This window comes from Solea senegalensis, linkage group LG5 (genome assembly GCF_019176455.1).
Source record: "Solea senegalensis isolate Sse05_10M linkage group LG5, IFAPA_SoseM_1, whole genome shotgun sequence".
Taxonomy (NCBI): Eukaryota; Metazoa; Chordata; class Actinopteri; order Pleuronectiformes; family Soleidae; genus Solea; species Solea senegalensis.
Genome location: NC_058025.1, coordinates 1 through 144,179, shown reverse-complemented (window position 1 = coordinate 144,179; position 144,179 = coordinate 1). Strand labels below are relative to the sequence as shown.

Genomic DNA, 144,179 nt, shown 5'->3' with positions numbered 1-144,179 from the left:
AAACAGCAGCGATAGCTGAATTATGGTGTTTGAAGCATGATTAAAAGACGTAGTGACATGTGTTTTTTTTGCCCTATGCTACATACATCATCACAAACTAAATATTCTGGGATGAATCTTTAATTACACTTACATTGCCAGTGTTTTTTTTTGTCTCCCACCTCTCTTCTTCTCCATAATTAAAACAAATGAACAAAGGCAGGGGTTCTCGTAACCTGATTTGGAAAAGATCAACCTCATTTGTGAGTGAATTAAAATATAAAGCTGTGGGATTTATTACGTTATTTCCACTGTGTATTCTATAAGTAGGATAAAAGTTTTTTCATCCTTTAAACAAATAATAATAATTAAAAAAAACAACTAGTTACACTATCCAAAAAAAATGTGTGCAACGAGAGGAGATTGACGTGGTGTTCTGTGTTCTCGAGCAACGCAAAGTGTAATTCTCTCAACAAAAAGTGTGAAGGCAGCGTTCTCCAAAGGTTTTCAAACTGAGAGTAAAATACCCAAATTAGAGCCATTTTGAGTTTGTCACAGCACTAATTTGCCTCAACTTGAGAGTTTTAAACCTTTCACTTACTTCCGTATTTTAAAAAGCAGCACACACGTACCAATGTACCAAAGATAGAGTTGAAGAATTTTGAGAAAATTTGCCTCTGCATTGAAGCAACGGAGACGTCGTATCGTTTCTTGTGTTATGTCATTTTTAAGTGAAATCTAAAAAGTAATGGTTAATTAGTCTTATCAACTATTAATAATACATATTAAGACAATGAACAATCCCCGATTAGCAATTGCATATAATCAAGAGTTAATATTACTCACTTTTTAAAAGTAATCAGTTGTGAAACGTTGTTAGAATTGTCTGGTAGGCTGTACCTAATTTATTTAAGTTTGGGCATTTCTTACTCAAAATATGGGGTCGAAGTCAAATTATTATCTCAGTTTTATTGAGTAGATTCTATAGGTTGTTTTTTGCATTGCTGATGCAGGGACACCTTTAATTGCTGCGCATGCTTCATTTCTATACTTTTCTTGTCTCCCACAGTTAAAGAAACACAGATTACATTAATTGGTACCACTAAATTACCTGTATTGTATCACTGGATTACCTGTGATTGGCAGCTGGTAATCCAAATCACACCCAACGTAATGAGTTTTACAAATAAAACTATTATCATTACTCTCCTTCACAAAGAATCTCAACAGGGATCTCGGTGCATCCTCACTCAGTACGTTTACATGCACCGTGTAATCGAGGTAACGCCGTAGTCCGACTAAGATGAGCAACTGGACCACTGGTCGAGTCCAAGTGTCCGTGCGGAGGAGAAAAATCTATTTATTGGCCGTGTACGTCCGACTCCGCCTCCGTAGGTGGCGTTGTCTCGCTCTAAAAGCTAGTGCGTATTGCATCAGTGAAAGATTGGCGAGAACAGTCTTACTCCAGTCTGACTAAGCGTGTACATGCACGAGTAATCAGACTATGAATCACCCACCTAGCTCGAATTTAGTTGGACTTGTGTTTAAATGAAATTAAGAAATCAGACTTTGGAGAGTGTGTGTGTTTAAAGATTAAAGATTAAATGTTAATATCAGGTAGGAACAGGGCCTCAGCTCAAGAGGACTTTGTTTTTGTTCTTCTTCACAAAGGTAAACATATTTGATAAATACAGCATCATTATAATGATGTAATGATGGTATTACCAGAGATGTGAACAGCTTTGTCACTTGTCTTAACAACGACAACAAAAAACCCTACAGGACATCATTATAGATACAAGGTAAACATTCACCACGTTCCCTCCTCCCATTATTCTTTTTTTTTTAACCAGGCATCAGTGGCAGGGCACAAGGAGAATGGAAAATGTTTTCCATTTGAGAGTCAAAAGGATGGAGTGTAACCCTCTTGTTCACTGTAGCTCATTATTAGGAAGCGTTAACAAGTCTGTGTTCAGGCAGAGGGAGAATAAGTACATAGTAATTGACTCCTGGCCTCTCTCATCGCATTAGAGCCTCGATAAAACGGGCTCTGCTTTCGCAGGCGTGCAAGATGACTGAGGGAACCATGCTTGTCTCATTTGTCATCAGAACTGCATGAAAGAGGAATAAGGCCCCGGCAGATGAACCGCAAAGCCGCGTTATAATGGACGCACTGTACCTGCGTCTTCGTCCCCATCGCCGCGTCGTCCTCATCAGTGATTTGAAAGGGGCTTTTGTGTTGACAGGGTTTTCACAGCACACCGCGTCATTTTAACATTCAATTGCACACACACACACACACACACACATATTTATGCACACACAAACTGTGACTTGAATGTTGAAGACATGTCGGGTGCAGAGCACAGCCGTGGTTTCCGGGAGCAGCTGAGGCTGGCGTGTGTCTGAGCAGGCTCCTTAGAAGCAGGCGAGGGTGACAGCGTCAGCTTGGCTCTCCTAATGAATGTCTCACTTCCCCCGGCGCACTCCCTTCACTCTCCCCTTGCAGGCACCTAGCACCCTCCGCCTACAGGCCCCACATTTCACCGGTCGACAGCTAGTGCCATCATTGCTATGACCTCATGGCCTCCCAACCTCGCCTGCGGAGTCAGTGTCACTTTAGTTTTGGCAAAGGCTGGGGTTCATGGGGTGGTGTCAGGGCACCGTGAAGGGTAAATAGATTAATAGAAGCTAATGAGAGACAGAGGAGCTGTGCCGTGGATTCGGACCAAAAAAAGAAAAGAAAAGAAAAGAAAAAAGTGTTTGTTTGTGTCTTTGCTGTATGACATTACAGCGAGACGGCACAGCAACAACACACGCGCCGTGCTTATTGTCAGGGACCTTGTGTGATGTTTAAATATTCTCTTTTAGTCTATTTTCATACGCTAATGATAATAAAAGTCACAGACACTAAACAAGCACTTAATTAGGAACACTGTGCTAATACTGGGCCGGGTCTCCCTTTGCTCCCAAAACAGCCACAAGCTATTCTACACAATGTTGTTGTCTTTTGAGGTTGTGGTCAATGTTGACATGACTACCGTCACTTCACTTCTGTCATTATGTCCACGGCACATTATATACCGTTATATAACACATGGTTTGACTGTATTTCAAATAGACTTTATTGCTTTATTGATCTGGTCTCGAGGGGGCCGGCCAAGTGGAAAAAAAAAACAAAAAAACGGTAAGAATATGTGTGAATATTTCACCGAATTTCAAAATAAAAGTGTCTGTGTCGATATGGAATAATATAAAGTTAAAAAAAAAAAAAGTATGATGCAAAATTAATCTATTATCAGAAATAAAGCATTATAACTTATTACATGGCGGGCCGCATGTGGCCCACTGGCCGTATCTTTGAGACCTCTGAAATAACAGTCAAGACATGAGTTAATCTTTGTTACGGGAAATGTATAAAGATGACAAACGGAGCTGAACAGACATTGTTAAATTTATTTACAACAAAACCAGCCAGAGAATCTTTTTCATTTGGAAATTGAAAGCTTTGGAATCAGAACCAATATAAAAACTTATTCTGGAGCCCAGGAAGTCCTTTCAATTATGCACAACAAGGCTCACTCCCTCTTTCATAAATTTGAACTGTCCCCTCAAGGCAGATCTATAGAAAAGGGTTGTTTTGTCTCCAATGGAATATTTGTATTGGCAATTTAAAAGAGTACGCTGGATATAATGGATATTACTCACATTCGGCATTAAAACGATGAATTGGTATCCTCAGGTTTCTGTTCTTGGCTGACGGGACTAAAACCCACGTTGGTCCTCTTGATATTGTAGCCCATCATCATCAAGGTTTTGGTTAATCCTCAAACGCTGTTTCTGTTCACCACATTTGTAAAGAGTCTGCGTTTCTGTGGCCTCGATGTCGGCTCGAATCGGCCTGGCCTTTCTCCGTGTGTCGCTCATCAACGAGACGTTTCTGTCTGCATCGCTGCCGTTTTTTTGCCCCATTTTCATTAAAGTCCCAGGAGGTGATTATTTATAACATTATAATGTAAACTGACTGGGCGAGTATAAGTCATTTGTTTTATAAATAACAAACTAAATGCCACGTCTGATACAGTTATCCCTCTGTTTCAGCTTTTTTTTTTTTGTATTTTCAGTGACGGTGATATGATTGTGCCTCTATTTGGTCTTTGTGAACCAAAAATGACATGACATCATTTGTCCGGCAAAACTATCAGACCTGACTGAGGGAGGGTTAGGACATGAGGCGTTTATCTGCGGTCGACCTAAAACCTTTCGCGGCGTCGTCTTTGTGTTCTCACTCATTTAATCACACTTGCATCAAACACGACGGGACTTTAAACCGCTATGTAAACCGACTCGTTTATACACTATTGAGTAAAGCCTCCCCATTCATGGCTTAATGGAGTGTACAGCGACTCGCCCTGAACATGTTGGTCAGGTTTGTTCAGCGGAAAAGCGCAAACACGTTCAGTGTTATTGGTCATTCGAGCACTTAATGTAATGACTGTGATGACTGGACAAGCAGTGATTGTCCCTCGTTTTAGTTGTTCCTGTCTCTCCCACACGATCGTGTACAGTACGCACTGTAGCACAAATGGTATCATTTCCTACTATCTGGCAAATTTGCTGGTGGAATTTCCCGTTCCATCGTCTCTCTTTTGATCAAATCTTGCTTTTTTTTTTCTTTCTTATTTTTTCATTTTGTTGCAAATCTCTCTACCTGTCTCTTTTCTCTGATTGGGGGTTTTCTATGTGGTTATCCGAGGCGCATCTCTTACCTACATGAGCAAGGTGACAATTATGGGATCTGCAAGCCGAGAGGAGATGCTCATCGACATCTATAATCTGTGGGAACCCCTGTCACACGCGCTCACACACACACACACACACACACACACACACACACACACACACAAAATCATCATGTACGCCTACCAGATGCAGCATGCACAAACACACACACACACTTTACCACCTCCACATGTCTCCTGCTGTTCCTCACACACAGGAATGGAGAAAGCGAATCCAGCAGCCTGACAGACAGACAGACTTACAGACATATCATTATTCAAGCGTCTCCGTCCGTGATGGGCGGGTTGTGTGAACGATAGCAGGGGTAAGGACCACAGCTTTCAGTCCAAAGTCGCAGGTGCGGGGCGAGGGAATGACAGCAGTAACTTCTCGTCCTCAAGGATAGGTTTTTGCAACAAATGAACAACATGGTCAAGTTTTTTCCTTTTGTTTTGGATACAAGGTCTACAGTAAAATATTGTAAATTACATTACAATTATAATAAAAAAAATAAAAAAAATAAAATGCCTGATCTGGCCCGCCATCCAGTTATATCTGGCCCCCGATTGTCCCTGGTCTTGGTCGTGCTCGGCAGTGACAGATGACCGTTGTGGTGATATTAGCATTTGTGATGATGGAATCAGAAAACAGAAGAGTTGCCTCAAAATGTCATGTTTTTGACCAAGATGGGACATCTCGATATCTAAAGAGGCTGTTCAAACTCTGATGTGGTGAAAACTTGTGAAACACAGCCAGACTTTTATTTTGAAATAGCCACAGGAATCAAAAATGATTCAGTAAGGTTACGTGTCACAGCTAAAGCTTGTCCTCCCAGTGGCGTACATGATAAGTGATGTGTCAGCAGCTCAGCCTTCTTCTGAGGAAAAGTTAAGTTAGTTTTTATTAATCCCCTTAAGGAAAGTATTCCTCTGCATTTTGACCCATCCTAGAATTAGGAGCAGTGGGCTGCCACACTAAGTAGCGCCCGGGGAGCATTGGGGGTTGGGTACCTTGCTCAGGGGTACCCCAGCCCTTTTTTTGAATTGATTTGAACCGGCGGCCCTCCAGTTACAAGTCAAGTTCCCTTTCCACTTGGCCACGGGCTGCCCAGAAAAGTAACCAAATGATCTTCAGGTGATGCAGTATGCTACCCAACATCTTCATGACTTCACCTCAACATTTGTACCAACTTGTCCTCAGGACGGGTCGTCCTGCACTCGGTCACTCGTGGTCATTTTCTCCGTCGAAGGCGGTTCTCACCGTTCCAGTGCAAAATCAAGTGATCCAGCATAACAACATCTTCCAGTGCTCGGTTTTCTTCATCTCTGTCAGCGCGCTCTCCAGATGTTCAAAACACTTCTTTCTCTTTACACCCTGTCTCCCCTTTCCTTCACTCCTGGCGTAAGACCCTGTCTGGACCTAAACAGGAAGGGCGTGGCGCTGAGGTGGCACACCAGGGTCGCGACCTGGCCTCCCTCCCGTCATTAGAGCCTCCAGCTGGGCCAGGACTTCCGTTGATGTGGTCCACCAAGGAGGGGAGGCAGGGGAGGGACATCCCCTTAATTGTACCCTGGGTCATATCGAAAGGAATGTCTGAGGTCTGAGGCCTTGTTACACGCACACACACACACACACACACACGCACGTAGACACACATCGGAAAACGCTCATATACACACGCTCCGTCTCCCTCTCTCATGCTCTTTCTCCTCTGCCTCTCGTTCTCCTGTGTTCTCCACCTCCCATACACCCACCCCTGCGGAGAAGGCCACTAATTGGCACATTGGCTGCCAGTGTGGGTGTGGAGGGAATGTCAGAGCGCCACGCCATTGCAAGGAACCCACAGACATCTCCAGAGCAATATGGGGACCCTGGGGAGAAACGAGGAAGATGAAGAGCACCCGCAGCTTCTTTTGACCACTACATAATAATAATAAAAAAAAAAAATAGGTAAAGAAATAAGATGCAGTGCTGTGCGTCGGTATGTCACGGTTGGTGCCGAACAGCCAGGTATTTGTTTCAAGTACATTTCACGCATTGTTTTCTTTCTTTCTTGGATATAAAACGCGCTGGATCCGCTGATGAAATGGTTTTTGTTCTCATTATTTCCCTTGTTACCTTTGCTGCTTTGAAATATTAGGAATGCAAAACCATTTATATTATAGGGGGAAAATAAATCAGGTCCAAAACCAAGTCTCCATCCTCTGGTGACATTAAATAGAGGAAGAGTAAATTCAGTCCAGACCATAAAGGACTCTGCATTCTTTGCCAGACAGATAAATAAAAGTCCTTTTATAATTGGGCATTTTATAAAGTTTTTACAGGGCCTTCATCCTCTCTTTTATTGACTACTCGTGCCATCTGGAAGCCTTCGGCGGTGAAAAAAATTGTCTACAGTAGTTTGAAGGTTTTTCAAACCCTATTCCCACACAGGAGCAACACAAACACGAAGTACACACGTCCCTTCCATTTCCTCATGATTTAAACACTAATTTTCAATTACCACACACATTATATAAATACAAAATCTGTCTAAGTCATTTAGTCCTCAGCTGAGAACAGTAGCATGTATGTGGCACAGCATTTGATGACTAAGCCAAGAATTCTAAGCACTCTCGGTGGCGTCCTATTCAGAACAGTTAATGGGCACTTTATTGGATTAAACACTCCTAATTTTTCACTTTTTAATTCCTTGAATGTATTACTGCAATAATGCCACAGATGAATACGGCCTTGGATTTTAAAAGACGGTGGATTTAGTCGCCGCGTATGTTTTAGCCACTAAAGGAAAAAAAAAAAGGAGGGAAAAATGTGTAAGAAATAGTTTCCGATTTAAGGGTCTACAAATGGATATACAGAAACCTTAAAAACTGATTAAGTGTAGATCTCCTGTTAAGTCACGACAGACGGACGGCAACATTAGCAGCAAGTAGCTTCAGGAGTGAATTTTAGTGCCGGTTGTTCAGCAGGTTGATGGAAAGAACTTGTGTTTCTTGTCTTTGTGATTCTTTCTGATTAACCTCCTCCTCCCCCAGAACACGTGACACACGCCTGTCATAAAGTAACGCCCGGCGATCGGCTGAAGGTCACTGTGAAACAATGGCAGTTCTCCAGTTTCAGCCTAAGAACAGGGTGGAAAGTGCCAGGCCCTGACATAAAGACAGAAATAGAGGGGTGAGGAGGGCTGGTTAGAGTGGGTGGGAGGATAGGAGTGGGTGGCTATTGGTGCATGTGAACTTGCGGTGGGCTGAGGTGGGGGGGGCCTAAAAGGAGGGAGAGCAGGTCAGTGACTGATAGTCCACATGGGCTGGTGGAGCCTCGGCCTTATGGAGCATGCAGCCAACTTTCCAGTCAACACATGAGTCAGTCAGCAGAGATGCGCCCAAAATAAATGGCGTCCCTGTTTCAGGCGGAACCACACCCTCTTGTGGTTTCTTAGAGGGCAGAGTGGGCAGGCTGCGCGACCGCCCCTTTGGGGTTTCTGGGGCTGGGGATGGATCTGAATGGGGAGGCGGAGTGAGAGGCAGTGGGTGGTGTGTAGGGGGAGCACGGGGGCATATTTGAGTTCCCAAAATGGCAACATTAGGGTGAGGTGCTGGCAACCCCTCAGTCTTTTCATTGTTTATTGTTTACCCGCACCAGGGACAGTAAACAATGGCACGCCCTCTCTTTGGGCACTCTGTGGCAGAGGCTGGAGCTGAGGCTGTGGGCAGGGCGTTCTGTGAGCTCCTGCACACCACTTGTCTCTCATGGACGGACGGGGCTGAAATCTCATTTGCTGTCTCTTTCCTCTGCGTTGTTTGTCACTGCCCTCCCCGCGCTGCACACTCTTTTACTGAGAACTTGCCTTTTCATTCAACCAAACCCCCCCACCACCACCACCACCCCCTCCACATCTCTGTTTTTCTACAGTTAAAATTCCAGTGTGAATGACGGTCAGTTGTTGACTCTTTTCTAAAATAGGTTGCCGAATGCTTAAGCGAGACACCGAGTTGTTTGGTCAGTCAGAGGTTAGCTGCCCCGTTAACACCTTGCCCCCGTCTTATATTTTTGTTTTCCACAATCCACACACACTCTCTTCTCTCTCTCTCCGTCTTTCTCTGCGTCTCTGTGCATGTCCCCACCCGTGATGGCTCTCGTTAGCTGTCATGTGTCATCTTTATTAGCACTCTCTGTGAGTCAGAGGAGTGACAAGAGAGAGCTGGGAGTCGGTCTTTCATTACCCCTGGCGACGGAAGTGTCATTCTTCCCATCTATTATTCATATTCTCTTTAATTTAACCAGGTAGAAGTGGCCGCGCAGACCCAGTGCTCACAGATACAGTCTCCCCCGGCAAGACAAACATGGACAGGGGAGTTTTTTTCATTTGAAGCTGTTCCCAGTGAGTCGATCTGCTTGGTAGCTGTCAGGAGACGGAGCCTGTAGATGTTCGACTCAGAATTCGAGACCTGAAAAAAATGAAATGACATGTGTACCATCTGTTATAAATATTGTCTATATAGGCGGCACAAAGTTGTCAAAAAAAAAAAAAAAATATTGAAGGTCCAAACTTTGTATTCACGAAGGGCTTGATGTGATTGTTTATGTTAATACAAAAGTGCTCGTCTCCTTTTCATGCTTGAAAAGAGAAAATGCTAATCATTGCATAATTAATTAGATGGATACAATTGTTGTTTTTCTTTTGTTTGTTATCATGTTTTTTTTTTCCTTTTGCAGACTTTTTTTTTTTTCCTCCTTTTTAAATTTGCCTAGGGAAAGAAGGAAATCTTCAGGGAGTACCACCTTGCCTGCGTTAGATAAAAAAGATCAAACTGCAAGCATACATCCTTTAATGCAAAACGCACACCGCACACACGCCAGCACAAGCTCGAGCTGAGAATCCAACAGAAACCACCCAAAACACACAGTGACTAAAGCCTTTAGGAGCTCCAACTTCTCAAAGTTGGAATGATGAGAAGTACAAGGAGAGCGGGAACGTGAGAGACAAAGGAAGAGGCAAACAGAGGGAGAGAGAGAGTGAAAAACACATTACATCTGCTAGCCTAGAATTAGAGCATGAACGTATTGTCACTCAGCAGAATGTTGCAAACTTCAGGTTCCCTCAAAAACGGGGACGTCTCTGTCACTGCTTTTTCCCCCCGAGGACTGGGTGCGTTTGGGGAGATAATTGACGAGTCCCCTGGCATGCAGCTTCAGAACGAGCACCCCACTCAGCGACGCGCAGACACACAAAGCTTGGCTCATAGACATAGGTGTGTGTGTGTGTGTGTGTGTGTGTGTGTGGCAAAACAACAGACTGAAAGAGAGCGTGTTTATGTTTATGTGCGTGTTTGCGCGTGAGTGTGTCCCGTGTGTGTGTGTGTGTGTGTGTTTACCAGAGAAGAAGGAGGAGAACAGTGTGATTATTCCTTTCTTTGTGTGGCGTAATCCATTTCTGCTAAGCTTGAGAAAGAGAGGGAGAGAGGGAGAGAGAGGGAGAGAAAGAACTCGGGAGTAATGAGAGATGAACCTGAAAGAGCCTCTATGAATACAGTTCTGAGTAAGGCCTGGGCTTTTTCTTTTTCTTTTCATCCCTCTTTTTCTTCCTGCCTCTCCATCCTCAAGCCGTGGAACTTCTGTGTTTGATGAACAACTGTTGTGCCTGAGCTTCGACTTCTTTCCTTCTTTCTTTCTTTTTTTGTTTGCTTTGTCAAACTATAAGAAAGAAGTGTTGAAAGATTGAATCCCCCCTTTTCTTTCTTTCTTTCTTTCATTCCATCGTTCTCTCTCTGTTATACTAAACAGGCGGCTGCATGCGCGTCGTACGCATCACTGCGACGTACGAGAGGAAAAGTTTTAATTGTTTACAGGAAAAGTTCTGTGGAGTTGAAAAAGTGAAGTTGGGATCTTTGCAGAGTATTTCTGCATCTTTGGGGAAAAATATTGTGCTGTCTCAATATTGACAAAATGATTCATCATTTCAACGTTTTAAATAAAGTTTAGATAATTAGAAAATGTCCAGTGCAGATTGAATTTTTAATAATTTCTCCTCACGAACAAAAAAAAAAAAAATATATATATATATATAAAGAGCTACTGTGTGCTTGATTCATCAAGTGATGCTAAACAGCGGCTACAGAACCAGTGAGTGCTGCAGGAGCTGAAGCTATAAGCTATAAATACTCGTAACAGGCCGTTTTGTTTGCTCGGTCAACATTTCGGCATGTTTTTGTTTGTTTATTAATTTTGCAAGAAATTGTACAAAACGAAACACTGTCTGGTACAATTTCCTTGTTTCCTGTCTCCGCGTAAAGCTCCAAAACGGCTCTAGTTTTCAGAGATTTGTAAGTAAAAAAATAAATGAATAAATAAATCACACAGAAGTACACACAAACACTCATTTGATGACTCGGCGATGTGGTCGTGGATCGCATTTTGTCCCTTTTTTTTTTTAGCAGCCAATTGTCAACGGAGGAAAAGGGGGACTCCAGTCAGACATGACAATAATTGATGACACACGAGGCCAACTTCCTTAATACTCTGACTGGAACCATAAATACTTCCCCTGCTAACAGACTTGAGGAAGCTGTCGTGTCCGTATTTTTTCCAGAGACAATTTCATTCATAGGAAAAATAATAAGAAGAAGAAGAAGCGGACCGACACACACACACACACACACACACACAGTGTGTAAGGACAGCATACAGTACCGCTTTTATAAGACAGTTGCCGTGTGACTCACTGAAAGTTCATCACTTCACAGAATTGATACAAACAAGATAAACATTAGCATGGATGCTTTTATAACCCTGGGATTCACTCCGTGAAGCCTTTAGATGAGGCTAAATTAACAAAGAGAATATGTGCAATTGTTTGTTTGATATTGGCTGTTGCTGTGTCTGTGTGTGTGCGTGTGTGTGTGTCTGCATATGTGTGTGTGTGTGTGTGTGTGTACGCGAGAGACAAAAAGCGCGTGCCAGCAGAAGATTCAGCCGTGAGTGCAGTAAGGCTCTCGCACTCACTTTGTCCCTGCTGTGTGCGCTCCCACCCAACGCCTCCATTCCCGACCCCCCGCGGAGACCTCTGATTGCCGTGGAAACCGCACTTAAGGAGAAAATTAGGATTGCCTCCTCGCTAATATAAAAGTGCGGCTTAATTGGTTTCGTTTATCACAGATGGAAATGCTAAATAAATGTTGCGCTATCTGATTTCATAGGTGCGCGCGTTTGTGCAAAGATGGAAAATAAACTTCCTCGTGACGCCACACGGATGTAGACAAACAAAACGTGTACATGACACACAGACACACACAGTGACCCGCATGGGAACGCCCCTGCAAGGTAGACTCAAGTGGGACTGAGTGTAAATGTGGAAAATTACTGCTCTGATCCGGCGGCCACCCCTTGCACAATCAAGACTCAGGCCTGTGGGCTTGGTGCAGGTATATTTATCTCTCGTGGCGATGAATCTTACATACATGCAGACAGAAATGAGAACCACAAAACGCACTTTCCGAACACACGTGCTATGTCAACAGCGAATGTTTCAGCGTGTGGCCGCGTGCAGGCGCCTCGCGCACGAGCCCCGGCATCGCGGGCGTGGGCACGATTTTCGAAGGAGACAAAAACACCACTCTACTTCTCTGGTCATCTCTATCCCTGCACAACATTCCCCGGACCCCGGGGCGTGAATGATCCCACCAGAGGGTGACAGCGGTCAGTGGTCACCTCTCTCTCTCTCTCTCTCACACTGACTGGTTCTGTGTTGAACCATAACCACTCCGTCACCACACAGTGTCCCGGGGCCAGGTGAGCGAGGCCACGATCCAGGGCAGCGACACAGACCTCGCTGCAGCTGCGCTCCTGTGTGCATGTGCATATGCATATGCGCGCGAGGGGCAAGCAGCAGGGCACGGGCGGTTAAAGTTTATTCCTGGACGTATTCATTACACAGTGAAAGGGTTGCAGTTGGGGCTAGGCAATTGTGGCGCCAGCGTGTGATTGTGGCAAGACAGCCTGACCGCCCAAAAATGGCTGAGCTAACAGGGACAAGGAGAGGCAGGCGAGGTTTACACTTGCACTCGCTAGCCCTTTTGGCAAGTTTAGTCCTCCCCATTGTCCACACCGGCACACCTTATGGCACTAATTCTCGCCACTGAAACCACACACACACACATATTGCAACAGTTTGGTGACCGATAGAACACGGAGGCAGGAAATCAACTTCAGGAGACTTGAGAAATTCTCCTCCACACACAGAGAACTAAAACTCAGCTGAGACATAAACAGAGACGGTGCAAAAAAAGTAAGACGATGGAAAGAGTGAAGAGACGCGGTTTCCTTTCAGAAGTAGCTGCTCTCAACATCGTGATGCTCTTCCTCAAAGAAAGCAGCCTTTTTGATGCTTCTCGAAATGGTGGTGAAAAAAAACCTCCGCCCTCCCTCACCTTTGCCTCTCCATGGCCCGTGTAGCTGACGGTGCACCACTGCAAGATGTTGTGTAGCTGCTCCGTGATGAGAACACCCCGAGGGAAACACAGCAGGACACGCGGGGTGTTAGGGTTCAGCCGTGTTTGCTTGCTCACAAACCGAGGAGGATAAAGAAAAAAAATAAATAAATAACACAGAGACATAAAATCAATGATGAGACTGTTAGTGGAGGTTTAAAAGGGAGCGTTTAGAGAGGATCCCCGGGTGGAAGGTGATGCAGTTGCAGTTTGTGAAAAGCATGTGATCCAACTCCACGCTGCAAGAGAGCAAGAGGCACGGCGGCGTCTGTGTCGGCGCGCAGTTCTGTGCGGAAACCTATAGGATGGATCGAGCTTGAGAACATGTGCTTTTTTAAAATGAAATAAAATAAAAATCGGTATTAACGTGAGGTGGAAGGTGGAAGGCGTCTGTGTGTGTGTGTGTGTGTGTGTGTGTGTGTGCTCTCTGGTTATCAGCCCCTGTGCGGCTCAGGATGATAAATCACATCCCATTCTTTCACAGTGGCAGCGAATCTGATTCTGGCCTCTTAAATCAAGACATGTGGTTGAACGGAGGCTGTGAGATCTGAGGTTTGCGATGCCTCTCAAAGAGAATGTCTGAATGGGCCTTTTGATAAGAAAACAGCTTGAAGCCATCCCACACAGGCATGAAAACAGCATGCACCTCCCGTGTGAGAGCCAAACAGATTGGAGGGGATGCGTTGCTGGATCTGTTCCTATTACCCAATGAGCCAAGTGCGCGGAGTGATTGACAATGATTAAGTGTAAGAGGGTATGCTGGTGTCATTCCCTGAAACATATTTCCTACATGTCAGTGTGTAGGAGGGATGGGCAGAGCCTGTCCATCAAACAAAAAGACAGGATGAATACACGGCCTCTATCATTTGCACATCTTACCTCCGCGGATCAAATTATTGTCCAGTGCAATACCTGAAGTCTCATCTGATAGTGTTCCCTGCGGTCCTGTGAGAGCGGGTTTTAAACGCACGGGTCAGCAGCACGACAAAATATTATTAATATTAATATTAATAATATTAATAATGATAATAATAATAATAAAAAAAAAACTCCTCCAGCTTTGGAATGTGATCGTCCAAGTTTTCGACATGGAATCTGTTCTGGAGGCTGTGCCAAGTTTCCGGCAAACAGCACTTGTTGACAAGTTGTTTGAATCACGATCAAGGCACCTGCCACATCGAGAACCTGAAACAGGCACCATTTGGCAGTTCACCGGGTCACTCCTTTCCAAGTTGAGAAGGGAAAGCGTGTGCCAAATACGCCCTTCAATCATACGCGGCGGCGGCGGCGGCGGCGGCGACGAACGAAACCCTGAGACTTTTTTTATTACCAGTTCGCCACACCAGGCAGAGCTGCCTTTCATGAACTATACCTGCTCTGAGGAAGCACCGGGGACTATTATTATGGGATATATGTCCGTCTTTCTTAAGAGTGACAAATGAGTTGCAAGGATGACAAAGGTGTTAAGGTGAACGCTTAGATAAAATGGAGGATTTGCTTGTGCCGTGTCTGGTTGTCCATTCATTCATCCATTCATTCATTCATTCATTCATTCATTCATTCATTCATGTGCTGGAGCCCTTCCCAGCTGACATTTGGCAGGAGGGCTGGATACACCCTGGACAGATCACCGGTCCTTCACAGGGCTGACATATAAAAATAAGCATTCACACCCTACGGGGCAATTTAAGTCCTATTCCAAATAACTGTATGTGTATGTGTTTGGGAGGAAACCGGGGCGAACATATAAACGTCAGTCACGTGTAAACATGGTGACTGACAGGCTACCTGAGAGCTCCGGGGGAACATTGTCGTTGTGAAGTGACAGTGCCAACCATGTCATACAGGACATATTCGTATAGAACATGTGAAGAGGAGGGTTTGTAAGGATGTGGCTGTAATGAGCAAATCAAAGGATTTTGTGGATTTACGCATCAGATTCTTTACTTTACTTGCGTACACGTAAACATACGTCATTTGTTTTACAGATATGTGTCGTGAACAAGGCTGATGTGAGAGAACTGATTGTGTTTAAAGCCAGACAACAACAGTTCCCTGAAGGTTTGCAGATGATGTTTATGTTGAGGTCAAATGAGGAAGTTAAATTAAGAAAAAAAAAAAGAAAAAGTAATGAGACATTGACTGTATAAATCTTGGGGTTCAGTGTAGGTTGATTGAGTGTGTCAGTCATGGAGAACTGATGTGGATGTGACGTGTGTTAAGACAATGGTTATTAAATTAACATGGAGCAGGTTTCATTTATTCGATTTTTCTCCTTTTTTTTGTTCACTGATGGCAAGTAGTTTTAAAGTGTTAATGGGAACGAGCGAATGCATAAATAAATAAATCAATTTAAAAAAAGTAAAATACTAACTGTAATTAGATTTAAAAATACAAACAAAAAAACACTTTTCTTATTTATGTTATATATTGTCTTTAAATGTTGTTTCTCTAAGTAACAATTCATCTTTCATTGCATGATACAACAACAATAATACTAATATAATAATAATGAATTCCTGTTGATCATTTTCTCTTTGCTTAAAAAAAAGAAAACTTTTTTTTTTTTACTTACTTATTTACTTAATTACTTATTTATATCTTTACAAACTTTGTGATTCTACAGCATTTGGCTACAATATCAAAACATAATTAACTTGAGAAAGCGCTCAGAGCGAGGCCAGGGTCACTGAATTTCCCCACAATTTTTAAAACACTCAATCCTCATTCAGATCACCAACAAAACTGAACATTCTCTTTGACGAGGTCACCGCAGAAAATCCGTTCACTTTTCCAGTTCTGCTGCAAACCACGATGCAGGCAAACAAACAAACAAACAAACAAAGAAGAAGAAGAAATGGCACAGGTAATAAATGCAAAATGAATGAAAGGTAATGCAGGGTATTTTACAATACACAAAATGAATTACTGCTCGTGTTACAGTCAACAAATGACCACAGCACACCACCTGAGCCTTAAAGTCTGTAGAGGGAACATTAAGATGTGCTGCTGCTTAATCTTTGAAGAAGTTTACATATATGCTAATGAGCGGAAAACACAAGTTACACCAGTAGCATCAGTGGGAGAGTGAGGAAGAAGAAAAAAAGAGTGAGGACGAGTCGCAGACAGCGCTCTGTGATTATTTTTTTTTGTTTTGTCTCTCTCCACCCTCTCAGGTACGCTGAGAAGCAGCAGCAGCAGCACCACCACCATCATCATCATCAGCAGCAGCAGCGTGTCTTTGGCTGACCTATTTAGGTAATTGCATTCTTCATTAAAAAAAAAAAAACTCCATCTGCAAGAGAAATTACACCTCCCCAATGGTATCTAGGTAACATAATCTCCCTCCGGCGGACTAATTGCATGGCATGATAACCTCATAGGCTCGGCCTGTTTAATTTTTCATCTCTTTTCAAATAATTATGGATCAGCAGAGAGAGGTATTGATTTGATTCATTAACTTCCTGCACCGAGCCAAGGTTAACGATTACACGGATCCCCAATTACGCGGTAAAGATCCACCGGTCTATTTGCTTTGATTGGCTTCCACTTTGTTATTGGCAAAGGTTGCAGTGAGGCAATGAAGAGATTTGGAGCGTGTATACTGTAAATGCAACATGCCTCACACTCATAAGCGCATTATTGACAAAGAAAGATGGAAGTGTGCGGGCTGACTAATCTGCCTCGGAACAGGCTTGTGTCCTGACTGATATGTGTCTTATTCCCCCCACTGCTGGCATCTTCTGCTGCGCGCGGTTGCACGTCCTTGCGCGTCAGCTTCTTTCTCAGAGCGTTTCAGTAAATGAGTCTCACGACAGCAATAGGAGCCACATTCCCACCTTGTACTTGTGCTTTAATACCCGCTGTGCTCCACTTGTGTGAACAAACGGGTCTTCAGAAGGCGCAGGGCCTCGGGCAGGGTGAACAGGCAGAGGCAGCAGTTCAATCCACGACCCCCCGGGCGCCTTATTTAACGCGCAAAGAGCGCGCTGTGAGGGCACGTCTGAAAGATGCAAGAAATGGTCCCAAATCGTATATTTCTTCTTACACTTGTAACACAATTCAGTCATTTTTCATACACACGACACCGTCGTAGCACTTGCGGTCACGCAAATATAACCAAAGTGTTAAAAGTGTTTAATTTTTATTTCATGTTTAACAGTTATTAGGCCCACGTTGAAAATTCCTCTTCCTTGTCTGTTGAACGCAGTGAAGAAACATCCCTTCTTCTTGTCACACTGTTCCTGGCCTCCAGCCTCCAGGATGATGTGAAACAGACAAAAAGGACATTAAAATGACTTTAACGTCCAAATGATTTCCTCCCATTAAGTTTCCCACCTTCTCTCCCTCCATAATCATTTCTCTTATTTCCGCCACCTTATGCTGACAAAGTAGAGGAAGCTCGTCTTCGCCCGTCCACAGATGAATTACATTTCTCCTTCATCACGTCAGGGACGAAAAAAAATATATATATATATATATATATATATATAATCAGGGGGGAAACTGTAACAGAAAGTTCTGGATTTAAGTAGTGGCCCTCTTGCTGCCCACGATTGCTACGGGCAATTTTGATTCTGCATTAATATACCCCACAATAATAGTTATTTTTGTTGTTGTTGTTGATCACAATGTGACTGTGGGGTTTGTGTTAATCTACCCCCTGCCATCGCTGCACCTCTCAGCCTCCGACCGAGGACTCTGACATGGTTTCAAAACACTCGCTTTGCACACACACACACACACACACACACACACACACGTGCTGCCCAATGATATAATTTGCTTGCTGTGTGTTTACAGTGTCTGTCTGTCTGTCTGTCTGTCTGTGTTTGGCACTGTATCTGTTGCTATGATGCATAAAGGACAAGTATCACAGGAACGGAACATGCAAAAGAGCTTTAGTTCCATAAAGTAGTTATTTTGAAGCACACAAACTTTGTGATTGTAATGTGTGTATTTTTGTTTTCTAATCCTAAGAGAAGGACATTCTACTCGAACCATTTTTGATTTAATTCACATCCATGCCCAGCTATTTAAGAAAAGGTTTGTCGACAACTTTGTACTTTCCGCCCGACATTCAAACACAAATATCTATACTTTCTACTGCTGTAAAGCATGTGAAGGGATTATTTTTTATTTGTTGAGGAATGATTTCAACCGACGACACAGAGAGGGAGAGAGTACAGTATTACCGGCAGTGACATGGATGAAGAAAGGGAACTATATAGTGCATATTGCTGACAACGGCATTCAGAGAACCAGGACCTTCCCCACTCTGCAGGTTGTTAGCAAATAAAGACAACTTTCTTCTTTTTGCCAAGTTATCAAAAGGGGTAAAAAAGAAAATCCAATATGAAGACATTTTTTACTTTTCTTAGAACCTGTTTTTTCATATAAAGCATTCCAAGCAGGTTTGGGACCAGCCTCATCAATTATTTTCTAAATCTAGATCCTCTCAGTTTCTTTATTTCAATCTCACCCTCACTCTCACTTCTCGATTGTCCCGTTCGCCTGTATGTCCAGCAGACAATGGAAACCACAGACAGGCTCAACTTTCCACGGGGTGTACTCAACTACACTACAGACACTATAGGGGCCCTGAAGGAAAACCCACCAACTATTCCTGCAGTCTCTGCTGCGCGGGCTCATGTTCCCTTTCACTATCCATCTGTGGGCAGAAAGAGAGTGCAGACAGGCCAGCCTGCTTTTATTTGCCCAGGGTTTCCATTCAGGGGTGATGAGGCCTGCCAAGGTTTCACAGGTACTGGTAATGTAAGCCTTGCTCCTGGGGTCTCAGTAGTCTAATTTGGGGGGTTTAGACAGCGGGTCAGGGGCGGAGGAGTGGTTTGGTCGAATGGTTCTGAGTTGGGTTGGTTTGTCTCTCAATCAGACCCTTCATGAAGCAGACAGGTGAAGGGAGGAGGGGGAGAGCGGTGCGCATTTGTCCACTGTACGGAATAATTTTCCCCTCCATCTCTCTCCCTCTTTTTCTCCCCTTTTCAGCGTCTCGTGCAGTAGCAATCCCAGAGGGGTCGTTCTCAGGCTGTTGACGTTACAAAAAAAAAAGTGTACGTTTTAACAAGTGTTTAAAGAGCACGGCTGGGGACACGGGTCTGTGACTCTGAATGTGGGGAGTGTTAACAGGACCCTGGGTACGACTCGGCACAGCGCGCGAGCCACAACGAACTCCGGTCGCTGTGGCTCGCTGCTTTCCCCGAGATCAGATCCTGGGAATCTTTTTAAACAACGTAAACATTTCGAATGGTGACTCGAATGGTTGAAGCCTCTTGAATGGTTCTCAAACTGGGGTACGTGGACCACCAGTGGTACGCAAGCTTCCTCAGGTGGTACTTGGAGGAAAATCAGAAATACTGACCTACTGTATGTCCGGTTTCCTCCCACGGTCCAAAAACAGGCAATATGGGGATTATATAGTATTTACGCCACTGTATTTTAATGTTGGTGATAATGGTGTTACTTCAAGAGATCAATACTTTCTCAGGTGATACTTTGTATGCTCTAGAAAATGGTAAGAAAAAAATCAAATTTGGGAATAAAGATCCTGGATTGTGCATTAGGTGAGATTTCAGTATGTTTTTTTTTAAAAGTACTTTCAAAAGTTTTGTTTTTGCAATTCTTACTGTAGCTATTGCTCTCTGACTGAAGCCTCTAAAAAAAAATTGTAAAAATAAAAGCAGAGATTCTCCACCTGAATCGGTGCCCGTGGGGGGAAATTGGGTAATTTTGCAAATCAACCTTGCAGGTACGGTTGCCAATTTCATCAGTGTGGGCACAATAAAAACAACAGAGGTAAAAAGCAGGGAAGAAATAATTCCTGTTTTAAGTAACAACCCAATTACACCGCAGCAATACAGCAGACCCAAAGAGACACTTGGATGGGGGTTAATTTGAATAATGAGTGTAAATACTCTCCGCGGAGTACTCGCCAACAATCCTCTTCAGTGCCCACTTCATAGGTTTTTATTTAAATAATTCCTCAGCTGCACGAGTGAACATTTCGAGTTTTATCGTCAAGTACTTTTCATTGCCCTCATTATCTCCAAATTAGACTACCTGCTGTATGCTAAATAGGTTAATCTACATTTTTGACAGTGTAAGTCAATTCTCAGTCACTGAGACAATGTCAAAGAAAAACAGATGGATTTTCTTTACGGTTAATAAAAAAAAAAACCAATACAATACAATGCACACAATTTTAAATCACAGACACCTGTAGTCTATTTTTACCTCTGTTGAGGGCCTCAAGTTACTCATTGATCCGATTTGGAGCGCCCTTAGTTCAGTTATGTCCCTCTCAAGATCTGTAAGAATCAGACTAGGTTACTCTCTGCGCCCCTAAAACCAACCTCTAAATCAACTCAATGACACCCCCACCCCCAGCCCTCCCGCCCCCCCAATCATTGGTCTGCTGCCAATTTACCTCATGGCAAAATCCCATCTGAGTTGTACCCCACCTTAGCCCGCTTCACAGCTCCCTATTCAAACATTTGACAGCCTCTGGAAAGGTGCAGTTCAGGTTGTTTTCTCTCAAATGCAGTGTTAACAGACAGCATGGAAAAATACCCTGAAGACACATATCAGTTTTGGCTAAAAACAGGGTGTTAGGAGTAAAACATTCAGATCCCCCCTGTGAACCAGCCAATATGTTCGGAACACTCCTCCTGAGTTACTATTTATTTTGGGTTATTTAGCAATTAGCTTGTCCTTCATTTTTTATTGCAGAATAAAGTTTATTAGGAGACTAAATGCTCAATAATGTTAAGGTCAGCATTTACAGAAACTTTTGCGTGCTTTGAATTCACTTGAGCTCAACACAGTACAGCAGGTTATTATCCATTTCCAGAGTTGTATAAAGTACTAGAGACCAAGATTTGAGTGAAAGTACAAGTACGCAATCAAAAAGTGACTTCAGTAGAAGTTGAAGTGTTCTTTAAGCACCATGCGTAAGTGCGAGTACTAAAGTATTCAACATTTTTCGTACTTAAGTACTGCAAGTAGTTTATTTTGAAATGTCCTACTCAAGTACTGAAAATAAAAGTAGAAGTATTGTGTTATGTATTAAACACTTCACTATTATAAATACGGGCATGTGGTTAGGCAGCACAAAAATAGACGTGGACTGTGATTTATGTTTGGCAACAGTAAGCTACAGTCTATATGTCATAAAAATAAAAGATAGTTGACAATTTATGATAGCCCGCCAGTTAACGTTAGCTTAGCTGCTAAGTGAACACAGCAGCACGCCATGGACCGCGAGTAGCTAGCTAATTACCTCTGACAGGCAACTGAAGATATCAAATGTCGATATTATCGAATATATGTATAAAAAATACTCCAGTAAAGTACAGATACAGCATTTTAGTACTTAAATACAGTAGTGAAGTAGTTCTACTTCATTACTATACATCTCTGTCCATTGCCGTTTAGTTTGCTGTGTGAAAACTTGCTGCTAGGTCCGATGAAATCTTGATTTTTTTTTTTAATCTGAACATAACATATAAAAGCTTCTTTTCTTTTCTTTTCTTTTTTTTTTTATTCCCCCTTCAACAAAAACATATAGTTGGACATGGCACATACCTATCTCTCAACGGAACTCTCTCACCCCAAACCTGGACACCCATGATCCACTGTTCGAGGTGGAACATTTTATCAAGTCTCGTTTTACATACCGCCGCACAAAGAGCGGAGTGTTCCAAATGCCTACTGTAGGGGACAGACCCCAGAGCCCACATCATCTGCATATGTATTTCTCCTTCTTCTTCTTCTTCTCCTTTATATGTTAGATACTTTTCTGTGGTCAGCATAACATATTTTGCATAGACTCGGTGCGGCTTGTGAGGAAGTCGAAAAGGGGAACTTTTTAAGTGTTTCATAAAAAAAAGAAAAAAATCAAGAATCATTTACAGCAAATGATGATTTAAAAACACACAAACATCCATGTACAAACTCAATGTAAGGGGGGGGGCATTTTTCCTGCGACAATTCAATCAGGCGTGCAATCACGCTAAGCCGGAGTAAACACAGCCAATTACAGAGCGTTTTGTTGAACGCTGATGAGTGCGCGTCGCCCTCAGGGCTACGACGAGGTAAACAGACGCAGTGACCGACAGCGCGTTGGTGTTCTCCCTGCACTTGTCCGAGCGGATGAGGGATGACGAGTCGCCGTGTGGTAATCTGTTAAAGGTAAAATAACAAATACCAAAGTGCTACTTCAGTTCCTCCATCCCCCTGGCAGCCATTTCCACCCCTGGAGGGCAATTTGGACCAAGATTTATTAGACATAATTAACTGGCTGTGGCGCTCCTGTCTTAGCCTTGATATTTCATTTGTTCACTCGCACAAAAGACTCTCAATTCGGGAAACCTGAGCGGCTTTTGTTCGACTTCTTGCTTTGCCTTCACAAACTACAATAGTAAAAATAAAAAAAAGGAGGTTCAAGAAAAGGTGAATTCAATATTTCAATAACAGTGTATGATCATAGTAGTGAAAACAAGAAGCAAAAAGACAAAAACATTCATTCACGCACGTGAACACTCGTTATATCAGAGGTGATTTTCTCATGATCTTCACGGGGAGACCTGTGCGGATGAGAGAATGTTCATCCTTGTCTTAAACTGCAATTTAAATCTCAAGTTCCCCACTGACGGTCGACAACAAGAAGAATTCAAAGTCGCATTCACATTTTCGACACCGTAGCGAACAATAAGCGGGCAAATACAAACCAAATTATGTAATTGCGGCAGAGTAAACCTTTATTCCACCCTTGTCCCCATTCTGTCAAAATGCACAGATGTTGCGGTGGCGCAGGATGGGTCTGCGTACTGTATGTTGTCAAGCCTATAAAGCCCCTTGAGCTAAGCTTAAACATGAGTGTATATCAGCAGTGAAATCGGGCTTGTTTTTCTATTACAAATGTGCATTCTCATCACATTAAGCAGAGAATCCGTGTACGTCCTGTTTGGTCGGTGGTATTGGTGGCTTATCTGCGGGCATTAGCGGCACCAGAGCCTGCACAGAGAAAAGGGGAAGTGTGTTCCTCATAATGTGCAACGTTGTGGTGGGGTGGGTGGAGAGTGTGAATGTCTGTCTGTCTGGTTTTCGGGGGCCGAACCTGAAAGTGTTCTGAGGGTTTGAGTCGCGTTGGAAACCCCCCGCCCCGTCAGTCCTGACGGTCTGTCCAGCTGCTCTGCCAGAAGACAGAGTTGCTGCAACGACTTGACTTCCTGCGATGAATCAGACAACACCGCCGCGTGCGTAGATGCGCGCGGCGGTGCGCGTGTGTGTGTTTACCGCGCGGTGACGCGGGAATGTGAGGAAGGACATATGACAAAGTCAATACATAAAAAAAAAAAAAAAAATTCATTCATTCTTTCTTAGCCGTGCGGTATTTTTGTGACGCGTCGTTAATATGCAGCAAAGGCGAGCACTGGCGGACACGTCGTCTGCAGTAGCTTCCCTTACATGTGCACTTCCTGTCTCCTGTCTCACTTCCTCTTAAACAAAGACGAGCTCTTGGTTTGTTTTTTTTTCTCTCATTACTTTTTCATTTGCTGCGGCATATGAGGATACAGTGAATCCTAATTCTGTAACCATAAACTTGACATGGAATAGGGATCTGAAATTACATTTTTTAAATATAAACACTTGGTGGCTTGTTATATTTTTAGTGTACTTCTGGTTGATACTGTATTTTTATCCTGTATATATATATATTTTTTTTTCTTTTTACCATGCTTGGCGCATAGACACACTGTTTTTTTGTTTTTTTTCCCCGTAGTAGCATTAATGATGTATCTGCGGAGTGAGAATAAAAGCATACGCAGAGGAAATACAAGTACAATATGGCAAATGTTATTTGTGCATTTGTCATTGTATACCGTGGATGACTCCGTGGTCGAACGCGTACAGTACACGGACGCGTGTGTGTGTGTGTTTAATGGCAAGCCCGAGACGGGGGATGCCCTGCAGCTGCTTGTTCCGTCTGATGAGGCACAGTTGAGCTCTGATGGATTCCATCTACCTTGCCTTAACCTTAATTTGCATGGATGCAGCATGTCAAACAGCCTCAGACCCAATGGAAACTGTCAGCCCCTCTGCAGAACGTTTGTATTTCTATCTCGGCCGTAACACAGGGGTTCAAACGTGCATCCATTCAAGCACGTGAGATTTCTCCAGTCCTGTCTTGTTTGTACATCTTCTTTATGAGGCCGTGTGAGGACGGATTCACTGCTTTGCTCCAGTGTTTGACACTTGAATGTGTCAGGAATTGGTTAATTTTACACATACTCATACTCAAGCAAAGGGTATAAAACCTTCAGTATTTACAACATGAATTGGAACCTCACGGACAAAACCACCGTCTCTCATAGTGTGTCATAGACAACATATGCTTTCTTTACATTCTTTGTCCTTTATGTGTGCTTATTACTTTACGATGGGTGATTACAGATGCGATTTGACATTTAGTTTAAAACTGTAAACACAACCTCAACAAATGTCCGTTAGATTCAAACCGTTGTCGGATGAGATCACGCAATCCTGATTAAGGCTGAAAGGCAAAATAGCGAAAGTGAAGTTCTCGAGACGCTTGCGACGTAATAATTCTGTCAGCGTTACGTGGTTTCTGTTCACAGTGAATTAACCGAGGTAGAACGACGACATTAACAGAAGTTACAGTAGTCGCTGGCCCTAAAAAAAATATAACGTGACACTTGCAATCAATTGAAATGTATTAAAAATATTCAATAAACAGCTACAGCAGTTCCCCTTCTAAACCCATGAGGGTTGGCACTTTTGTGCCTGACACAAATAAATCAGTCATTAAACCGTATGAGACTGTGAAGGTGTTGATCAGTTTGAAGGATTTAGTTGAGTTACAATCAGAGGCAGACTTTCTCACTTCCCCAATTCGGTGCGTGAAATTGCTTCTTTTTTTTTTTTTAATGGCTGCACCGTTGCTCACATCACACTGACGATGTAAGAATTGATTTAAAATCAAGAAAAATGATGCATTTGTCATGTTTTTTTTTTACAATCTTCTTACACGTAAAGTCAACTCGTGTGCGTGTGTGTGTGTGCGTTTTCATTCATGTCCAGTGTACGTGCGAGTGTGCATGTTGGTGTGTATGTGTACAGCTGCTCGCCTCTCTCCACAGACTGCCTCTGTGGTTGCCGTCTTGGCCCTCAACGCCGGAAGTCCCCAACTCGTTGCATGTGACATTGGTTCCTGACACCCTCATGTTTACGGCGAGCGCACACGGACACACAGGCCCCCCACCCCGAGAAACGTTTGTCCTCAGTAGAAGAAGAAGAAGAAGAAGGAGAGGAGGAGGAGGAGGTGTTTGTCCTTCCAAGCCTCTCGGGAAATTGTCCATGGCTCTCGTTAAGCGGCTGCAGACCACACTGAAAACACAGGCCTGTCCACAACAGATGTTTGTTTTGCATCGACTTTGCTCTGCAGCGTAAGAATAGAACCCGTACGGAGGGCTGTTGTCCACATGTGCCACTCTGCTGTGGAGACTGTGGTCGGCGGATTGTATCAACAACACAAAATCACCCCCAGACCCTCTCGTTTAAAGTCACTTCAACACTTTAGACACTCTCACATTCGATCAGCGTTATTTATCCGTTTATTTATTTATTTATTTATTTATTTAAAAACAACTTTGGACGGGAACAACTCCTGTTTCCCCAATGTGTGTTTGTATGTACGACGGAAACTTCTGCCCACTCTTTAAAAGAAAAGAAAAGAAAAAAAAAAGAAATGTTTAAAGCGTCGGAACAGAAACGGAGAGGGAGGACAGGGAAATATGGGCGCAGAACATTACCACTAGCTGGGTCATTAATGAGCATTGCTCATGCTGTCATGGCAACTATTATCACAGCGATGTCGCTAATGGCATCTGAGACAGGGCAAGGGAAATATGTGAAAATTATTGTCAGATTCAATTAGGCTCCTTTCATCTGAACTCAGCTGGTCCTCCTCTAGGCCTCGCATTGATTAGCTATCAAATTGAAAGAGGAATGGGAACGCTAGGACTCCGACACCCCGATGTGAGAGTCATCACAGGATCCTGATGCTCACTGATAGAGGGAGGCTGACCCTATGCGGCAACCTTAATCAGCATCATTACTGACATATTTCTGTTTGTTGTAGTGCAAAGTATCGTCTGCACGCGGGATGTAATTGTTCTGACAATGCTCGAGGAGGCTGTGAAGAACGACTTACATGGTGCGGAACACGCTCAAAATCGGGGCATAGCCAACGCCGGGGCGCTCTCAACGTGATTCGCAGAGCATTATTAATAAAATTGGACATAATTAAGTGAGAAACAAATTATCCCCGCTCTTTGAATTTGTCTTGCACAAAATTACAAGCCTTGACCGGGAAAATAATGCAGCCCCGGCTTAAGGAAATGGGATGTTGAGAATTATGTCAGCGTAATGAGAACCATATTGGGCTGACGGGCAGGTGGTTTGGTGAAAGGGAACAAGTGAAAAACAGCGCGGATGTTTAGGAGCTGGAATAATCTGGATTGATGAGTCTCGTTTTGGTCAACATGTTTGTGCGCTCTGGAATGCGTGAGGTTGTGGTGGCGGGCCACATCAGAGAGGCCGGCCTGGATGGCCAGATTCCTGTGGTCAGACAACGACAGAGCTTCTTGCCCCTGTTTAAGAAAGAAAGAAGCAAAACCTCATTCATGTTTGCTGGCCTGCTGTTGACTATAAAACTCAAAAAAACACTTACTGTAGCTCGTCTCCAAATTCTACTTTTAACATCGGTACTGTATATTTTTTTTTCCAGAATCATAATCTCCTTTGTGTTTCAGAAATGTATAGATTGTTCTCTTTCTTTTTTTTTAAACGGACACATGTTAATGTGAAAGAATACTGACATTTTCTTTCCTCTAAACGTCGGTATGGTCTGGATCATGTATATATTAAGAATAATATACCACCGTGTCTGCAATCTGACTGTGAACCACAGGCTACAACGCGTACATGCCAAAACTAACCTTTAAGCTTGTTGGGATTGTATCATTGTCCCAAGCTCTTTGGAGATCATGTGACAGCAATAATTGCAGGTTATCGTGTTCGTGTCTTGGAGAAACATGAAGTCAAGTGGACAATGTTTCTGTGTTCGTGGAGTCGGAGAGGTTTATGGAGAATGGCTGTCCTTGTTTGCTGGAGAGAGGATATGCTCATGTAGTGATCAGTGTTAATATACAGTGGGGGAATCCTATATCCCGCTCCAGACTTGTCGAGATAGATTTTGCCATAAAAATACTTTAAAAAAGCTGGATTCAGTGGCAAATGTATGGAAGCCCATTTCCGCCAGATCAAGAAGTGAAACTTGATCATAGTCCTGATAATAAAAAATATCCTCAAAGTAAGTCGAAATTATGAGGTAAAAAGTCAGAATTATGAGATAAAAAAGTTGAAGTTATGAGATGTGACTTTTTATCTTATTATTCTGACTTTTTATCTCACACTTATCACTTTTTATCTCACAAGTATGACTTTTTTTATCTCATCATTGTGACTTTTTATCTCACAATTATGACTTTTTATCTCACACTTATCACTTTTTATCTCACAAGTATGACTTTTTTTATCTCATTATTGTGACATTTTATCTCATAATTATGACTTTGTATCTCATTATTGTGACATTTTATCTCATAATTATGACTTTGTATCTCATAATTTTGACTTTATCTCACACTTATGACTTTTTATCTCACAATTATGACCTTATCTTATTATTGTGACATTTTATCTCATAATTTTGACTTTATCTCACAATTATGACTTTTTATCTCATCATTGTGACTTTTTATCTCACAATTATGACTTTTTATCTCATAATTATGACTTTTTATCTCATCATTGTGACTTTTTATCTCACACATGACTTTTTATCTCACACATGACTTTTTTATCACAATTATGACTTTTTATCTCATTATTGTGACATTTTATAATTATGACTTTGTATCTCATATTGTGACTTTATCTCTTATGACTTTTTATCTCACACTTATGACTTTTTATCTCACAATTATGACCTTTTTATCTCATTATTGTGACATTTTATCTCATAATTTTGACTTTTTATCTCACAATTATGACTTTTTATCTCATTATTGTGACTTTATCTCACAATTATGACTTTTTATCTCATAATTATGACTTTTTATCTCTTAATTGTGACTTTTTATCTCACACATGACTTTTTTAATCACAATTATGACTTTTTATCTCATAATTATGACTTTTTAATCTCATAATTATGATTTTTTTATCTGATAATTTTGACTTTTTATCTCACACTTGGCATTGCTGAAATAAATGAATGGACTTAGGGAAGTGAAACACTGGTGTGCTCCGACGTTGGAACTGGTTCAGAATGTTTTTTTGACAGCAGGACATTGAAACTGTGTAGAAAGGCTGCTTTGAATGTTTGTGTCTGCTACACACAGTAATAGTTAAGTTGCCTATTCTTCAAAAACAGCCACGCGGCTCCCTCACATGAGATGCACATGAGACACGTGTCCAATGGCCAGTGTTTGCTTTAAAATGTGAAACAAGAGCTTCTACAACGCAGGCAGAAAACACAACCCACTGACACGAGGAGTTCACTGCATGTAGCCCCTGAGGCGTCAATTTAGAGTGTCCAATTAACAATGAGCAATGGGGATTGGGCACCTTGCTCAGGGGCACCCCAGCCCTTGACCTGGTGGTGGTGGACTCAAACCGACAACCTTCTGGTTTCTTATATGTTGACTTTTAATGTGAAACCACAAGTGGATTAAGTCAGCTAAAGACAAATAAGATAAAACCCCGGTTGTGTTTTATGAACTGTATTGGAAGATGGATTATATGCATTAGAGCCAGGCACAGGGGACATACATGAGGTAAGACATAGAGTTTGGGTTTAACACCGTACGTGTTACAGTGAAACACATACTCTGATCCAGCAGTTCTCAGTTCTGCTCGGGTCGAGCTCCCAGCTTTCAAATGATAAATGGGTTTGGGTTTGAGTGGAACATTTTTAGGTCTTCTTGGGTTTGGGCACAAATACCTGGACCCGTGATGAACTCTACATCACGGAACTCGGCAGCCCTTGGGTGAATTTCATGGAACCAAAAACAATAACTTTGCCTGTGAGCACTTTAACCACCATGCCACAGGTGCTGTCCACATTTTAGTAGCAGCAATTTTATTATGTGGGTTTTTTTTTTTTCGTTCATATCTAATCATGTAACGCATTACGATAAATGGCTTTTTAAATGATGCAGACAAAATAACCACCATTACTTTATACAGCCACGCACACAGCACGACACGTGTGCACGGAAAGGGCTTTTCATGTGAAATAGGAGATCGCACACAAATTGCGGGTCAGAGCCCACGCTCGTATGAGGTGAAGGAAACCTAGTGCTTTCTTGCAAATGGGAAATTCTTTTGATTCTTGCGGAGGCTTCTGAAGGATTACACTCCCCTTTTAACTGCCCCAGTTTAGTGTAAGTGGTGATTTCAGAAGAGATGGATAAGGTGACTGAGATTTAACCGCCACAACAATTGCCCCGACTCATTAAAGTCATTACCACACAACCCAATTCTTCCCCGTTTTCAGCAGAAACCGAATCACCGCGATCGAATTCTCCGGGCCGTCTGCTCCTTGTATTAAAACAAATCGAACGTTTCCTTAAAGCGACAAAACCATAAAAAACACGTTTCCAGCTGCCACTCACGCTGAGTGACGTCTTTTAGCCGAGGCTAATATCATTACGGGTAAATAACGGGGGGACGTGTAATAATCCGAGCGTTATTATTCCATTATATGAAACGTAGCCCGCGGCGCAGCCCTTTGGAAACTTTTACACTTTACTGTTTGCTCAGGCCCTATTAATAAACTCCCCTTTGAATGACGGAATGTGTCTCGAGCAGACAGCACATGTCAGGGATGAGAGGGAGACAGAGGGAGAGAGAGAGAGGACGTCAGCTGGACAAGAGAAGGCAGGCTACCAGAGCTCTATTGCTATTTGCAGTCGCTAGACTCACTCTGCTGGTTCAGAGACAGGCTCTTCTTCTCCCTCTCTGACTGGAAAGTGCCACCGCGCCACAACACACCACCATACTGCTCCAATACAGTGCGTTGCTGCTGCCGCCTCCACCTCTGTTCTCTATACTCTCACTCCAACTTCCAGCCACCTCATTTACTCCGGCAGCGTTGGCTTCCTGGTCTCACAACCCACTTTCCTGTCCTGCTTCACCCCCCCCATCCCTGGCTCTCATGACTTGAGAACAAAGCGTAGGTCTCAAACCAGAAAAAACGAAAGAAATAAATACCATAGACTGTAGCGTTCCAGCTTGAAAAGTGGAATCTAAGGAAGTGGCATGGAAGGAGCAATTAGCCACAAGGGGGCGACGCCGCCGGTTGCAAAAAATAACTTTTAATGGAAGTTTATGGCAAAATCAGACTGTCCCGAGGACTTAATGACCTCAACCATTAATTTCATATCTTCTTCAACAGATGATTATGTCAGTTTTGTTAATTATGCTTCCATTCAGAGGACATAATATATGATTATACGAGACGAAAGAAGAAGACGAAGTGATTGAGAGGCTCATTGTAGGTGACCTCTGTGAACTGTGAGGTCAAGACGCCGGTCAGACTGCAAACCCTGAGGTCTCGCAGCGGAAGTCCAGTTTCATATACAGTCTATAAAAGAGTATACTTGTGCAAACGCTGGCATAACGGGGCAGTATCACAGAAGAGAGGGCAATATATGCAGCGACATGAAAATATTGCTTGTTTGTTAAAATAATATGCCCATCTGTGGGAAAATGCCCTCTGGTCAACACACTCTCTAAACAAACAAGATAAAGGCTGAAATCATTTTACATTCAATCACTCCGAGAGAAGAACTTCTTCCCCACTGTGTATTTATTTACACAGTGGACTCACATTCCAGCGTAGCCTACAAAGAGTTTGACCTTTTGGACAGATGCAACCATCAGACTGCTCTGGTCATACACAAGTCTGGGTAGAAGGATCCAAACGCTGCCACCAGGAATGTTTTTCCCAGCGTCTCCACATTCCGAGAGCAGATGACACACATTCCCAAAGGTTTCGCCCCAGTCGCTTCTCGTCGGAGCCCTCGTATCGGTCATAAACACCACTCGCATGGTGTTCAGGGCTAAACCTTAATCAAAGGCCGCACTTTGGGCATGGAAAAGTCTTTAGCTCTGGTTAAAACATTTTTTAACCAAGCGCCTGTCTTTTGATCCCGTGGCGGGGGAGGAGCAAAAGGCCTAAACAGAGACAGACACGGCATTGGCTGAGCGTGCGGCGAACACATGTCTCTAATGAGACGGGGAGAAGAAGAAGAAGAAGAAGAGGTGGAAGATATGATTTCAGCTTTACATGCACTCAAACTCTTATTCGCACTGTCGCCACTACAGCGAACTGCAGGCACTAACAATAGAACGCACCTGTTGGTCATTACTGCAGAGACACCAGACACCATGTAGACACACCAGGCTCCCAGAGTCCCTGCAGGGGGGCCCGCATGGCCGCTGCTGCTGACACATACAGTATAGCTTGTGGAGAGAGACACTTTCCGGACAGATGTACACATCTCTACACCCACGGTCCATAGATCAAATGTACAGAAACACGGGCACACACCGAGTACAGTCGTCCGTGTTTTTTAAAGAGAACCTCGGTCTTATTTAGTCTCCACCCTGTCCCCGAACACGTCCTCCTAATCCCATAAAAGCCGCTACAAGTTGACGCCATCTTTTCTCCAGTGATTGTGCGCGTAACGTGCGGCTGAGAGACCCCCAGTGTGCCGCGCAAGTGAAGAAGTGACAGTTACAATGCACTTAACTGGTCATTACATGTTATTGAAATCACAAAGACTGGGTTTTCTTGGGGGTCCCCCAATTTTCTGGAATTTTCCCACGCTTTTATTTCAGATTTATGTGAAGATGTTTTCAGCAATTTAATGTAAATGTACATTCAAAATGGCACCAGTGTTACAGATATAGGGTCACAATACAGAGTCAATGTTAAGAGCAGGGTTCAAGGCCACAGTAAGGTTTGATAATTCCGTTTTTTTTTATGCTTCGACCTTTCCACGATCCTCTTGTAAGGGCCACCAACATTCCCTGACCTGCCAGAGCTGTTCAGAATGCAAACTGTTGGGAAATGGACAAGGAAAGTCCCGTGTTGGACCAGATTAGTAATTCAAACTGGTCCCCGGGGTATATCAAATTAAAACAGGCAGCGGAGCTGAAATGAATCTTGAACGTCCCAAAACTTCGGCTCGTATGTAATGTGCTGCCAACAGTATCATGGACGAAAAGGGATAACCCCTTAAAATGAAGTATAATCCGTGTAATAATCTGCCTAAACTGTGATTTTTTTTTTTAACTCTTGAGTTACCAAAGCTTTGTCAGAAGACACAGCGAAGACACAACCAGTCCAGAAAATATCCATGTCAATGTAGCAGGGGATTTCGTGGGTCAAATGCTGTGTACAAGAGTGGGGGAAATGTGCGGAACCTTTAGGCGAGGGGTGGCACCTGGGACGAGCGCGCACGAGGCGGAGCGATGGCCTGAAGTGAATCATCCCGCTGCAGTTTAGGGAATCACTTTTTTTGGAAATTTGACAAGGGCACAGGAAAATGACAGTACAGTACAAACGCTTTTTGACTCGTTATAAAGAAACAGATTTCTCCTTGGCTAGATAAGCCATCGTTGAAAATACCTGCAATCTGTTAATATGTAGATATCGTAAAGCCTGTATGGTCAGCTGCGGCTCAAGCCGCTTGACGTGGTCGACCTCGTAATCGGAAGGTCGGGGGGGTTTGATCCCCGGCTCCTCTAAGTCTACATGTCGATATGTCCTTGGGCAAGACACTAACCCCAAATTGCTCCTTGCGGCTGCGCCGGCAGCGTGTGAATGAAGTGTGACAGAAAAAGCACTCCGCGTACGGTAGAAATGCAGTGTGACTGCTGTGTGAATCGGTGAATAGAAAAAAAAAACTAGTTTGAAAACACGTTGGAGTTGTAAACAAATGTTATATTTTCAAAGAATATTTAAGCTTCAACAATTAAAGCTTTCAACTTCCCTCGTGTATTTCGGATGCTCTCCTTCTAATCCCAAACTCAACGAGAAGAAAGGCACATTTTATGAACAGGCGAGGAGTTTGAGGAGCTAACCCCAATCAGAGCAACGCGAAAAAAATATTGCTTGATTGTCTGTGAAGATTTGTCAGCTTAGTGTTGACAATTAATTTACAGTCCATCCACTTACGAAAAACAAGCCCGTCCCTTTGTCAACTACAGAAATCAATTTAGGAACCACAGAATGGCCTCTCTGGCCCACTCATTATCCGAGCATACGGTGGCACATTTGTAATTCTCATGTAATCAAAATTGCCACTGATGTGTGCTCTCGTCCCTCTGGCAAGGCAATTCATGAAACATAGAGGTAATCACAATAACTGTGTAGTGACAGAATATGCTGATTATGTGATTAAGTGTGCATGTAATTGGCATTATTGTTATTTTTAGCTAGAAGTTAATTGCTAATGGAGATCCTGGTAATTGGATCACCGAATGGCAACACTGCAAATCTATTAGCTCCTAATAATTGCCGCAAAGTGAGAACAGAAAGAGTGGGTGGAAGGTGTTTATGGGGGGGATAAGTGGCTGTCTCCGTGCCGTACAGGGGATACACATAGGAGATTTGTCAAGTTTTACATTTACGGGAATGTACTCAAAATGGGAAGAGGTGTCACACTGGATTCGAGAGAATTGTGCCAATTGAAGTGTTTGTGGCCATCGGTTTGTGTGTCTAATAATGAATTACAGCTAATGTGACATGTTTGGTGGAGCAGCCCCTAAAGAAAGAAAAGAAAGAACAGAACTGAATGGAAAAGACACAGAGATAGAGACAGTGAAAGAGAAGAGCCTGTACTGTATCATTTGACAGGGGACCTCTCCAGTGCTATCAGATGGAGGCGTCAGAATGATCAGTCTCACACACACACACACACACACTCTGACTCTCCGTCTCCCTCTCTGTCCCCTTGTCTCCTTCCCGAGCAGGGACCAGCCGCTTGCTGATAGAACAGGCCCATTAGGATCCTGCTATCGCCGTCCACAGCAGAGAGATTGAAAGGGCCTGATAGCTTGCACTGCGATCCCCACAGTCCCTGGAAAATCACACCATATCAGTCATTGGATCCCTTACTTGAGACAGAGGGAAGCGAGGGAAGGAAGGGAGGGAAGGAACAGACGTTAAATAAAAAAAAAAAAATACCCTAGTGAGGGTTAAAGACAGAGAAAGCTGGGTGGGAACGGTAATAGACGCTGTCAAAGAGAGAGAAAGAGGGGAAAAAATCACAGCGAGACAAAAAAAGAAGTGTGTGAGTTGTTGTCTTAGTCCTTGCAGGTTGTTTAGCAGAGCAGACAGTAGCAGATTTCTGGAACAGTGTACGCGATCCTGCCTTGCATTTATTCTTTCTTTTCTTTTTTTGTTGCATTGTTCTCTTCTTCTCCACTACAGGGACATCCAGTCATTTAGACTGCAGGGCAGAGGGTCTTCAGGTCAGGCCAGGGCAGGGTGGAGGACAGGATGGGACAGGGGACTGGTGAACAAAGGCCTGTCCTTGTATGGGCAGACACTTGACTGGCATGGCAGAGGCCAGCTCACTGGTGCCAAGCTCGTGCGAGGCCGGCTATCAGTGGGAGCAGAAGCAGCCAGATTGAGGGCTCTTGGTGGATGACTTCCAGAGAACAGGCCAGCATAAACTTCCTGTGACATTGTTGGATTGTTACACGTATGTACAACTGTGTACAGATTGAAAAGATGAGACTTCATACTACTCGCGCGTATTCAAAAACCTCGACGGTGAAGGAGGACCTGCTGTTCCAGGGCTTTTGGGGGCAGCAACGGAGAAAGCTCCATCATCTGTAGTTGTTTTTTGAGAGACAGGGAAGTGAGATAAAGCTGAGGAGCTAGACCCTTGAGCACGAGGCATGTAGACATGATTGAGACGACCTGCCGGAGTTCAGACAGAGCATCAGAATGTGGACGATTGAATTGATTTTGAATGTGGAGTGGCGGTGGGTCATGGGTTTACAGAGAATGGTCCGAGAAAATATCCAGTGATATCCGAGAAATATCCAGAAAATATCCAGTTGGCCGTTCTCGAACAAAGGGTCAGAGGAGAACGGCTAGACTGGTTTGAAATGATAGAAAGAAAACAATAACTTATAACTGTGACCCGAATACATGCTCAGAGGTTTACAGAAGACATCATGCCGTGAAGCAGATGTCTCCTGACCACACTTCCTGCCACTTTATTAGCTTGTCCTCAGTACCTAACGAAAAGTCCATTTGTGAGTGCATAGTATTTGCCTTATTTGTCTCTCGCATGTAAACGGTTTGTGCGCAAGTTGCACCGACGTTTGTCTGAGTCACGTCGTCGAAAAGTTGGACAAGGAACAAATGACTGATTGACTCATGCGAGGTGGAAGCCACTGAGGTCTGGACGAGATGCCGATCTGGCGTCTGATTGAGTGACTGAGTCATGCGGACTGAAAGAGGCAGCCTGAGCTCATTGGGTCTGGACGTAAAAGAAAAGTTTGAGGATTGTTGTGTGTGTGTGTGTGAGAATGTGTGTGTGTGTGTGTGTGTGTGTGTGTGTGTGTGTGTGTGTGTGAAGAGAGTGTGTGGCTTTGAATGTGCCGTCCTCTGTTTGGTGGGGTAGAAAACAGTGTCTCTGGGATTTTGGCTGCTCTAATAACACCTTGCCATTGAGAGACTAATGAAGCATATCTACAGTCTTCCTCCTGACAGACAAAGAGAGGACAAGCACACACACACACACACACACACAAAGCGATGTAGAACAGGAACTCTCTGGAGGTCACTCAAGCGAGTGTCACTTCAAATATCTTTTGTGCATCTGCAATAGAAAGAAAGAAGAAGAGCGCGAATCTGAGGCAAACGACGGCGGTATCCCAGCAGTTTGTCTTGCTTCAACCTTAAGGGTCGGTGGGTTTGTGGTGCTTAGACCTCAGGATGCCTCCCATTCTGCCCCGGGGGGGCTGTTTGAAGAACAAGAGCTGATGAGGCTTCACTGTGGAGCTACATAGTGGTTCAATGGTGCAACTAATATGGAGTCAATCCAGCCAAAGTAGCAATTCCATGGAACGGTAGATTTCTATTAATTAAATCATAATTGGGTTTTATATATTTATTTGGTGAAGACATTGGCAGGGAGAGGAGTAAGATTAGGCAGAGATTTGCATGTAAAATGTACGAGCTTCATTACACTACCTTGGCAAAGACGGAATCATTCGCCTGCCTGCGGGGCACACAGATGGCTCTGTATGTTTGCTAATTTGCTCTCCTTTCAAGGTCATTAGTTCTGTTTGGGGAACTATTGAAAAGTTTATTTGAGGTAGGTAAGTTCCTGATTTGTTTGCAATGTGACATCCCCTTTGTTGTTGGGCTGAGGTTCAGAGGCAGGTTCCAGCCTCCGAGCGGTGCGAGTATGTGTTTGGAACCAAAAAAAAAATAAAAAATTAAGATAAATAAATGAATTGATATTGGAAAAAAAAAATAAAAAAAATACAGACACAACAGGAGGTTAATACAGTAAATACAGAATTCTAAAAAAGAGTTGTTTTTGCATTACTGCCAACAGTTAATTTAATGGTTTTATGTAACAATTTGTTTCATCAATTTTCTTCTTCTCACAAATACTAATTAGTAATATGTATTACCTGTTATCAAAACATCTTGTTTCTGCGTAGCTCATTACTCTTGAATCAATTTTTCAAAGTGCAATATTCGCCATTTTCTCTTCCCTCTTTAGACAGCTCCTGTTTAGTTTTCTTGCACAGGAAATGAGTTTTGACATAATGGATTTTTGCCCAGCATAATATAAACACTGACAGCGCTGACACTGTGTGCAGCACTGGTTGCTATGGCTTTGTTTACCCCCCCCCCCAAAAAAACTGGCCCTCATATGCTTTACATCTGGTTGTAAATAATCTAGAGGCACAGTGTGATTTTGTTTTTAACATTTATTAAAACAAATTGTGCCTGTCAGGATAATAGACACCCTTTATTTATTTGACTGACCGACATCATTGAAAGCATTTGTTGCTTTGGTGCGTATTAAAAACACATGGACGGGGAAAAGGAGTTGTCACAAAGTGGATTTGGAGCTACAAGCCACACAAGTTGTTCTGCTTCTTCTTCTTTGTAGACGGCGTCTGAATCATTGATGAGCACAGTTTGGTGACAGCTATCATTTCCAATTTTGCCTTTGACACTTGACGGACTGCTTTAAACAAAGACTTTAAACAAAGGCTGGAGATAAAACGCGTTTATAAAATTCTGAATCCATGGAAATCAAAGCCATGTCAGCATATTGTGCGATTTGAATGGAAATTTATATGTATGTGACTCTTGATTGGTCACATCAATGGAATTCATTTAAAAAACCCAAGAACACAATCGGATGTGTTAACTAGGAGGAAACTGGAGATAGCGGTGGGCATGTATCTTTTGAGTATATAGCAATAATGTAAGTGTGATAATTCAAAAATTAGCATGTCGAATTCGCTGCCTTGTGGAAAAATACAGCCGTGCCGCGTCTTATAGCGCTGTGTTTCCTTTAATAATGAAATAGTGGATGGGGGAACTTTAATCAGCCGGGCATTATTGGAGAATACAGAAGAGACAGACAGAAGACACGGAATAAAAAGAATCACTTTTATTACTATCTAACTGCAATTAGTTTAACCCTTTTATCTCTCGCCATTTGTAACGCTATTTGGGCCATTTCACAGAGACTGGAAATTTGGGCAGTAACAGTGAAATTGATATAGTGCGGAAGATACCATCAGCCTGGAGGGAAGGGTCGGGTAGGGAGTGGGGGGGCCCCTGCCTATTTCACAGTCTGTCCTCATAGCTTATATGTAGCTAACTCCTAAACCAACGAAGACTTTCTATTGTTCTTCATATTTGTATTTTATTGTAAAAAAGGTCAAAATCATCTGTAATAAATGATACAGATGATCTGGCTATCTGTCAGTCTGATAGCAGCTAGCTAACTACAAAAATAGCTAGATATGGCATCTATCTATCTATCTATCTATCTATCCATCTATCTATCTATCTATCTATCTATCTATCTGTATGTCTGCCTGTCTATCTGATAGCAGTTAGCTAACTAAAAAGCTATCTATCTATCTGTCTGCCTGTCTGTCTCTGATAGCAGTTATCTATCTATCTATCTATCTATCTATCTATCTATCTATCTATCTATCTATCTATCTATCTATCTATCTATCTATCTGATAACAGCTAGCTAACTACAAAGCTAGCTAAATATATCATCTATTTCTCTGTCTATCTAATAGCAGCTAGCTAACTACAAAGCTAGCTAAATATAGCATCTATCTATCTATCTATCTATCTATCTATCTATCTATCTATCTATCTATCTATCTATCTATCTATCTATCTATCTATCTGTATGTCTGCCTGTCTATCTGATAGCAGTTAGCTAACTAAAAAGCTATCTATCTGTCTGTCTGCCTGTCTGTCTCTGATAGCAGTTATCTATCTATCTATCTATCTATCTATCTATCTATCTCGACATGCTGTTGTGGCTGTGGATGGAGCTTAATCTAAAGTACCTCCTGTTCTTCTCCATGAGACTTGGGAGATGAAATTATACTCTTTCCAAATAATAATATGACTAAGACATCTCATTAGCATATACAGTGCAGGAAGGAATCTTTAATGAAGGTATCAGAAGGATCTTATTGTCGGGGGGATTAACACTTTCTTTTTCTTTAAAAGCCATTATTCAACATTGACTAATGAACGTATTGTATTTATTTGTGTTATTTTTGGTCTTTTTCTTCATGTTAATTGGATGTTTTCATATTTCTGCTTCTTCTTTTTTTCTTTTCTTTTTTTTTTGACAAATTAGGGCATTGCAATTATTTCAACTTTTTTGCTGTTTAATAAGAGGTATGGTTTATTTGTTTATTCCCGAGCAATTTTAGCTTGAGATTGACAATAATGAGTGAAGGTGGTGGTGTTGATATTTACCTGGCATTTTCAATAAGCACAATTAAAAAAACATTCAATGCAGCACACGAGCAGTAGATATTAGATATTAACTTTTAATTTAATTATTAAATGTATGGAGAGAGGTGTGTGGCTTTACTTTGAAATGAATGAAAACATTCTTTACAACTGTTAACAAAAGGTAAAGCATGTAAGATACATTTTAATGTATCAAGTAACTTTAATCCATTCAAACTAAAATACACAACATGTGTTGTGAGCTTATTCAATGGAGGAAACAAGTAAAGAACTATTGAAAAGACCATTTTAAAATAGATACAGCCTATTGACATAATGTGCCACAGTGTAAGCTAGACAATGTACTTTAGGCTGCCCTCATCAGAGGTGGAAAAAAGTATTTAGATAATTCCACTTTTAAATATAAAGGAAAAACCGTTACATTCAAGCTGTTACAAGTTCAAACACTGTTGATTAAGCCTGTCCAGCTCCGTGTGCTGGAGGGGCTACGCGGGTGGGCGGATAGCGGATAGCAAAGCTAGCACTGTTTTGGCAACAGAAGTTACGCACTGGAGCTTTAAGTGAAAGTACATAAGAACACGGAGCCAAAGTGTTCAATAAAAGCACTGCTCTTGTCAATCAAGGGCTTGATATGTTGATATATACAGTATATATATATATATATATATGAAATGATTAATGCCAAAGCATCAGTGCATAAGCTGCACTTCAAAAATAACTCAAAGTTATTTTTCTGTCTTTATTTTCCAACTACAGAAACAGCTACACGTGGGAAGACGCTGCCCCAGCACAAATTTGACCATTTTGCATTTTTCTAGACCTCTGCCACTGAGATTAGATTTTCAGGACTGTAGCACAATTAACAGGAATTGCAACTCTTTCACCAAGTGGGGAGAATGTGCCTTGATCATTGGCAGAGAAAATGAGCAAGGCATGGTGCCACATGGCCAAAGACTCCAAGCCCACTCTTGGCAGCCGCGTAGGAGATGGCTCGCTTCCAGTTAGCACTAACGGCTGACTGGCTGAAACAGCCCTACTGCAACATGATATAAGAAATGTGAACTTGAATTTGGAAAACCGATCATCAAAGTTAAAATTAATAATCGTCACATAAAGTTTCATGACAGCATTACATTTTATGTTAGCGCAATAAAGATTTATTGTATGAAACAAGTCAATCAAACGGACCCGCTCTGAGTGATTCATTGGGGCAGGCCAAATTTGAACGTACACAATTCACCTACTGCTAATCCATATATAGAAGGCGACTTTTCTCATGCTATTTCACATTAGTCATCAGAGCACGGTGGAAGCTGGGCTAAACCATGAAGTATTTATTTAATTGTGTCAATGAGCAGTCACATAACTTTGACATTTACTTTTATCCTAACTTTTCTTCCCCCCTTTGATTTAACCCTAACCCTGTTAGATCTCAGAGCAGGGCTTCTTACGTTGTACCTGAAAATGAAAGAATGGGAGAAAACTGAGAGCTTTTTTGGCGAGACGTTACGTGACATTATGACAAATGTACTTTCTTTGCTTGCTGTTAAACCTAACACCAGAGTGTTGTTTTTTTCTTTTTTGGCGTCCCATTCTCTTGGAGGTCGCCACCTGCTTTTTCAGGGATCCCCATATTTGATTTGGCCTTCCTGACACAACCCTCCTATTTGGAGCACACTGGATTTAGGCACCACTTGTGGCTGGGGTCAATTTAGAGTGTCCAATTAACCCAATCAATGGCAATTGGGTACCTTGCTTAGATGTAGGGGGGTAGGGAGTCTATTAGTTCCCTTCCCTCTAGGCTGCCCAAACTGATGCATATTTAAATAACTTGCCAAAAGGATTTTTTTAAAAAGAGCTTTTGCACAATTCCAGGAAGTGACATTGACGTTTGACTCCAACCACCTCAGCTGGATTTTTCTTTATTATTACTTTTTGTTGTTGTCTATGCCTGTGTTATATCTACTGTATAAAGAACCTCAAAAGTGAAAATATTCCAAAAAAGAGAGATCTTTTCAAACTTGTACCCCATGTGATCATCGTTTGTTTTAGAGTGAAGTGATCTGATATGGAAAACGGAAAACGAGCTGTCGAACAAATTATGAACCGGTCAAATCTGTTCAGAACAGGGAGCTGGTGGTATCCCTTTGTTTCCTCAACATTTTTAATTTTCCGTTTGGGAAACTCCCCTGACTCGCTGTTTCTGGGAGTACATCGTGATTTATTCTGGTCTGGGGTCAGAGGTTAAAAGACTGCGCAAACTTTTTGGTTTGTGAGCGAGCCAAAGGACGGCTCTGAAGAACTTCCTCTATCCTCATTTGGTGTGAACAATTGAAAAAGAAAAAGATATTTAAGCCTGAGTTCGTGTGTGCAATTCATTTCATTTGCAATCAACATTACGGTCGTGCATTATTTTGGGCCAAATGTGGGTTTTTGTGTGAAACATGTTTGTGGACGGCTTTGTGTGTGAGATAGAGCAGAGTGTACTGCTCTGACAGTGAAACGAGGATAACAGGAAGATGAGGCGCAGTGAGAGAAAGAAAGAGAGAGAGAGAGCGAGGGAGGGAGAGAGAGAGAGAGGCACTCAGACACTCATTAGCCACCAGACGCTATCTGGAGTGTGTCAATAGAGTCATGTTAGTGGGGTGTTAAAGCATTGACCAAGATATGCTGAGAGAGGCAGAGAAAGACAGAGAGAGGGGGAGGAGGTGGAGGTAGTGGGGGGAGGATGGGGTGATAGTGAGATCACCCCCCACCATTGCAGCACCTGTCACACCTTGAGATAATCATCCATCATGCCTCGCCTGTGACTGGAGAGTGTGTGGTCCTTTTTAATGGCCGCCATTGACACGATTCGTCTTCCAAGCCACCCACAGCCTGTCACCAAATTGCGACTGTTGCAGTGGGGGGAATACATTTTATTGCACCTGTGCAAAGATAAGATGTGTGGAATTTTTTTGGGCTTTCTAAGAAGTTTGCCCAGAAAGGTGCAATCCCTGTGTGAGAGAGTGGTAAAATATACTGTATGTAGGGGAGAGTGGGGCTGGGGAAGGATGAGCCAGGATTTTACTGGTGTTGTCATCTTGGCATTGGGGAAAAATGAGACATCAGTACAATTAAATCATCTACCACTATTTCAGGATTATTTTAAATTGCTCAATGAACAAATCTGGGTCAAAGGTACCTGAAAATACAACTTGGAAAAAGTTCCTGTGGCTCATCTTGCCCAAGGTGAGGGCAAGGTCACTGGGTGACATGTTGATATTTGACCTTTTAGGTTGAGTTCAGTTTGGTTAAGTAAGTTTAATTCCGCCTCTTAAGGAATTATATGCAGGAAAACTGTAATAAAAACAGTTTTAATCATTTTAACTTGAGGCTTAACAACCCACTAAGGCTGAATGGTGGAAACAGAAATAATGAGCACTTTATGAATTTTGAGGTCACGTGACAACAGTTGTGTACAGTTGCCTAGAAACTGCCTAGAGTGGGACAACGTAACCACTTGTTAATCTGGATTACGACTGCAAATTAAAACTTGGATACATTTTACAACCACTTTATATTAAGACACCATATCGTTTTCATCACGCTTTACATTTTGACAAACGCTCTCTAGCTGAAGGTTGATGTTGTGTGACTGCTGACAGGTGGGAAAGTCACGAGGCCGCGAATGAATAGGAACCTCTCGCTGTCGATAGCCGGCCTTCACACAAGGACACTCTTGTCTTGAACGTTAACAGGCAGTTTGTATAACACATGTACCTGTAGAGGCACAAATGGGAGGTTGTTTTTTTGTGAGCATGAGATAAGTGGGTGAGTAAATGTGCTCTTGTATGTTCTAAATCTGAAGCATGAATGCAAGGATGTATAACTCACCGGGCTCAAGTCCGCGTGATGGCTCCTTAAGGGAAAACTGCGGTAAGGTGAGCTCAGTCGCTGGACCAGGCGTTAATAGCGCATCTAACATGACTAGATGTCCCATGGTGCTGCTGGGCACGCGAACGGAAGAGGCCTGGCTAATGGGGAGGACACCGGTGGGAGGGTGGAACGCACCCAGCGCCTCTGGCGGCCCTTTAATAGAGGACCACGGAGATGCCTGCCTGCTGTGGTTTCTGGGTTTCAGATGATTCTAGTTTCAGGTGACATGCCTCATGCTCTATTAGCAGACTCTTCCGACCACAGTTTTCTTTGGCAGCCGCACAGGTTCAGACTGCAGCAGCTCTGAGCGAGACCGGGTTTTCCACACGCCAACTTTCTCCTTCTCCATCATATATATACACACACACACACACACACATACACACAAATAAATATGTGCAGACACATACCCACACACATGCCTGGGCATTCCTACACACACACATAGAGATGAAAATCCCAATTTTCATTAATATATACACGTCGAGACACCTAATCAAACATAATCATGCACAGACACTGACAGACAAGCGCCGCCATGAGTCTCCCTGGTAAACAGAGGTCTGTTGATGTACATCGGCAGTCCAGCACACAGACATCCATATATTATGTCTGCTCTAATACTGCACTTCATCCTTGACATGGTGGCAATGGAGGATTTAGGCTCCAGTAGTGTTTATGAAGTACAGACCTATGTCCAAACATCCTGCTGCCTCCTGTGAAGTGGTTGGACGCTGGTCCGTCTCTCGCTCACCCCATTTCAGCACCCTGGCAGGCGTACTGGGTGGCATCAGAACTCGAGCCGTAGTCAAAGGGTTGTCTCGTTGGGGTTGCCTCCTGCATTATGGGCCGTTCGCTTCCTTCTTCTTGCCTCCTTATTCCGTTCACACTGGTCAAAAAGAAATCTGTTGAACCCTTTAACACCGAGCGCATCACGGACGACACGTTTGTGCGAGCGTGCTTTGCGTTGCCCCAATAACGCGGCGGGTTTGCGTTATCGGAAACGTTCCATCAGTTTCTGAAAGCTAAGAAGTTGCATGTAAAAGCCAAGGTGGTTATTACGGTAACGTCACTCGTGCTGTACATTACATATTTGGACATTGAGACAAAGACTCAAACTAATGTTGTTTTAAATATGTTTCATACTGTTCACATTTCAAATTTAATACGCAAAATCACACTACGGTGTTTTTTTCCTTCATTTTTAAGTTGTTAATACGTCATTTCAACATGCAGTCAATTGTAAATAACTGAAAGTAAAATATTGGAAGTTATTCTGGAAAAAATGTGAAAAAGTACTTACTCACAGGACATTTTCTGGCTCTTTTTATGGTTAAAATAAGCAACAACAACAACAAAAAGTCCAGGCAGGCATTTTGAGGTTTAGGCGATAAAGGGTTAATCCCAGGTTTAAATGGAATGCATTGAATTAGCATTCACTCCTGGGTCAAATGACTGTGTAGTGCACACAGATTTAGCCCGATTTTAGTAGTTTACTAACTTTTTAAACTCAAAATCATTTATTTCATCAATCGGATCATCTAAATCCATGGTTCTCAAAGTGTGGCACGTGTACCACCAGTGGTACGCAAGCTCCCTCTCGTTGTACTTTGTGGTGATCAGAGTGGAACTGAAGAATTTTGACTTTGGTTTTCCGGCCGTGACATCACAATTCATGGGTGAATTGGTGTAAAAAAAGAACCACATTGTGCAGTGGACAACCACCGGCTATGAGAATGGTGTTGATTGCCTTTTTTTTTTACCGGCTCACGCATGTTTGAAAGTCCGCGGCGTACCTGCCAATTTAAAGAATACTAACTTTAAATTGAATGGAGGCTTTTCTGACCATGACTTTGTCGACCTTTGCAGAACCCGTGCAATTTGGCTCCATTTCAGAGGATCCTGTGAGAGTAAACATCACCAAAATGAGGCAGATGTGTTGTTGTTTTTTTCTAATTCGTAATGTTGCGTTCCCGCCTTCTTCCTCTCCCCCTACGTTGCCTCCTCCTTTTCTCCTCTAGCATGTTGTCGCGTGTGATTTGCATAGAAATATAGAGCGATGACAAAAAAACAAAAAAAACAACGAGTTCTCACTTCTGTGTGAGTGCTGACTTTTGTCTTTTGTCACGGTGACAAGTGTATTATAGCGCCGCGTTTTACTTGCACAAAGACACTCTTTGTGCTGCTCAAATCACAGTTCCCAAAGTTATTGTTCAGCGATATCACCAAGTTCTCCGCCAGTAGTTATCATCTTGGCTGGAAATCGGCCTCGTCGAATAATTGAAAAGTGCATCGGGGGAGTCGTCTCATCTGCATTTGAAACGCTCTCTCTGTGTATTTAGAATTTAAAAGAGCAACTTTCATTAATTAAAGCGATGACACGCTGCATGACATTTGCACAGTATTCTCTTTCAGCCGCGCGGCGCATGTGTGGACCTCCAGAGGTTTGGCTGATACACCTAATCAAACTCCGAGGTTGACAGCCGTGGATGGAAACTCCTTTTGGCTTTTCGGGGTAAATTGGACAAGTTTTGTTGGTGAAGTCCCAATGATTTCTGTTTACACATGTCAAAAATCTCTGCCTGTGCATTTTATTTTTTTTTACCAAGCATTCTGGGGGCAGCGACTGCAGAGCAAGAAGACATTTTGTTCGCTATTCAATTAGCATCCGTTCCCCCAAATGAAATGAAATTAAAAGGAGGGCTGTAAAGCAACAGCCCACCTCACGCCCTCCAACTCCAACGTGTTTCAGAGAACTGGGGGTAATATAATTCCTTAACGTAAAGTCTGCTGCTGTGTGGCTGTTATGTAAAGCACATCACTCTGCACAAAAATAAAACACTGATATATCGAGGGACACGGACTAAACAGGCTTAGTCAGCACTGGGTGAACTCATTTGACGATGTAATGGACATTCTTTTTTTTTTCTTTTCATTTTAAAAGTGACACACTGCAGCTTTATGAATATCACTTTTAACTGATATTGAATGATTTCAGTGTGACCCACACTTTAAATCCATGTCAGTCACTCTGAAAAGCTGACAGGAGAGTTTTTGTGTGTTTTATTTAAGGTAAACGGAGAGGATCTTGGGGGACGGATGAATCGGTTCACTGACACGTGTCTGTTTACGTCTGCCCCGCCGTGTATTTGCTGTATAATCTGCACAGAATCAAGGTTTTTCAGCCCAGGATATTTTCATCTGGGATGATGGGATGTTAATGAAAGCTTCTGTCACTCACGACCGCCGACCTGTGTTGTCGTTGCGATGTATGGACGTAAGTTAGTGTCTATGTCTGCGTGGCTTCACGGGGGGAACAAGCCTTTAATGTCCAGGTGGAACGGGGAAACGCGCACATGCTGGCCGTCTTTATTATTGAGTGGAATTACAGCGCGTACCTCACTTATAGACGCCGCGGTACGAGCAGCGAATGTGTGATGAAGACGTGCCCCTATTAAGCAATTCAAATATAACACCGCCAACACCACCATACAAAAATAACCCAGAATTTAGCTCACAAAGTCAGTTCACCACTTCAACGACAACCAAGCGTGTTTCCTTTGAATGTGGCAAGTGTGCCGTGGCTGGGCCGGGGCTGACCGGCGAGGAGTCCGAGCAGCTGGCTCACGTGACCGACGTCGACCGTGTTATTTACATTCAACTCGCGGTGAGCTGTTTGCCGAGAGGGATAATTTGACAGTCAGATAAACAGACAGACAGACAGACGGATAAACAGAGCGCTGGCTACTGACAGAGATCTCACTGTCAGTCTCACTGCCACTCTGTTCCTCTCTCAAGCCCAACAGCCACGGGGCAATATTTGAGCAGACAGTCACCGAGTCTTCCAAATATTGAACAACATGCAGTCGCTGTTTCTTTTCCAAGTGATTTTTGGACGCGGCGCCTCTGTTTTCTTCTTCCTCTTCTTCTTGTGGTGCAATACTGGCAGGACATGGACATGGCATGAACACATCTTTCCTTGTCATTTCTTTCTCTCGCTCTGTCCTCCCACTTTTTTTTTTTTAGCCTCATGGTTGTTGTTTTTTTTTTAACTTATTTCATCACAGGTTACAAACTTGAAAATCAATATTTTTTTCTTTGTTTTAGTTTTGGAAGATGTACCCCTGTTGTAGATAGATTTTCCTGTAAATACTACAATATTTAACATTACAAATTTTTAATTACTTCACCTCTCGAAATAAATGGAGTAATGTTCACAGTTACAGCGTCTGTATGTAAAATATTGGTCTCAGAAGGAAGCTAACACATGTGAGATTATTGCAGAAATCAAGATATGTGCTACTATGTCAGAGTAAATGAATCTGGAAAGCAGTAGAAATTTTATATTTTTATCTCCGCCTGAAAAAAACCCACATTAATTAGAGTGAAAATCACCTTTGAATCATACGAAAAAAACTGTGACATTACAGTACAATAAAGCATCTATACAGGGAAATATTGCTAATAAATTGCAATTACTGTAACGTAACACTAAATGTAGTATTTCTACTGCTTAATAACAGTAACACATTGCATAATTGTTAGGCTACAGCTTTTAATGACAGTACAACCTTCTGTGAAAGTATGATATCTAGGACAAGTACAGTCAAATATTTTTACAGTGTACATTTCAGAAGTTTTTTTAAGTGCAGTTCCTTTGAATAACTTTATGTGATGACAAAGTACGGTGAAGGACTCACAGATCCCTCTGTCACACACACTTTCACTTGTGTCTGTTTTGTGTGGGTGTGACAGTTTTTTAATATCAGATGGTGTCGGTGCTTTGCCTTTGTGTCAGCCTTTGCAGTGTGTGTGTGTGTGTGTGTGTGCTTGAATAAACTCCATGTATACGTCTCTATTGTGTGACCACGTGCGTGTGTGTGTGTGTGTGTGTGTGTGTGTGTATATTCGGTGCTCCTCGCCTGCTGTATCCACTGACGTTGTCACACCTCTCTCGGCGTCCTGCTGTGTTTCCCGCGGCGTCCTGAGGTCCTGGATGCCGTCTCCATATCGCTGCTGAGGATGGTGGGCGTCTGGCACAGATAACACTCTGATAGCTTAGTGATGGACAGGCGGGGAACTTTTTTTTTCTTCTTTTTTTTTTTTTTTGTCATTTTGCATTCTCTTCCCACCCCCCACCTGCAGTTAACGTAACTTAGGAGGTGTGTGTGTGTGTGTGTGTGTGAGAGAGTGAGAAAGAGAATGTTTTCACCTGCTTTTTTACTTCTTATTTCTAGTAAATGATGAATTTAGGTCTCGCTTTAACTTCTGAAACTTAAAACTGCACGAAACAAAAAAGAGAACACATTTTTCCTTGTATTCCCCTTTCTTTTCCTTCTCCTTCGCCGCAATTATATCATCGTTCCTCCTGCTGCTGCACCATAAGTTGCATAAGTCGATGTTTGGTTATTCACAAATGTCATTGGCATTCTTTTATTCTCCCCTCACGGTGGCCTGTGGGGGAAAGGCTAATATCTTGTGTGTCAATTCACAGCGTGAAACTTTTAGATCTATATAAGGTTACTCAGTGCGGAACTTATTTTCTAAGAGAAAAAAGGAATCCATTATTTATGAACATAGTCCCAGTCCATGGCTAATTGTTTATTTTCTTCACAATTGCTTTGATGTAACCAGCTAGACACTCGCAGAAGTCGGCGGAAAAGCTGAATATTTCCCCATTACAAGTCTTTTAATATATAATTATTATGTGTCATTCCGCTCAAGTTTATTTTAGTTCAGTGTTTCCCACATGTGAATTTGGGTAAATTAAATAGATAGTGATTATGTCCTGCTCGAAAATGTGCCACCATATTTTTTCTTATTCCGTTTTCCATTTCCCCCGCCCTGATTAATATTTCTAGTTTTCTTTGCCGATCACTTCTGGGCAGCTTCATCTTTTATCTATACCGAGGTGAGCAAACATCTCCAGCTCCAAGTTGTTCTTGTAAAATGGCAAAATGTGCTCATTTGGCATCGAAACGACACAGCGGCAACTGCTTGCCGGGTGAGCTGGGTGGAAGGCGCTGTGTGTTCTTCAAGGGGCTTTCTGTAATTAAGCGACTGCACATTCCTCGGTTAACATTTCATCCCAGCGCTGCCTGATCAGCACTCTGCAGCATTTAGACAAGTTTAGGGTGGGGAGCGGACGCCCAAGCCGCAGAAGAAATCAAACAGTCATAAAATCAGTCTAAACTACAACAAAGAAAATGCCCCCCCCCCTATAATTAGATTAGGCAAACATAAAACAGAAAAAGAAAGCAGGGTTGTTTATGCTCACCCTGTCAGCTCTGAATGTTCTGTACGATGCCCCGGAGTTGGGCAGTTAGTGAACGGTGGTAGTGATCCCAGTGTGGTTTTTCCTTTATTTTTGTTCATCTCAATCACACTTAACAGCTAATTGCAAAGATTACAATTGTACATTGTCTCCCGTAGTAGTATTAGGGATGATATTACATTTGTCTCGGAGTAAATTTAACTTTATTGTGTATTCAGTGATGGGAGGAAACATGTTTAAAGCTGCACCGTGTAACTTTTGGTCAAGGAAATGTCCTGACCTGACCTCTGGGGCAAAAAAGTGTTTATTGCATTAAACTGCTGTACGACAAGGTTTTTTTTACCAGCACAATTAAATTAAAACATAAAATCAGCATATACCTGTGTACTGTTTTAAGGCTATAGGCCGAAAAGTATCGCATCTATCACATTTTTCACAAATTCATCCGTCCGGGCCAGTTCGCAACCTCCGGTGGGCCAGTTCTGGCCCGCGGGCTGCATGTTTGACACCCCTGATGTAACCATTTTACAGAAAAGTTTGAACATGTTCAATACTTGCGCCTGCTTTTACAGGTGCTGCAGAATCACTTGATACCTGCTCACAGGTGACTGTGGTACACGCTCTCCATACATCCTCTCAGGTATGCTTGGCTGGAGCGGCCGACTCCACCTGTCTAGACTTCAGGTTCCCAGCTGGCAGGCTACGGGGGAATGGCCCTCGATAAGACTTTACACGGAGCCATGTCGTTGAAATGCCAGGGTGCCCAGTGGCAGGATCCACGGCTCTGTTCTGGATATCAGCTTTCATAGGATCAAAGCTCTAGCAGCGATATCCTCCCCCTCATCAGGCGAGCAGCAGTGCACAGACCCAGGGGGATATGATTGGCGGAGGGGAGGAGGGGAATGAAAAGGGAGAGAGAGACAGATAGAGACAAGAGAGAGAGGGCGAAGGAGGCTGGTGAAGAGGGGGGAGGTTTAAGGCATAGGGAGATGAGAGCTAGGTTAAGGGCCTGCAGGGCTGGGGAGGAAGGCAGTGGGTGAGAGAGGAGGATGGTTGTTAGGGATGTTTGAAAGCAGCAAGGGGGAAGTGCTGGTGGGAGAGCGATGCAAGGAGCGCAAGGAAGGAGGAAGGGATGCGAGGGCCAGGCGATGTGTGTGTAAACGAGACAGATACGCCGCTCTCATCAACATATAGGGGCCCGGGTCTCCAGTTGAAGCCCAAACAGCTGAGGTTCCCCCAACACAACAGCATCTGTAAACCACCACCTCACCTATCTTCTCCAACCCTTAAAGCCCATGAGTCTATTTACTCACCCGCTTGTTTGCCAAGAGCGACAGCACACCACCCCCTCCACCAACATTGCCACCCCCATCTCCACCTCCTCCCCGTCTTCTTCCTATCTCCTCTATCATCTTCCTTAGAGATATGAGGAGTGGGGTGCAACACTTTCCTCTTCCTGCTCTCCTCCCTCTCTCCAGGCGCTTTTTGATTTCTCCTCTCACCTCCTCTTTTCCTCTCCCTCTTTCATATCCCAGAGTGCCTCTTTTTCCTCTGTTCGTCTCTTCCGATCGCGAGTTCTCCTCAAGGTATCAGTGTGTGGTATGGAGTTGTGGCGGAGTCTTTTCTTAAAAGTGCTAGCTCATTAAGGAGTGAGAGTGTTTGGATATGCGTAGTTTGTATTTTTAGTGTGTTTGTTTGTGCTGCTGTGCCGGGGCTGTGTTCTCGGCTCACCGTGTGTGTGTGTGTGTGTGTGTGGCATGTGTACATGCCGGGTGTAAAGCAGAGGTAGGAACAGTGCTGAGTCTGATTCTTTCTGTTCCACTGTGGCGTTTGGAGAAGCACAAACTTTATTCCTGCATCGCAGTAACATCTGTTTGGGGTGTTGAACATGCCAGGAAAGGTGAAACAACACGATGTTTAAAAAGTCGTACTGCATAATGTAAAGGATGCATTTGGTTCAGCCGTGTTGATTCCAAATCGGAACCCCACTTTCTCGTCGCAGGCGTATAGGAAGTAGAGGGAGCTGTTGGAAAACTTGCACATCAAAAGGTGACCAATTATGTTAATCTCATAATAAACTTCATAAAAACTGGACGAAAAAGCCTTCCGCAAAAAAATCCCTTGACTATAGAAAAGTATTTAGACAAGACAAGTGTATGACATTTACATTACACCACTTATGTTATATATGGAGTATGTTATTTTCTTTGTCTGCATTTAAAAAAAAACAAAAAACTTTTTTTATCGTCGTTTTTAAGCGTTTGTCCATGTCTCACCATTGTGAGGATTGATTTTAAATTGCATGGTGCGACGGCTGCCTCTGACAAAGTGCCACCATGTGATGATGATGATAGGTATTTCTGTGACATGGCGTCATTCACGCGGGCGGTGACACTGGCAGTAGCAGCCACCCGCATGCATGTTATGGAGAGTTTAATATTTTTAAGAGGCCCTCTTTTTTTTTTCTCTTTGGGTCTCTTGGGTAGAAACGGCGGGTGTCCGGCAGGAGGGAAATCTCATTTCAGAGAGAGAGGGAGAGAGAGAAAATCAGAAGTGTAGAATATGGAACTTGTTATGGGGAAATCACAGTTTCACAGTGTTATTAATATTTTGACAGTAGGATCCCACAGCCAAACATTTCAAAACCACAGGAGTGAGTTTAATGTAACATTTGACTGTTTAATGATAATATTTTTTTAAGGCATAAAAGAACCCTGATCCAAACCCTGACTCTGGAGGAAATGGACCTGACTGTCCCGACAAGCTCATATTACACACACAAGTTTAATTCTTCTGACCATTTTATTTCAAATTTTATCCCTTTCCTTTTCTTTGTGATGTTTTAAAATACATATTTCTCTCTTGCTTTCTGGGCAGACCTTTATTTTAATACAGTGTCAAGCTTGAAAGGTATCTACTTGAAATCTACTAAAGCTGAACCTTTTATATTTTGTTTCAAAAACAATAAAGTGTGTTTCAGTAGACTGGTTTCTTCACTAAGTAGTTTGCTGAATAGCCCTACTACTTTCTGAAAGACTGCCTGGGGCTGCGAGCCATTTAAACAATGGAGGAGTGTTAAGAAACCATGTGTGTGAATGAGGTGTTAAAATCCCTGCTCCAGCCAGCAGGAGCGCTGCTGAGTATGAGCTTTAACACTCACACACTTCCAAGTCCGCACTTTGCTTAACATTAAAAAAAAATTCACCAGAGTGTCTTTGACATGATTTTAAAGTTGATTTATATCACGACAAAGAGGTGACCTGAAAAATGTCCCCTGTTCAACGGTGAGTCCCCTCTTTGTGTGTGTGTAACGACGCCGAAGTCCCCTGTTCTACTGGTTGACGAGCACACCAACAGGAAGTATAGCTGTGTGTGTGTGTTTGATAGAGCCCACACATGAATAAAACAGTCTTGACCCAGTTCCCCCGATGCCGGGGTTGTGCTCTCTTCGTACGCTCCGGTCACTGTGACATTTCCGCCCACTTCCACTTAATTCATATGCAATCAGGTGCTCATGCTGTGCGTGCGTCAGCCAATAGCGTGCAGGCCTGCCTCAGTGATGGATATTCGTCTCGGACGAAGTGAAGTGCTCGCAAAGCGACGCCTGTTCCAGTCTTAAACTAACAAGTATGGATTGCTTTTCCCCTTTGAGTTGTGTAGCACGTATACAGTATGTAAAGTCAGGGACCTATACCGACTCTCCTTGAATCCACAGATCACAGACTTGAGGGCAATGTATGCACACGTTGTGTAACTCGTGAATACACACACACACATAAGAAGTGTACACCGAGATGCCTGCAGGTCTACATGTTAGAGCAGAGTCTTACTGGAAAGAGGAAGGTAGCACTAGCTGGCAGGCTCGCTGCTCCGGATCGATACAGGACTGCTTTCACCGTCTCCTCTCCACTGTGTTATTTTATCCTTCTCTGGGTTCTCTCCATTTGTTGTTCATGCCGGTTCCATTACATACAAATACATACAAATACCCACCCACCACATGTCCTCAGAAGTTATTGTCTTTCCAGCATCGTCCGTGCAACACACACACACACGCACACATGCCATACTTGACCTGCCATGAGCTCCATTTAGGCCACAGGTGGTCTTCCTATCACAACCAGAGGACCGCGACTAGAGTTGGGAACTGTACAAAACCCATAAGACACGCTTTTATAGTATTGGCTATAATGGAAATGAGAGTGCGAAGCTTCACGTTTCAAAGAAAACAAGAGAGAACGAGCATATGTGGACGCTCGTTGCTGAACACTGTAAAAGGAGGAGAGCCGTTCCTCTGTCCACCAGACCTCAGCAGCTGCGAGTGCCAGGCATAGCAGTGAAGCTGTCACTGCTCTCACAACCCCCGTGCCACCCGTCTATGTTTGTGTTTTATTCCCCCGCTTACTCGTCATGGCAACCTGCTATGTTTCCTTCTCTCCGCCTCGCCGTCGTTCTTCTCATTGGTCTTCCATCTCCCCCCTCTTTGTCGCCTCTTTTTTTTTGCTCTCCATGTAGTAAGTGTTTCTCCAGGTGGAGGTTGGCCATCGGAGGCTTGCGGACTGGCATTTGACGGGGCCGCGCGGTTTCACCCCCGAACCCCGCGCGCTCGCCCGAGGGACTGAGGCCCAGGGGGGGGCTGCTGAAGCTCAGCGTGGCTGACGTCCAGCCTCTCCTCATCGAGTAGGACCGCCGCCGCCGCCGCCTGGCCGCGCTGAGCGCTCTCAGCTCCAGACAAAGAGTGCCATGTCCTGCTAATGCTGTCAGGAGCAGTTAGGAGCTACAGCGAGGGCCCGTTCGTTTGTGCGGGTCAGAATTTGGGCGCACGCCATTGCGTTGACCTTATTTGCCACCATTCAGCAAATTTGTGCCGCTCGCTGCTTGGATGCGTGTGGGTGCGAATGAGCGCTGCATGACAGTCGGATTTAGCTCCTATTCATCAATGTAACAGTGACATTTCATTCTGTCTGTATGATGCAGTGATACTTCTGTATCTGTGTGTGTGTGTGTGTGTGTGTGTGTGTACCTGTGGAGGTGTGAGTTGTAGAACATAAGATCACCTTGACTGTGGCCAGTCAGAGTGAGCCGTCGGCACTGAAACGGAGAAGGCGGGGTTGAGCCGGCTCCCAGAAGGCCGTTCTGCTCAGCGCAGCCGTCTGCAGCAGCTCCCCTTTAGACCCTCTCTCTCTCTCTCTCTCTCTTACTCTGTCTGTCTCTCTCTGTGTTACACACACACACACACACACTCTCCCCTCTAGCTGGGAGGTCCCAGGAGGTGGTGAAGCTCACTGACTGATTAGGTCCCAGGTAAAGCACTGCCCGGGAGCTTGCTATAAAGCCAAAGTCAATGACGACACACACACACACACACACTCTCTTCTCCACATTTTTTTTTTTAACACATATGCACACACACACACACACACAGACTCTGAAATGTGCGCACGCCTCCTGTTCTATCAGACAGCTGCTCATACAGGTATGCTCACCACTGGGATTTCCCTGTATTGTATATGATATAATGATATTATTCCCTCAATTTGCTGGGTAGTTAGGCGCCATGCCAGGTGGCTCACTTATGAAATCTGGAGTAAAAGCATGACGTTATTTCAGGATACAAAACGGCTACGTGTGAGCGGGACTGACAGGGAAATATTACTCGCGCACACTCTCTCCTCCTCTGTTCCCGTTTTCTTTCAGCCGCTTTTATCTCCTTCTCTTCCAGATGTCCTCGCGTTTGAGTTTTGTTTTTGTTTTTTTTTGTTTTTTTACAGCAGCCTCGGATTTAACAATCGCTTTCAAATCGCTGCGCCCGCATCTCCAAACCCATGCACCACATTACAAATCAGGAAGTTACTGGACAATGGCGGTGGCCCCCTCCAATCCGCAGGCAGTAAAACGACAACAGCAGCCGCTGATTCTATTCTCTGCTGTCTGCCTCTTTACAGTCTGTCAGCCTGTTCGTAGCTGTGCAGTTCAAAGCTCAGACCGGAACCCTCCAATGCTATTTCTGGCCCTTTTCTGAAAACCCGCTATTGTGGAGGTATAATTACAGGCCTATACACTGTGCTTAATTCTCAAACAATAGGGTATACTTTTACACAAGGACATGAAATTACTCTCCATTCAGAACATGCTTGACTAGACAACAGGGCTCTTCATGTTCCCGAGGACATTTGTGCTGCCGTAACCGTGTTGTGTTGAAACCAAACTACATGTTGCTCCCCGTGTTGTTTCCTCCCGTGGTGAAACATCACCGTGGCGATGGCAACGATGACTCAGGTGGAGCAGGCTCCTGTAAGTTCACCGCGACTGTCTCGTCATGGCAACTCACCGCTTCATTTGTTCCAAGCCTCCGTGACAGTTTCAGCTCTCTTTAGACTCGTTTCTTTTTAAGATTTCTAATTAATGAATTAGCAACTCTCACTGAAATGTATTTTCTCTTTAACGTTCAGCATTATTCTCTTTCTTTCCGCTATTTTTCCTCCCAGCTCCACTGTCCCTCAGTGGTCATGTGCCTGACAGTGATGCTGTTGTTCCTCCTTTCACTGTTGGCCTCCTCCTCCTCCTCCTCCTCCTCCAGCAGGCACCGGGCTCCTCACTCTTAATTGGTGGAAATACTAGCAGCATCTGGTTCTGGTGACTGTGTTTGTCGACAACGGCGCTTATCCAGCCGCTTGACAGCTGGTTGCCATAACGTCATCACCTTGGCGACAGACCCTGGACCCTGGCACTGTTGTGGAGTACCTGCCACTCAGCATTACGATCCACCCTCGCAGAAGAGACGGGGCATTTTCACGAATCCAAGACACGAGACAGAGTCAAATTTGATAATGAGCTTATTTCAAGCCCCACCGCGATGCGCCACAGCGAACGACGGCCCTTCCAGCTCTCCATGACTAACCCCAGCCTGCGGGAGAGGGGGCTAATATTTTAGTGGATGATTTATATGCCCCGTTAACTTTGAAAGATTTTGTCAACAGTGCATGATGCAATTTGATTTCACGACAGAATTCCAGCTTTACTCGCGATAGGGAAAGCAGACGCGTCGATGGCCTGGAAGAGAGAGTGGAGGAGAATTAAGTCTTTGGGAATTCTCTCTTTCCCCCTCATCTCTTTTCCAAACCCCTACACTCCAGCCTCCACTCCACTCTCTCGCTCTCTCTCTCCCTCCATTCCTTCCCCCGTGACCACATCCATGTTATTTCAGAAACACTCATTTGTGTCAGCTTTGGAGCTAGATACTGAAGCAACTCCTGTAACTGATATAGTCGTTGTTATCTGCATTGGAACTATCAACTACGCTGTTGATCCGCTTGTTCAGACAAAGGGATAATAATATTATTATTATACCTGTGAGTTATTTAGTTATAGTTATTTAATGCTGTAGTTTTACAGTTTTACAGTATGAGTCTACCCAGGAAGTAAGAATTAATTATATAGCTATTGCAATGAAAGTCTATGGGAAAATGAGCCTATTTCTCACTTGTTTTATAACATCAACACACATTAACCCTTTAACTTATATATAATCTTATTTTAACCCAAAACATTTTTGTTTTTCTTCATTTTAAATTGTGAAACCAGTATTTTAACATGCAGTAAATTGTCAATAACTGCCAGACTTTGGAAGTTATTCTGGAAAAATGGACAAGAGCACAGGACATTCTCTGGTCCTTTTATGATTAAATTAAGCAAAAACCCTTATGGAAGACTAATCTTAAATGTCTAATGTGTAAAATCTAATATAAAATAAATCTACTTATATAATATACTAGAATAAATCTCTAAAACCACCCAAATGTGTCATGAAATCCAGACAATAAAGTTTCTTTTACATAAAAAAAAAAAATGCAGTCAAATTAGCTCCTAAAATGAAAACATTCATAAAAAGAAGTGAAAATGGGAAATCAGTAAAAAGCAACTGAACCTCAAGTCATTATTTATTGATGGACGCGCGTCGTTTACACAAGGATTGTCAGCAGTTAGACAAACACGCACACATCGGAATAACTTCACAAAATAAACCAAACATGCATCTCCGGTCCTTCGCGACGGTTCTTCTGCCCCACACACATCACATCCTATTTGCTGCAATTTCATATCCACGCATGAGCAAACACGGCGGCGGCCACATGCAGGAGAGGAGGAGGAGGAGGAGGCGGCAAACAGCGCCAGGGCAAGGGTGTTCAAACTGTGGTGACCAGTGGCTCCTGCCTGTCCGTGGCCTCACAGCCCGGCCTCTGCCACCACGCCGGCTCAATGCAGGTATTCACAGACGGGATTCCAGTGGCCACCGAGACATCTGAACCAAGTGCACACAGCGACTCTTCTCGGTAAATACTGGCTTTGTGCCCATAAGACTGAACCGTTTAGCCTCTTATTCTCCCTAAATGTCGCTGTCTCCGTTACTGGTTCTTTCTGGCTTTGTCTCCCCATCTCCCCACCCAGCCCTCCCCGTGCAACTTTTGCCAGCCTAAAAATGAAAGCGAGCATGCTGTTTTAACAGACCTCACAACTCGCATCTTGGAATTAAAAGCTCCCAGTCAGTAATAAATGTAAATGTGCTGCGTTGGCGCTATTTTCCCCTCTCTTTTTTTTTTTTTTTTTTGCGGCGAAAAATAATGAACGATGATTTTGGGGGAGGTTTATTTCAAATCGGTGTTTAAAAAAGATGAATAGAATGACATCGCCTCGTAAAAGAAAGGTACAAACATATCAAGCAGCGGAGTAATTTGCCGTCTTTATTATTGTCGAGCGGTGTAATTATTGTTCCGCGGTTCGGTGTCGAACCGAAGCTGCCGTGGGAGCCGGAGGAGAGCTGATGATTTGGCATCCTCTTGGCAGAAACAAAAGGCAAACATGGGGCTTCAAGAAGAGAGGCAGACAGCTCATGAGAGAACAAACCACACCACAGAGAGAGAAATCAAACCTAAGTACAGCTTTTAGAAGCCAGACGGCCCTATCTCTCTCTCTCTCTCTCTCTCTCTCTCTCTCTCTTTCTACTTATTGTTTACTTCGTTGTTTGACTGATTGGTTCACCGGTTGCAACCCAGACCGGGGTCACGTGATGTGAGGATGACACGTTCCGTGGGCTTTGAGGAGTCGTTGTCAGCCCTCAGAAGTTTGTTTTAATGCTGTTCTGACGCGTGCTTATTAACCACGGCGGCGCGGTTCGTTCACGTGCCGCAGGTAGTTCACGGTTCGCACATCGGCATCCAATCATAAATACGAAAATGAAGTCAAAAAGAGGCCGACACCTCATCGGTCATGCTTCAGTAGATATTTTTCCCCCATAGATGCCGACTCTTTTCTGTTTTTACCCTTTAACCCTTTAACAACGAGCGTATCGCAGACGACGCGTTACTGCGCTACCGTAATTACGCGTCGGAAAGAATGGTCCGATGGTTTCTGAAAGCTGAGACGTTGCACGTCAAAGCCCACGTGTGGTTATTACGGTAATTTCACTCGCGCTGTTGCAGGAAGCCGGCGGATCAGTGTCTTTGTTACCAGAAAGTGGGAAAAAGTAGGGCGGGAAAAACACCTCTCCATAGTTTTCCTTTTTTTTTTTTTACCTGTTTTTTGACTCAAACTTTGTCATTTATAGTGTTCAAATGTCAAATGTGACACGCAAAAAATCTGGGGTTCGTGTTTTAGATTGTTTATACGCAGTAAATTGTAACTAGCTGCCAGATATTTAAAGATATTCCGGTGAAATGGACAAAAGCACTTAACTCACAGGACATTTTTTGGTCCTTTTATGGTTACAATAAGCAAAAAAAGCTTTTATCGTCTGTTACTGTGGATATCGAGGAGAGGACAGACTTGGTCAGTCAGTTGTGCGCCAAAAATCACTCGCTTGAAATTAGCAGATTATGGCCTGGCTGGTCTCCGTCTGGGATTGTGTAATCAAAGGCCATTCATTATTCCAGCGATCTGATCATAGGTGTGGTTTTATTTACCCAACGTGATAGATTATCTTAACAATTACACTCACATCTGTGGACAGAAACTGACGTATTGCTCCCGTTGGTTATCTTTGAATAATCTTGGTCCTAATAATAAAACATATGTGGAGTGCGTTTGACAGAATGTCAGGGTTCAAGGTTTCTCTCAACACATTTGGGTCATTTTCCTCCGCTTAAACGTCTTGGACGTGTAACGTAAGTGATATTAAATCAAATATAACTCATTAGCCTTTCTGCGTGATTTACCGGCTCTGACATAAGTAGCGACTGGTGTGTTTTTGCAGGGACCTCGGCGGCGTCTGGCTATGGCAAGCCGCATATGTGGAGCGTAATTGCTTGCTTAAAGTCTTTAAATTATTTATTATTGTGAGATCTGACAGTGCTGCTCAGAAGCAAATTGGGATCATCTTCCATGACCACCAAGGATTTACAGATCGGAGGCAGAACTAAGTTTATTTCCCGCGCTCCGCTTTTATCCCTGCAAACGAAGCGTTTAAAGGGATCACTCGCGACAGATAACCACGTTACTGTACACACGAATAACGCCGCCGCCACCGCCGCTCTTAAGATCCTGATTTTGTCTGTGGATTTTCTCTCTCTCTGCAACTCTCTCTCTCTCTCTCCTTTTCACCCCAGTCTAATTGTGCTGATGCTCTCCCTGTGGGTTTTTAATGTTTGACACGGCGAAACGCTCTTAAATCCTCCACACTGCTCCCTCCCTTTTGAGGCCCAGTATCTTAAAAGCGAAGAAGAAAAAAAAAAGGGATGTATGTCTAATTCACAAATTTATCACTCCGCAAAACGATGCATTAAATGAGAGGGGACATGCTCCGATTCGAAATGCTGACTTTAGAAAAGAAGTTCTGATCATTTTTCAAAACGAGTTGAGACGAGCAGCCCGTCCTTAACCCCTCACCCACCCGCTCGCCTCCCACTTCCTCTCGCTTTCTCAGTTATATCACTGTTGTTTCGTCGAGGCCTTGCAGCTTTTCTCTTTGTCTGCCTGTCTCTCTCTCTCTCAGTATCGGTCTCACGCGCTTCATTTAGCTACATGTCGTTTTGGTGCGTTACGTTTCATCTGATTTTTTTGGTTGGTGTTGTTGAAATAAACGTCTCGTCTATAACGGACGTCCATTTCACAAATTCTACGCACAAAATTGTTTGTTTGTTTTACTTCTGGAAATGATTTTTCTTCTTCTTCTTATTATTATTATTATTATTATTATTATTCTGATTTATATTCTCAGGCTTGACAAAGCTGGGATAACAGCTCTCGGGAGTATTCCGCGCTCCCCAGAGGCAGGAACTAGAGGAGGCTTCTTTTTTTTCTTTTTTTTCGAGTTCTAACAGCGTTTGAACACAGCTCAACTGGCTGCGAGGCACCGTGGGCTTCCTCTCGACAGGTCAACCTGCCAAGAAAGAAGTTTAAAGAGGAAGAAGAAGGAAAAAAAAACAAAAAAAAAACAGTAAATGTAAATGTCTGCTCACGAAGCAGTGATCCCCAGAGATGTGTTAAAACAAGGGGCGAGGACTAAACTGATGACAACTCCATCCGCGCGGCCTGTACCGTGGAGAGAGAGAGAGAGAGAAAAAAGAAAAAGAAAAAGAAAAAGCAAGACGCACTCGGTTTTAAGAGCGGCTCTTTTGACAGTGTTAATGACAGAGTTAGGCTACTGGTGAAATCATGAGGGAGAGGATTCCAAGCTGGATGTACTCGAGTTCTCACAGCACAGTCTTGACTTCGACTCGTCACATATGAAGTAATAAAACAGTTTCATTCAGATTTAACCCGCAGTTCTGTTTACGATTCAGTGATACGATGTCAAAATAACGCATATTCAGGTACGCATGCTCACTAGGTGCTGACTAACATGCATATAAGTAGCATGCTCGCCCTTTATTAGTCATTATTAAGCACTTATTAACACCTACTATACTACATAACCTTATTCTACCTTTTATTGCAACACAGCATTCATTTACGGTCAATAAGGGATAATTAGGAGTTAATGGCAGGAGAAATCTTAATTCATGTCGTAATAGAAGTAGAATAAGGTGCTTAATAATGACTAATAATGGGCTAGTATGCTACCTATATGCATGTTAGTAAGCACCGAGCTCATGGTGAACATGTGTACCGTAATATAAAGTGGTAATTTACTTTAGTTCATTACTTAAATGTACAGTATATACAATAGAAAGTGTCTTATATCCTTTTTTCAGCACAACCTACAGGCAATCTGACCAACTACATAAACACTCCTGAGCTAAAAGTACACAAAATGTGTCAAATCGCATTGAATTTGTGAAGTTGGGAAATAGGTCACAGGTCAAAGTTCACATGGCTCGTTTTTTATGAACAAAAGACAAAAGAAAAACGCTGTATTTTGTGACGTCTGCTCAATTCTTTGCCACTTAATGTCACTACAAGCTAAAAATGTGATATGAAAATGAATTATAACTTTGACTCAACAACACAGAAGAAGACGAAAATGAAAAATAAGTCTGAATTTGAGTTGGTTTGAGTTGAAGGCTGATGTTTTATGTGTTTACTTAAACTGCTGTTGACTGTCCGGTTACCGGCCGAGACACGAGGCTGTAAATCAGAGGCAGTCAGCACGTTACTGAAAGATGGCACGTGGTTGGTGGTTGGCTGCAGGTGTGTGTTCTCAAACAACCAGAAGACATGGCGGAGGGGGGGGGAGAAAAATGGAAGGGAAAACCAGAGCAGAACTGAGAGTGTACTCGGTATCTATGGTCACTTCCCTCACCGCTCCAGGTGCAGGGTCATATTGTCGGGAGAGAAAAGTTAACTTTTGCTCTCACTTTCTTTCCTTCTTTCCTTCCAAGTGTATACCGTACATTATAAGAGATGACGCATCCATAATATGTTGTTTTTTCCCTATTGATTAAGACGCCAGGATGCACAGCTCACATGTGATGTTGTGTGTACAGCGTGAGTGTGTGTGTGTGTCCCTGAAGGCACGTCGCGCACTACGTCGCACACAGTTTTATCCCCTCGTTGTGTGTATTACTCAAAGACTGCTGTTCCAATCTATGTTTCCCGCACCCCCCAATCCTTGATCAAAACAAACTCTAACTCATTAAATGCACACACACACACACACACACACAAACAGAATACAGCGACGCACGTCTAACAAGCCCGAACAACGTTTGCCGTTTCTTAGGGGTTCGGAAAGGTGAGGTCTAACAACAGCAGTTTACGAACCTCTCTCCTCCGCGACGATCAAAGCAGACGGAGTATGATTAAAAAAAAAAAACAACAACTCCAAAACGTTTCAAAAATGAAATATTGTATTCACACAGACACACACACACACATCACCTGTGCAGAATATTAACACTTCTGCTTTTATCTTATAGATTTGCAAGTATACAGGCAGCTGGTGTTTTCTCAACTTTATCAGAGACGAGAGCTGGGAGAAAGAAAAAAAACCAAACCCTACCTCACCAGTCTCCACTGGGTATAAAGAATGGGTGGGGGAGAGTTTGAAGAGACTGTAAAGGTAAGCAGGTGAACGAGAAAAGCAGACGAATGTAGCTCTGCCTGCCACCTCTCTGCCCTTCGATGCTACCCCCATCCCTGCATCACCTCACCTCGGGGGTTGAGCAACTGCTCTTGATGGAGGAGGGGGAAGGGGAGGGGGGGGAGGGCAAGTGTTTCCTCTGTTCTTTCTCGGCGCCTCTGGGTGTACTACCGACTCTCACTACCCTGGCGATCTCCTGCCGCCTCACACTCTCGGAGTCTCTCGCACAAACACAAGCCGAGGAACGCACACAGGCGCCGTGCATCATCTGAACCCTCCTCACTCTCTGCTCCCTCTCATCTTCCTATGTGGGGGGCTCTTTGTAGCCAAGGTGCCTGAGTTGGGTGAGGAGAACAGGGGAGAACAAAGCAAGGAAGGAAGGATGGGGGGAACAAAAAAAAAGTATGATGGAGACTGAGGTGGTGGTGAAGAAGAGGTGAGGGAGGGGATGAATGAGAGAGAGAGAGCTAATGTTCCCGTCGCACCGAGAGTGTCGCCTGTTGTTGGCAAACGTTTGTGCACCACCGCTTGATTTGGGTGGTCCCCAGCTGCGCGTGGAGACAGCAGCGTGGAGACGTGGCAGAGGCTCTAATTAGAAGGACCTAAGAGTGCTGAACTGAGGGAGAACCCCGGCGTGCCGGCAAACGCTGCTCAGCCCCCCCTGCAAACACAAGCAGGAGGAGAACCCCCAGCAGTAATTACAACGTTTCACAAACCAAGCAAGACACCTTCAGGAAGTTTTCAATCAGAAAGAAAAAAAAATCCTCTTCCACTCACTGGGGAACTGGAGAGGAGTTGCATTTCATTAGCCATCACCATAGGGTCCGTGACGTGGAAGAAGGCTTCGACTTGGGAGGTCATCCGGCTCATGTCGGCTGTAATGGCGCGCCGTCGTCGGTAATGTCGGACACAGAGGGGACTCAATACTCAATACTCAATAATATTAACGAGGATATTAACAGATACAGTACAGACTGCAGGTGGCGCTGCAGCACCTGCCAGTGTGTCCTCTGACCAGGCGACAGCTGCTTTTTTGGAAAGATATTTCTTTATTAATTTACACGTTCAATGATGACTTTTTTTTTCAATGAAGAAGGTCATAGTTCCTTTTCTCGCCTGCTGGGAAACGAATGGCTGCCCAGTGGGCAAAACTTAAACTTTATGACTCTGTAATTTGATGGGATTTTGTCTGCCTGGAAGTATAAGATTGCAATTATGTGTTTAGAATGAATTTATTTGCAATTGACTACGTTGTAAACATGCTTTTTGGTGACGATATTCAGTGGAAGTAATTCGAGCTACTTGTTTTTGTCATATGCAGTCTTTCATACAAATGTTATAATATTGTCCTCAACAAGGAATCCACACAGTTTTAGTCTCTTTCTTCTTGCACTAAAACCTTTTGCTGGGACAGAGAAATTAATTAAACTCCAAAGAAGGGATCGTACTAATATGTTAGTAATAAGTAAATAGCGGTGTCAATTCTACACTATAATGCAACACACACTGAATTGTTTAAAGCAATGGGGGGTGTTGATGATACATTTGAACTAATGCATGCATGTGTGTGTGTGTGTGTGTGTGTCTACCTGCTCTGTGTGTTCTGGTGTGTGCGTGAGACAAAACAACCACAACAAAGGTGTGAAGGCACTTTCACTTGTCTTCAGAAGCATGGCAAAAAACCTGTGCTCTCACACACACACACACACACACACACACACAGTTGTGTACACACTCAGGCACGTGTCATGGAAAACAGATGTGCGAGGAGCAACGCTGCATCAATTATCTCACCAACTTCACTGGGTAATTTAGAGAGGGATAATTATTTCGTACCTATTTTGATTCGCTGTCTATCTGCTTTCCTTCTTTCTTTTTCTTTTTTTTTTTTTTTTTTTTTGGCTTGGGTATAGTGGCAGGTGTCATGGAGGGCATGTAAAATCATGTGTGCAGGTAAAAAAGAAAAAAAAGAAAAGAAGAAGTCTAATCTGCGCTTTTCCTTGTCGGGATTAGCCAACGATGCTCGTGCACGGCTGTCACAGAGCGTTAGGCGGGAAGACGAGGGACGGGGACCGATATGGGACGTCTCTAACTTTACTGCGTCGGAGCAGGTTCAGAGCGCAGAACTTGAAAAGTCACGTTCACGGCTATTCTTATATAAGATGAAAATACCCCTCTTTTTCCCCTTGGTTGCGCCGGCATGTTTACCAACATCTGAAACATGGATTTCTATTAGCATTATCTTCTCTTCCTTCCCTCCGTCACGTGCTTTTTACTTCGCCACAGAGATGGTATAATTCCAATCGCACTAAACAGGCTTGAACCGTATCAAATATTAATTAATATCAAATTTATTTGGGTTATCCATGGCTGAAACACAGGGTTGTTTTTTTGTGTTGTTTTTTTCATGCTAATGCCACATATTTTGAAACATTCCTGCGATTCAATTACTTGGGAACATCATTAAAGGCAACAAATGTACAGTTTAATTTGTGTGGACTATTTAAGTCGCTGCCGAGCGACAGAATCCCCCTTCCTCTCTAAGTGGATTAATTAATTTCAATCAATAAAGTCTGTTAGTCGGGCGGGGTGGGGGGGGTGGGCACTAACACCCCCACCCACCCAAAAAAGAAAAACTCCACACAAAGCCTTATCAGCTGCAGAGGAGGTCCAAACCCTCACTCTTCAGCTTAACAAGCGACTTTTGCTGAGACAATTACTGGCAGATGACTTTCAGCGTTTCCCATTTTTATGATTTGTTATTGTGCGGCTTGATTTGTCTTTTATATTTAGTGTGCCAGTCTTCCCAAAGAGATGCACCCTTGTCTCGTGTTGCTTATTATCGTTAAATGCAAGTTAACGCGCTAAAAAGACGCACGCAAGTGGAAAAATTCATAGAATCCTACAAAGAAGGAAGGGGAAGTAGGCAAAGGAGTGAAGAAAAACATGGTAAAAACTGCAAATGGAGCTTAAGAACATATGGATTACAAACGCACACCACTCGCCGCGTTCTGTGTCGAAACAGCGGCTGTACGACGGCTGTACCCTAAGAACGAAGATCTCCTGCCTCCACGTGTTAGTGTGAAACATTGATTTCTTTAATTTTTTCTTCACTGTTTAGGTGTCATTTTGCATTATTCCAAAAGCATAAAAGTGCCACACCGTACGCCACACGCGCATAAACCCGCTCCACTGGATTACTTCACATTTTCCCGCGCGTTCCCCCTTAAACTCGTTAAAAAAAAAAGGGGAGATCATTCATTTCATGGTGCTCCTGATTCCTATGCTTTCAATTAAGGATTAAGCACAGCTGTCTTTCAATATCAAGATTATATTGTGTGATTTGTGTCAACTTTGTCTTCTGGTTCTTTCCCCACCCCCGCCCCCCCTTTTGGTTTTGACACACACACACACACACACACACACACAGGAGAGAGCGAGTCTGAAAATAGTGTTGACAGATGAGTTGTTTTCATAGTCAGTCGAGGGTGTTTTGAACAGTGTGAGAACAAATCGTTCATCAGCGAGCCGGAGTGCTGTGTCGTCTGACTGGACAGGTTACATATGAGATAAATGTATACACACACACACACACACACACACAGAGAAACGCTCAGTAATAGTGCGCGTGCACTATGTTTTCTCTTCTCTTTTTTTCCTCTGATTTCCTCCCGCGCTCCCTTCCTTCACCCGTGAGGAATCTGTTGCAGAGGTGTTGCATTTTTTGGTTTGTGCAAGTGTCTGTCAGAAGTCCAGTTGGGAAAAATGTGCAGAGCAGAGAAAAGCTGTCGGACGTGGAGCGCTTATGGCAGTAGGCATTAATTATCAGGATTCGCACAGGATTTTGAGGACAGGACTAGTGTGAGGAAAAAAAAAAAAAAAACATGACGAGGGTGAGAACGTTGATTTCATGATTTATGAAAAGGCAACAAAGTTGTTTGTTTGTTTGTTTTTATTAATACACGTTGTGCATTTTCACCGTACAGTATATGGTGATATCATACTCGTCGCCTGTGAGAAGTGCAGGAATGGCATGAAGCAGCTAAGTTAGCCGGAGAAACAGACAGATGGCTACAAAAGAAGAGCTTTTTTTCCGAGGGTGCGACGACACGTTTGCCTTATTAAATTGTCACATATGTGTCGTAAAAAAAGCCGCAGCCAATCCCAAATCCTGGAGCGAGATCACGTTTCCCTCGGAAGAGGTGTTCGGTGTGGAAGAGCGAATGATGCGAGGACATCAGAGGACGTCCTCGACTTTGACAAAGAGACACTACTAATGATGACGAGGGTGTTTTGCAAGGATGAAACTCTACGGCTCTCTTATGTTAATAATTTCACTTTTAAATGGAAATTACAAACATGTTATTATGGAGTTTTTTTTTCCCTTAAGATAATGGTGACTTTTTTATCTCAAAAATAATCACTCGCACGGTTCATAAAAGCAAAATACACAGACCAAAGACACAAGCACAAAGGAAACATCACGTTTGTTTGTTTGGAGCCAGTCATTCCCGCCAACCTTTACATTGCCGTTGCCAGGCGACCGCGTTGTTTACATTTCCGTGGCTCCCTAACAGCCCCACACTCCTGACAGACATGTTTTTGCATATTTGTGCAAATTGAATATCATTTAGAAGTAAGAAAAAAATGATTTAATCATGTAGTCATGTTAGCAGTATGTGATTGAGTTACTTTCAGGTGCTTGGGGAGTTTGTCGTCACACTGTTACACCGACTGTACTTTCAGGCGCCTTCTCTCCATTAGGAGAGTGGCGAGTGTTTGACCAATTTACCCTGAAAGACTGAAATGAGTGACAACTCAGGGTTATAGCAGCACTCCACATCCATCTGCGCACAACCACCGAGACCTGAGTTAGACCAGGAGCAAGCCTTTAAAATGCTTTTACCCCCTGAGTGAGTTTTTTTACCCCCTGAGCCATTTAAACACAGGTTTAAATGGCTTTTTGAGCGGCGGGAATGCATTTAATCTGCATTTAATCCCAGGTCAAAAAACAATGCAATGCAAACAATCTTCTTCCTCTGCTTCATCAATCAAATCGACTGCAGATTGAACCACAGAGGGATAAAAGTAAAAGACACAGAGTAATCACCACTGCAGCACGGGCACTTTGCTCCATGGTGTTTTTGTTTACTTCCTACAAATCGTTTTGTTTCCGGCGCATTTGTGACACATGTTTAAAAAAAAATCCTCCTTGAAGGCTGGCTCGTAAAAAAAAAAAAAAAAAAAAAGAGATGAATGAATGAAACAGGCTTGTATGCAAATACAACATAACATGCTATTTTGTGAAGAAAGAAATATGTGGTTGTGAACTGACAAAAAAAAAACAAAAACAAAGACAATCCGGCCGAATGTGATCATAATCTGCCAGTAGTGCCAGGGCATATGGAAGATCCGGAGCCGTGGCTCTCCATCTGTCAGTCTCCACTTGGTGCTTTGCTGCTTCCTCTGGCACATTTGACAGCTCCACGCCTCGGCTAGATTAGCAAATTATACAAATGTAAGGTTGGCAAGGTGTAATTGAGGATGGCAAAAGGGCTGATTGGGAGACATTTAAATGATTATTCTCCAGTGTTCAACACGGAGGGCGTGTGGCAGAGGCCACGGAGGGAGAGAGGGAGAGAGAGGGAGAGAGAGGGAGAGAGAGAGAGGGAGAGAGAGAGAGAGAGAGAAACACGCGTGATTACTGCTCCTGACAGGTGGATGACAAGTCTCACCCTCTTTCTCGCTCCCTCTCACTGTCTGTGAACCTGCGCCTCCAGTGTCAGCAAACACACGCATGCGTACGCTTGCCGAGTCTGGGTCTGCACACGTATATATATATATATATATATATATATATATACATATATATATGTATATGTATATATATACATATACATATATATATATGTATATGTATATATATATATATATATATATATATGTATATGTATATATATATACACATATACACAGGCTAGTGTCTAATAGTGTCCATCAATTCATTTCCCCTATTACTATGTTAAAACTTGCAGTATATACAGAGGCTTTAAGAATGTGCAATATAGAGTGTCTTATATCCTTTTTTTTTCCCAGCACAACCTTTAGATAATCTGGTGAATTTTTTTTTTTTTCATTTTCACCGACTATATAAACACACCTGAGCAAAATGTGCTCAAAATGTTTAAAATCGGATCGCGTTTGTGAAATTTGGGAATACATTCACTCGGCTCGTTGTTTATGAGTGACAAAAGAAAAGAAAGACGGTGGATTATTGTGACTTCTGCACAATTAATGCTACTTTATGTCACGACAAAAAAATGAATCGTAAGTTTGACTCGACAACACATAAGAAGACGGAAAAGAAACAACACATTGTTTTAAAGCTTGAGTATATTATATGACCTATAAACACACACCCCCAGGATGTCCAAGGAGTTGTGTATTATTCTCATGGCAATTTCCCATGGGTGAGCACTAAGGGTTAAACAATGCTACACTTATTATATTATATTACATTATATTATATTATATTATATTATATTATATTATATTATATTATATTATATTATATTATATTATCACAACTGTAAGATCTAATAGGACTTCTAATTTACACTTTTACATATCACCATTATTATTGTGCTATAATGAAAAGTCAGTGTCAGTATCATTGTTATCAACAATCCCTGCTGCTGACATTGTAGTTCTATAAACATGTCATCACTGACTCAGAACTGTCCTGTCCAAACTTATAACATGATACAATTGTTGTATATATCTGCTCCTGTTCTCTCTCTTCTGTTTCTACCTCATCTCCCTCTGCCCTTTCACCCCAACCTGTCTAGGCAGATGGCCGCACATCTTTGAGTCTGGTTTTTCTCTCTACCAATGCCTAGTGTTTGCTCATTGTGTGAATTGTTGGGTTTTTCCGCTCGCCACGATGTTGTCTATGTGCAGTGCCTGTATGTTATGATTAAATTATGATAAATTGAATAATATAAACATCATTTCATTGTTGATGTCACGGTAGGTCAGATTTGTTTGTGCACTCATATTCGACAACGACCTCTTGACTCTTGAAATTGTCTTTGTGTTTTCTTGGGACCGTTGCATGCGTGGCAGTCACATGCAGTCAACGCCACAATGAAACAACTGACATAATCACTTTTTCCCCCGTCTCAGAGTTGTGTTCTGTCATGTTAAATGCAGCTGACAGAAGAGCCAGGCAACACCCTAAACCTCTGGCCTGAGACTTTGTTTTCCCTGGGCACCAAAGTACTGTACTCCCTCAAGCTTCTGTCTGCAGTCATCAGGGCAGGCTGCGGCCGCTTGGCTGCACGTTCTCATGTCACGCGTTGTAAGACATAAGCGAGTGTGAGGCGGAGGCTTTCGCCTGGTATCGCTGCACTGCGCTCAAAACAAATACAAATTGAATACTCCTTGAATCATTTTTCCACTTAATCTTACAACTGCAAAATAAAGTGTCCACATTAAACCGTCACGTGGAAACCCTCGCGCGTCATTTGTCAAATACTTGGCAAGTAAGTCAAATATTGAAATGACTGTTTTTACTCCACATTCTATTGTTGTTTGAATTAGCGCCAGACTTTAAACAAAACTAAAAAAGGGCCCCCTTCAGTGTTGACAGACGAGAGATGTATTATTTTGCCAGCATATGCAAAGATAGGCTTAACTGTCTCCGTAACGGTGAAACAGATTCTTTTTTTTTCAATATATTTTACTGAGATAAATAACATTCAGAACCGGCGGCTGATTATTCAACAATTTGTGTTTAAACGCATTGCCGACAACAACATATCTGGTTAGCCCAGTTTATTATTCTCTGATTCATCAAGTGATGTATGAATGAACTCCCCGCGGTGCTTTAATGCTAATGCTTTATAGCTTTTCTTTGAATTTTTTTTAATATATATATGTATATGTACACTAATAGGCAATTTCTTGCTTGACATGCTTTCAAAGGAAGTCGCAATCATAACTTGAGTTAATATGGATGACGTCACTGAATAATGGCGCAGCGTGTAGTTAAGTTGGGTTGAAAATGGCATCACAAGTTCATCACAAGCTCAGTTCCTGGGTTGGTTTTCTCCATGTCAAAACATCTGCCTATACATATATATATATGTATATGTATATATGTATATATATATATGTATACATGAACATCATTGTGAGTTATGGTCATAATCCTTTCAATTGTCAGATTAAATGGAGCCTTAGGGTCGTATAGTTTGAAGGGGGGGTGGGACACCCAGTCCTCCTATTTCTGACAGCATGCACACGTTTAATTATTTTCACTTTAGATTTCCTACAAATATGAAGCATGTAGTCAATACTTGCGAGGAAGGAGCACTTCATCCCAATTTGTGCCCAGCCCCCTGGAGACGGACAGAAAAGAAGCTGGAGAGAGATTTATGTGGAAGTTAAGGTGAGCACAGAGCAGTGAGTGCAAGGGTAAGTGCTTCACTTTGTTGCCATGGTCACCTGAAAATGCTGTCTGTATTTTTTTTCTCCCCGGTGCAAGAGAGAGAGAGCAGACAGCAGGGCGGAGTGAATAAAAAGACGTGTTTTTAAGATGTAAATGTAAGATCTACGAGGGGATTCTCATTTTGCATTTGGCAATTTTCGGTTGTGCGACACGTGTGTGTGTGTGTGTGTGTGAGTGACTTATATCTCTGAACACTCGATACTTACATTTACTTCCTGTACAACTGTCCTGTAGGAAAAATGTCAGACTGGGCTTACAGAAGAAACAGTGTGGTATAAAGACTTAGCCATGGCACCAGTCATAATCCACCCTTCAAAAGAGCCAGATGGAGAGGGTAAGGTTTCAGTCTAAATATTGTTTTTGGATTGAGGTGTGCGCTCACGCTCTCACTCTCGCGCTCCCTCCATCTCTCAATGTCCTTGTCTCTCTCAATCTCTCTCCCTTGTACTTTCCTAACTCTCTTTTCAAACCCTCCTCCTGCTGTGTTTTATCAAATCCTCTCACAAGGGGGATGGGTTGGGAGGGTGGGGGGGGGCTCTTACAAAACCAACAGAGCTGATCAGGACAGAACCGGTTCGGTCAAACCTTGTTAATCTACCCAGGTCCTGGTTGGGTTAAGGCCCGGGCTGGTATTTATCAAGCACATCAGAATCCCTTTAACCGAGAGTGAGTCGCGATGAAAACGACGGTTAACGGGACGTCCTAAATCAGCAGTCTTGCCCCGAGACGCTTGATAAACATACAGCCCCGGGGGTTTGTGTCTGGACTGGCGGGGGTGACGGGGCTGTGGCTGTGGCTGTGGGGGCCAGAAAGGTATGTGCTTTAGTGGTGATTGTGCGCTGCAGCGGCCTCCTCCTCATTCTCCGAGGCCGAACACACACAGAGCGACCTTGTGTGGAGCAGACGCAGCTGAAGTCAGCTCACGCCGCGCCGCGCACCGCACTGTATGTGAAAGGAGGAGGGATCCTGCTGGGGTCACGCCAAAGAGCTCAGGACTTCTTATCGTTTATGAAAAAATGAAACTCTCACAGATGCATGTGTTCCATAGAAAATATCACTAAATACACTAAAATAGAACTTGATACTGTATCTCGACAGTGTTTGTATTTAAGCCTCCGACAAGAATTTGGCAGCAAGCTTTCTGCCATTTGAACTGTATATTCTTAACGTGTGTATACATTACTATTTTTTTTTTTTTACATTGTCGATAATGCGCGTCGTATCTGCAGATTCTCGCCAAACACACAGCCCCAGTATTCTTACAAGTGGTTCCTGCAGCCTTGCCCCCGAGACGACTGCAGAGTTGTTATAAAAGCACTCATAAATCCACCCAGAGTCCCATAAACCTGTCAGTGGGTTCATTACGGTAATTACTTTAATTTTCTGTTGATGATTTAATGATAAAGCGACAGAAAATAAAACAAAGTGAGAGAGGTTTTTTTTTTTTTTTCGGGCGGGAGACGCCGCGGCACGTTTCCTGTCGCGCGCCTGTCACCTCTGAGCTGAGAGAAGCCTTTGTATTTCACCACCGGCATAGCCCACGGTGCAGTGAGCCACGGCGCGGGGCACACAGATGCACCCACAGTGACACAGGAACACACATGCTAATGAACACTGCGCTACTCATGTAGCGCTAATGAGAGACTTCTGTACTTACAGTGCACACGCATGAACGCGCTATATAGACTGCATATAAAAATTGGATGGAACCTTTCCGGTTTGGAAAAGGGGAACGTTTTGGAAGTGACATTTCTTATGTACAGTCTATTAAACACACACATAAACACCAGTCTTGTATAAAGTACAAGCAAAAGTATGCGTATCTCACCAGAAAATGACTTTGCTAGAATTACTTGAGTAAAAGTCTTCAATTACCTGACATTTACTGCACTTAAGTATCAAAATTTCTGATATAAAATGTAGTAAAAGTATTTAAACAAAGTGAGCAATTACTTTGAATAGGACATTTATTGTGGCTTCTTAACAATAAAAGCATAATAAGTACAGGCGAACAACTTCAAACAACATTAAAAGTTAGCATTTTACAGTTTGGCTAGCACTTTATAGTTTGGCATACTTGAAGCACTTACTTACTTCTAGCTCTTGTTTGTACCCAAACGTTGAAATGCACTTATTGGTTAAAAGTGTCTGCTAAATGACATGTAATGTAATGTAAAAAATTAGCCTTCTATCATGAATGGTGACAAGCTTTCTCTCTCTCAACCTCCCTGTGTCTGCTTGTATTTTTGAAACTTTTATTATTATTATTATTATTATTATTTATAAATATATACATATATATATATAACTTTTATTTTATTATAACTATTTATTTATGTGGAGCCTCTAGACACGCTGTGCTTTAATTCAACTTGGAGACGACGAAATCTGCAGTTCGCTAGCTCGCTAGCTCACCAGTTGGCCACTCAGCTGACTGCTGAGAGCTGAAACCCGGCGTCCGGAGTGTACAAGAGAAACCCAGAGACCAGAGCCTCGTTGTCGGACACGGTAAACAACGAGCCGCTGGTGTGTTTTAAGTCCACTTGGAGCCGAAATCTGCGGCTAACAGCTGGTGCCGCTAAAAACAACTAGCGACAAACAGGCATTACGTCACCAACTGAACTTTTATTTTGCAGTAACGAGATGGTTAAGGGATATGTATGAAGTAAAAATGTAGTAAAAGTACACCTTTATTTAGGAAATGTAGTGGAGTAAAGATAGATAAGTACAGATAAGTGAAAATTCTACTTCTAACGTAACAAAGTATTTGTACTTAGTCACATTACAACACTGACAAACACATAAGCTTTAGACAAAAATCCCGTGCTCGTCGAGGTCGACAGTTTAGCACAGTCTTGTTCTCTTGGATGACCGTAGCGTGCCTTTAGTCCTCCGTCCCTTCGCTTCCAAGGTGGAAGCAGCTAAAATGCTCTTTCACCAGGCCGTGACGCGCACGCAGAGGAAGTCCAAAATATACAAGCCAAAACAATTAACATCCTCATTTAGCACAATTTGGACTTGTTTTAAAAGAAACAACACGGGCTTTCTTCAATCTACACAGATTATATCACCGCGTTAATGTTGCCCCCACCCCCCCACCCCCGGTCTCTCCCTCGTCTACGGACACGGTCGTAATTGAATGAACATCCACCATCGTCCATTAACCAGTCCCTACCGACATCCACAAAAACACTTGATTGTTTTTCTCCCCTCTGGCTGATTTTTCCTGTCAATGAGGTCATAATACAGACAGACAGACAGGCAGACAGACAGACGGACGCTGATGCCCTCGACATATAGAGGTGCAGGTGGACGCGGTGACAGAAGTTTCCCAAAATAAACAGATTAGTTAAGTTCCAGTGCCCAGAAACATGTAAACAATACAGCGAGATCAATGCAAACTGTATTTCACCCTCAGAGGAGTTTAATCTCTGGTTTAATCTCCTGTAAAGGTGGGATTTCTCTCCCTTTTTTTGGGATGTATTCTGGGAAGTATGAGTCTATCCTTTACTCATTTTTCCTTCAAATTGTCAATCTTGGCATTAGCAGACAGGCTGATGGAAGAGGGAATACGTCAAATGCTAATTTAAGTGAATGGCTCAGTGAGATTATATCAGATTTTGGCTTCAGGTGTAAGACGCCACCTCCACAAACCTCTGCTCGCAGAGGATATTATGATTTGTTGATACTTACGTTCTGCTTAATGTATCATTTAAGGAGAGAAATGGCTTACACAATTCTCCTCCTGGATGGAGGCACATGATTTCTATCAGTTTCCTGAGCATTAAGGCTCTTTGAAAAGGGATTTGAGTCACAGATATACTTAGTTAAATGAGCTCAAAATGACCAAATTATAGGTGTATACCACTGCTGACAAGATGCTATCGATGCTAGTTAATCTCTTCCAGTGGATAATTGACTTATGATTCACTTATATCGTGCTGACGCGGGATATTAAATGGCTAAGAGTCTATTTAACGTGGCCTGGCATCTATCATAACCTGTGTCAACAAATTAGAGGAACGATAATCTTTAAACGGGATCTAATCCGGAATTTGCCGACAATGGAAGTCCACGGGATGTGACAGTGTGGTATTTTTTTTTTCTTTTTTAATTGCCGACGCAAAGGTTAAGGAAACACACTCAAGAGTCCGCGTATTATAGCTCCACCTTCAGAGGGAACGCGGCTAATGAGAGGAATGTCGTCTACGCGGTTTCAAGCGGTGGATGTGTGAAGGGGGGAGGGAGGAGGGAGGAAGGGAGGGATGTCTTTTTTTTGGCCACAGTGAAGATGGCAGCATTCTTGGGGCAATAATCCAGGGCATATATGCTAGTGCTGACAAAGGTCTGGTGTGTGTGTGTGTGTGTGTCTGTCACTGATCCCTCAAGGCTAAATTTACCCAAGAGTGATGGGGACAGGTGGATTCAGCCGGGTGGGGGGGTGTATTGGAAAGAACCAGACCTGGTTTCAGATCAGACAGAGATCGGGGGAAAACACACAACCCAAATCGGGGGTTTCTATTCAAAGCCAGCTGGTCTGGCTTTATCACATGCAGGACATTTATTTTAGGCCTTTTGTTGGTGTTTTTTGTTTCTTTCTTTCTTTTTTTTATTCCGTAAACTGTTTTTTTTTCCTTTTTTAGAGGTGTTTGACTGAACTGGGCCTCAGCTGGTGCTGCAGGGTGAAGCTTCCTGGGGAAGCGGAACGAAACGGCACGGGTGAGTTTTCACTTCTTCACCTATTCCCCTTCCCTTTTTCCCCCCCTCTTCTCGTCCCCTCGCTCTGAATGCCATTCTGTCCGTGGAAAAAGCTGCCTCCGTCAGGATTTTTTTTTTTTAAAAAACACGCTCGGCACAGTGGGCCATGACATGTTTAACAGATTAAGGCATAATTTTGATATTTGAGCTGCTCAGTTTGAACTCCGCTGAAATTCATGTTCAAGTGCAGTTGACTAATTGTTTCATTATACCCTTGCTGGATTTAGTGAATGATGCCTTTGTCATGTCGCCAAACACAGAAGCAACTCTAACGATACCGCGAGGGCTAAAAGACACACTTAATTGGTGTTTAGTTTGAGTTTTTCCAGCTCTTGACAAAGTAAAAAGACACCAGAGAGAGGCTCTGACACTGCTAAAGAAGGACTTGCGTCCCAGCTGTTGCAAATCACCTCTGCGGTGCACGCGGGGGGGAAAAAAAAAAAGCTGATTGAGGATCCTAACTAAGTTTTTAAAGTCGACATTTTATTTCTCTGAGGCAAGACAAATGGTTTGAGTCACTACAGTGGAACTTTATATTGTGTTGTTTCTCTGCTTCTAATTCTTCACAGTCAGTTTAGGTTACTGGTACTTTCAAGGGTAATTGCTCAGAACGCTCGGTGCACAATCTGGAATTATCAGCGAGAGAAAAGAGCATGGCCTTAACATGCTGTTTGCTTTAGAAATGACTCACTCCCTCAAGGTAGCTACCTTCGTGGCAAACGCACACTTCGGTGCAATGTGCCGTTGAGTGTTTAAGACACACTGGGCAAAAGTTTCGAGACAAAACCACAAACTTTTTGTCTCATAGAGAGTTTATACTTAAAATCACCTCTACTGTACAGGGCCATTATCCCAAAACAACCGAATGGAATTTCATTCTAAACCAAAGTCTTTGTTCGTGTTTAATGAGTGGTGAGCGGCCCGGTTGGATATTTTCCTACCATATTTAATTCGACTGTAGCCTTTGGACAAAATAAGAGGAAATATTGTGTTTTTCCTGCACTTGATATGCTCATATTTTTTGCTTTATTTTCCTTTTGATATTGACTGTATTTGCTTCTCTGACTCTGAAGAGTATACACCAGAGGACACGCGTGCTCTCTGGACAGTATGGTTATACCGTCCTCTGTCCTCTTGCTGTTAACCCAAAAGAGGCTCAACCTGGGGAAACTTTGACCCAGTTTACGGGAACTGCTCGGCCCTCGACTTACGAGCTCTCTGGCCCTGAATTCCATAACTTTGATGGTCAGTGCAGTGGAGGAAACACATTGTTTTTGTTCTCTGTCGGGCGGCCGGCGGGCGCGCCTTTGAAATTCACCTCATCCTGTCATTTCACCACCACACTGTGCCGTGAGAGCCGTTGTTGCCGCTCTTTTATGTCGTGAACATCCCCCTTTTTTTTAATCGATATGTAAATGCACGGGCTCCATTTCTCTTCCTCCTGCGGTGTAAAATGAATTTCGTGAACACAATTCAGTGACGATGTGCGCAATTATGCATACATGATGAGACGCCTGAAATGCAGCATAGGAGTCATTTGTTGTTCATTTCCTTCCTGTGATATATTGGAACAGAAAGTATTGCAATAGTTATGGTAGCAGCAGTCAGTTTCCATGGTTATCGCCGGCACAACTCCATCCATGCTCTGCAGTTGTAGTTAAGGTAGATTCTATAGGAAGAGCATTTTAAAACATATAACACATATGGAAGCAGTTTCATGGAAAGCAAACGTAACTTTGTTTCACTGTAGACACATTTTGCTCTTATTTCTTCCCTTTTTTTTTTTTTTATTCTCTTCCATTGTCTTTATTATATAATTTTGGATGATTTCCAGCACCAGTCTGGCCTCCTGTCTGAAAAACTCTCCTTCCATCTACCCCCACTGAGCACAGTCGAGGCCAGAAAACAGTATGACGCTCCGCCGCCACTGTACAATGCCTGTGCGCCGGGGCTGCCTAAATCTACAAAACACGAGTGCTGGCGCGAGGCAGCTCTTTTGATCTGCGGCTAATCTCGGCTGCCTGCCTCCCCTCTGATCATGTCTGAATACGAATGAGTCCGGGGTGATCCTGGAGGCACAAAGAGCTTTAGACGCCGCCGCTGCTCATCCGCTGAGCTCTGCCCGTGCAGCGTGGGCCCGCGCCGACGCTCGCTATAGGCCTCACTATCAAACGCGAGTGCTGGGGATTCCTCCTTCAGACACATTGTATTCCGCTCGGCTTGCTTTTCTTCACAGTCAGATGCTATCAGCTGCTTGTTGAGAGTGTGGGAGAAGTTGCACAGCCCCGCTGAGTGATCTTTAATTGTCAGGGGAACTGGCTGAGGTCAACAGCAGCTGAAGGGACCTCTGCTGTGTCATGTTTACTATGGGAAATGGAAACTTTAGTGCTATAAACTAAACGGGATAGGCCCTTCTCAGACAAACATGCTCCTTGTCATATTGTACAAGATTGTTCAGAAAGGGTCAAATATTCTTATTCTCATTAAGTACTTAGGTTAAATCTTTGAAAACATTGTCCTAAATAACTCATGTTGTCTTATTTCTCAAACGTTATTGCTATTAGTGGCCGGTTTGAACTTGCAAAACAAAAATAAAACCACTGTTGACAGTTATAAGAAATAGCAGACATACCTGTCTCAAATGTCAAAGTCACATGATACACAGCGTCGCACTCGTTCCACTTAAAGCCACAAGATTCCCTTATCATGTCACGAGGTTATTTAAACTTAAATCCACAATTTAGTACAAAAAAGTTCAATCATTTATATATTTAACTCCGTTCAACGCTAATAGTGTCTCAGACACAGCGCTTGCACCACTTCATGAAACCCCAGGGGGCACCTGGTGAATGGAGACCCAAAAAAAAACCCCCACCTTAAAACAGTGGCATCTCCCCTTTATGGATACAATTAGGGAGGGGGAGGGGGCAGTGAGGACAATAAAACAACTCGTATGGGGAATTATTTTCCAATTCATTAAAAAGGAGGAGAAGTTAGTTTAGTTTTTGTTTCCTCACCTGAAGTAACCGAGAAGAAACACCGAGTCTACAGAACACACCATCAGGTCTTATAATAAAAACCAAGTCAGTTAAAATGTTTACGAGTGTGGGCGATAATGTTTAGTAGAACGTCATTTCTTAATGAATTGGTCTAAAAATGCTCAGGTGATTCCTCCTTTATGAAAGAAAAAATATCACATTACATTATCAAGAATATTCAGTGCAAATACACCGGTTCAATTCCGTATGGCGGATACATCCACGGCAATAAAAAGTTCATTCTGTGCCAGGAGGGAGGCAGAGCTCCCCTGCAGGCAGCACATTTAATTACACAATGTGCTTTTTACATGTGGCAGGTGTCCCGCTTATTGCATCTGCCACGTACGTACGTACACACTGATAGCATTAAAATGTTTTGATAGTAAAACCATTACGCAGTCTTGACAGTTTCATCAAGTTAATTACTCCGCAGATATCAAGTCTGAATAATCAAATCATGTAGTCAACAGCTGCTTTTCCTTCTGAATATACAAATGTGGTTGGGTTTGGTTTGTTTTTGGGGTGGTGTTGGTCTTATGGAAATCATTAGTTACCACGCAACCGTGCATGGTAATAAATTAGCGGTGACACTGTGTCTGGTCTTTGAATTACACTCAATCCATGCAGAATGAAATCAGTCACTTTCATTAACAAACAAATATCTCCCCTGTGTCACCCGGCGACACTCCGCCCGTGCCGCACGCAGGAATTGACCTCTGTGACCGCAACAGTGCGAGACCTACACCTAAAGTCACACACTGTGGTCGTGCGTAGCTCTTTGTGTACGTACGTATCTTCGCGGGAAAGTGTGGGAGCAACAGGTCCGCGCTCGGCGGCTCACCACATCTGCGCCGCGTCGCAGCCAGCCTGTGCAGTCACAGGACCATGGGGCTTTTCCTATGATGTAACTGGAGCATCAGGCAGAACAAAGGCAGAGCTTGTTGTTCAGCTTGTGCCTCATCCATAATGCATAAAAGGTGTACAGACAGAATACTGTTGGTTAAACATGACACATGCAAATCACCGGCGCTGTCTCACCCCCCCCTCCCAACCCCGCCGTTTGACACCGCTCGGCGAGGGGTCGTTACGCGGCCATTACGGTCTCAGAACCACTTTGTTATCATCGCATGCAGCTTTTGATCCTGTGTGTGTGTGTGTGGGGTTTGGTTGCCGTTCCGAAAACTGAACCCCATGACGAGGAAGAGTGAATTTCATGCCAGCCAGACGCCGTTAATTGCCAAACCACACAGAAAAACTGTGGTATGGAAATTAACACTCTGTGTGATTTCACTGAGAGATTAGTCATAGCATCGCGGAACGCGTCTGTTAGCGTTAAGTAGACAGAACTTTCTTTTTTTTCATTTATCAAGAAGAAAAATAGCTAACTGAGCCGTAGTACATAAAAAAAAAAAACACCACCACCATGGCTTCATGGTTATTAGATATTGCTGTAGATATGTGGGGCGTGGAGTGATTTAACATACACGACTTAGTGTATAGTCGGTGGCAATTTAGCGACACATTCGTGTGTGTCATTTGTACGTTATAGTTGTGATAAAAACACATTTTGTGAAGGCGTTAGAGAATATGGGCTTCATTCAGGTAAAGTAATAATGCCAGCGAGCTATTCTACCTTTTTATTACAAAATCTCATTTGAATATACAAACAAATACTTCCCCAGAATCATGAACGTCTTTATCTCTCTCTATATATGTATGTGTATATATATATATATATATATATATATATATATTGTAATAAGAGAGGATATATGATTCAGTTAATTAACTGATTTTTCTCACATTTGCTCCTATAATTATTTTGTGCGCCGGTACAATTCATGTGACTGTAATTATTAATGATATTGCCCTGTGAGTATCATTATAGACCTGGTTAATAAGGAGCTTGGAATCATCTCACACTTTGGCTGACTTACATAAAGAGCAGGCGCACGGGCGGCGGGGAGACAACGGAAGCATCTTCATCTCTCCCCTTCGGAGTGTGAGTGTGATTGCTTATACCTGAGAAACAGAACCCAGGTGTTCAGGCTTATCCGTCTCCTGCAGCGATAGCAACGTAATCTGTTACACGAGTATAAACAAAAAACGCGGCGATCAATGTGTTCCTTAAAAAAAAAAAAAAAGGGTAGATTTAGTCAAATGACACCCTCAAAACTGATTTATGTACTTGCAGCAATGATGATGCTTAAATGACCTTGTAATATGGTTAATTAGAAGCGTGATAGCCTTCTACAATTGCTGATGACATTTAATGCTTAAATAATATTCCATTACTTCTTCCATCTCATTAAATTCTAACATTTTTAGAGTTTAAAAAAAACAAAAAAACAACAACAATGTCTTCAGTCGTGGAAATTCAGCCTGATCTATTGTGACTCTGATGTGGAAATACTGGCACTGGGACTGCCTTCAAACAGCCGTATTGATCTAACAGGCAGACAGACAGACAGACAGACAGACACACCAACACCCACGCACACATACACATGTGCAGAAGGAAGATCTATAGATCCCCAGCTGAGCCTGGGAGTTAAATTGGCCTGCAGGTCTCCCTGTGCCCTCTGTGAAGGGTTTGGTCGTCAAATCATGTAGCATCAATCTCACGTCAGAAACCCAAATGTCTCTCACGCTCATTGGGGAGCGGACGCAGGCAGAACGACTGAAAGAAGTAAAATGCTAAACAAAGTAGACCTGGAAGCGTCCTCAGACACAGCCGCCACGGAACAAACGCCCCGCGTGTCTCGCGGTGCTTCTGTAATAGCTCGCTAATTCTCCGGAGCGGCGAGGCACCGCGCTTGACAACATCATCTACTTTGACTGGCAGATTGTGTTTTCACGTGAGCATGATCGACAACAGATTGCGCCTCAGCCCGGGCTGTTCCTGTTTGCCCTGGAAATGTGTTTGTTTTTTTTATCTTTTGCTTGTGAGAGACATTCTTTTCTGTCTCCCACAAAAAAAGGAAAAAAAAAACAGGCAAGGAAGAGAGGAAAAAAAAGAAAAAAGAAAACACCACACATTTTCAGGCGAGCTGTTCCGCATGCAAGTGTTTGACACACGCTGTGAAGTGACTGCCAGGAGAGGCTTAAGAAACAATCCAAGCAAGATCAATATCAGCAAACCGCACTTATGTGTTTGACTTAACATCCAGTCGCTGTTTCCCTCTTCTCTTCTTTAGCACGGCTCATGCCAAACCTCACTAAATTGCATTTTACCCAAAAGCCTAAAGTGTGTGTGTGTGTGTGTGTGTGTATATATAAACTGTGACATATTTGAAATTACATAATTGTTTTGGCAAACTGTTGATTTTTTTTTTTCCTCCACCAGGTTTAGATGACACTGTCAACCCACACTTGAACACATAGTCATACCCAAAACACGCGATTGAGACTGCTCGTTACAGTAGGAGGGAGGGACAAAGGCTAATGAGTGAGGCTGGGAAAGTTTTACTTGGCAAGAAACTAATAATCTAGTTTGTTCTAATTAAGGTGAAAAAGCTTTGGCTAAAGATAACAACCCATGCCGCAACCTACAATATCTAACCTGTGACACACACTCATTGTTTACCTCTACTTTAACCAGTTGATAGCAATGCAACAATAATAATAATGATAGTAATAATCCGGCGATATCGCTTTCAGCTCTTTCTACTGTGTTTACATTGAGCTGCAAACCCTCACACAGAGATTACGAGAGCAAAAGATGTCGTCCTTTCCTACTTTGCATTTAATGTATGTGCGTACAGCGAGGCCGAGTGTGCCTCGACACTAAGTATATCCCTGCAGACGACTCAGACAGTCGTTTATGAATATGCATGAGCCAGTGTTTGCATCGTTTAATGATTTTTTTTTTTTCCACCATTAAAATATGTTCAATCCACCTCCCCCATTTATTCCTCTGTTTCTTATGGACATCACTCACCACACACACACACACACACAGAGACATTAACACGGTTTACACAGCCAAACTGTATTACTGTTTCCCTCTCACACTCTCCTGTTGTCTCTCCCCCCAGGTGCCGACCGAACACAACCTCAACCGAACGGACCTCTCTACGATGAATTACTGACAGCACGGCAGGGCTAACGCGGCACGGCGGGCAGACGAACGGACCTTGAAAGTGGTACGTTCCCGTCGCTCGGGCCGTCGTCGCCGTCCGTATGGCAGTGGCAGAGTTAGCACGGTTTCTCCATCGAGAGCCACAATTCACATCTGCATGTTTCATTTTAATATTCACGATGCCCACTGTGTCTAACCGACTGCACCCTATTGATTATCATGGAGGTCTGGGGGCCAGAGGAAATGCTATTAAAGATTAAAGGGTCAGGTGATGTGAAGGTGGTATCCCGAGTCATCAGACACCGACGGCTTCGGTTACAGGCTGCAGTGTTTGCCCGTCGAGCAGATTAGCCAGCTTGATTTATTTATTAACTGATTTCATGTCTCATCATCTCCTACCCCAAATGCCTGGGTGGATAAAACGACTGTGATGGTTTTCAAAATTGAAACGAGGCAGTTAGTAATACATGTTGGAAACAGTTTGTATTTTTAAATGATTGTTTGCATTACATTAAGAAAGATCATTGAAGCTTACCCCCGCATTTTAAGCCCTAAATCCGCTCGGATTGGCACCAGCGACCCCCACAAACCGCATGTGGAGGATAGAGTGGTAGAAGATGGATGGCTGTCTTAAAAATTTAGATGAAATTGTATTTTTGATGTCTCCTTTAGCCGTGTTGCCACCCAGAACAGTTCAGTTTTCCCATTAGCAAAAGTACCAAAACAACCAGCCCCAACCGTTCCATTCTTTGGAACCCTTACCTTGGTGGTACCGGAGTAAAATGGTACGGTACAATCAGGGTGGAGCTAGACTGGCTCCACCCACTCCCTTGCGATCGTCGGGGCAAACACAAGCAGTCTGTTCTTCTACAAACCTTGACGTCTTCCACCAAGAGCTGCTGGACATGTGCACGGGAACATGAATAGAAAATCCAGAATTCTTTTCTGTTTTCCCCTGTCATTTTTTGACCGGTGTGCTGATGTCATCACGTGAGACAGTGGAAAGTAATAATTCAACTTACTTTAACCCTTAGAACACAGAGCGTTTCCATTACTACGTTAAAACGTACAGTATTATATACAGAGGCTATAAGAATGTGCAGTATAGAGTGTCTTATGTGCTTATGTGCTTATGTGTGTTTTTTTCACCAACTATATCATCACATCTGAGCAAAAAGTGCTCATAATGTTTAAAATTGGATTGAATTTGTGAAATTTGGAAATACGTCACAGTTCAAAGTTCCCTTGGCTCGTCTTTATGAAAATGAAAAGAGAGACGGTCTATTTTTGTGACTTCTGCACAATTATATCACTACTAAAATGCGATATGAAATGAATCATAACTTTGACTCAACAACACATAAGAAGTAGGAAAAAAAATGGTTTAAAGCCTGAATATGTGACCTATAAACCCCCCCACAGGATGTCCATATAAGGAGTTGTGTATTTACCATGGGTGCACCTGAGTGAGCACTAGGGGTTAAGCATGTTTTTATATGTTATCGAACAAGCAAATCATCATTCACACTTAGAAAACAACAATCTATTATTCAATTTCTTATTAAACAAAAAGGAGACCAAACAAGCAAACTGTGTGCTCCACCCCTTGTCAGTAGGGGGTGCTGCAGCACCCTCAGCACCCCACTTCCCGGGCCCCTGCTGCGGGATGTCCTCCAATGTTGTCTGTTGCGTTTGATGTCGCGGTACCATGATCAGCTACGCTGTGGAGGAAATGCTCTGTTGCATGTTTGCATGAATATAAAAGAGAATTGTAGATTTAATTAAAAGTAATTTTGTTGAAGAAGAAAAAAAAACAAGAAAAAAAAGTAAGTATGTTATTAACACTCAACAAAGTTTTTACTGTGGCTACAAAGTGGGGCCAATTATCTACTGGATTAATAAGTTAAGGGATCATTAGGAGATGTTTAGTTTTTGTAGCTTAAATAGATTAAGCCAGTACTTTGGGCAAGGGCCTTGCTTTACAGAGGCTGCCATGTTTCTACATCAACCCAAATGGACAAACAAGATCCTTTTTGGTACGTAAAGGCCACCGTAGTTCCCTGTTTGTTGTAATTTTCAGTCTCACCATTAGATGTCACTAGTTCATACACACTGAAACTTTAAGGGGGTTTAACATCCCCAAAATGATGTGAACGAACAATGTTTAATCAAAACTTTGTGTATGAGGATGAGTTTATTATCGGTATCTACCAGATATTGATCAAAATCCCTGGATCAAAAATCGCAAAAAACAAAAAATCTGATGAGTCATGTTTAGGCTGTTTCTCTCTTCTTCTTTGTCTCCTTTTTCTTCTTATTTCTCTACAATTTTTGAAGTAGCTAGTTGCAGCTAAATGCGGTAATGCATTATCACATGCTATATCATAGTGTATATATATGTATGTATATACATATATACATATATATATATACATATGTATATATGTATATATATATACGTATACAGAGCCTAGTTATAATAAATCTACAGTGTGATCGTTCAAAACAGCCATGAAACATGTTTTAATTGATACATATTCATATAATGTGACTATAATACAACAGTGATATTACAAGGCTTATCAGGGAACGCATCGCTGTACGACATTGTGCCGCCCGTCTTATCTGAAGAGGCGATCTTGCTGTTCTAATTGTTGTCTTCACACTAATAGAGTGGATGGGTTTTTTTAAATCATTTTCATTGGACAGATAAAGGCTTGGTAATTCCCCCCTCCACTCTCCATGCTTACTGTCTGTGTCAGTGCTTATCAAGTGTAGGAGATAAAAAACCGGGTCCTGGAAAGTAATTGGCAGCAAGCGGGAGACGGAAAGTTTGGAGGCCGTGCAGTAGAAAATATTGAATCAGTGGTAACGGGACCAGCAGCTACAGACACAATGATATTTGGAGAAGGTTTGGAGCATCTCGTTAATAATCGTCGTTAATAATGTGCAAACACGGAGCAAATTTATTGAATGTTGGTGTCGATAAAGACATATTTGATCCTACATTTTATTGTTCTTCTTCCTGGTTTGCACTGTATCATTGTGCAACAACTCTTTGGTCGTGTCTCCGAAATAGAGACGTTTAAAAATGGTCAGCATCATTAAAAACTTTTATTTTCTACATTAACTTTTACTGAAGGGTGCAGCCTTCATGCAGTCCATACAGGGGAGGTGGGGGGGTTAGTTTAACTTTACTCTTTGGTAGGATCATTTGGAAATGGGGGGTTTCCTATTCTCTATGAGGCAATAAGGAGCAAAGGGAGGATTTTTTCTGTATTTTTCCCCCCAAATGTTATTTTCTGAAAACCTCCCAAAAACAAGTGAAATAAGTAGATTGTATTATTCCCTCGTGGGGTTAGTTTGAGATACACTTAAGTTTCGGTAAAACTTCCCATCTTATGTTAAATACCATGACACCAGAGAATAAAAAAACAACTTTGTCAGCGTTGTTTATCTGTCTAACACCGCGGCTGCAGACGCGCACAACGTCTCCATTGCTCCATAACGGATGAAGCGCACTCTCTCCCACCTCCTTCCCCTCGTGGTGCTCTCTCCTCTCTGAGCAGTTAATTGTGCGTCCACTCTATAGGGACCGGCGCGATAATAACGTATTAGGAGCCGTGCCTCTTTCATTAAAGTGGAGTTGGGAAATGTGAGACCGCCCCCTTTCAGGAGTCAAAAAAAAGGAGAGCGAGAGAGAGAGAGAGAGAGAGAGAGAGAGAGCGAGGAGGGAGAGGAAATCGATTATTTCAGCCTTGATCGAGGGGAGAGGGTTTAGGGAAATAAGAGTCGGGCGAGAGGATTGTGGGAAGGAACAGAAAGAGCTTCTCAACATCAACATCAGCGACGACCTCAGTCTATAGCAGCCAGCTGAAGACAGCGCCGACGAGACACTGCTCCACACTCCATCCACCGGCTCCACGAGAGAGAGAGAGCGCGAGAAAGAGAGAGAGAGAGAGAGAGTTTTCTCTGACATTATAGAGACTCCTACCTCCTCCTGTAGGTCACTTTTTTCTCCCCCTCCCGTGCGTCGTCCTCCTGCTAAGTTGCGCTCCTGGATTTTAAGTGCGTCTTGGTGAAAAGTCCACCAGCATCACGCGCACGCAGCGGCTGCAGATCTTCCTCCTGTCAAAATCGGACGGGTATCCCCCCCCGACCCCCCCGACCCCCCCCAACCCGACCCACAAAACACAGCCGGCGCGCGGACCTGCTCGCTTGTTGTCGTCGTTCGACCTCCAGAATCCCCGGCGGACACGGTTTTTCGTGCGCAAAGAAACGACCAAACAAAAAGTAAGTACCGCGCTCACGCACAGGACACTCACTCGGTCACTCAGTCACTCACTCATTCATTTCATTCGCCGCTTAAAAACACATCCACAACAACAACAACAACAACGAAAAGTGTGCGAGGTTTATTTTGAAATGTTCCAGTGGGTTGTTAAAGAACTTAAAGGGGGTCTATTTTGGACGCGCGCGCTGCCTCCTTAACTAAACTAACTGTGTCTTATCGATTTGTTGTGACCCTGATCGACTTATTCCGGTGACAGCTGTGTCATAGGATATAATTACAGGCTGACATCAAATATCTGTTTATGGTCAATTAGGAGAGTCAAGCTCCTGCCTCGTGCGCTTTGGTCGTTGTTCGTGTCGACCTTGCGTGGCGTTCTCGTGTCCACATGCAGGCGCGCGCACACACAGTCAGCCAGTCAGTCAGTCCCACAGCTCCATCCGCTCAATAGGTCGCCCTCCTTTATTAATATAATATGATTTAAAGTGCTCGTTCTCCTCCCTGTGTGCTGCAATCGTGGCACATTAAAAGTTAACTGTGGCGTTTATGCCACTTTAGCCCGAAATTATATGACAATAAACGTTTAAAATTAAAAAAAAAAAGAAAAGAAAAGAAGAAGAAAGAAGTCGTTTTAACATTCCAGAGAATTTAGAGGCAGAAATCTCATCATGGAAAAGTCACTTCACAAATAAAGAGGCCTTATTATTAATGATTCCAACTTGTCCTGCAGATTAAAACCAACATAAAGGGATTAGGAATGAATTAGTGATGTAAATGTTCCTCATGTCTAAACTACATTTAAGTGGAACACAGTCTGTCAGGTGTATTTAAATCCAGAGGCTCGGTGACAACAGTGCTGTGAGTGTGTGTTTTAGTGAAGCTTCGGTGTGTTCACGCTGCATCACAATTCCCTCTCTGTGACTTTGAGAGTGAGATTAGTGCAGACTTAATTCCACCGCAATTAACTGCATTTCAGGGATTTATTTATTGATACAGCCGGTGAAGTTGGGTCTCATGTGGCTCCGGTGAACCTGTTGCAGTGAGAGCATTAACGATGACACCATAATTAACCTGTGACAGGTTTCACAGCTTTGGATGTTAAAAAAAAAAAAAGAATGAAAAGAAAGAAGAAGAAGAAAATTTAGATTTACTTGTTTTGCTCTCGGTGTTGTTTTGAGGTCCCACTGATATGAAAAGTGCAGATGCACTAAAGACGGTAATATAATTTAAAATTTACTACAGCACTCTTCATTTTAATTTAGACCAATTGTGGCACTGAGTACATTGCGTGTATGTAACTCACGCTCATAAATATGGGCATTAAAGTTAATCTCTCCCATTTTTTTATTGTGAATTTGTTGTAAAATGGCAAGCATAAATTCCGGCACTTAAACAAATGCGGTCTGTTTCACTTTTAATGACATTTACGCTGCAGTTTCTTAAAGTTGAAGCTCTCGTAATATTTTTCAAGTATCACATTTGGGATTTTCTTTAATGTGGAGACTTTTTCTTTTTCTTTTTTTCTGAAGGCACTCTCGAAAAAGTGAAATATGTAAGTGATAACGTGTGCTGCAGCACATCAAGCTGATTTGTGACTAATTGCATACATGAAGTCATTTACCTGCCTAATTGCGTTTTACAGTTTTAAAAAAATACAGCCGGTGTAAAAGTATTTTTTATTTATTTTATTTTTAACATTTAATGTTGTGTATTCTTCCATTACTTTTTATAATCCAGGGTGCCGTGTGGTGTAAGTTGTTTACTGGTGAAATAAAAATGAGATAAAAGTATATTAGTCAATTAAAATGATTTTAACGCATGACCCCTGACCCCCACCCCACACACCATCATCCCCTCTTCTACTCATCGTCAATGAAGTTGTTCTGTCTGGCCTGTTGCTCTCTTGGGATTTAGCGTTAGGTTAATCCGCTCAGAGGAAGGTGAGCGCTCGCATGTGGACCCACGATTACACACAGAGGACTCTCTCAGCCAAGCTGTGTAATCTCAGAGACCCTGCATAAACACACACACACACACACACACACACTTGTTCTGTCCCTTTCTCTTTCTGCTCCTCACACACACTCACACCCACACACTCACACACACACTACTTTGGCCTGCGCTGCTTTTATTTCTCGTTCCCTTCCAGGACCTTTTTTCTCTCTCTCTCTCTCTCTCTTTGACAAATCATTTGGGATTTTGGCTGCAGAGATTCTCAAAAACCAACAGTGACAACACACGCTTCTCACACCGAGGGGCTTAGAAGGTCACGTGTGCCTGTGATTGGCCACAGCATTGAGCCGATTGTCAGGGCACTTTGCTGTACACCAGGGGCTCAGTGAAGCTTTAGTTAAGTGAAGGAGGAAAGGGGGGGGGACACAGTGTGTGTGTGTGTGTGTGTGTGTGTGTGTGTCGCCAGCCATGTGTTTTTAAAACGCAGAATCAACACAAGGCAGACGGTTCCTAATCCCGAATCATAAATATCAAATATATTGCCTGTAATTTTGTGACTCCTTGGGTTTTTTTTTTTGTGACCACAAAAGGGGGCTGTCGTAGCCTGTAAATTCTGTATCTTATGAAGAAGAAGAAGAAGAAGAAGAAGAAAAAAAGAAGGGGTAAAGTATACCTCTGTTCTGCGTCACAGCACAGACGTCTCATACTGTACAGAGGGCACAGTTTTCAGATTCCCTCCTTATGGAAAACCAGATCTCTGAAAACATTTATCTTAATGGAAACATCAGAAGCATTTATGTTTAAGCAAATAATTTAATAGCCACCACCCCTTTTTTTTTCTTTCGCTATGCTTTAGATATATATATATATATATTTTTTCTTTTCCCCCTCGAATGCTTTCAGATATTTTTGAAAGGGGCTTTTGCAGAGTTTGCTCAGCTAAACGTCAGTAAAACGCTCATTTGCAGATTGCAGGTTGGCAAGATGTGGAGGCAGATATTGAGGAGCTGTAATTGGACTTCATGCCCTTTGGGTTAAACAGGAAAGTAATATAAGACTCGATTGTCGAGAAACCCGCGTTTGCCTCGTTTCTAAGAAGCCACGCTGTCAGGAGACACACATCCTCGTAAATAACACTTAGTCCTGATGCCTTCATATAAATGCTGTCAAGTTACATCCAATATCCAAATGTGAACAAAGAATAAAGGCAGGATGTCTTTTAGTCGTTCCTATTTTTTTTTTTTTGCCTGTTTGTGCGCAGATGAAAATACTAAAGTTTTATAATAACTCAAGGGCTTGTTGTGTTTGTGTTTATTGCGTAAGGCAGGTGTTCACTGTTGCTACATGAGAGGAACAGTCTCCTTCTTTTTCTTCTTCTTCTTCTTCTTCTTTTTTTCGTACATTTTATAGCACCCATGAAAAGCATCAGGCCCAGCCTCACTGTGTGTTTATTCACTCACTTTGAAACAGATCTCCCTTTCATTGTCCTCACTGTTGTGCACGTTGGAACCCGGACGCCTGTTTGTTTTGTATCCTCATAAGTGCTGCGTTTACCCATGAAACTTTAAAAGAAATACTAATAATAATAATAATAATAATAATAATAATGATAACATTACAAGTAAATAAGACAGTCCTTTCCTTTTGCATTGAATGCATATATTTGAATATGTTCTGGATTCTGCATAATGATCCTCTGTCTCTATCTAGTAATTAGCAGTGACGTTCAGCAACTTTCTCTGTATACACTGTAAGTGTGTGTGTGTGTGTGTGTGTGTTCACTGGGGTGTTAAAGATCACAGAGGAATATATCAGCCTTTGATGTTTAATTGTATTGTAAAACACATTTTAGAATATTTCTGCATAAAGTCGACTTCTGGCTGTGCTGTGCTTTGTGTTCGCTGTTTCTCTTTGTGTGTTTGTCTGTCAGTGTGCGCCGTGTGTCTGGGAGGTGTGTGTGTGTGCTTGTGCCTTGTCTCCGTCTGTTTTGCTGTCAGAGTGTTTGTGCTTTTGTGTTGTTTTTGTGGAGTTTTGTGAGGGTTGCTGGTGTGTATTCAAATGAAAATGTATGTTTTTGTTTTTTTGTTTTGTTTTGTTTTCCCCCTCCCCCCCTCCTTTATCCTCCTCACACTGAAGAGGGTAGGATTTGATGTCTGGGATGATGGAGCAGTCTGGAAAACAGTGTCAGTGTGAGGGCTGAAAAGGCAAAGTGAGAAAATAGATGCACAGAGGAAAACACACACACACACACACACACACACAGAGTGAGACAACGAAGTTTATTTGAGCTGAGATGAGAGCACGGTGGCGGCGGCGGCGGCGCGTTTGGCCTCACATGAGGTATTCTGCATTAAAGCGCGATGCTCTTCCGTGATGTCATGTTCAACACACTGATCTAGATGAACAGGATGTCCTGCCTTCTTCTACTTCCTGTTTCCTGTTTCCTGCCTTGGCCTGTTGGTCATTACGGCTGCAGCTGCCTGCTGGGTGGTCTGTGCTCAGCAGTGCTGCTGACCACAGAACCACGGTGTCAGCTGCAGCCCACCTAAAGAGATACCCAACACACCTCGCCATACTTCTGAGGCCTGCTCCGTGAAATATTTGGACAGGGAGCGAGAGTCCCGGGAGGCGAGCACGCCGGCTCTGAGGGTTTGAGGGGCAACAGCAGCAGCAGCAGGAGGAGGAGGAGGATCGGGAATGATAAGACAAAGGGAAACATTTAGACTAGAGCAGACTTTGCATTTCTTTGTCTAAACACTGGATTGTTCGGATCGGGAGCGAACGCCGCCCGGCGTCAGCGTCAGGAAGACTCGGCGTATCAGAGTCAAAGAGGGTTTTCGGTTCACATGAGAGCGAACACGGTTCCCCAACCACACACTAACTTTAATTGTCTTGTCTGTGATATTTTTACAGACTGAGTACAGTGCCCATCTGTAGTATCTGCTGCAAACATATTGTGCGGTGGATCCAGAATTAACTGGGAATCCCTTTTTAGTGACTTTTAGTGGTCGGTTTGAGGGAGAAGTATTTGCTGTCCGTGCGCATAAATCTGCCGCCATGAGACCTTTTCCATGATAAAACACAGTACCTGACCTGTGGCACAGCTTCTTTACCCCCCTCATATATTTTCAGAGACAACCCCAAGCTAACCCCCGCCCTCCCCCACCACCACACACACACACACACCCTTACCATCTCCCTTTGGTGTGGCACACATTTGGATCACATCCAATCTCGCCACCGGGAAAATCAAATCAAATCAAAAGCAAAGAAATAAATAAATAGAATAAAAAGGAGTGCGGCAACATGGAGCGAGAGAGAGGAAAAAAAAAATAGTCGAAATGTTTTCTAGTGACTGTAATTTATCTTTGTCGCGACTGCAACATAGCCGAGTCATTCTGCAACGCGGTCCGGTGAGACGCACAGAGGTAGCTCTGTGCCTCGGCCTCACACAAGCTCCCATCCATCTGAAACCCCAGCTCACTTGGCTGCCACAATCTGCTCCGCTGCCGCCACTGCTCCACATCCATGCTGCTGCTGCTGCTGCTGCTGCTGCTGCTGGGGTTCACATAGATGCTGGCTATTTTCTCTGAGCTGATCTTGTAGATTTAAGAGGGAGAAGGATGTAATGAAACCATGTCACACTACATTTCCTTGCTATACCGTGTCTGCTCTCCGGGTGTGACGGTCTTAAAGATGATCCGCGCAGGTCTCAAATATCCGCGCACACAGTCGGGAAAGTCAGTGAAGGTTTGGTGCTCTAAGTCAGCGGGGACCGTGCTGTTGAAAATGCTGTTAACGCCGTCTAAGTTGAGAGAAAAAAAAAAAGAAGCTATATAAGCATCCACAACTCGGCGCTCCCCCTCTTCCACACAGCACAGCCTAACCAGACGCTGTGCTGCCAAAGTCCACACCAGTGTTCCTTTTTCCACTGTCATCTGTGCCATTCCCACACCAAAGGCCAGCTTGTAAAATAATGCGGAGCACAGGACTGTTTTTGAACCCTCGCATTACTCAGCGTCCCAAAAGTGTGAGAGAGAGCAGGACTGAGAAGGACATGTTGCAAACACACGAGGACATTTAAGAAGACGGCGTGATGCACGCACACCTTTTTGTTGTTTTTTTTTTCACTTTTTTCCATCTCGGGTCCTTCGGCCCCCGTGATGATGATGATGATGATGATGTATGGCTTTTTCTAACAGTGGCTCTTCCAAAAGAGCAGCTCGTGATGTCATTAATTTTATTCATACTTTATGGATGCTCTGTCTGGAAAGAAAGGAAAAAAAGGGAGAAGAAGGAGAGGGACGGTGTAAGGAGAGAGGGAGAGGCAGGCGGCGCGATGGTGTTGCGGAAGGAGATTTTCAGTGCAGTTGCATGTATAATGAATGAGGGGGGCACTTTGTTTGAAACTCCAGCCCGGCACTTCACTTCAAGGTTTGCTGGGCAGAGTGGGGCCTTGTGATCTCACACCAGCCCTCGCTCTGTCTCCTGCCAATGGATGCTTTCACCTGGCACTGTGGTTCGACCCAGTGGAAAAACAAATAACCTTGTGTGTGTACACGAGAAACAGAGGGAGAGAGAGAGGGACAGCACTGACAATGGAAAACAGGTAGGGTGAGGAGTGGGTGAGAGAGGAAAGAGGTGAGTCCGTGTAACGGCAGCAGTGCAGTGACGCCCAGATGACAGTGAGGAGAATGCTGGCACCCGGCCCACACTTCCTAAACACTGCTCTCTCTCTACCGAAATAGCCCAGCCTTGATATTGACTTTTGTCTGCTGTGTGTGTGTGTGTGTGTGTGTGTGGATGTGCACATGCTCAGTACGAGGACGGGTTCCATTGTCTCTCGAGGAGCTTTTCACTGCGTTAATGTCTGTTAATAATATTTTAATGAGGTTGGATATTTGTGATCCTAGCGATTGCGTCTTTGTGTGTAAGCACTAATGCGTGTGTGAGTACAGGGAGGGAGGCAGGGAGAGAGGGGGAGAGAGAGAGAGAGAGAGAGGCGCCCTTTTATTATTCAGGATAAAAATGGCCTCCGTCTTATTTTTGGCCCTGTAGTGCTGGACTCGTGGTTTTATAAATAGCAGAGGAAGTGCGGGGGATACCTGCCGTGGCTCCAGCACAGCCGCGTAGTGCCTCCACGTCACATCAGCCCCGCCGCCGCCGCTGCCCGGCCCGGCCCCTCTCTCTCCGGACTACGGCAGAGCCGGCCCCTTCTGGGGCTGAGCAAACAGGATGGGACTGGAGTTGAGGGTGTGAGAAAGTCAAACACAAAAGCAGTTCAGCATGAGCAGCCTTATCTGACGCTGTCAGATTTAAAAACCCCTACAACTTCATTTCCTCTTACAAATAGCGAGCAGACTGTAAGGCTTCAAGACTTGTCAGGATGACAACACAATGCAGTGTTTTAAACTGAACCGTGTTTTCTTTTTTTCTTTTTTTGCCACTTAGTCTCTGAACATAAGGTTACAGGGTGTTAGTTCCCTTCCCACTGCCATCTGTATGACAAGTTCTCATTAAATTAAATTTCTACATCTCTTTGTCCCGCTGCTATACGCCGTCTCGCTCACACTCTGCTTCTTCTTTCTTACTCATTTTCTTTTTTACGTACGCGATAATCTGGCTTCATACTTGTTTTTATAGATTTTTACAGTATTTGGGATTTTCAGTATTTAGAAAATGTTTTGTTTGACTGAACTAACTAATGATTTGTTTCACACCTACATGCTGACCCAGTCTTTCCAGCATTTAAACGTGCAAAGAAAGAAAGGAATACTCCAAAACCCCTTGGTGGACTGTGTCTACATACAGCAAAATCATATTATTTTTTTTTGCATGTGTTTGCCTCCCCCCTCTCCTCCCCTCCACTCCCCTCTTTCTCTGTGATGGAAACTGTGCTGCCTGTTAATAATGTGCTTTTGACAGCTTAATTTGATAAGCGGGGCTACTTGTTAAAAAAGCCTTGGATTGTTCTCACAGAAGGAACATGCTTTTTTCTCCCCCCCATCCCCCCCCGCCCGCCCCGCCGTCCAATGTTCTTCAAAATGCTGCCGCACAGTCTGTCGATGACCCAGTTCTGAGAGATGGTCGAAAAAACAAGGAAGAGCAGAGCAAAATCCACAGGGAGGAGGAGGAAGGAGAGAGGGTAGAGCAGGAAAGAGGGAGCGGGAGATAGAGTGAGAAGGGATAATATAGGTAAGAAAGGCACTTGTGGGAAGTTCGCTCACATGCTTTGCTTGCTTCTCTCTCTCCCTCTCTCCCTCCTCCACTTTTTCCTCCTCCTCCTACACTGCTCGGTCTATACCTCCTCTTCCCTGTAGTGTAATCGGAAGAGGGAACGGTGGGAACGATAACGGGGATTAACTTCCACTGCTTTGCCAGCTCACCTTGGTTAAGTACACGTGTAATGAGTTGTTTATTCACAGTAGGCGCAGCGAAAGCCCAGACACCCCCCTCTCCTCCCCATCACACACACACACACACACACTTTCTCCAACAGATATATATGCACATAAAGTGAATGCATAACACATGTGCGCGGCGATGCACGCGCACCATATGTGGTGTGAACGTCGATGATGTGCGCAGGTACATGCAAATGCATGCATTCACTCAACCCCCGTACACATTCCCACACACAGCTGTGATGCAGGTCACTCACTGTGACGGGCTGCAGAGAGAGAGAGAGAGAAAGAGAGAGAGAAAAGTGTGGAGGTTGATGGTGTGTGTGTGTGTTTGTGAAAGGTTCTCAGGCCTTCCTCGGGTCACAAGACTGGGGGATTTTTTCTCAGGGTGAAGAGAAGGGGAAGAAATTGAATGATGTGAGAAAAAATGAAGTGGACGAACCGAGAGAGGGAGAAGGGAGACGATGTGCCCGCTAGTGTGCGCGTGTGTCAAGTTTGTGTGTACGTACATGACGTGGAAAAAGCTGTTGCCTTGTGGAGGAGACGTGCTCTGCTATCATTAGCCGGGGTGGGTGGGTGGGTGCGGGGGGAGGTGGAGTACGAGGGGGCAGGCGAGGTTATGTGAACGGTGCAGCTGTGCTTGTAGCAAAGGGATTTGAGTAGAGGGGGGGAACTCCAGGCAGCCAGGTCCTTCACTGAACCATCAGCTCGCAAGAGAGGAAGAAGAGAGGGGAGAGAGAGAGATTCGGCCAAGCAGCGAGTCCTGTGAACCAAAACACAAAGTGCCACTGCCCCCTCTGTCCCGCTGCCTCTCCTCCACTCGTCCACTCCGGCCCTCCCGAATAAAGACGACGAATAAATAAGGAATGATGCTTGATGGTGTAAGTCTGAGAGAGGAAGAGGAGGAGAAAAAGGAACTCCATGTTCAACCAGTCGTCGCACATGACTATTAGCACTCAAGTTTGTCGTTCGCGGGGATTCCCCCCCCACCCACAACTCGGCAAACAATTTTTGAAAATCGCTTAGATTTGTTTAGAGCTTCCTCCGCCTGCAAGACGCAAGACCCCGGCGCTCGCTTGTCAGCCCCGTGTGATCAGTCGCCGCGGAGAGACGAGGCAGAGGGTGGCTGAGCGACGACAGAACACAAGCGCGGCATCGGCATGCACCGCTAATGCATTCAACCTGCCACCGTATCCAACAACAAGGCGAGATATCACACAGCTCACTTCATAAGACACCCCGTCCCCTCCCCCCTTCTGTCTCTACGACAGCATCGACAATAACAGACACACAAATGCACACATGCATAAATAACCGCACACTACATGTATATAAAAAAAAAACAAGAACTCTGAAAGCAAACATACAAGCCGTAATGTGAGCAACTCGTCTGAGACTTTATGACGGGAAAGTAAATGACAAAAAAAACCATTTGTTTCGCGAGAAAAGAGGATGTTCAGATTTGAAGAAGATTTGAACATAGCTGTGAACTACGTCAGGCGCGTCGCTGAGAGTGGGGGCTAAAAATAGAGTGTGGTCAAACAGCGGTAGTGCTTCAGCGAGAGGGGTCGCCTCCACGCGATACAGCGGCCTTCACTGTAGCCACAGATGGAGAGGGCGGGGGCACTTTGCCAAAGGTTGTAGCTTCACAGTAGTAATTTAATATTTGTTCATCTCTATTATTTCATGCCGCCGTCTTCTCCTTCTCTCGCTCGCTCTTGCTTATGGGGGTTAAGTAACAGTAAGCTTTATCAGATTACTGGGTCTGAGGTCTCTTTCAGACCTCTCCTTGCCATCTTGATTTTGTGCAGCTGTGCAGACTCTTTAATCATACGCTATCTTTTTTCCCTCTCCCCTCCCCTCCTCCTCCCCTCTCTCGTCTCTCCCTCCTCCCTTAACATATGTTAATTGGCTGCTTTCTGTGACAAATTACGAGCGCTCGCTTTGATGAGGTCGGGTTGTGATGGTGCTGGGAGTGGAGTACAGTGGAACTGCCAGACCCTCACCAGTTTCCCCCCTTAACCACTCCAAAAGGGAAAGCGGCACCCAGCCGATGACTAATGAGAGGCTTGGACTGAGTCTGGCCCAGTTCTGGCCTCGGTTGGGGCCACTCCCCTAAACAGAGACTGATGTGTAGGTACCGTATGCCGCCACACGCCTTCCACACTCCACGCAACCTTTTCGGCTCGCACGTCCCACCACCAGCAGTCCCCTGGGAAACGCTAAGGCACTGTGTACAAGTACAAGAGTTCAAGCTATGCGCTAAAAAAGACTCCCGTGTTTTCACAGACTTTGTTACTTTTATTAGCTTTAAAAAAAAAAAAAAAAAGAAAAGCTACCTAAATATGACCTTGAATTATAGATTCAGAGCGGCGTCAACTCGAAACTTGTGTCTCAAATTTACATTTTGTGGTGAAGACAGTGCCCGGGGAAACATTATATTGCCTCTGACACTGACAGTGGAGCGATCTCTATGCACCATCAATGCACACCAATAATCAGCAACATCATTCTAGTTGAGTTTTTATTATCATAAGAGTTATTTTATTCTTTTGAAGTACGGCGCGTGGAATTCAAAGTCCCCCGCTTTGTTTACTTTCAATTTATCCTGCTTGTTTAGCGTCGCCCGTCTCTCTCTCACACCTCCGTCACTTCTTTCTCTTCATCTCCTTCCCTCTCTGTCGCTAACTGTCCCTCACTCGCCTCACTCTGTGATCTAGGTTACTTGGTTTCCAAGCCGAGCACAGGGACCGTTGTGAGAAGAAGAAGAAAAAAGAGAGAGAGAGAGAAGGGAAAGAAAAAACAGAAGGTCGAATCCATGAAGGACATCCTTGTTGAAGTGTGCAACCTTCTGCTTCTCCGCAAATGATCCACACACTGTTCACAGACTCGACGCTATACAGCCATGAAGTAATGCCCGTGTAGCGCCATTAGCCGCGTTAGCCGCTCACAGTTAGTCGTACTGTAAGTTGAGGCAGAAGAGAAGAGAGTCACCACCAGTGAAAGTCACCGCAAGCTTTTATATTTTGGTTGACAGGGTCCTCGCTCCTAAAATAATCACTTTGCGTAACACAGTATCATTGTGGACACAAAGTGAGACAACTTCCCTGTCGGTTTGCCGCTCGCTCTTCACATGCTGACTAAGTTCCAATAAACCCAACCCGAATATAAAAAAGGAATCCATTTATTTGCCTCTTCCCATCTGCACGTATATGCAAAACAGATACAGTAACTCATTTTTGAGTCCTTTGATTCTCATCTGGTTCACTTTTACCATAACCGGTTAATCTTAACCGAGCCACAATTCAAATCTTGGACCTAGTTGCTTCAGAAATGAGGTTCTGCCTCATTAGAACCAGGTGTTGGCCTCCACGAGGTCAGCGTTTCTGTCCTGAAGAGGTAACACACACACACACACACACATAATGTGACGCTAAGGAATGATGAAGCTGGTGAAGAGGAAGAAAGGAAGTGTTTGGTTGCATGAGGGCTAGCCGCGTTAGCATTAGCCTGCAGGCCTTAATTGAGGCCAGGAGGGAGCATTTAATAATTGCTGTCAGAAGATCAAATTTAATTCTTCTCTCCTCCTCACAGCCACCACTGCTGTAGGGTAGAGTGAAACAAATTGTCATCAGAGATTTCTAAATGAACAAAGCTTTTAATTAGGGTGATTAGAATGCTGTGGCGAAGAGACAGAGTAAGGGGTAGGGCCGTGTGTGTGTGCGCGTGTGTGTGTGTGTGTGTGATGAAATCATCAGTGGGTCGTCTTAACCGTGATGTCTGGTGTTGATGCAGTCTGGAGTGAGAGGAGAGTCATGGCATGGGGGCCTTGTGTGAGCTTCGCTGTGTTTTAACATAAGCAAGCGTGGCCCACACAGCAAATTAGCCTTGGTTTCAAACCTCTGACACACACACACACACACACACACTCTCTGCCCTTTCCCCGCTGGAGAACATTGCTAACATCCTGAGACATTGTCATACTCGGCGGGGAACATAATTGGGTGAATATGTCAGTGCTTTGTGTTCTTAGTGACATGACTCCTGGCTGTTCCTGTGGGGGCTGGGAACACTCATTCAAGGGGTTTATACTTGCGATTCCACAACATTGGTTCACATTGTTCATTAGGGAGCTGCTTGTTTCGCAGACGTGACGAATAAGCAGAGAGCGACTTATCTGTGCACATAGACGGTCGTCTACCGGCTGCCGGTTACACCTGGTTCCTGCAGCGTGACTCGAGACGGTTGGTTTTCAAACGCTGGAAGACTTGACCTGCGTGCTGTTGAAAGTGAGAGTGGGAAGAGCATGAGAGAGTGAGGATAGTGGATAGATGATTGCAGGTAATACGTAGTGGGACTTAAGTGAAGTAGTTTGTGTTTATTCCCACAATCTGCACCACTTCTGTTCTCATATTTATCCCTTATGCTACCCTCCATTGACATAATTAGCAGATTGCCACCAGGGGGCAACTCCACTGGTTGCAGAAAGATATTGTTTGGATGAGTTAATAACACATGATGCCAATGATGTTGTACATTTCCATTTCGGGGTAACGTGGATGAGAGAGAACGGCACATAATGAATGGAGCGGCTGGTGATGACTGTTGCAAGAACTCCATGGTCTCCAACTCCTACGTTGTCACTCCCCTTGTGTTGATTTAAACAAACAAACAATATATCATCTTCTGTATCTCTGCTTCGTCCATGCATGTGCTCATTGCCCCTCCCTGTGCTCATGCCATGGAAAGTCTGAATGCACTAAATGGTGATTCACTCCAGCCTTTCCGGGGCCTCTCCACATCGTGGCTCGCCATCGCTTCTGCTTTTTCTTCTCTTCTCCTTTTTTTTCCCCCCTCCAACGCCAGTTTGGCACAGGGAGTGTGTGTGTGGCAAGTTTGTCATTGTCACCCCCGTAACTTTATTTGTTTATCACTCATGGCTCCATTGTCGCGATACCCTATCTGGCTTCACCGCTCTCTCACGTGTGCCCTCTTGCTGCCTTTGGCCTCGCAGCTGCAGCGTTATACAGTCCTTGGCCTCCTTTCAGAGAGTAGGGTTGACGCATTTTGTCAAGTCATTTTTGTCCTTTGGGGAAGTCACCAATAGAGTATGGAAAGATAGCTCTCACCTGTCTGCATACTGGCACTGACGGATGGCTACCTATCTCCATTGTGGCTCCGAGGGCCCAAGGCCCATGTTTACTGGTGCTGAGTGAGACGTGCAGCTGCCCAAACGAAAGGCAGGACCTTGTGCTCTCAGGATTATTAACTGCGGGCTAAAATCTGTATCCTCAGTGGTTGAAATGTTTAATTAATTATTTTAAATTGACAGTATTCTTAATCCAAATAGTATAATTTTACATTTTTGCTTTGCCCTCGTTGAACCTGTTGCTTCATTTTTATTATTTTTAACAAGAAAGTTATTTGTAGTCATGAGTTGTTGCTGTGTAATAAAGAGGGACCGAGCGGTGGTTTGGTTTTTCAGGTCCCATTAAACGCTCTGTTAGCCTGTGAGTGATTTGGTGAAGGAAGCACCTTTAGCACCTTTGATTGTCCGCGCCGGCTCGTGTCACGTCCTTCCGCTGAGACGTGTATGTGTTTCCCATTTTTCTGTCCTCCCAAGACCCTGCGGGCAGAGCTGCTGGATTGAAGGATAACAGGGGAAACAGTTTGGGCACGAGTCCCATTAGTTTTAAAATAATTAGCCTTTAACGTTGAAGTATGAAGTTTTAAGTTGAGGAATCGGTTTAACTTGAGGGATGGAGAGCCCGTGGTGTAGCTCCAGAGCTTCTATACGTATTATAATAACATACTTTATTCTATAATTGTCAATCACGCTTATGAAACCTGTGCCAACCACCGGCTACTGGCTCGCTTTCCCCCCTCATCAATAGACAGGTGTCTCAGTTCTAAGCCACCATAGAGTTTGAAAATAGAACACATGTGAAATTGTCTCTGTCTCGCTAATGATCCAACTAAACCGGGAGCTAATGGAGAGAGACAGGTGAAGACGTGTCCTCCGACACATACGCGGAAGAACACACAAGCAAAGCTCACACCGCCGCATCTCAAATTCAAGTTTAGCTATAATACTCACTGGGAGAGAGAGAGAGAGAGAGAGAGAGAGGAAAAAAGGAAAAAGGAATGAACACATTATAGGATGATCCACCGCTATCACTCTAATCCCCAGATGTACATGTAGCTAATCTCTTTAGCTGCTAACGTGTTAAATTAGCCCTAATATCTGCTGAGATTCAGAGGCACAGAGACCCACCTACGCGTGGGCTACCGCCCAGGTTTAGGTCACTCTTCTTTCTCCCCCAGCGCTACAGAAAAAAGATGGAGACATTAGAGTGGTGGGGGGCGGTGGGGGCGGTGGAGGTTGAGGGGAAGTATAGCAGTGATAGCCATTCGTCACCCTGCCTATCTCGCTCTGACAGATGGGTAGTGCAGCGTGCCACATGGAGGAGTCGCTGCCTGTAATGACATTAGAGGCACAATGAGACCTGATACACATTTTTCTGTTTCCATCCAGCCCTGGCCATCGATTCCCTCCTTTGCTTGATCCGATCCCCACCTCTCATTTCTGCTCATATATCTCCATTCATCCTTATGGGAGATAAAGTGGTTTTCACATTCACACACACACGTGAAACAAATCCACACAAACCTCTGAAAATCTACGCCTCTGATGAAGATACTGTATGTTCTTGAGGGGGGGAGGAAAAAAATGTCAACATGACACAAACGCTCAAATGAAAACGGAGAACTGTCAGTGTGTACTGACATTCAGATTGTATTTGGAAAACTATATTAAAGCACTTTTTTTTTCCCCCCCTCCCTTCGTCTACCTCTTCAAGGAAATGAGAGTTTATTTAAAAAGAGAGAGCGTTTATTTAATGTACCATACACCTCCTAAAAGGTTTACTTACTGCAGTGTAATATGTTATTTCAAATCCTCACAACCGCATTTCCTCGGAGGATAGGGGATACTGGCATTATATATAAATACGTATAAATATATGCTCTCCTTTTTTCTTTTTTCTTTTTTACTTCTTTTTTCAGAGCACATGCTCGTACCAAATGTGTTGCAGATGTACCGTGAGCTGAAGCTGTGCTGCCGAGGTGGGGTTTCTTGGAAAAACATCACCAATCCTGTCGTGATAAATCACCTTCCCCAATTTGCTGCAACATGTAGAATTAGGATTTGAGAATGTCGGCATCAGCGGAATTGTGTACACATCGCTGCTTTCGTTTTGAACACACCCCTCACAGTTCTCCAAACGGTAGCTGAATGGAGTGAACTTTTCTCTTTTTTGTTCTTTCTTGGAACTGGAATTCGTGTTTATTTGGTTCTCGATGGCACTTCCCTTCTCCCGGGCTCAGACAAAAACCTTGCAGTCGCCTTTCAGTGTCAAGAGTTGTGTTGTGTTGTCATGAGTCAAGGTAAAGTTCCCCTTTTTGCCCCACACACACACACACACCCACCCTTCAGTCGCGGGAGTCATCCTTGGTGTCTGTCCTCAATAACAAAGCCACATTAACAAGCACCCTGCAGACGGTCTATTAGAATGTGAAAAAGCGCCGTGTGCTGTATATTAGTTTTTAGTGACTAAACACTTGGGAGCGAGGCGACCTAGAATCAAGCCTTGTGGTGCACTGAGTGTATATGTTCTCATCGTCCTCTCAGCTCCACTTCTGAGACCCAGAGAGGGAGAATGCTCATTAGATCTATGTGCTGAATCGCTGCTCCCTCTCCATCTCTCTCTCCCCCAACCTCCATCCCTTCTCTCTCTCTCTCTCTCTCTCTCTGTCCGTCTGCTTAACAGATGGGAGGGTCGTGGGTACAGCGCTTCCCCTCCCCCTGGAGAGGCCTGGTGCCTGTTCAAAAAGAGTCCTCTCTTTTTTGCCTCCCTCGCTTCACTCAGTGTTTCAGTTTTCCCTCCCTTTCGTTGTCACCTCTCCAAATGTGCAGAGAGCTGGGACGCGGGATATAAAACAAGCAGAGGAGCAAACCGTTGTCCTTCTGCCCGCCTGGTGCCGGCGCGCTCTCTGACCTCGGGTCTCCTTCCAGTTGCCCGGGCGAGTGTGAACGCATGCATACCATTAGTCAGAGTCCACAGAGGAGATAAATAAACTCTTTTGTGTGTTCTGATTCCCTCTTTCCTCGCTGCCTTACTTTGAGATTAGCAAATCGGCTCGCGTGTAAAAGCTTGTTAGTTCCTCCTCGTGTCGTACACTGTGCGTCTTCCTTTTCCCTCCCCCTTGTCTTATACTTTCTCACCTCTTTTGCCCTCTCAAGGTCAGACGTGCCTGTGAAAAATTCCCGCGGAGGATCACTGCCCGCTGCCACTTGACACTTGTTCACGAAGCATTTTTTTTGTTTTGTCTTTTGTGTGTGTGTGTGTGTGTGTGTGTGTGTGTGTGTGTGTGATTTGACTGCTGTGGCATAAGAAGGCTAAATTGGATTGAGTGATTCAGTGGTAATCTGTTAACTGATGCTCTGTTCGCCACAAGGGAAGGAGAGGGAAAACGGGGCGAGATGAGGAGGTGGGCACTGCTTGGCATTCATCATATGGGGGCGGGGTGGGGTGTGAGGAAGAGGAGAGGGATGGGGGGACTTTGCTGAGTAGGAGGAGGTAGAGGAGGCACAAGTGAGAGAAGATGGGGGGGGTGTGTAGGCACGGGGGCTAAGTGGCAAGCGGTAGCAGCAGAGCCTCATCACCTCAGGGAGCATTGGCCGGCGTCGGGAGCCAAAAGCAGGGATTAAATGTTCAGGACATGAGCTTAGTCTTAGCGTTAATGTTACGTAAGGCCTAAGGTGTTGCCCCAGCGGGTGTTGACATTGAGAGGGTTCTGCTCAGTGAGCTGTGGGTGGAATGAGGAGGAGGAGGAGGAGGAGGAGGTGGTGGTGGTGATGGCGGCGGCCTAGAGGCAGGGATCACAGAGGTAACGCCTCCTTGTTTGGAGCGGTGCCTGGGCTGGGTAGTGTCGAGCACAAAGGCCGGGGAGGCGATGATGCTGTCAGCCTGTGATTGAGGTACGCCAGCTTGATTGATATCCTTGTCTGGCTGTCTTGTGCCAAAGCGCCTTAGTGTCGCTAGTTTGTCTGACAACATCCTTCTTTGTTTTTGTTTTTTTTTCAAAGGGCAGCTTTTTGTTGTTCCCTCTATAACGGGGTGTGTTTTCTTCTGAGCAATGCTAAAATGTTTTGGATAGCCTCTTCAGAGCTTGCTACAGAGCTATTTTAGATCTTATTATTATGATGGCGCAGTCGAGCTGGTGGGTGTGCTCCAAACCATTCTGCACAGGAAGTCTTTCTGTCAGGCATTTGATCATTGTTCAAATTCTATTGTCTCACTTAGTTCTCGTTTCAGTGACACTGAATGTGTTGAGTCTTTCAACACTCAGTTCACCCATCACCCGTTTTGCATTTTGAGGCCAAAGAGACATTTTAGTGAGATAACTGCCACATGCCTTTTTTTGCTCATCACTATCACTAGTACGCCTGGATGTTCCTATTACACACTTTCATTATCAGTGTCCTTCTCTCGAGCACAAAGAGGTCAAGTGCATCGCAATGTGCCGCGCTCACCCCAGGGGTTTACAGCTTTCTTGTGCTTTCTCATGCATGTTACTCAATAAATACATGGATTCAGGTTAGGAGGGAAAAAAAAAGTGTGTGTGTGTGGGGGGAAGTGGTGCAGCACAATGTGCGCCTGAATGTGTGTGTGTGGGAGCATGCAAAGGAGAGAGTGTGAGAGAGCAAGGGTTTATGATAGAAGAGAGGGAGTGATAGAGAGAGAGACTCAGACTGACATGTCTTTTGGTGAAGCAGTGTCGTCTTCCACATCAGTGTCTGATGCTTGTGCTGCCAGGTGCCGGAAATCTGGTTCAGAAAGGAGAGAAGAGAGAAGAAGGGGAAAGTAGAGAGAGAGAGAGAGAGAGAAAAAGGCAGGGTAGATGGAAGATTTTTTCTTATGTGACGGCGCTGACAGCTCCCCTGCATTGCACTGAGCTTAAATAATGGGATGCTCATTTGCATAACGAGGGACGTTATCACCTCTACTGTCAAAAGAAAACACAACAACAGTTCTTCTGCTCTTCCCTGAGATAGATTGGGTTGGCCTACTTTAGCACTCTGGAGAGATGCACTGGAGCTCTGGCTTAGCCAAGCTCACACACACACGCACACACACACACACACACACACGCACGTGGACACACAGTCACTCACTCACGCAAAGTTTTTTTCCGGAGTGCGGCTTTCTTCCTCGCACATGCAGGCCGGCTCAGCCGCCCGCCCGCCCGCCGGCCCCCACTCACAGGTAACACAGGTACACACGTGCACACTCGTCTGTGGACACACGAGCGCAGGCACAAGTGCATTTGTGTGTCTCAGATGCCCTTTTTCTTGCGGATTCAGGAAATTCGGAGAACCAGCATCTCCAGCTGGATTAACTTCATGTAGGAATTTGGTTTGATTTCTGTCTCGAAGAAACATCCTTTTACTATCAGCTATCAAAGATGACTCTTCTTTTTGGCTTTGTTTTGTCAGAACATGGTAAGACTGAGCTCAGTGTTACATCTGTATTCCATCTAGTGACTCAAGTCTGCCATTTTGGAGTTGAGCAGCGAGATAGAGTAGAAAAAGCTGCGTCTGGCACTTCTACTGTCAATACAGTGCAGTTTTTGTGCAGGAAGAAACAAATGTATTCCTCAGTCTGGAGGTAATGTTACAGTGTTGGTGATTAGAGCATTTAAGTTAGCAGCACTTCCAAAACACTGTCGAAGTCTCTGTGAACGCGGTGAGATCCTGACAGCGCTGTCTCCTCTCATAGTCGGTGCCTTGGAATAAAAAAGAAATGCAGAATCTGATTTGCATGATATCGACAGTGAAAAACACAGCGGTTCTCACAACATTGTTGACAGATTCTTTGTCTTTCTTCACCCTCCCTTGTGGCTGCCACGATGCCACTTTTATTATTTATTTTTTTCTCCCTCCTCTCAGTATTTTGCCATATTTCATTTCATTTAATGCTTATCCTCTCCTCCTCTCTCTCTGCCCCACACCTCCTTTCTTTTCTTGCAGGTACAGATGCTGCAATCTTTGAGTTGATTGGAACAAAAAGAAAGCAGAGAAGAGACAGATAAAGGACGAGCAGAAGAGTGAAGAGAGAGAGAAGAAGAGCAAAAAAGAAGAAGAAAGGGCACGGGGAAGAAGAAGGCAAAGTTTTTTTCAGAAAGAGGAGAGAAAGAAAGAGACGGGGACGATGGGGAGGAAAAAGATTCAGATCACGCGGATTATGGATGAACGCAACAGACAGGTGAGTCCCTGGGGGATGGGAGGATGGATGAGTGTGAAGGTGGAGGAGGGAGGAAGGAGAAACACCCTACACCCCACATAGCCCTCAACAATGAAGGTCTTCAGGGAGTCTGGGCAATATGTGAACTGGGGGTGGGGGGGCAGAGTGTGTGGGGAAAGCACAGTTATTGCTTTGGGTGGAAGAATATAATAGTAGTACTTGTCCCTCATCGGTCTAAGAAAACAGTGTGAAGACACCAGGAGCATGTTGGTCTTAAGTGGATTTACATAGGAACATAATGTCATCCTCAAACACCCATTCTGTGTATCAGTATCAGTATCAGTGGGCCCTCTGAGCGCTCTTGAGTTCTGCCCGGTTGGTCTGAACGGGACACATGGCTCAGAGTATCTTTCCCTGGATTATTTTTATTTTTTTACATTTAAAATCATTAAACAATTTGGAAAAGCAAAAAAAATCCCAGAATCAAAGGATTCGTGCAGGCGACTTGTTTTCAAACAGATGGCATCACTTGAGCGCGAGACATAATAAATTGTGGACATCGTGATCCAAGCAGACACCAGCATCTGTGGCAGGAAATAGATAGAGACAGAGTTCTCAACACCGCCCCCGAGGCCCTACAATCGATCACTTCCTGTGGCACGACTGACCACTGACACTTTGTCAGCTTCCTGGCAGCCCAATTGGATCCATACGCTGTTAATGTGGCCCCTGGATCACAGGTCAAACACTCCACGTCAGCACAAACACACCTCGCCTGGACACGGGGCCCTCTTCATTGCCGTTGCCTCATCTTAACCCACAATCAGTCTCTTCTCAACAAGTGTGCTTTATCAGACGCGCCGGCGTTTGGGGCCAAAGGACGAGGGAGATAAAGGGGCTCGAGGGAATCGATTAAACCACAAAATATTAGGAGCAAAAAATGTGCCATTTCCTTGACAGATCTCAGCCAAAGTCATTGCAAGTAACAAGCCCTGAGCGTATTTAAGATAAGGGACTTGTACGACATCGTTTATGCTCGCGTCAGAGTGCAGATAAAGAGACACATCCGCGATGGTGTTTGTTAGTATTTCACCGTTTGCTCCGAGTGAAAAATCATGTGTTTACTATTGAGACTGACTCAGACGGGGGAGATGGAGCAAGAGCGAGGAGGAGGTCACGGAGGTTTGATGAGGACAAAAGCTATCGTGTTGCAGCAGCACCCACACTTCCTCCTTGCTGTTATCTCAGCCCTTCTCCCTCTCTCTCTCTCTCGGGCCGTCTCCACCGTTCGACAAGGCACGCCAGTTGCACCGAGCGCTCCGGCTCCTGAGGATAAGAAGGGGAAAGAGGGAGACAGGAAGGACACCTGAAGGGAATCGATGCCTGAGATATCCGGGCTTTACTTACAGGCAGAGGAGGAGGAGGAGAGAGAGGGTTCAGGGAAAGGAAAATCAATATATCTCTGGATTTTGTTGTTTTGATCTCTCAAATGATAGATTACTCATTTAGTTGTTGGGTTTTTTTGTTTTTTTTTTCCCCTCGCAACTTTTCCTTTGAATATGATGTAAGCGAATCATGTGAGGTGCTACTACAGTACAGTCCAGCTGTGTGGGGCATATGGCATTCAGTGTCATACAACCCACAGCCTAAATAATGACATCATTTTTCTTAAAAAAGAGGGCGAACATCACAAGACAGAGACAGAAACCTAAATGAAAAAAAAAAAAAAAAAAGAAAACGAAGGAAAGAAAACGGAAGCTTTGGTTTTACATATTTTCACTTCCTTTTTGACTGAATGTCCGCGAGCGCAGGACGGATTGACACCAGACGAGCTTTGTGAAGTGTTTTCTTTCCATCTCTAATGTGTCACATGCAGTATTTTCACAGGAAAAGCGTGTATGATGTGTCTATATATCTGTATATCTGTATAAAGTTCTCCCCGTGGTGTGGCTGTCAGCGCTATACCTCGCCACCTACAGTCCTGCTCACCCTGCAGCAGCAGCAGCATGATAGTGGGCACATGGCCTGGCTCTCTCTGGGCGGCCACTTTGGGCTGCCACCCCCAGGCCCTGAAACACTTCCCCAGAGCAGGGGCAACAAGGGCCAGGCCTCCCTGGCGTTGACTGGCTGCCCGGAGCTCTGGACAGTGGGCAGCAGTGTGCGAGCCCTGGCTCCGAGCCCCCCGACCACTCAGACCCTCTCGCAGCCTCGGGCACATGAAAGAGCCTCCTGTGCCGTAAACTCACGGGCTGCACACTGAAAGCAGACTCTCTTGCTCACACACACATGCACAGGTGTGTGTGTGTGTTTGTACACACACGCACACCGGCAGGATTTTACAGATAATTCATTAATACTTAGACGGTTTGCGACTCTTTTGCGACAATTGGCTGGAATTCACGTTTCCTCACAGTGGACTTTATTTAGGATGACCTGTCTGTGTGAATTGTGTGTGTGTGTGTGTGTTTGGGGCGCACATGCATGTTCCACAGGGGATTGACCTCAGGCCAAAGGTTAAACATGGATCAGGTCATCAGTGGCAGGAAGTAAAACAACAGGATTTCCCAACTCTGCAACAAATAACACTCACACGAGCACATATGGAGCTGGAAGAAGATGAAAAAAACATTTTCTTTTTTTTTAAACGTCTTCCTGCATATGGCTGCTCTCCTCCCTCGCCGCTTTAACTGCAGCTGAAATAAGGGGTGTTTCTGTCTCGACGACGACGGAGCATTCTTCTCTCCAATCAACAGTGCGAGGGTGAGAAAATGTGCGAGTGAAATTAACAGCAGGAAAATAATGAGGCCCACAGGGTAGCTCCTCGCTCCTGCACCCCTCCTCTAATTCCCTCTTTCCCACCTTCCACCGTCTCCGCGTCGTACCGAAGCGAGTGGCGCTCCTCCTCTGTCATGTGTCGCGCGGTGCAGAGACCTCAGCTGAGAAAGGGCTCAGCGAGCTCTCATCTGCGCTCATGCTGTATTTTTATTCTCTTCTGCCTTCTGCACTTGTTCCGTGTTTTGTTTCCCATTCACATGTTCGTCAGGTGGCTAATTTTACTCTCTCACCTCACTCTGAATTTCCCCTCCTCACTACAAAGTCGTAATGGTTTTTTTTTTCTTCTAGCTTCCTCTTGTTTCTTTCCTTTGTTGGCTTGGTTTTTAAAATTTCAAAATAAAAGTGGAATTTTGTTTAGATTTTCTAACGTTATACTTTGACTTGGCAAGAAGTAAATTCTTGTTATAGACATACAAGATATGGCCACATGCATATTAAATCAGTCATCCTTTTTTGAATTTTCTTTTCTTTTCTTTTCTTTTTGGCACCAGCCACCTTAAATGAATAACATAAGTGTTATTTATTATTTTCTTTGTCATGCTGGCCTCTAACTTGGGCCTCGCCGTGCAACATAGGCACATACACAGACGCAGCATGTACTGATATGTCATTATTACGACAGTATGACATCATCGGCATCATTGACTCCACTCTCAACGACGAATAATGTCAATGTTAGGGTTGTAGATTAGAGGCAGGACAAAGCCTGTTTTGGTCACAACAGCCTTCTAAACAGGTAGTCTGGCTGTGAACTGGAGGGGGGGGGGGTCTGAGAGGCAGAGTTCAGACCCAGGTCCCGGTCTCCTCTTATTCCTTTTGCGTAAGCCCGCGTCTTCCTGCTTTGGCCCCTGACAATGGGATAAGTGTTTGTCTCAAGACAAATCGTGCCGCTGCTTAGCTGACTGACATCTCCATGTGTGTGTGTGTGTGTGTGCGTGCGCGCGTGTGTGTGCGTGTCCATCCGTCTGTCCCCGCACAGCCATGTTTGGTTTGCTAACCAGCAGCCAGCTCTGTGGTGCCTGTCTCTCCACTCCTCCTCTTCCTCCACCTCCTCCTCCCCCAGGGAAGCAGGCAGGAGGTGGGAAGGAGAAGCGAAGCCATTGTGAAGGGGAAGCCACTGGCCTCTTCCTGTTATGAGAGGAAATGCATACAAATGTGCTTCCTGTGCGTCCGCCCCTCTCATCTCCCTTCTCCCCCTCCATCCCTCCCTCCGCTCCTCCTGTCTTTTCTCTCTCTCTTACCCATGTGGCAGAGAATATCAGCCCCACTGTCAATCGTCTCCTCTCATCCCTCTAGTTATCTTTGCTGGAGGAAACGTGACAGGTCAATTCTGAAGAGCAGGGATTATCATTATTATTATTATTATTATTATTATTATTTATCTTTTTATGGGTCATTTTCCATTGAAAGTTGGAAAGAAAGTTGCTCTGAAGAAAGATAGATGATGGCGTGTGTGAATGGATTGTGGAGCAGGACAAAGGTGAATAAATAAGACTTATTTATCACTACGTGTCAACATATGTTGACTATGAGGGGTTATGGAGGTTCATTCACATCTTTTATCACTAATTTTACCTATTGTTTTCTTTAATTATGCCTGAATGAACTGAAGATCTAGAGGGTTAAACTGTTCTTTTATTAGTATTTGGTTCCGTTTTTAAGACGCTTCCAAACACAGACATCACAGTGACACTGGAAGGTTCCACTTTGTCATGATTTAGACTTGACAGTAATTAAAATTCAACATGTGCTTTAGATGTAACACTATTTCAAATGAATTAATATTACTACGGTCAGGATGATGTGAGAACCAGCCTGACGCTGCCGTGCATCTGTAACACGTCCAAAGCACCAGTCAGAGCATCTGTTCTCACCCACTCAAGGGCCAGAGCTGTGGAAAACTCAAAAGTGCACTAGTTTAAATCGGTCTGTGTGGGCCCATGCACGGCGCTGTTCGCAACTCTCACAGGAAGAGCCAGCGGTGACATCACCGCTAATGTGGAAAGGGGTCACATGATGGCATGAAGTCAGACCATGAAGTCACAGATGACTCCAGTAATGACAAATTATCACAGCCCACGTGATGCTTACAAGAATCACTATTTACCATCAAAGGTAGCATTTATCTTCAACTACCCAGAACTCCATCCTCCTGTGAATATTATGTGCATCATGTCAGCAACGTAGCCTATGATTTGGAGGAAGGCAACATGTTGTATGTGTCAGATTGAGATGTGGGGGTGAGGTGTGATACTTCTGTAGGTGTTATTGTTTGGTCAGTTACGGCTTCATTATCGCACTCGTTCTCTTTCCTGTGGCGCTGTTGAAGTCAGTCTACGTGTGAATTATAGCTGAGTATGTGGGAAATGCACGCGCGGATCCTTGTGTTATGTGTTGTGCGAGGTTCGGGACAAGCGTTTGACTGGATTGCGCTCGGTAGATTTTTATCTGTGTTTATTTTGGAATGAGAGTAAGTGTCTCCTGGGTTTCGTATAACATATATATATATATATATACACGTGTAAAAGTGATATTATTTGAATTATATACAATTTTAGGTGAAACTAGATGTGTTTAATTAAATAATATAATCATTTTACACTATTTCCAACATGTTTGCGGTGTAATGAGCCATTTTATAACCGTACAACCTTCTTCTTTTCCGTGGTCACTTTGCAGTATAGATCGGAGGTAGTGAGTGTAGCTTGAGCCCTGATGTAGACCCCCACCCATAGCCCTCAGGGACCCACACCCAGCTCAGTGTGTGCGCGACGTGCCACCCTCTGAAACAGTAATGGCCCCAGCAGAGTGGGTGACAGTGGAGCCGGGCCAGCAGCTATCTGTGTCCTGTTTCCCCCCTGGTGCCCCCTTTGCCTCAAAACACCTGCGGAAGACAACACTCTCCATGCCCTGTTCCTGAATAGCCTGCTTTGACCTGTATGTCCTATAGTCCCGTCGTCTTATTTACCCCCACACACACACACAGGACTGCTACTGCAGCTCCGCCGTAGTAAGGCGGGCAGACACCTTTAGGGTGCTTACGTTTCAGAGTGGGCTGGATATGACAATTAATCTTATTGTCACAAGACGCCTTTTGATCTCCCAGTGTTAAGAATGAGGCTTTTTTTATATTTTAGTATCACCGTGTAAATGTCAGCATGGTATTTAGAGCCCAGGGGAGCCGTGTTTTTTGTTTTGTTTTTTTTCCCCCCCCCTCCGTATGTTGTCTGTGGATCAGATGAGAGTTTGTGCCGAGGTACGGGAGCCGGCATCGCGCGCACCCGTTTGTGCTCGGCGTCGGAACGCCGCCGGCGTCTCGCGGCCTCCGCCTCTGCTGTCTGACAAATAACGGTGACATCACCGGGCCTTAATGTACGCGAGCTTGTGCGAGGGGGAGACGGGAGAGAGAGAGACGGGGATGTTAGGGATGGTTTGATATTCAGTTTCTCTGGTACATCCTGGAAGATATCATTTCAGGCAACACAAAACTATCCGTCAATATCCATTCTTGCCTGTCTCCTCTTTCAGCTCTCCAAGTTGTAACAAGAAAATGTGAAGGGCAGTACATGATGAATTTATGCCACAAATCCATTCATGCATTAGGCTAAAATGCCACACACAAGCACACATTCACTTCCATTCATTTGGACAGCGTAAACAAAGCCTTGTCCCTTTAACCATAAGTCACTATTGATTAGGACCAGGTTTTGGTCTCCATGAGGTCTCCTGGTCCCGACAATGTCAGTGTTTATGCCTGAAAAAAAAGGTCCTAAAGACAATAACAAATACATTTACACACTCACACACACGAGTGTCCTCTTTAAAGGCGTCTTTGTAAAAGCCTTACAGCCTAGTTACTGTAATTATTATTGCATTCAAAGCTCGTTTAAGTGAGATTCGGGAGTTTTTTTTCCACTCTGTATTTTTTGGCCCATGCAAGTGTCAGAAGAGACCAGATAAACAAGTAGTTAATCAACACACTGAGATCATTAGCTCCCAGCTGGGCACTGTTCTGGCAGTATCTCCTCGCAGTGAAAGAAATTAAAGACGGAAAAAAGAAAAAAAGCTTTGTCAATACAGATCTCCAATGTACATAATACACACACACACACAGAGCCACTGAAGAAAACAAAAGAAATTAGAATTCAAAGCAAACACAAAAAAAAGCAGTGTTGTTGAGAGAGAGAAAGAGAGCGGAGCTGGCAAAATGTACATTTTTCTCTTGTTTCTTCAGAGCGCGCACGCACACGTGGCTTCAGAGAAGTAACCAGGTGCAACTCCCTGGAATGAAATCACTTTCACTGCTCTAGTTTTTACCTAAACAATAGAGGGATAGTGGAGCTGTTCTACTTTGACAATGTGGGCACTTGCAGACAACTTACAGAACAGTATCTCTCTCGTATTCAGTCCTGGGCCTCAAATACACACACTTACACATACTCATTAACAGAGAGGGGAGGGGGGGGGCAAATGGCCCTATTGCAAAGGGCATTTTTTGTGGTTTATGTCGAGCCCACTGTTACTATTTAAAAGCTTAAATAGCTTGGAGGACTCCATCAGTTATTTATATCACGACGAGAGGCTCTCGATTGGGCTACACAACAACATAGACTGTGGCGACGCGTGTTAGCGTTACCGTGGGAAAAACAAACAAACGGTCATGTCAAAAAGAGATGTTTTCACCCGATTTGACTTCACCGCGACGAGCCCGCGTCCACTTTGATGTAGAAGACAAAGAGTGATCCTTCCTTACCGTTATCTGTCTGAGACGTAGTGTTTTCACTTCCCTAAATTCAACACCACGCTTCTTTTTTCTTGTTTGTCTTTTTTCCTGGTACAGTGGACCGACTGTTGCAGTCAGCGGTTTGCTGAACCATCAGAAACGTAGATTCCCTTTAATGTCCGTCTCCTTATTATTAATAATTGCCTCAAAGAAAAGAAGAAGAAGAAGAAGAAGAAGTTGTCGGATTTCTCGTTATGCCATTAGTGCAGAATCAATCCCCCTGGGTGGGGTGGGGTGAGGGGGAGGGATTTCTCTGTAGTTAAATGATCACCACATTCCAGGTAAGCTCGACTTATGACTGCGAGGGTGTTAATAAAAGAGTCAGTTGAGTGTAGGTGTGAGCACAACTCTCTCACTTTGTTAAGAACAATTATTTATACATTGTTATCGTCTGATCTTCCTCTTCTGGTTGTTGTTTTTTACCCAGGTGACATTCACAAAGCGAAAGTTTGGCCTGATGAAGAAGGCGTACGAGCTGAGCGTGCTGTGTGACTGCGAGATCGCCCTGATCATCTTCAACAGCACCAACAAGCTGTTCCAGTACGCCAGCACAGACATGGACAAAGTCCTGCTTAAATACACCGAGTACAACGAGCCCCACGAGAGCAGGACCAACTCTGATATTGTGGAGGTGAGTGACGAGGAAAACAAAGATGGCACGCACACACACACACACACACACACACACGTGCGTGCGTGCGACACTCAGCCGCACACACACTCATGCAAACACACAGGAACGGAAAAGTAGACAGATGGTTGCAGCGTTTGTGACTCATTCACCAACCCTTACTTCTCTCTTTTGGTCTTCACACCTAGCGTGTTTGAATTAATTGCTCCCATAGTTTGTTGGTCCTTCCCAAGGGTTCACTCTTTTTAGACTCCTCTCGAAAAAGGTACAAGTGTGTCAAGAGCATATGTTTGTTATGTAGTTGAACGTGTACGTTTAAAAGTCACCTGTCCCCGACAGTGATCCGCCTTGGACACGTGTCGTTACCGTGGCCCGCGTCGGGCCGGTAGATAAAGCGGGGGAATGACGCTGAGAGAGACTCCAGAATCCTTAAGCTCTCAATGTGAACACGTTATGCAACATTCAATCTGGACCTCAGGCCCTGCACAGGTGTTCATGCATCCATGCAAAGGGGTTTATCCTTAACTCACTCCTGTTGGGTTTAATCCCACCTGACACACGACGTACAGCTGAACGAGTTGTTTTTACGTCTTTTAGTATCACAAACAAAGCATTAAATATCTCTACATTTTTATACCAAGTACAACCTGAGGAAATATTCAGATTTTCCCTCCAAGTACCGCCAGAAGAAGCTTACCACTGGTGCTACACGTGCCACAGCTTGAGAACCTTGGCCCTAAAGAAAGCTGGTGATTATTTTATAGCTGAAAAAATAATTAAATTAACAAAATTTAAATCGACAACTATTTTTTATCATGGTTTTGAACCTTTTATTCATGATTAAAACAAGATTCTTAAATGTGAATATTTTCTTCATTTCTTTGCTCTGGATAACAAAGAAGTCATTAAAAGTCAATTTGAGAGCATCATCATTTCCAGGTTTGACGAAACACCGATCAACATTAAAATAATCGTTCGATTTTTTTATTATTGAATATGAAAAAGAAGCAGTGGTCGGCCTTTGTTTCACTCCAGTTTACCTTTGGTGCAGTCGGATGTGTGGCGCGTTAATGCAGCGCATACATCAGGAGACACAGCACTCAGCATACAGTATGACTAACTCCTCACGGTGGAATTAAAAGAAAAAAAGAGAGAGAGAATGGACTGGGTGCATTATCGTGGAAAGGATTTAGAGGCACAGATAAATCTACTGGACACTGAACTTCTTCCTCTTCCTCTGTGCAGCGTGTGCTCTTATTCCCGTCCTATCATTCATATCATCAGAGTGACTAATGTGCTGGAGACAGTGATGCTGTAAGGATACGTTCTTAAAAAGATGAACTCAGTTTTTTTCATATAGTCACACTAAATATTAAATAATCAATACATGTTCCTAATGTTTTATTTAAGGCTTATTTTTGAACTCATCTGAAATGCCGCGGCGTATGAGCAGGAATAAAAACAATATATGACACTGCCTTTAAGCACTGGTATTTTTTTATTCTTTTAAGCTGCTCAGCCACACTTCAGTCAGTGTATTTGCCCCCCCCGCTGAACCCTTAACGGGAGTCATCACATGTTCCAGCAAGTGACGACAAGAGCTCTCTGCTTTGAAGCTCTCTCTAACCGCGTCTCCACCGTAGATGGAGGATGGTTAGCGTGTAAACAGCTGTGTCAGGCGTGGGGGGGGGGCGGCAGGTGGGGGTGCTGCGGATCACTTCCCCACAATATGTGATCCCTGAAGGACTCGGAGGACTCCATATCCTCGCAGCGACTCGCAGTGTGGGAGAAATCGATCTGAAGAGGGCCTTCAGCCTTCGCTGTGGCGCGCTAACAGGATCGGCCACAGGGCTGACACTGGCACGTTTAGCATGGATGAAAGGGAGTGTGGGGAGGGGGAGAACCGGGGGAGTTGAGCTCTCCCGCTGGTCCTCGTGCGCCCGCCGCCGCTGGGCTACGTCACAGGTTGCGGGAGCGTGGGTGGGTCGTTCGAGGCGGTGAGTGAAGTGACCTGTGGAGCTGGAAGAACGACGAGAGGGAAGTCAAGTACACGACATGAAGGGCTTGGAGACAAAATCTAGCCCAACTAATACATGACATATCTAATTTCAAATTTGTGAGGAAGCTCACACACACACACACACACACACACACAGAACACAGGGCTCTTATTCTGTTGCTGCTGTGCCTGAAGGTGTAGTGGGTGGAGAGCGGAGCTCAGAGTGTGGGCGGCTGGCATAGAGGCCTGCTACATTAGCAATAAAGCTCTATGTAATTAGCATGTCTTTGGTTGATAATTAGTGTTGTTGAGAGAGTGGCACTGAGAGTGTTGCACAGGCTCTCTAGCTACAGCATGTTTACAAGAGGCTGGGGGGGCTTTTCTCTCTCTCTCTCTCTCTCTCTCTCCCTCCTTCACTGTTTTTCCCTGTCTTTATTTTGTATTTTTTACCCCCCTCGTCCGAGTTTTCATGGGATTTAATTCATCTTAAATTGTGTGCATTGTTGAAAATGTGTATATGAATAATTCGGTGTCTCTAAGAGGAAGAAATGGAGACTAGGATGAAAAAAAAAAATATATATATAGAGAGAGAGAGGGAGAGAGGGAGGAGTGGTGAAGAAGGTCTTGGTGACTCACTTGAGAACCGTCTCAGCTGGGAATGACACTTTCACAAGTCTCCGTGAAAGTAAAGGACCAAAGAAACCAAAGCTAGCCCTCCTCGCAGCACGGTGTTAACATTTAAGAGGCGTCGCTAATCGAAAATAGCTCCGAGTTATTATTGTCACAATCACAACGCACGACACCCAGAAACCAATTAGAATCAATTAAAACACAAACTTTTCTTTTTCTTCTTCTCTTTTTCTTCTTCTCACGTGTTGAATGCCGACATTTAATCCCCGGGGACACAAGTCGTGTCACATGAGTCCCCCCCCCCGAGAGACTGTAATAAAACATGTACTACACGCCGTTATCAGCTGTTATATAAACAAGCGGGAGGTCCTCTTAATTAATGCTAATTGTTCAAAGAGAGAGAGAGAGAAGGGGCATCTAACCTCACCGAGGCGCTTGTTGCCTGATGAGAGCAAATGCGGATCATCCAGTGATCATCCATCTCTGGATGAAGTGTGTTGTCCTGGCAGGTGTACAGTACATTCTGTGTCTGGCTCCAGATAAAACACGATAGATTTCCTATACTCTGTCTGCCAGGACACTTTTCTGGACACATGAACAGCATTAGAAGAGAAACTGGAGAATAGATTTAAAAAAAAAAAAAAAACATAACATATCTCTGCTGAAGAACAATCACTTTGAGCTGTAACTGGTGATTTATTATGCCAGTATGGGGGTTGTTAATTGCAAAGGAACATGAAAGGGGCCTTTCCGATCACCGCAGATCAAGCTGAAACCTAAGGCGGCGCTGGCTGCCTCTCGCTGTGATTGAACAAACCTCAAACCGCCGAATCCCTGCTCCACAACGTGTTTATTTTCCCCTCCGCTGAAACAAAGGACACAGGTTTGTGAAACAGTGGAAGGGCTTTTATGATCGCTGTAATAATGCACAGTGCCCGTGTGTCTGTGTACGTGCAGTACGCGGGTTTAAGCTGATCTACTTCTGGCCCGTGTTAGTGTGACTGCACTGCATGGGTGTGTGTGCAACTGTCAATGGCGACAATTGGTTTGAACCCTGCAGAGCGGTGACCTCACCTGGTGCAGCACACCACCACCACCACCCTCATCATCATCGTCATCATCATCCAAGTATCACATGGAATGGCACATGGCCCCAGGTACCGACCGGAGGAAAATGCCACTGACCAATCCCATTTCCAGCAGATTAACCTAATCTCAAAGTTCAGATCACCCTGTAATCTTAAACAGCAGCGGCCCGCAGCAGTATCCCACCTCACCGCCTGTGTCCTCAGCCCGCCCCCTTTTTCCTCCTCCTTTCCTTCCGTCCTCGCCAAGATGGAACTAGTGAATGAGAGGGGGAAGGGGAGGGACAGGGGGATGGATGAGTGCGAGGAGAGAGAAGGAGGGGGAGGGAAAGAGGGATGGAGGGAGGAAGGCTGGTAATTATTTCCAAAGGTCATTCTGTTAATGACTACCCGCTTGGCTAATGAGATTCAGCAAAGCTCCCTCACCATGTTTCACCCCGCGTATGTTTCACCCGTGTGCCGAGAGATGTGCGAGGAGCACAGGTGTGATTTCAGCCCAGTGACAGTCCACGGGAGGCAGGAGGGGCGGTGGGGTAAATGAAGAAATATAAAGAGAAAGCACTTGAAGCAGGTATGTCTCGGAGATGGCAGCATATCCGTGGGTCTGTGGCAAAAAGTAAACACAACAGAGACTAATTTGAGTCTTTTTATTCATTTAAATGCTTTTTTTCGTTCTGCTTTCTCATTAGTCGACAGGACATGTGATCTCCCTCTCTTAAGCGTCCCCGCCTCGCGCTTGTAAAAATATTTTCCAGCATGTGAGCTATTCTATATGCTTATTTGGTTTCCAAACAGCATGGAGAACATTAGCCTTAAGGAGTTTTCTGTGCTGATCGGCTCTCACTGAATGACTCCTTCTCATGCCGCTCAGAGACTGTATAATTACTCCGGGCTTGAATGCCTTCACTAATTTATCCTCAATGACTTTTACATGTGTTTGCATCCAAGAGCAACAAGGGGAGTCATATCATATCTCCCGTCCTACAGTTGTCCACAGTCATTTCGCGTGGCGTCGTTTAGGGCAACACGGGGTGGAGTCGGGGGGCGGGGTTGCCACGGCAATGGGCACAGTGCCTCAGTGTTCCGTCGTGAAGAGGGAGCGAGAGATCGGCAACATGATGACTTGTTTTTCTCGTCGGATTAGGGCCTGAAGCCGCTTTGACTGACTGAAGTGAATTAACCTTTTGACACGGCTCAAGCTCACAGTGGCGCGGTTTGTTAAAACAAAGGCTTTGATGACCCTTCACGTGCATGATGCGCGTCTTCAAACGCACAAAAAAAACCCGAAGACCCTTCCATTTTTGGGACATCTAATGTGTTGTAGATTTAACTTTATGTTTATGTTAATTGATTGGACACCGTTTAAGGCGCACATCTGTGTATACGTACGAGGAAGTGAAATTACACAGCATGTCTGGGCCTGAAACCAAACTATGACAGCCGTGGGTCTCTCTCTGTGATTAAACCGTGTTAAGTCATACAGCATGTCAGGGGCAGCACAGAGGTCTCGGTCATATTTCAAAATGCAGGAAGGCCCAGAACCGCCCGGACCACTGGAACGGTTCAACATGGACCAAACTGAGTAACGGGGGCAGGAAGAGGAGGGAGATGACCAAGAACCCAGCAGCCACCATGTGAGGGCTCTGCACTGCAAAGATGGGAGAACCTGCCAGACCATCTCAACCACACTCCCATCAGTCAAGCCTTTATGGTCATAAATAGATGGAAGCCATATGACAAGTGCTCAGGGTTTGCCAAATGGCATTCAAAGTCCTCAAAGAGAGGAAAAAGATTATCTGGCCAGATGATACGATCATTGAACTCTTTAGACAGAAGTCCAGCCACAGTATGTGTAGCAAACACTAGTCATTTTAATTCTTTAAGTCTATCTCTACACTGATTGGTAGTTCAGACGCCTGATAAAGAAGAATTTAAAGCTGTTCACTGCTCTGTCCTCTTCAGCGTGGACTTGGACTTGAGGCCGAAGATGGAAAAGTTTTCACAAAGTAAATAAGAAAGAAGAAAGAAAAGTAAACCGGGAGGAGTAGTCGTCTGTTTGCCTTTAAATATACCTGTCACTATATGTGCCGAACTCGCCGCATAGGAGGGGGGGGAAATAAAACCCGTGGCCCCCAAAACAAACCGCCGCCATCTCTGTTTGTGTGTTTGATGTACTTTTTTTTTCTAATAAACGCCTCAAATAGTGGTAGTGGTCTAAAAATAGTCTGTGGTGAGGCTAAAAATAGCTGCCTCGCTGCGGTCCTTGCCGGGAGACGGTTAGAAGAATGGGCTTGGAATCGCTCTCGTGTTCACCCCCACTCACTCCCCCTTTCCTTATGTCTGAAACATAGTGGGTGGGGGTTGTTTTTGAAACGGATGAGTGAGTAAGCGAATTGTCAGGGTGTTCATTCAGCTTCTCTCTCTCTCTGTGTGTCTGAAGATGGACCGTGAAGTGTAGCCCTCGGCGACCACATGCTCAAGACCAACAGTCTGTGACCCATGAACATTTGATTCCTTGTATACAGTAGAAATTCATTTACTAGTCACACACACACACACACAATTCCACAAATAGACAACTTCTTATCTTCTTATTTTTGGGGGGGATTTTTCCTCTTTTATTTTTACAGTGGATTTAACTGTGTTGTAGGTCACAGAGTGTGATAAAAGTTAAAAATCCACGTACCCACTTGTCAAAAAACCTCTTTAAACCTGGGTTTTATTACATTTTTGTATAGATTAGAGCTGCGACAAAAAAATATATATATATATATAAAAAAAAAAAACTTAAAAAATGTTGATCGGTGTTCGTCGAACCTGGAAATGACGACGTTCTCAAATGTCTTGTTTTGTCCACAAACCAAAATGATTCACTTTTGATGATTTCTTTCTTATCCACAGCAAAGAAATAAAGAAAATACTCACATTTAAGAAGCGTAAACTATCGAAAATCTTCTTTTAATCATGAAAAAAGCTTCATCGATTATCCAAATAGTTGAATTAATTGTTTCAGCTCTAGTACAGATATGTTTAGTCAGTATGAATTCATGTGGGGGTTTCTATGACACAAGGCCCCCCGGGTGAACACGCTGATAACTTCTTCGTAAACTTTTTTTTTTTTTTTACAACTTGCGATTCAATATTTTGTTTATTTTGTTTCCTCATTTACAGGTTCACGCTCTCATATTTTGCATTATTGCTATGTTGACACTGGCAGTAGCAAGCATTCCACACAAAGAGAGTAAAGTTCACTGAGTTCACGTTTTATAGGCGCTTACATTTGTTTCTTCCCCTTTTTTTTGACGGATAAAATTTAATATGAAAAAAGAGTCGCGCTTGGATCTCTGTCAGAAGTGTTTTTTTGTTTTGCTTTTTCCCCGAGGTCAGAGTTCCTAAGCGGAAGTTTGACGTACTCGCACAACAACAGAAGCAGGTTTTAAAAATAGACCATTTGAAATGTGCCAATATGCGGTCCCTATAGTGTGGAGTGGTGAAAAAAAAAAAAAGGGCAGGCCACTTCTGAGGCCACGCTGCCAAAAGGCAATGCTTTTCCACTACACAGCCCAAAACAATTCACGCCAGCCATTAAGATGAAATGATGCCTTGTTCTTTGAAACTATTTGTGGAAAATCCAGAATAATGAAGATCTATTTATATAGATGGCATTCCCTGCCCTGCCTAGAGCCTCCCCCCCTCCCTCCCCCCGGCCTCACCCCCATCTCCTGCCATGATTGCTGCTTTGGGCAGGGTGTGGAAACTCAAGGTCACAGTATGGAGGTCAACCGGCTGGTCATTGTTACTGAAGGCCTCCCTCAGGCTCCCTTTTCCTGCTGTGGCACCGCACGATAAGAGACAGTGAGACAAAAGACGATAAGTGACGATCGGTGGAGGGACAAAGAGTAGATAGAAGGTGGCTGGAGGGGGCGGCGACTTGGAGTTTAACCCGTTGCCACCCCGAGGTGACTGGAGTCGTTTAGCTGAAGCGGCACTGTCGCTCCAGAGTCTTTAATAACTTGAAGTAAGTCATCGATTTACTGACGGTGTCGCATACAGTGCTCACCTGTTGTGATTACGGAGCAACAGGAGCGCTGGAGTGTTTCCACTCCGTTCACCGTGGAAAAGGGATTTATTTCCCTTGTCTCATTTTAGATAAACCCGTTAAATCTCGTTCATTTCGCTAGAAACGTGTTACGCAACTGCGAGTGTGGACGCGATGAAAGACGGGTGACAGGGGTGCAGATATAAGTGCCCTTTTTATCCACTTTCACTGAGCTGGCATTGTGTCTGATAATGTCTATCTGGGTAATTATACAGTGCAGTGACTAGACTGAATGACCACTTTGTTCCCGGGGCTGTGATGCTGCTGTAGCAAACAGTGTTGGATTCTGACATGTGCTTAGTGTGTGTCTCGTCCATATGGGAAACACTGCACCATCTGGTATTGTGATGTGTACTGGCTAGCTAACACTGCCTGTCTGTGAGTGGGCTCTCGTCTGCAGCGGGCTCTTTTTTTTTTTCTTTTTTTTTATTAAATGGAGATTTTAGCACATGCACAAGCCACAGTGTCACAGTTTGGAGGCACTGTGTCGCCTCCTCCTCCCTCACTCTAACACTTGCCTCTATTTTTTGCTCTAATTCTCACTCCCATTCAGTCAATCTAGTAATCCCTAAACAGCGCGTACACAGCTAAACAGCGATATGAGCCGCGCGCGGTCACTTTGCCCAGAGTTGATGGCTTCCAGGTGTCCGCCTTTGATTTGAGATTATAGTGCAGCAGGGCACCAGGAGTGAGGGGCTTCAAAGCCACCAAATAACTGAAAAGTCATTGATGCGATGTGTGTGTGTGTGTGTGTGTGTTGTTCACATGGATGCACAGATGAGGACTGGGAGAGACAGACGTGTAATTTGGGGCTTCCATTTCTCAGATTGGTAACCTAGAAAATCAACTATCTCATATCAAACACACACACACACACACACCATGTAGCCATCATCCATGGGCATGCCCCTCGACATGGACCTGGCATGTTCAAACCACGCTTCATGAAACTGTGGCCTTCTTGCCTTTGGTCTGCCATCTGCTTCTAATAAGCTAAGCCAGCCTGATCCCTCTGATGTTCCCTCCACTCTGAAAAGCAGAGAGAAATAAAGAAAGAGTGAGCAAGAGTGGTGGTGGAGGAGGAGGGGAGGGAGGGAGACAAAAAAAAAAGAAAAAGAAAAGAAGAACAAGTAAGAATGAGAGCATATCTCAAACATGTGATTACCCTGCCGCCAGCAAAGGCCACCAGTGTGCTTATTGTACAGTGGGAGCTTAATCCCCAGCACGTCCACTTCATGTCCATTTCCACTTTGTGATTCGTGATGGGAAGGGACAGTGTTTATCCCCCACTGCCTCACCCCCGCTGACATTGAGCCGTATTGCTCCGTACCAATCTACTCTCGTGAAATTGAGTTAGTCAATTGGTCGAAAGCATAGACGGAGCTCCCAGTTGTCTCTGGTGTTCCAAACTTTTTATTTTTTTTCCATGAAATGATCAGGATCTAAATCTTAGCTTTGCCACATGCAGACTATTTAAAGAGAATGCTCTCAAGAAAGGGGATTTAATTAGTGTGGCCCCTAGCTTTAAATGTCATTTTAATTGTAATTGACTTTTTAGGTCCTCTAAACCAGCGATTGAAAAGTCTCTCATGCATACTCTGTGAGTGCACCCTGTGGTCTCGCGAGGAAAAAGCGCTCCTGGAATCAGGTCTGTAGAATCCTGTGAGCAGTATCCCATTGTGTCAAAAAAAAAAAAAAACTCACTGTGACAAACCGGAGCTAGTTATTTATTTATTTATTTATTTTTAACAGCATAGCAAACATGATTAGACCTAAGTAGCACAGTTATTAATACTGTTATATTGTGTTTGTCTCTCTCGGGTGATGCTACTACAACCATAAATCGCTGTGTTTATTGGGGCCTCTTTGTCTTTATAACGTGTGTTTTCTGAAGGCCACACACTGATGGCAAAGACATAAAGGTCCATTATAAACAGTCTGTTTTTGTAAAGGTTTTTTTTTTTTTTTCAGCCATTGGGCCGAGGACACTGAGAAACATTCACTGGTCTGGCTGTCGCCAATCGCCATAAACACAATATTGAATGTGTCATACCCTTCAGCCACTGCCAACATAACTGCAGAGAGAGGGGTGGGGGGGGGTGGGGGCGGTCAGCGACGAGGCTTGCTCCAAACACAACTCACCACAGCACCGACCCCGTCGCAGATAAAGACGCATGCGCGCGTCCGTCCGTCGAAGCCGGCGACGTCGCGACGCCCCGCGCCTCGCCTCGCCTCGCCTCGCCGTCGTCGAGCAGTGTGGTACAAAAAATTGGGGAAGCGTCAGGAAGTCGTGAGACGGGAGACAGACTGCACAACAGACTGAGAGGCAGAGATGGGGGGCAGAAAGACAGATAGAGGGATAGAGAGGGTGAGCAGGGTGGCAGAATGCCGAGCAGACGGATCCTGGTATGGCAGGAGTTCTGTGCAAGCGTCAGCTGTCCCTCGCAGACCCCCTGGGGCCGCTCAGAACTCACACCCAAATACCCTCCTCGCAGTTCTCTCTCAAGAGCAATGTGTAAAGAATCACCCCCTAAAAATGATGAAATTCGACTTAAAATCCAGGGTTTTGGTTTTTTTTGAATGACATGGCCGCTGTGATCGTCTCAAACTACCTCACTGTACTGCAGCCAGCTGAGGGGGGGGATACAGAAGTGAAGGGTACCGATGAGACGGGGCGTCTGAGTATGTAGGACGCGGTGTCTGTGCTGCGCCTGCGTCACTTAGGCCCTGTGACAAGTCGAGTCATGAGGGAGCATCATGAAGAAGGAGTTTAATTAGGAGCAAGCCTCCAAAGGGGCCACAGAGAGAGACACACAGAGCCGAGCAAGCAGTCACATCTTTTTGCAGCTTTTCGTGTCGTCATCCCTTTTTTTTTTTTTTCCTCCGCTCATATTTACTGTACTTTGATGTCGCTTACTGTGGAAGTTTGTAGCTTTACAGGTTCTTTGTGTTAATGTGAGTGTTTCCCCAAACGTGATTGGAAATTAATTTAAAGGCAAAAAGAATTATGCTCAAAATAAAAAAAAAAATAAAGTCTATCAGGCAGCAGATCCTAGTTTCTTGTAATAATTTATTAATTTGAACATAAAAAACACAATTTTTGTACAATAATCGTGGCACAAATGAACAGCTCATGAATATTTCTGTTCAAATCTCGTCCTGTTCTGTTCACATATTCCCCAAAGACTATTTTCATACCTGCTCTTCAAACCTGTGTCTCTCAGCATTGGATTAGCAGCTCTTTTTTTTTTGAATGCTAATTATTCTCCGTCTTGTTGAAATATGCATCGTTAATGTGTCTTATACACTAACAGCGATGGTGTCGCGGAAGCCTTATTTGGAGCAGCGGCTGATGAACAAATGCAGAGTGCTGATAAAGTGATGGGTTATTAGAAGCGTGGAAGAAGACTGGAAGAGCGAGCGGGGCCCTTCTATGGCTCTGTGTGCGCACCAGCGACTCCGATTGGATGTTAAGTTTGTGTGTCAGGCTTTGGCAACAGGTGTGATGACTCAAAACAGGTGGACATAACTGGGATAAGTGGCATAGTGCCCTTGTACCGCACCCTCAATGTGCTGAGCCCTGGTGGAAAGCTAAGCCCATGGACCACATGCTTCCAAGTCATATAACACTCCATCGACACCTTATGCAACTGTTGCCCAATCCCCCCCCCTGCAAGACCACCAGCTCTGCAGCTCCATATGGGTGTCACCTTTATCCCGGGGCCCTCGCTCGCCTCTTCCTAGAATGGAAGTGAACCTCTCTCGCACCCTGAGCCGCCGGCGGTAGGCGGTGGGAATGAGCGCGAGTGGGACGGAAGAGTTTTGTTTTGCTCGCATGCATCCTCATGTGAACAGACGAGAGAAAAAAAAGGGGGGGGCAGCGGTTCAGCTCTTGTCAGTTCGATAAGATCCATCGCCAAGACCAGAAACTGCACAAAAGAAATACCAGAACATCTCACATCTTACGCCTTCGCCAAAATAAAAAAAAAATAAGAAAAAGACATGATGCCAAACCTCTGCTCCCTCTTTGTTCTTTTGACTCATCCAGCTCAGAAACAGCCTGAGAGGGGCCTGATTTACCGTAGGCCTTGCTGGGAGTCAGATCTCCTGCATCGCCTTTGGTTGATTCGTTTGGTTTGTGATTTCCTGAAGACTTGTCAAAAAAAGATGTGAGAGACGCTTTCAATTTCACAATTCCACATTTCCACTCTGGGGGCCGAGTGAGGATTTCAGAGAAAGTAGAGGAGAGCCAGCGAAATGTTGACACGCTTACAGTAGCTGCTTCACCACAAAGATGCCTCAAGGAATCAAACACTTCTCACACACACACACACACACACAAAAGGAGCCCTCCAAGTTCACTAAAACCACACTGAAAACGGGCCTTTGTTGTGCTGACATGAGAGATGACTGGATAGTTGTTTGTTTTCGAAGCAAGCAGATCACTCCCTGTCACTCGTGATGGAGAAGCTCGCACTCGTATCTCCTCCGTGAGTGAGTGAGTGAGTGAGTGCTGACGGAGACAAACAAATGAGAGGAAGAAGTTCACCGAGATGAACTTATCTTAGCGTCGATCTTCCTCCTTCCTCCAGCACAGTCTCTCAGTTTTCTCCTCCTTCTTCTTCTTCTTCTTTCGTGACGCTAACACCCACTCCCACACACCCACACATGCACACACACAAACACGGACTCATTCCCCTCGTTCCCTTCCCATACACACACATGACAACCTATACAGAGAGAGAGGGAGGGAGAGAGAGGGAGAGGCGCACACACACTTGATCAGCATCAAATACAGGGTGTGCTAAAGTAAATTTAATTACGTCTGTCTGATATGAAGCTTCAGATGAAAGTCGGAGAGCGCAGTGTGAAGCGACGACTGCACAGACAGGAGCAGGCCCGTGATATTCCTCCTGTAGACTAATCTCCCTTTATTAAAGCCAAGGAGGGGGAGGAGGAGGAGGAGGAGGGGAGTGTGAGTGTGTGTGTAGTGGGGAGGAGGAGGAGGAGTGTGTTGAGGTCTTTTTGATGAGATCTCTAACTGTCAGCTACTGTACTTTTCCTCTCCCCGTGCTTTTGTCTCCCACTTTGCGAGAGGCAAACGAACGCGTGAGCGCGCGCCCCGAGCAACCGCGGCCGCGTGCACGTCAGACACAGTAATGTGCTGTGAAACTTATCCCCGTTGTTAGGGTTGTCAACAATATCTAAAAAAAGGACTCTCTCTCTCTCTTGCACTCTCTTTGTCTGTCTCTCTCTCTCTCTTGGTGCTTCTTTCTGCCTGTCTGCTGTTTCCCCGGCCGCTCTAATGGAGGCAGGTGGCCATCAGGTGGCCAAAACAGAAACTACCACACTTAATAATAGCACACATACAGTATTCCACAGTCGTGAACCCCTGTGGCTCTCTGCTGTATTTTAATTTATTTTTTTACTTTATGATCATTCGATAATTACGGTTATAAAAAAGAAATGTGTTTTACTATTATGACTCTCTTTCTTTCCGTCCCCTCCGTGTCATTATGAGGTTTCAAGGTCCCATGATTTGTCATTTGGTCATGCGTGTTATCATCCGTCACGTCTTGTTATTGGATTCGGTTTAATCCTTTGTGCCGTCCTGAGCGGCAGCGCTGCGTGTTTCACTTGTTCACAAAGAAGCCAGTGTGTCCTCGTGTTGTTGGAGGTTAAAAGGAAGCCTGCCAATTTTTCTTCTTCTTAGAAATTCACCCAGTTTCTGCAGGAGGAGGAGGAAAAAAAAAAAAATCAGAGAAAAGCACTGGAAATCTTTTTTTTAAAAATAGTCCAAAGTATTTTTAATTTTCAGGAAATGTTTTTCCAAACTTCCTCTAATTGGACGTGTCTTTTTGGTTCATTGTTACAAACCTCTGTTTCACATCTGTGCTGTGCCACTGCTCTGTTTACAGACGTTGAGAAAGAAGGGCCTAAATGGCTGCGACAGCCCAGACCCCGACGCGGACGACTCGGTCGGCCATAGCCCCGAGTCCGAGGACAAGTACAGGAAAATAAACGAGGACATTGACCTGATGATCAGCAGACAGAGACTGTGTGTAAGTACATCCCATTGAGCCTTCCTCTCACCTTTCTTTCCTCTCTTTCCCTCCCCCCTGTGCTTTCTGTTGCTTCGTCCACGTGTCCTTGTTTTCGTCACGTGTGTCTCCCCCCGTCCCTTCGCCCGTGTCCGTCTCTGCGGTTGTGGTGGGACCTGGCAGGCATTGAGCAAGAAGGAGAACAAAGGTGGCGAGAGCCCGGAGCTCGAGTCGGCTCTCATCCTCACGCCACGCACTGAGGAGAAATACAAACAGATTAACGAAGAGTTTGATCACATGATCAAAACTCATAAGATACCTGTAAGTACTGGGCTGACACGGCACGCATTCCGCAGCAGGCTAACCAAAACGCTGACTGGCAAGTTCCCGTCGAGCTAACCCGTCTAACCACCATTGTTTGCCTGGAGACTAAATACTGGGGCCGAGAGTGAGATCACGCCGTGTACTTACAGAGACGGAATCTTTGATTTCCCTCGATCACAGCTTGACGAGCCGTCCTCTAATTTGACGCCGCTGTGGCCGCAACAAGCAGACACTGTTGCTATAGTAATTGCAGACTTTCTCTCATGACAAATTTTAACCTCGCCGGGTTCCCCACCTTGAACCCGTTACCCACAATGCCTTGCCTTGCTCCCAGGGGAGGTGCGGTCTGCATGTGCTTGTTCCCTCTCCCCGCTCTGAAACACAGCAATCACTCACCCGCGACAACAAGGACAGACAGTGTGGCAGTGAGACATCAGCAGACATGTACAAACTCTCTCTCGCTTCCATTATCGCACCTTTTTTTGTCAAATCAATTTGCATTTTAAAGACACATTTGTTCCTGGGTTTAAACATGACAAGACACAACAGCACAAAGTCAAGGCAAACATGTTCCTGCCCTTCATCCACAGAGCACCGTGTTGGAATGGTTAGTGCTCTTCCCTCACAAAGGAAGAGCTAATTCCACAGTAGAAGAACAGTAGTAGCGTCTGAGCCACGTGGAGCGTTGGGGAGGAGATGTGGTTTAGAAGCGAGGCAGGGGTATGGCGAGCTGGGGTGGGTTTGGGATCAGAGCTGAGTGGGGACGGGGGGAGGGGGTGGAGGGGGTGGGGACTCTGCACACAACAAGTGGCAGTTCGCTGTGTGGTCAGGGTGGCTGCCAAGCACTGGGCCTCTGGATTGCAGGGGACTGTTGAGGGGACTGTGGGGAGAGAGGCAGCGGGAGGAAGATGAGTGAAACAGGAAGGATGGCACCAGTTAAAGGACAGCTTACAGATGGGGAGTGGGGGGGGAGGGGAGGGGGGCCCCCTCCAAACCCAGAAATTGGGTGTGTCCGGGCCTAAACGTGCCGTGCACTCAGAGATAAAAGCAAGAATAAAAACACGGCAGGGAAAAATCCTGAGGTATGAAAACTCCCCAACAAGGAATCCGAGATGGAAGGAATTACTCAAAGAGACCCAGAGGCTGCACCTCACTGGTTATAAAACAAAGCATCCTTAGCTTTCGGCTAAACCACCACTGTGTAAAACTGAGCCCCGGCAATGAAATACGCTCAAAGTTACCGTCGTCGTACGTTAACATAATATTTGGCGACAAAAGAACACTGGGGGAGGGACAAAGTAGCGTTGAGGCCCATATTCCACGTGACCCAGCACTGATGCGCTCGCTCCGTGGCTCTGAGAACACATGGCAGTAATTTAGGGCCCTATTTTGTACTTCCTAAAGCTAACATGCAGGATCAACCACTTCCAGGGCACTCCCAAGGTTAAGTCCTTCTTGCCAAGTGACACAATAAACATGACAAACGAGACGCTCGGGGGGCCGGCGAGTTACCCTGGGCTCACGCTCACGATGAGACTACTGTCCTATCCAAGAGCGCCTCTTAAAAACACTCTGCATTAGCTTCACCGGGACAGAAAAATAAATTATTCCTTATTGCGTCCATGCAGTCTTGGCGCTAACTTTTTCTGCAAGTAATCCTGCAGACTTTTTAGCGAGGCGAAGACAGACTGAATTATCTTTAGCACTTTAGGACGGTGGGATGCCATTGGCTTTGTTCCCAGTAAACCATAGCCCTTTTTTTATTTTTATTATTTCTCTAATGTAATAAACCAGGACTGTATTGCAGGGAATAAAAATGCAGCGATACTTCCTCACGTCAACCTTTTTTTGCCTTCACAATAAATGTCACGATGGAGTCCTTAGCCCCAGAGTAACCTATATACAGACAGTAAGTTCCATGGAGTTGTAATGACAGAGTATTTCCACTGTATCATTACCTCTTGGGTGTAATTTAAAGACTCATGAGTGGCCCTTTTTTTTGTTTTTAACCTGCTTACCCTTTTGTTTTTGTGCACTGCTCCCTGTCACCACCCATATAGTCTTGTATATGCATGGTTGTCTATTGTTAGCCGTCCATTTGTCCTGAAATCTGTCTTTTCCTTTTGTGTACGGCCGCTTCGCAAGTGCTCGCTGTGGATGTTTCAAAGCGTCTTAAACATCCTGGAGTGTTTCAGAATCCTCGCTCGCTTCTGGCGTTCCACTCGTTGGAGCCGCCGACATCTTTCAAAGTCGTAATCAAAGTCGCACTTTTGTCCCTCTCTCTGTCCGTCCGTCTCTCTCAGCAGGCCGTCCCCCCATCAAACTACGACATGCCCGTGTCCATTCCTGTTAGCAACCAGAACAATCTCATCTACAGCCATCCCGGAGGTTCCCTAGGCAACCACAACCTGTTGCCACTGGCGCACCACGGCCTACAGAGAAACAGCATGTCTCCTGGAGTTACACACAGACCTCCCAGTGCAGGTAACTTGCATCCACACACCCATGTACATGCTCTTGTCCCATAGACACGCGTAAAACGTGTCAGTGATTCGAGTGATTTTCTTCAATTTTAAACGGCTCGTTAAAGCAAATATCTCAAATATGAAACGTGACGGCACCTTTCAAGCATTCAAGCATGTAGACGTGGTCAAACCCGAGCATCAGAGTGTGGAAGAAGGGTGATTTATGTGGCTTAGTATGTGGCACGGTTGTTGGCGCCAGGTGGTTTGAGGATTTTCAGAAACTGCTGACCTCCGACAATTTTCACTCACAACCAGCGAACGCCCCAAAAAGAAAAAAAAAAATATCCAGTGATTGACAGATTCCAGAGATCAGTAACGTGCAGGAGTAACGCTAACTAGCACTCGTGTACTGAAGACCATCAAACCCGAGAGCAGATGAGCTATAGCAGCGGACGACCACACGGGGGTGCCACTCCTGCCACTTTTTCAGGTGTCGTGTGTACCTAATAAAGTGGCCAGTGTGCGTCCGCTCACATATTGCTTGCTCAGAGTTTTGTTTCAACGATTTAGCACCACAGTAAACATTCTCAGTTTGATTTAATGTGAGTTTTCTGCACACTGCGATGCCCGGCCCCCGCGTAGACGCGTCCAGTCAGCTGGTGACATCAGTAAATCAGGCCTGTTGGCTTGTTATTGTTGTCTAAAGTCCTTTTTCTGTCCCTCTGGTCTGAAGGCTGCTGCCCACACGCGCACCCTGTCATTACAACTGGATGCTCTGAAGCGCCAGCGTAAACTAAATATGAGTTTTGGCACTCGCAGCGTCCACACCAAACCACACGTGTCCCGGACCCTCCCACTCCTCCACCTCACACGGCTTAAAAATAATAATGTGCCATTTTTCTTGGACGGCGGGCATAATGAATCCAGCTCGCAGTGTCCAGTGGCTCAGCGTGTTGAGGTTTCCAGTGGGAAAGTGTAATACTTCTGGTATCAGTGATAGAATTCGTGTTCGTTTCTTGAAAGGCGAGCGAGACCTGAGACAGGAGTTTACCGTGGATGTTCCGTGGGTGTCTGCGCTCTAACGGTTTCTCCCTCTTTTGCTCCACTCTCGCTTTCATCTTTCAGGTGGCCTCATGGGTGCTGACCTCACCACTGGCGCAGGCACCAGTGCTGGTAAGAATGGCCTCCTCACACACACACACACACACACACATATGGCACCCACTCACCCACTCGAGGCCATAAATTGCATGACTAATAGCAACCCAAACCCAAATGGAGATTCTGTCCATGGTGTGTTGATGTTAGCGGTCGTGCAGTTCATCTGGGAATGTTTGCACAGCGCTCGCCTTGTGAAACATCCTGTCTGCGTTCGGCTATAAAACGCTAGAACAAGTGTGGGGAAACAAATAAAAAGTGCACGATGTGCTCGGGCGGCAGATTGACTGACAGGTAATCAGCGGACTTTTTGGTTTCGGCTTCTCTTTGCCACCGAGCAGCTTACTTTCCCTTTTTTTTGCATTTTGATTTTTGAGTGTAAATTAAAAACGTCAACACCCGCGGCGCCTAATTGGAGCGAGACAAACTCGCCAAACAATAACCGCGTGTGTGTGTGCGTGCGATATTGATCCCGCGGAGCGGAGAACAACCCGCGTCTGAGAACTCTTATGTGTTAGCTTCTGTGTGTCAGTGGATCTGTCCCCGGGGACATGTCAGGACCGAGTTTATGGCACATTTGAAATGGTTAAATTTTACAGCCTTGGCAGAGCAGAGTGTGAAATGGAGAGAATGGGGAGGGTAGGGGGTCAACGGGGCACAGCTGGGCAGCCCTGTCTGGCCCCTAGGGCACCGTCACAAGGGGGTCACTGCTTGGGTTTCTCTGTCTGGTCACTCGCACTCGCGCAGACGCACACGCACACACGCGCACAACGGGGCCACTTGTTGCGGCGTGTGTTCCGTCCGCGGCATGCTGCGGAGTCCGAGATTCAAACGTGGCCTTTGTGTCGCCCGTGCCCGAGTGGAACAGAGGCGCACTGTGAGAGCCGCGCGTCGCTGAGCAGCGGCGCTAAACACGACACTGAGGGAAACAGAGAGAGAGAGGGAGTCGTGTCAGAACTAAAAGATTCCATTGAAAGCGCTCTTAAATCTCATCTGTGTGTGTGTGTGTGTGTTGAAGGAGTAGTGATGAATATCCACTGATGGCTGAAGCATGTGTGCAGAGGAGAAACAGTGGTTGAACACAGATGGAAGTGTTCTGTGGACTTGGTCAGCCATTTTAATGATGTTCCTCCACGAGTGAGTCAGTGTGAGGTGGCCCAGCCACTGCGGCACCGCCAGCCACCGCTCCTCGCCGTGTGTTTTGATAAGCTCGTTGTACAACAGCTGTCTGGCCTGTGGACGCAGACGTAGGGTCGCGTGTTGTTCAACGTGTGTCTGAGTGCGCTGCAACACCTCCTTTTGTCGCGTACGTCTCGTAGTTTCATTTCTCGCCATATATGAGGAGAGAAAATGACAGCTTTCGGTGAGATTAGCATCACAAAGTTCTCGTTATCGTTTGCGTTTAGTGTGAATTTACTTTACATGTTCCATCCTCAGATCCTTTGAGTTGTTTTAATCTTCTTTAATATCATTTTCCCATTCCTCGTTATGAAGCTGCAATTAGTTCCAATTTCTGGGGGAGAAAAGAAACAATACAAAGTCTGTTTTGTTGTCGGTTGCCGAGCAACAGCGTCTTCATAAACCTCTATTTGCCCGCGCGGTTTAGAGACGGAACTTTGTAGCGATACGCTGTCGTATACGTTGAGTTAACGCAAATTAAATATAACATTAGATCGAGGTGTGTACTCGTGCGTGCGCGTTAACCCGCATTAATCCGTCAAGTCGTTTGCCAGTGAGGAGCGAGAGAGAGAGAACGTGAGTGAAGGAGACAGACAGAGAGCTGATGAAGCGAGCTCCAAACCAAGTACCCCCAGCATGTGAAAACCTCCCACCTCCATTTGTACAATTATGTAGCTGTCATCTATGCTGCGCTCAGCACTCCAAAAGCACCGAGTGGATTTAACAAGAAGCCCCGGTTCGCCTCTCACCTTGATCACACTCCAATTACTCCCTCAGATAAATTACGCGCGCGAGCCGCGTCTTTGAGACGCGAGCCGGTCAAATCGCGGCGCACGCGCGGAAACAAGAAAAGACAGAAGGAGAAGAAATAATAACTGACAACTGACAAAGTCAGGGCTCATCGGTCTGTTTGAGTCTTGGCAGCGCCCCAGATGTACAAGCTGTAAGTGTGAACAGGCCTGTGACACCTTTCGTTCAGTTGGAGAATTTGGGGTTGAATGCACAAACCGCAACGGAAGCGCGCGCGTGTGTGTGTGTGTGGGGGAATAGGATGGAGTGTGCCTGTTAGACCACAACAGGACATTAGAAATATTTTCAGTAACAGTGAAATGTATTCACATTTAACCACACCTCTTCTTTGTGTGTGTGTGTGTGTGTGTGTGTAAGACAGCGAGTCAGTTTGCAGTGCACCCTCCAGCTATGACCTCAGGTGTCCCTTTAACACCTCTGAAATCACACAAAGCAAGTTTATCAGAACCTCAGATCAGGTGTTGCTGATCTGTGCGCGGGTTAGTGGCCGAGCACGCTCCTGCCCAGGCTGTTTAATTTTGGTACTTCCTCTACGTGGGCTCACACCAAGCCATGTGTCACCGTTTGACTCGAGGGGCGCAAACCAAGATGCATCAGCGCGCAGTTCACCGTCCTTAAATTGGCCCTTTCCTCGTTCCCTTCATTATCTCGCACATGTACTGCTCTGAAGTGCTTAAGCACTATAGCCAGTGCCACTCATGATCACCGGACTCACACAGCACACAGATGTCTGATGAAACGCCTCCGAGATGAAGTCCGTGTCATCTTGACCAAAGTGTGTATTAGCGCCGTCTCTCTCTCTCTTTTGATTCATTTGTACAGAAACACCGATGCACTTCCTGCTGAGTTTATTTACCAAAGTGTGTGCGCGCGTGTGTGTGTGTGTCATCACGTGTGTGTGTGTGTGTGTGTGTGTGTGTGCGTGTGCTTGTCTCATTCATCTGGCTCCACATGCACCCACTCAATCTCACAAAGTGCCAGCCACGGGAATAAGAGAGCGGGAAAACTGAAGAGGCAGCTGCCTCTTTGCCAGCGCGAGATTGACACTCGAACTGAGAGGGTCCAATACAGAACACGCACGTGCACCCATACGCATGTGTCGCTCACACGTATGAGCTGTCGTGTACTCTTATAAAAAGGGGGAATAGGCACCGTGAAACTGTACAATAACGCACACAATGCGGGGCTGTCAGCTGACACACACACACACGCGCAGTCCGACTCGTTTTCTCTCGCCGCCGCCGCTAGTGGTCGTTTGCTCTTCAGAGTTGTTGAAATTGAGCTTTTTCAGACTTTTCATTTCCAAACAACAAAAAGAAAAAAAAAACCTCGCTCTCAAATTAAACAAAGATCAGCGAGGGGAAATTGCCCAGGAAGACATCTGCGACTCATTTTCCCCCCCTCCGGAGTATATGATTAGGAAATTCATTTATGTCTAACGTATAATTCCTGCCTGTCTTTCAAGTGGGAACGTCCACACAGCGGCCCTGTGTTCTGTCCCGCGAGGAGAAGGAAGGAGAAGTCAGGGGGAAAAAACAGCCTGTGGGATTAGGGTTAGAAACAAAGACGTTGTTGCTCGCAAGAATGCTCCGCTCTCTGTGTTTTTTAATGACGTTGCTAGGATTTTTGCCCCACCGGTTTTTTTGAGGGGAGTGAATGGGTGCTGCACTTGGGCCCTCTGTACTTAGGGAATGCAGATCTGGTGGCAGTCCCAAAGGCAGGGTCTTTGTCTGGAAGAACCACATGTGTTTAACTGTGATGGCCAAATGATGGGTCCCATCCCTCGCTGTGGTCCCGCGACCCGTAATTAGATGTTTTTACACAAATCCCTGGCTGTTGCAGGGCACATGTAGCCTTATCCGTCTCCGTGCTCTCGTCGGTGTGATCGTCATCGTCACTAAATAAAATTGAGTATTTCTATGAAGTCGTCGTCTTACTGGTGCGCTCACAGACCTTGTGAAGTTCACCACAGGAAGTCGTAGTGACACAGAAACCCTGAAAAACCCCCGAAAAATGAGCACAAGGTGAAAATGGACTCCTGTCGTTCTTAATTAGGCTGCACCGTCATGGACAGCGGGACTTCTAGGGTTCATTAAACTTCACGAAACAGGTTTTAAAACACGTGGTTCAAAAATATAATTACAAGAATATCGGCGGGCCTAATGTTTTGCTCCCCCGCCCCGTCCTTACTCCGCCTTTTTTTTTTTTTCGTATAGGAAACGGATATGGAAACCACCGCAACTCGCCTGGTCTGCTGGTCTCTCCGGGTGGCATGAACAAGAACATGCAGCCAAAGTCTCCCCCACCGATGAACCTCGGCATGAACAACCGCAAGCCCGACCTACGCGTGCTCATCCCTCCTGGCGCCAAGAACAACATGCCCTCCATTGTGAGTAATCCCCTTTTTTATTCCTCTTTTTTGTCTCATCATCATCATCATCCCTGACCCCTCATGACCTCTTTGTTGCTTTCGTATCAGACTGGTACACACTTTTCTCCGCCCCGGTGTGTTCAGTTAGTCGTGACATTAGTTCCATGTGTCCTCGATTCCTCACTTACGTCTGTATTCTTCATTCATTTGCATTTGTCATCCCCTCCGCTTTTCAATGCCATCAGTCCGAGGATGTCGATCTGCTGCTGGTGAGTCGGATTAATAATTAGATAAGTAGATCTGAGCAGAAACGCGTAGCAACACATACTGTACCTGGTAGAAGTGAAAGCAACCTCTCCATTTGTGCTCCATTTATTTTTGCTGTAATTAATGTCTTTATTACAGCAAGATACAGGTTTTTAAAGAACAGTATCTTTAACCTTTATTGTTGCTGACTGCGCTGAAGATGAGGCCTCACGTGGCATCTTCTGAGGGCCCATAGTGCCATCCAGTGGCGTGTCAGCGTAAAAGCAGCCTGGCCTCTTTCTTCCCTCAGCCCCTGCCTCCCCTCTCTCTCCCTCTCTCTCTCCTCCCTTCACTCCCTTCATCCTCACACCTGCGTATGGACTTTTTTATCGATCGCGACATTTAAGAAAAAGACAAAAAAGATAAAAGAAAAGGAAACAAAGAGTCGTTCTGAATCCCTGATATTCTGCCAAAACCATCCCCTCTGCCACAGTCAAGTGCTTCTCCTTTGCCATCGCGAGCCCGCGTTGCTGTGGAGACTGACGGCGTTACTATAGCGACAGTGGGCCCTTTCGGAAAGGCTGGTAAATGATAGGGTTGGCAGGGTTCAGCCGCGCCGCACGTTAAGTAATTAATTTGCTCAGAAGTTGGCGTTCGCGTTCATTTTCTCAGCATCTGTTGAAATGACAAGAGAGAAGAAAAGAAAAGAGAAAAAGGGACAGAAACTTTTTGTTTGTTTGTTGTTGTTGTTTTTGTCTGTCTCGTATCTCTCTGCGTGTCCTCATCTCTGTGTCTTACCTTCTTCTTCTTCTTCTCCTCCTCCTTCTTCTTCTGTCACAGAACCAGAGAATAAACAACTCGCAGTCGGCACAGTCACTCGCCACCCCAGTGGTATCAGTAGCAACTCCCACTCTGCCAGGACAAGGCATGGGCGGTTACCCATCTGCCATCTCTACATCTTATGGTACCGGTACGTACTACAAAGTCCTGCACGCGTTTCAAACGCAAGTCCATTCAGTATGAGCTGCTCTTGAAGTTTGGTGTCATGCAAAAGTCCAACAGCAGAGGGTGCTATTGTCTCACCCAACATCTTTGCACAAGCCCATAATCTACATCCTGTCGTCTCTTTCCTTCTCAGAGTATTCCCTGAATAGTGCAGATCTGTCCTCCCTGTCTGGCTACAACAGTGGCAGCTCCCTTCACCTGGGCTCCATGAGTGGCTGGCAACAGCAACACCTTCAGAACATGCAGCATTCAGCCCTCGGCCAGCTCGGGTGAGTGTCCGGGCGTTTGTGGTCTCACTGTATTTATTTATTTCCAGTATAAAAAAATGACAACTAAAAAAAATCACCACTAGGGGGAACTGTTTTTGAATGGACGCCTATGGGACAATGAGCTGTACCTCACCTCACTTGATTTATAACGTCGCTATTTACACATTTAACAGTCTAAATCGCTAGTTTCGGATCTTAGCATATAAAAAAATGGCATAATAACCTATAAACGACAATAACTCCTAATTTTTCCCCTTGTTTTACAAACCATATCACAGTATGAACAACCGGACATTTTCTTGAGAATATTAGCCTTAATTTACCATTTAAATGCATGCAGCACAACTCACAGATCACAGTGGATCTATAAAGGCACAGAACAGTTAGTCACAGGTATCTGGAAGTGAAAAATAAAGTAGTTCACGTTACGATTAAATTCTAATTGTAATGTGAAATTTTCACAAATACACAAATTCATCCTGCGGGCCCGATTGGATCCTCTGGTGGGCTGGTTCTGGCCCACGGGCTGTATGTTTGACACTCCTGATGTAGAGTGTTTTGAACGTGTGCGCTTGCGTGTACAGTACTGTGGCGTTTGTGTACGTGACACCCTGCATCTCTGTAACCCTCTCGCCTTCTGCTCTCCCTCCCACAGAAATTGCTCTAGCTCTCACTTGTGTCAGGGTTCAAATCTCTCGCTGCCCTCTGCTCAGAGCCTGCACATCAAGTCCGAACCTGTTTCTCCTCCTAGAGATCGCACCAGCAGCACGTCGGGGGGCTACGGCGGCGGCGTGCCGCCTCCCCAGAACGCCTCGTCCCGCCAGGACTCGGGGCGCTCTCCCGTCGACAGCCTGAGCAGCTGTAGCAGCTCCCACGAGGGCAGCGACCGCGACGAGCACAGGAACGAGTTCCACTCGCCTCTGGGACTGTCCCGGCCCGCGCTTGACGAACGCGAGAGCCCGTCCATCAAGCGGGTGCGCCTGTCAGAAGGATGGGCAACATGATAGCACTGTCTTCTCCCCCCTCCTCCCCCCCCACGGTGCCCCAACAACGCATTGTCACAGTGCCCCAAAGTCACTCACTCACTGCCCGACCCCACGGCCTCGCTCCTTCTATCTCTTCAACGCTGAAGGAAAGAAAAGGGAACGCCCCTTTTTATGAATCTGTTTGTAATTCTTTTGATTTTTCATTTTCCTTTTTTTTCCGAGTGCGTGTGAGTGTGCGTGCGTGTGCTATACATATTGACATTATATAATGCAGTGGGGGTGTTGTAATGGGAGGGCGGCGTTGATCGGGGATCGAGGGCGTTTTGTTTGGGGAACTATGCATACATCGTGATCGTGTGGATTTAAAAAAGAAAAAGGAAAAAAAGAGAGTCACGTATGCATATATCTTTTACACGTGTGTGTGTGTGTGTGTGTACATATATGCATATCAACAAATAAGCAGCGGAATAAAAAATAGTCAGGTACTCTGTTTCAGAAAACATACTTAACAATGTTGCCTCAGCGATATATCAGTGACGAAAACAGGAGAAAAAACACGGAAAAAAAAGTTTGTTTGTTTTTTTTTTTTTTGCATAAACATGAGTGTGTGAGTGTGTCCAGTGGATAAACAAAAAAAAAAAACATCTTAGCACTTGAGTTGGACAAAAACAATACACGTGTACAGTGTCGGTTTCATTGCTATATTACCCTCTCTCTCTCTCTCTCGCTCTCGCTCTGCGGTTCTCCCTTGCAAAAAAAAAAACAAATGTGTGTTAACATTTAGATGATGTCATGTTGCAGGTTCAACGTATTTATGTAAATATAAAGGGTCAAGGGGAAGGGCAGGGGTCAAGTCGCCGGCCATTTACAAGGTTTATTTACTCACTCAATGGGAAAAAGCTTTTATGCAACATTTGAAGGATTGTACAGGTAAACAGACGCGCGTGCGCACGTGTGTGTGTGTGTGTGTGGGAACCTTTGGGCCAAAAGGACCACCATTTTGATCTAAGAGCTACATTAGTGTAATCAAGGAAACTCTCCAGCTAGTGTTAACTATTCAGTATTATTATTATTATTAAAGTAAAAAAAGAAAAAGAAAAAAAACAAAAAGAAAAAAAAAAGGAATAAAAAACAATTGTACGATACACTTGCTTATATTTTCATATGAAAGGAATACAATGCAAAGCATTTTTGTGGCTTTTTGTAGTTTCTATAAGCCAGAATGTGTTTTTTGATAGCTTTGCTAATAAGAGACGGATAAGTTTCGCCCCCCCCCCAACTCGGATGGGGGGGACGGGGGAGACAGGGGAGGTGATGTCAGGGCGCGCCGACGAGCAGCCCAAAGCCATGAAAAACAGACTGAGATTTGACGCTTTGCTGAACTGTTTTATCTTTGTAGAGGTTTGTTTTTAAACGTGTATTTCTAATTATATATATAATAATGGTAATATTAAGAATCTTTTAAAAACAAAAAAATCTGTGAAATTAACATGCTTGTGTATAGCTTTCTAATATATAAATATATATAATAATGATTTTTTTCGTTTGTTTGTTTTTCTCTTGTTGGTTTCTTAGTGGAGTTTCGATGTGCGGTTGCACACGTCGTCTGTTTTTTTTTTGTTTGTTTGTTTTTAATTTTAAGCCCCGAACAGTGCTTGTTTGGGGGCGAGGGAAGAGGTTGTATTTTAGTCTGACCGTAAAAACCAGCCGGAGCTCATTGCCACAGTTTGTGTGATGGAGGCGAGGGAGGTGTGTGTGTGTGTGTGTGGGGTGTGGGTGTGGGTGGGGGTGGGGGGCCTGATTGCTGAGAAACAACCTGTTAGTGGGAAGAAAATGTCACAAGACTGGAACTGCAGGACGACAAGAGAAAACAATAGACACTGACACACGATGCACCCGCGGCTGATGAGGAGATATGACTGAGCCTTCAGTTTAAATCATCACATATTAACTCATTCACTGTAATCCAGCCACACCATTTCTCTTTTCTTTCTTTTGAATCGTTTCTCATGGAATGTCATTTTCCCTGTGACTCCTCATGTTCCCACGTTCAGCTTCAGACACACACACACACACACACACACACACACAGGACAAATTGATCATGCTGGTATGGGAGAAGCACAATTGTTCCTTTTTCAGATTAATTGCTGTTTTGTTTTTGGGTTTTTCTTTTTTGTTTTTTTGTTTTTTTTTTTGAAAGAAAAATAATGAAACTAGCCACATAATCTCTCTCTGCCTCCCACTCCCCCGTAATCTGCTGTCACTTAAATGTTATGATATTTCTATATGTGCATAATTCATGCAGGTTCACGTTGTTGTTACTGTATACAAAACTGTGTAGTCAAACAGGGGCAGAGCCTCTACAACAGTGTTCTCTCTCTTTTATTTTTTCTTTCTTCTTTCTTTTTTTTAATTTCAGTACAAAAAGGCTGAGAAGAAAAATTATATATGTATATACATATATGTATATATATATATATATATGTACTGTATATACATATATATATATATGTATATAAATTGTTTCAGGCAGCGTAAGAAGTGTGGAGAAACCAAAGCCAGTGGCATTTTTTGTTTGTGTTGTAAACTCAACTTTTATTTTAAAACATTCATTTATGGGTTTTTTTTTTGCAAACATTGAAACGACACAATAAAAAGAATTTGCTCAAATGTACAGTTGGTTTCACATTTCAATGACGAGTCGGACGCAGCTCAGTTGATGTATTTACTGAGGCTGCAGCAGTGTTTGGTCTCCCTGTGCGCACACACACACATTTACACGTTTACACCGCTTAAAAAGCACACGACTATTAGCTCACAACATGTTTATTTAGAATGCTGTAGTTTATTTTAAACCAAAGACATAAAAGAAAACTCTGTCTTTATATCTTTTATGTTTTTTTTTTGTTTGTTTGTTTGTTAAAAAAAAAAAAGAAGCCATTCTTTTTCATCATCTGTTGATCAGTTGTTTTTCTTGTTTTTTGTCACTATTATAATACGACAAAAAAAATGTTGGTACCTCAGAATTTGACCCCTGCAGAACCTCAGCCAAAGGGTGAAAGGTGAGGGGACTTACACCTGTACAGTCATGTGTACAAACACACCATTGCTTTATTTAAGTTGTACTCACAAGTGGAAAAAAAACAAGGGTTAATATGTTTTAAAAAAAAGTCAGTTTGTAGTATCAATGTAGCTTGTAAAAACCTGGAAATGAGGAGGTTTGGAACTAATGTTTTTCCTGGAATGGTGCTGGTGTGTGTGTGTGTGTGTGGGGTGGCTTTCAGCGGCAAAGCTGGCCTTTGTCGCCACTTTAAGACTAAGATGGTATTAAATTAAATCCACATCTCTGTAATCTCAAAGGGGGGGACTTGATTCTTGATTCAGCTGTATGTAGTGAACAAGCACACGTATGATGGGGATGGAATTTGAAAAGTCTCCTCTGCTGGAGGGGGAAAAAAAAGGCTATTTGTATTTTGCAGAGATTTCAGTAAAGTTACTGGCTTTCTTAGTTATCCCTGATGTGCCTCGGTGTGACTTCATTGTGTTTGACTTGTTTCTGCATGCATTTCAAAAAGAGAAAGAAAAGAACAAAAAAATTCTGCTGCGAAATTTTGAGCGGGCCTGCTGTTCTTGCTGCCGATGTCATCGGGTGCAGGACTTGTGCTGGTAAAGGAGTAACATTGGGTGGATTGAACCTTTAAAACTTGAAGTATTTAGACAATGTCATAGTTTAGTATGTTGTCCAAAATCGGTCAAAAAAGTCATAGTTTAGTATGT

General features: G+C 44.3%; 1 protein-coding gene across 10 annotated transcripts; it reads left to right on the top strand.

The window, feature by feature from the left end:
* Nucleotides 1–76,116: 76,116 nt before the first annotated feature.
* mef2cb (myocyte enhancer factor 2cb) lies at nt 76,117–140,678 on the top strand. 10 transcript variants are annotated; one of them, XM_044025636.1, is made up of 12 exons: nt 76,117–76,368; nt 83,483–83,590; nt 107,270–107,504; nt 115,529–115,732; nt 129,464–129,607; nt 132,214–132,394; nt 133,501–133,548; nt 137,739–137,911; nt 138,139–138,162; nt 138,980–139,109; nt 139,278–139,413; nt 140,069–140,678. In XM_044025636.1, the coding sequence occupies exons 3-12, from the start codon at nt 107,451–107,453 to the stop codon at nt 140,415–140,417; spliced, it is 1,443 nt and encodes a 480-aa protein (XP_043881571.1). In that variant the 5' UTR covers nt 76,117–76,368; nt 83,483–83,590; nt 107,270–107,450; the 3' UTR covers nt 140,418–140,678. The 10 variants fall into 10 exon arrangements, with proteins under 10 accessions (XP_043881571.1, XP_043881578.1, XP_043881575.1 ...); XM_044025643.1 differs by lacking the exons at nt 76,117–76,368; nt 83,483–83,590 and adding exons at nt 87,137–87,819; nt 129,770–129,907; XM_044025640.1 differs by lacking the exons at nt 76,117–76,368; nt 83,483–83,590; nt 129,464–129,607 and adding exons at nt 87,137–87,819; nt 129,770–129,907 and having other exon boundaries at nt 132,217–132,394.
* Nucleotides 140,679–144,179: the final 3,501 nt, after the last annotated feature.

Excerpts from the sequence above, each read along its gene's own strand:
- mef2cb (XM_044025643.1), top strand. The coding sequence starts at position 107,451 with ATGGGGAGGAAAAAGATTCAGATCACGCGGATTATGGATGAACGCAAC. Across the intron at positions 129,908-132,213 it reads TCAAAACTCATAAGATACCT|CAGGCCGTCCCCCCATCAAA; the intron begins GTAAGTACTGGG and ends CGTCTCTCTCAG. Across the intron at positions 138,163-138,979 it reads AGGATGTCGATCTGCTGCTG|AACCAGAGAATAAACAACTC; the intron begins GTGAGTCGGATT and ends CTTCTGTCACAG.